Source organism: Podarcis filfolensis (genome assembly GCF_964270895.1).
Source record: "Podarcis filfolensis genome assembly, chromosome: 11".
Lineage (NCBI taxonomy): Eukaryota > Metazoa > Chordata > Lepidosauria > Squamata > Lacertidae > Podarcis > Podarcis filfolensis.
Window position 1 is genome coordinate 38,155,287 of NC_139613.1, and position 144,179 is coordinate 38,299,465.

The 144,179-nt window shown below is 42.3% G+C and overlaps 1 protein-coding gene and 2 long non-coding RNA genes across 4 annotated transcripts; 2 read left to right on the forward strand and 1 right to left on the reverse strand.

The window, feature by feature from the left end:
- Positions 1–25,493: 25,493 nt before the first annotated feature.
- Positions 25,494–38,677, forward strand: LOC310745203. Its single transcript, XR_014540020.1, has 3 exons — positions 25,494–25,987; positions 34,666–34,777; positions 37,517–38,677. It is a non-coding gene; the product is annotated as an uncharacterized lncRNA (long non-coding RNA).
- Positions 38,678–46,067: 7,390 nt separating this feature from the next.
- On the reverse strand, positions 46,068–83,616 carry SLCO4C1 (solute carrier organic anion transporter family member 4C1). Of its 2 annotated transcripts, none has more exons than XM_083576836.1 (13): positions 82,454–83,616; positions 77,104–77,367; positions 68,967–69,164; positions 67,833–67,929; positions 67,226–67,347; positions 64,941–65,050; positions 63,982–64,126; positions 61,967–62,162; positions 59,273–59,429; positions 57,004–57,185; positions 53,544–53,608; positions 51,563–51,700; positions 46,068–49,528 (listed from the first exon to the last, which is right to left on the reverse strand). In XM_083576836.1, exons 1-13 carry the CDS (start codon positions 82,689–82,691, stop codon positions 49,404–49,406), a joined length of 2,037 nt encoding a protein of 678 aa, XP_083432962.1. In that variant the 5' UTR covers positions 82,692–83,616; the 3' UTR covers positions 46,068–49,403. The 2 variants fall into 2 exon arrangements, with proteins under 2 accessions (XP_083432962.1, XP_083432963.1); XM_083576837.1 differs by having other exon boundaries at positions 83,231–83,570.
- Positions 83,617–137,015: 53,399 nt separating this feature from the next.
- Positions 137,016–140,037, forward strand: LOC310745128. Its single transcript, XR_014539965.1, has 3 exons — positions 137,016–137,047; positions 139,680–139,744; positions 139,992–140,037. It is a non-coding gene; the product is annotated as an uncharacterized lncRNA (long non-coding RNA).
- The last annotated feature ends 4,142 nt before the right edge of the window (positions 140,038–144,179 follow it).

Here is a 144,179-nt window from a genome sequence, read left to right on the forward strand (position 1 = left end):
TTTACCCTAGTACCCCAGCATTTATGTACACATTATCTTAACGATGCAAAATTCAGAGAATTTCACATTTCAAAGGATTGCTAGGATTTCATTTGTGTGTTTTTTGGAAAGTAGATATTAGGTAGGCTCACTTTTCAATGCAAACTTGCATGCTTGATGTTTATCTGTTATATTTATGTCCTGCCATTTCTCTGATGAGATGAAGATGAGATCCATGCTTATCTCCCTCCCCACCAACTGTATCACCACATGCGTAATGTGATGTAGATTCATAGTGACAGATGGCAGCTGGTCAAAAGACACCCAGCGAGCTTCATGACTGAGTATTTGAGCCCAAGTCTCTCTAGTCTCAGTTTGCCACCCTTACCATTGCACCACACTGCCTCGCTGGAACAAACTGGGTATTTATTTAACAAATTCCATCACAGCTGTGGTCCAGGAAACATTAATGTGCTCTAGGAAGGATCCAGCTTGTTAGATTTAATAGTGAGATGACTCCTTGTAGCTCAGTTGGTTAGAACATGGCACTGATAGAGCCAAGGTTTCATATTCCTGCATTGCAAGGGGCTGGACTAGATGATCCACAGGGTTCCCTCCAACTCTACAATTCTATGATTCTGTATCTGAGATCAAGATCTGCTTTAACTGTGAGTTCACCTGCGGGCATTGGTAAGACATTTTCATGCCATTCACTTCCTTATTTGTAGAAGGTTTACCTACATCACAGGATCATTCTGACAACAAGTACTAGAGGCTTATAGAAATCTTTTAAATGCTATAGAAGTCATCAATCATAAAAAACCCTAACAGGCCAATCATATTTACTCAGAATTAGGTGCCACTGAGTTCCTGGTAAGTACAGCACATAGTATTTTAGCTAAAAACCAATGGAACTGAAACAAGATGAATTTCCCAGCAGACGGTGACATGCAAAATATCTAGCAAGATGGCCATTTCCGATTTTATGTGTATTCCCATTTCACTGAAGCACAATCATCCAAAATTGAAATGAAAATGTTGTGAAAAGACTTGTCTCCCCTTTGTGAACTCATTCCTGCCTATCGGGTCCTACTGGCAAGAATGAATTTCCACGCTTCCTCGCAGTATGTACTGATTACTCTTCTGTCTCTCTTCATGCTATGTAAGTCTCAAACTACCCTCTTCTCTTTTTTTCCCTTCTTTTTTCACCCATCTAATATGTGACTTTCCTGCCAAGGCTGTTAAATGAAACTAAAGTCGGTCCCAGTGCACAGAGATTGCCTCGAAGTCACTGCTGATTGCCGTAATATTCTGCTCAAAACCAGATGGAAAATCTCAAACAGCAGAAGGTTGTTTTTTCTTTAACTATTCACAAATCAAGTTGAGTTTAGTAGCTTAGAATAAATGTGTTTCCCCCACTCTAGTCTATTTACATACTTAAATAGAAGACTCCTAAGAGCCAATTCTGGGGTTACATTTTCACTACTGTTTAAGCTCTGTGTAGGCATTTGCAGGGTTTAAAAAAACTGGACAATTTTCACACATTACGTAGGGATAATAAAGCACCTGCCACAAAGGGCATTCACATGTTACATTCATGAAGTGTATAATCTGTATTCTTGCATACACAAACGGCTGAGCTGTACACTCACATAGTTATTCACATATAATGTTCAATGAGTGCACAATATGTCCGCACAAAATTTGAAGCACAGAAATCAGCAGCTATATACCCTTTAACACAGACCCCTCCACATGGGTAGAGTTTGTAACTGTGCTTAGTATAACATGTGAACAAGCCTAGGCAACACTTCAACTACAGTGTTGAAAGATAGTTGAGGGAAGCTACATGGCTCAGAGCAAGGATGATGAACACAGGCCTCGGGGGCAAAATGAGCCCCCACCCAAAGCTTCTCTAACTGGCCCCCAGACCTCTTACCAGGGCACACACACTCCTTACCGGGCCATATTTCTCACCAGCAGTGGTGTGTGGTAAAATTTTTCATAGGGGAACAGTTAGGGCCAGAGGTGAGAGCTTGCAAGGGCAATTGGAGGCGGAGACAATGTAACATCACACACGTGAGCCTCACAACTCCCTTCCTAGGCCAGGCAGAAGTTTCCCAGGCTTTGGGAAGGAGGCAACAGGCTTTAATACTTCAATACTCTAATTTACCAGGAAAATTCAGGGAACTGGCCTAGTCCACTGACCGCACGCCACTGCTCACCAGAACTACTTCATGGCCTCCTTGGCTGGATCTAGACACATCAAAAAAGCATTTCAGGAAAACATGTTTCATTATGGGAAATCATGGTGGCAAAATATGGGACTCCACAGCCCCATCAGGTGTCACAGTGTTATAATGCATATAAAACACTTTTTCTTTACTAATGCAGCTGAGTCCCTTAAGATGCTTTTAACTGTCTGGAATGTGTCCTTGGATTCTGGCAATGCCTCTTTCTATCCTGAATGGAGGACAGAGTGCGCTGTGTGTGTGTGTGTGTGTGTGTGTGTGTGTGTGTTGAATCTAGCTTATTGTACAAAGGTAAAATGTGCATCAATTTCCCCACCCACTGTTTTCTCTGGCCCAACACACCACTGTCATGTGAGCCCTGGCAGGTTGGGAAATACAGCCCTTGGGCTGAGAAGGTTTGCTGTGCAACCTCACAATGTAGGGAGGTCCTCTTTGCAAAAGAGCGTGGAATAGTGGAGAAGTGGATTATCGTGGCCACAAACAGCCACAAAAGAAGCAAAGGGAGAGTAGCTGGGGTGTGCCTTGCTGCATTTTTGCTCTGTTTTGATGTGGGATATCAATTGCTGCGCAAATTATAATGTGAAGGTCTTAGCAGGTAACCAATTATACTTCCACAGAATGGTGGCAGATCGAACCCCTTCCCTAGACACTCCCCTCATTTATTTATTTTTAAAGTGTTTTCAGAGAGTAAATAAACAGCAAAAACACCAAATAGTGGCATGCACTATCCCCGAGCTTCAGTTGCATCTCTTTGCCACATATACTAGCAAAGATACTGTTCATTTTGCAAACCAAAAAAAAAAAAGGTATTCCCTTCTATGCAGTTCTATTTGTCCCTAATGCTTAAACTTTGAAAAGTGCATCAATCATTTCAGAGGCATATTGATTATAGTAGAAAAAATGCACGAAGCTAGAGAATAAATATTACAAGCAGTGACACCATTTTAACTGATGCGAGGAGACAATTGAGCCATAACCTTCTATGGGATTTGGGAGTGGTTGCTTTAGGGCATAGTCAATGGAATGGAATAGTCAGTGTTTTAGAAGGCCGGATTGAGTTTTTACTTGGCAAATGAGAAGGTTCTTGATGCAACGCTTCCTCTGTTAGTATGACTGCCCGGGGGCCATTGCCGAAGGAACAGTAACTAACTAAATAAAAAATGGCTAGAGAATATGACCAAGTATTATTATTATTTATTAAATTTTTATATTGCCCTTCATCCCACCTCATGCCCTAAACACCATTTCTGTGCTGGCTGATTTGCAACCATTGTTACTCTGAAGGTGGCCCCATGCACATACAGATCAATGCATGTAGGGCTCTCACCATGAAAATAAAAACCCTGATCACATCTCTGTAGAACAGCGCTACATAGAATGCTTGATGTTTAATGCTTGATGTTTTTATTAAGCTTTTAGATATGCTGTAAGCTGCCCAGAGTGGCTGGGAAAACCCAGCACGATGGATGGGGTATAAATATTATTCATAGTAGTAGTAGTAGAGAGCCAGTGTGGTGTAGTGGTTAAGAGCGGTAGACTCGTAATCTGAGGAACCGGGTTCGCTTCCCTGTTCCTCCACATGCAGCTGCTGGGTGACCTTGGGCTACTCACACTTCTCTGAAGTCTCTCAGCCTCACTCACCTCACAGAGTGTTTGTTGTGAGGGAGGAAAGGAAAGGAGAATGTTAGCCGCTTTGAGACTCCTTCGGGTAGTGATAAAGCGGGATATCAAATCCAAACTTTTCTTCTTCTTCTACATATGCATATCAGAACATTTGTGGAAGCAAGGCCCTTAGGCTGATGCCAAATGTAAATCAGCTCTCTCTGTGTGTCAGCATCTAGGAGATGGGGCTAGACAGCTGCATACTAGAGAACACCTTCATGTGTTTGACACCCATGGGTGCTGACTGGCTGAACAAAGTTATAGATTTATTTATAATTTTTGTTCTCTCGAGTCATGTCCCTCAAGAAGAATAGACGGATGGTGCATTGAGACATGGGGAATATGGTGTTAGTTTTCATTATTATAATGCTAGCACTTTTGTTCCATTTTTCCCATGTTCCTTTCACACTGCAGCTTTTTAGCTGCTATAGCAGCATGTCACACTAATTTTCATTCACACCTGTGGGCATGGCGTGACACAACAACAGACGATGTTGCTGCCTTTCTTCACATCCCTGCTTCTATTCCCCTATGATTCCCACACAAAAACAGCAGGGGGAGGACTGTATGTCACCCCAAATTTCATCACTTTACTCCTGTAATTTTACAGGTCATGGGGGCTGCAAACGGATCTTTTCTGGAAGCAAACAACATGGAAATGAGCACTAAACATGCTCTGTATTCCATTAGATTTCTGGAAATAGGTTTTATGTCATGTGAAAGCTTGAATGTAATGCAGAAGCTAACACTTAGGGAACTGTCAGGGAAATGGAATATAGAATATACTGCCATGTGAATATACTGCTGCATGTGGATGAGAGTCCAGCTAAAGATTACAGCTTTAGACTAAAACTGTGCCTGCTGAAGATGCTTTAATCCAATTGACTTCAATGGGATCTGAGGAGATTAATAAAGGGGCTCTCCATTTTACTTTGTGGCCTTTGGCTTCCAAATAGCTCCAGGCTAGCTAAAAAGTAGTGGGTTACAACAATAAGGGGAAAAGGCAAAACTCCAAAAAGATTGCATGAGTATTCATTTAATGTTTAATGTAAGTTTAAAGCGAATGTGTTGCTCTTTGTAGAGTCTCATTGCCATTCTCCTCATGCATCTGCTATGAGGGAATGAGAAACGGCACATTAGGAAGATGAAAGCGTGTGATGTGCTAAAGCGAATGATTCTGCTTCTGTTCTGTGCCTCCCCATCTACACACCAGCATCCTTCTGTCTCTACCCATCTCTTCCAAATGACAACACAGCCCCAGAGAAAACATTATAGAGGAATGCTCTATAGGGACAGGAATTAACATCAGCCAGAATCAATTAAAGAGAGAGCGAGAGAGCACCTCTCGACACTAAGAACTGCAAATGAACACTGGGAAAACAGAGATGGCAACTTCTCAGGGGTTTAGGTTTCCTGTGCCCAATAATAAAGAATTACTGAGTCGGAAACAACCATTTGACCTGAGAAGCCACTGCTTCCCTCTCTCCCTTTTGCTCCTCAATCAGGGAAACTTCTTTTTTAAAAAATAGATAAATAAATGCTTTGACAAGAACTACTGTCACAATTTTATTTTATTTTTATTTTTAAAAAGGCTTCAAGGAAGACATTAATAAATTCATTGCTACTATCTAATAATTCAGAGTGTAGCACAAATCATCTGTTAACCAAGAAAAGAAAAATCTTGTTTGCTGTGATGAATAAGATCAATTCCCTTGTCTTTTGTTCAGCTCATACATCTTATATCTTTTACAAAGTGCCTGCAATAGAAAGAGAAAGCAAACAATTGTGACATACAGCCTGAGTACAGCAAGCAGGAATTCATGAAAATCTATCATGGACAGATTTAAGGTTTTCCTTAATACCTAAATGTGATAGTAACAAGGTGGGTTTTTTCTTTTTATTTGTGCTGTGCCTGTTCCAAATGGATATCAGCTGACGCCGATCCTGTTTGCACACTACCTTCCCGGAACACAACAACAGCAGCTCTAACATGAGGGCAAGGAAGATATCTTCTTCATGCTAGTAATGGTACAGGCTCAGCAGCAAGCGCTGGGTCCAGAAACCAGGATTCCAACATACATGAGCTAGGCAGGACTGAACAGAAGCAATGAAGATGTCCCAACAGCTATCACGTCCTTCCCTCCAAGCTTTTAAAGATGAGACTGTATGAGCTCACTCATGAGACCTCTCACCTTATGGGACTGCTGCTCATTCAAACACACACACCAGCTAAATGGGTGCATTTGATCCCACTAGTGAAGGTGGTGCCTGGGTCGTGGCAACAAGACAGCGTCTCTAGCTCCACCTCTTCTTCCTCAGCCCCTCTGATTAGTAGGTCAAAGTCCTTCTCCCTCCCCAGTGAGGCTCTGTGCTCTGTAAGGGGGATAATGGAGAGAACCAGAAGATCTGCTTCCTCTTTTCTGACAAGTGGATGCACAAGGGGAGGACTTCCATCCTCCACTGCTGGGGGCTAGCCTCCAAGCTCCCCTCTTGACTTCTTCTCCATTCTCCTTTCTCCTCCTCTTGTTTCAACTGGGGCTGCCAGACCAGGTCCTGATTAAACTGAGAGGCCCATGACACTCTCTGTGCTTATTCAGGCATGGTGTTCAAGGTGGGTAGTACAAGAATTGCAACATTGTAGGTGTTCAATAGATTAGAATGGGGCATCACAGCATCTGCTTCCACCCTGACTTACACATCCTTCATTCTTCATCCCTCACATCCTTCTTGGCGGCCACCGAGATCATATAACACCGGTCTTGAAAGACCTACACTGGCTCCCAGTATGTTTCCAAGCACAAGTGAAAGTGTTGGTGCTAACCTTTAAAGCCCTAAACGGCCTCGGCCCAGTATACCTGATGGAGCGTCTCCACCTCCATCGCCCAGTGCACTGAGGTCCAGTGCCGAGGGCCTTCTGGCGGTTCCCTCGCTGCGAGAAGCCAAGTTACAGGGAACCAGGCAGAGGGCCTTCTCGGTAGTGGCACCTGCCCTGTGGAACGTCCTCCCACCAGATGTCAAAGAGAAAAATAACTACCAAACTTTTAGAAGACATCTAAAGGCAGCCCTGTTTAGATAAGTTTTTAATGTTTAATAGGTTATTGTATTTTAGTGTTAATAGGTTATTGTATTTTAGTGTTAATAGGTTATTGTATTTTAGTGTTAATAGGTTATTGTATTTTAGTATTTTAGTGAAAGCCGCCCAGAGTGGCTGGGGGGACCCAGCCAGATGGGTGGGGTATTAATAATAATAATAATAATAATAATAATAATAATAATAATAATAATATATTATTATTATTATTATTATTATTATTATTATTATTATTATTATTTTTGTAGAGAGCTCCTATGGTTCACTTGTGCATAGGGACCACTTTTTGTGTGTGCACATGTATGTGGCTGGGTGCGGCTCCCTGCAGATTTTCTAATCATACAAAGGTCATTGTGGAGCCTCCCTCTGCACTCCAGCTACTCTCCACACATTCATAGAATCGTAGAATTGTAGAGCTGGAAGGGACCCTGAAGATCATCTCAGTCTAACCCCCTCCAATGCAGGAATATGCAGCTGTCCCCATGGGGATCGAACCTGAGATCTTGGTGTTATCAGCACAATGTTATAACCAACTAAGCTGTCCAGTCTTATCCATCTTATCCCTATTGAACATATGCAGGAGGCTACATTTTCAAACGTAGGAAATGTGTAGGAGGCATATGTAGGAGGCTACATTTTCAAACGCCTGCCAACCTAGCAGTTCGAAAGCACCTTTGGGTGCAAGTAGATAAATAGGGACCGCTTATCAGCGGGAAGGTAAACGGCATTCCATGTGCTGCGCTGGCTCGCCAGATGCAGCTTGTCACACTGGCCACGTGACCCGGAAGTGTCTGCGGACAGCGCTGGCTCCCAGCCTATAGAGTGAGATGAGCGCACAACCCTAGAGTCTGGCAAGACTGGCCCGTATGGGCAGGGGTACCTTTACCTTTACCTTTACCTACATTTTCAAAGGCCCACATGCTCTGACCTTGCCTTTAAAGATGAACCAAGTCGAGTTTCTCCCCCAGCCCTATTGATGGCCCTGCCCTGTGACAACTGAGAGCATTCAATGTGACTAGTTGACAAGCCACTGGTCTAAGCAGCTCTCTATGGGCAGCGGGGGTCTAGGGTGTATAACTGGGGAAGAAGCCATTGTAAGGTTTCATCAAAGGTATAAAATTGCCCGAGCTGATCCCGCAAATAATTATTTGGGTGCTGAGATTTTTGCTGTTGAGGTTGGATTTTATAGCCATCTTGTGAACGATACATTAAAACTGCAGCGTTTTTTCCCCTTCAAAAATGCTTATGAAAAAACAAGAAAGAAATCTTTCTGTATATAGCCTCGCTATAAAACCTTTCCCAAAAGTGCAACATTGCTTTGCCAATTTTATCCTGAGAGATCTTGAAGAAATTCAGAGTGATACCAGGAAGCCAATAAAAGCTTGCAAGTGCAGGCCATTCACAAAATAAATATTAACAAAACATCTCAGATGCTTGGATTTTAAAATGCATCAAAGCATTACAGAGTGGAAGATTGCGCTGAATGTACAAACATATTTGATATTTCCCTGAAAATGTATTTTTACCTTAATATTGACTTTATAACCAAGCAATGTCATTCAGCTTTAAGTGGTGATATGTGGATTTAATTCAGTCAGGATGAGTTGTCCTAGGATCTATAAAGCTGAAATACATTGTTTCACCAAGGGGGCAAAATGGGTTTCAAAAAATCAATAAAAAATATTATTTTCTCATGAGGCTCATCTGGCCCCTACTCGTTCTTGATCGTTGCCCTATGGCTTTTATAATCCCTTTTTTAAAAAAACCAGCAGCTTAGCTGTATACTCAAGAGTGGGTCGATTCCCTTTTTCTATACATGCAAACTCAAATTACCAAAAGCAAAAATGTTACCAGATTGAGCACTTAATAACAGCTCTTAAAATCTAAAAACACACAACAATTGATCAGAAAAATTAACATGCTGAACTACTGAAATCTGTTCAGTAAGAGGACCTCAGGGGAGTAAAAGGCTCTGTCCCTGACATATCCACTTAAAGTATCTGTTCGGTTAAAGAATCCACTCTATTCTACCTTGATCAGACCACATCTGGAATATTGCATCCAATTCAGGGCACCACAATTTAAGAAGGATGTTGACCAGCTGGAACCTGTGCAGAGGAGGGCAACCAAGATCACCAAGGGCCTGGAAACCAAGTTTTATGACATTAGATCCCTGAGACAGAGAACAGCACCATATTGTGATGTCTGGCTTCCAATGCAAATCAAGCAGCCACAAATGTAAGCCCCTGCTAAAAGAATATCAATTGAGCTTTCAATATTTCAAAACAAACAAGGGGTCAGGGAACAGGGGGGTGGATGTTCTGAATGGGTACCAGGCACGTTGGTGGTGGTGCGTAAATAATTGCAGCCATGAACTAGAACTGAACTATGACTCCTTTTTCTAGATCCTTGAGTTCTCAATTACTGAGGAATCAAAACAAAGGCTGCGCTCCAGGCTACAACTTAAAAGAAAAGTTGGAACTCATTTTTCACCTTCCAGATAAGCTGAGGCTATATAAGTCAACATTATGGGCTCAGTGGAAATGCGCGATTCAATCATAGCCAAGTTGAAGAAGAAACTCTTTGTTGTCCTTACAGATTCATGATGCCTATCAGCAAAATTTGTGGGGGGTCTTATGTTCAGACTTAGTACCTCTATATACATAGGAAGAGAATTCTGGAAATGATGTATCAAAACATTATTCAAAAGTGGCTACATTAAGCATGCGTTAGTATTATGCCGCTTCTTCAACATTCCTAATGAGATGAGGATATGCAGCTATTTGCTATTATTCGTACTAACAAATTTGTTGCCTAGAGGCCATGATATTACAGAACACAGAATGAAGCATTAACACAGATTTATCGCCACTCCTATAACCTTTAACTCAGTATTTTATTACTAAAAGCTCTGTGGGAAGTGCTTATGGAATATGCAAAAAGCATTTAAGGTACTTTTTATAGCCAAAAACCCTTGCATGTTACTTAGGCATAAACAATAGTCAAACAACCCAAATTTACATGGAAGTGTGCCTATGCATAATGGAAAAAGAGCCACTGTGTCATAAAATATAATATATGGGACAATGGGAATTATTTTATTTTCTAATTCCTCCTCCCATAATGCTCATTGTTCCCTTAAATCACAGCTTTTCTTTTCTTTTTAGTTCAAACTCTGTCCATCAGTGTATTTACTGCCTTGATGAATTTGTTCAGAAATATGTGAGGAGGGGAGCACACATCAAAGCTTTTCCCATAAACCTTTTTCCAGTAAAAAAGGTATTCGTTATATAAAGTTGCCCAAGGGATGGCTGACAGGAACTAGGGACACTTTTTTGTATTCAATAGGAAATCATGAAGGAAGGACAATAGCTCAGGGGTACAGAATATTCTTCATATGTAGAAGGTTCCAGATTCAATTCCTGACACACATACCCCTAGGGGTGGAAAATATGCTTGTTTGAAACTTCAGAGTAGCCTACACAGACTGGCAGCAGCACTCTAGGATTTCAAACATCTGTCTTTCGCACCCTTGGGTGTCGGGCTGCCAGGAATTGAATCTCAGACCTTCAAACACTAGGCTAGGTGTTCCAATTGCCCAGTTTGGTGTAAGATGGAGTCTTGCATTGCAATATCCATACAGTGGTACCTCTGGTTACATATTTAATTCGTTCCGGAGGTCTGTTCTTAACCTGAAACTGTTCTTAACCTGAAGCACTACTTTAGCTAATGGGGCCTCCCGCTGCCGCTGCATGATTTCTGTTCTTATCCTGAAGCAAAGTTCTTAACCCGAGGTACTATTTCTGGGTTAGCAGAGTCTGTAACCTGAAGCGTCTGTAACCCGAGGTACCACTGTATATGCATATCTAGCAATTATATTCAATTTAATTTTGTTACCTCAACATATTGGGTCAGAATCGCCCATAATGACTGTCAAATCCAGTGTTTTTATCTTTCTACCAAAAGAAAAAACACTTCCAAATGTTTAAGGAGTATCATCTATATAAATAAGGCATCCGAGCTAAAATATTATGGGCAAAAGTAATCACAGTGAATCATAAATTCACAGGATGTAAAAACTGTCAAGTTTAAAACCTGGGAAGACCTTCTTGCACAGAGAAAGAGCCACATGCCTTGCCTGCAGGTGATCCCAGGTTAAATGCTCCTCCTGGTTTGGTTTGGTTTTTTGTTTTTTAGAAAAAGGAATCAGGAGTATGTGATGTGAAAGCCCTATGCCAAGACACTAGAGAGCTGCTGCCAGTCAAAACTACACAACACTGGTCTAGATGGAAGACTTGGTATAAGAGAGATTCCTAACACTCAAGTAACTTCTATGTTCAGCTATATTACATTTTGGAAGTGCGTGCAAATGAAATTCATTGGAGAGCAGGCAGGATATGTTGGTGAGAGTGAGGGTGTACTATGGTTGACAAATTTAGCAGCATCCTTCTCTCTCATCTTTTTTAAAAACATCAACCCGGTGCTGTGGAAAGAAGAGCTGTGTGTGGACACAGATGCTATATTAATTTGCTCAAAATACTACTGGGCGAGTAGGGATGCATGAATCTGTGCTTTGCTGTCTAGCATGCAAATGCAGGATTTTTCCTGTCTCCTCTTCTTTTTCCACGGCAAATCATATGTTGTTTCTGTACACATCCAATTAGATGTCTTCCTTACATTTTCATTACATAAGGAATCACGCTGAAGAGCTGGCTAATTTTGTCAAGTAGATATTCTTCTGTCACGTTCCCATTCACTGGAAGAATGGGCCTTAGCATAACTAAAGGACTGGCCAAGTATAAGTGATTTGTTGCCATAGTAGTTAATGGTCAGAGACTGAGATGACACTCGCAAGAGTTAATGACAGTGTAGTACTAATTGCCTCTTGAGACTCTTGAACCCTCTTTTTTAAAAATTCGGCTGCAGATGTACAGATGATTGTGGGTACTATACACAAAGAGGGTGTTTATCATGGGTGAAGTGTCCCAATGAATCTAAGCCTGTTGGTACTTACGATGTCCTGCTCCATCCACAGAGAGGATCAAAGTGGGGAGGCATGGACCAGCCAGGAAGGAGGGGTGGCTGGACAGCTGGAGGAGAAACCAGAGAAGCTGACTCCTATTCCCATCACTAGGAACTTGGTGCTGCTTCTGTCATTGACAGCAGACCCACACTCCTTGGAGAAAGGTGCACCTCCAAGTCCACCATTCTTGTAAGGAGAGAGAGTCTTATGAGTAAGCATGCTCGACTTCCTTTGAAAAGGTGCCAGGAGGGGCATGTCAGTGATACATTGCTATGGCTATCATCCAGTCCCTGGTGTCATTCCTGAACTCCATAGCCATACCATAGATGAGCTGTAGCCTGATCTGAACTGTTACAAGCCTTGAATAAAGCTTACTTACTTACTTACTTACTTACTTACTTACTTACTTACTCACACATAAGGGCACTGGGACAGGAGACAGGACATATTATCTGTGTCTGCAGAAAAGAACCAAATATGGTCAAAGCTCTTTTGTTAAGTAGATGGCCTGGCACATTTCTCTTTTGTTGGGATAATGGCTGTATGCATAATGAAAGAGTTGGCCGAGTGTAAATGATTTGTTGACATAGGAACTAATGGTGAGAGATATCGTTTGGAAGCAGTAATATCAGTATAATGTCCACTAAATGGAAGATGTTACAAAGCTGATCATGTTACAAAACCAAAAGCATTTTTGGCAGAGTCAAGAAACACGCAGTAATTCACCATGAACATGCAGGTTTCATTCCAAGATGGACGTCAGGGTGTCAGAACACCCCAAATCCATGCATAAATGTAAACTGTGAAAATTTCCTCGAACATCTCTAATATTAGGGCAACAATGGCCTGCAGCCGCTTTGCCTGGTGCTTCTTATCTGAGTGCTGGGTTGACCACCACTGCCCATCCCTACTATTCCCCATCAGTGCCTGAAAAGCCTCTGGGGGTCAGGGGCACATTGCCAAAGACCGTCATTGCCATTAGATTGTTTGTCTAATACTTTGGCAAATAAGCCCAAATACAAAGAAGCTCTCCTGTGTCACAATGGAATGATTGGCAATGTTTTGGGCAATTGACACATTTTAATTTTGCAGCAATGACTTTTCATAAGTTAATACTTTTAAATCAGACGTTCCTTTAAACTCCTTGTATTTAGACTCCTGCTATTTCATGATTCCTCCTCACCCTCAGCCCTCCTTTCCTGAACATAATTTCTGGCTACAAGGCTGAAGCCAGTGTTCAACTCCAATAAAAATGATCAAGCAAAATATAGTGTGCCACTTGGGAAAGAACCCTGAGAAGCTCTGCATAGTAAGCAAATGCCTGTTATTGTGATGCAATCATCACATGCCTCCATTTTCTCTCTTCTCGATGCAATTAGACATAATTGTGCACAAATAAATATGTACATTTGCCACCAAACTGTAAAATGGAAGCATTTCTGCTGATTTTTTCCGCAGAAAGTAAGAGCTGGGAAATGACCTGCACCTCAGCTTTTACAACAATCAGCATCCATCCTGATTTGTTTGTGCTGTATTTGTAAGTCTTCTCATTGCAGGCCTAGAAGAAGTACGACCACAAACAGGAAGGCGGGGTTCAATGATAAAGTGGGCCCAAGATGTGGGCCGTCCAATTATGCTAAAAGATTGGGAAAACTTATGAAAGGTAAATTTGAAATTTACAGCCAGCTATAATATAAGAGAGAACATGATGAAAATGGCTCATAGGTGGTACCTCACTCCTTCCAGATTATCAAGAATGTATAAAAATTTGGCGAATTCTTGTTGGAGATGTGGAGGAAATAACGGTGACATGATCCACATGTGGTGGACGTGTGAAAAGATTAAGATTTTTTGTTGGGGGGGGGGGAATATCCACAAACAGGAAGGCGGGGAAAGATTATGTGGGGAGCTCAGGGCTGGATTTAGGTGGGGGCTTGTGTGCTTTGCTCCAGAATCAGAATTATAGCAGACCTGCCAAAAAATGGTTTGGTGAGAGGAATGGAAATGAAACCTTGTAAAGTTGACCTGAATAGTGAAAAAGCCCAGGTGGGGCTTGGTAGCTTGGGAAGTAGGTATGTTATGCCTCAGCTGGAGTAAGCTCAGGTGAAGGTCATTGGCCTTATAAAGCCGAGAGGATATAACAGGAAGACTGGTCTACGTCCTGGCCAGGCCTTCATCTAATATCATCATTTGGGGATTCATCCTGGCCCATCAACAGCTGTCTGGGTGTCAGGATGGAAGCAAACACCTCCCCCTGGACCCCTTTAATGGGGTACCCTGATTTGTTCAGCTTAACTAAAGGGTGATGGAATCCATCCTATTTTAGACCCTGCTAGACTACAAAAAGCAAAATATAATGGGAAGAATTTGCTCCCTGAATCATGGTGTAAATGAAAAATAAACACAGTAGTTCTCATACGTTTCCCTGCAAATGCAGTGATGTTTTTTGGAGACACAGTTGCTCTCCCATGAGGATCTAAAGCAGCGTCTCGTGATGCACTTCTTTTCTTGAAGCACCGAGGATTTCAGAACTATTTCAATTATATCTGTATTGTAACCTCTGTAACGTGTATTTTTTATTTTAAATTAAACTAAAAATACATCTGAGTGATAATTGAATTTTAATATCATTACAGGATTATAAATTCTCCTGGCACCTCGGCAAACTTTTAACAAGGTTGTAGCGAACGCCTTGTGAATCAGAATGTTCACTTTTTATAGGGAGAATGAAAACTTCCTTTTCATACAGGGGTTGCCAATATTTAACAAGATTCAAAAACGTCTTTCTCATGAATGTTGATAGACAGCATTCAGATTCAATTTAGGAGTTAATTCACACCATAAAATATTGATGTGATTTCAGCTCTTGGGTGTAAAATTTATTTCTAACAGTGGCAGGGAGTCAACGGTCTCTTGCAAATAACTGCCCCAGTAAAGCTAACCTAGGAATATAAGACTGCTTCTAGTTCCACTGCTATCATCCCTAGCGACTGTGATAGCTTGCTCAAGCTTCTCTTCCATTGGTCAGCTTTCCACCATTCTATCCATCTGAAAAGGATGAATGAGTCTGGGTCATCCGGCATGCATGCAACACACATGCTTTGCCATGGAACAATCCCTTCATTGTAACTGAGTCCTGAGTGTAACTGGCTATGTTGGCAGGTAACGGTCCAGAAGTTTTCTCTCTGGTCCTCTCTCCAAACCTCACCCCCTAGCTCTCATGCCATTGACTGCAGCTGTGGGCAAGCTGGCAGTAAGCAGTCCTTGTCATTGTGACTTCAGCAGTAAGGGATGTGGCAGATATTCTTCTAAGTGGGGTTCAGAAATGAACCTGCTTAGAAGAATGGGGAGCAAGTGTCCCAGCTGCCCCCCAATTTCCTCTCTGTGGTTGGATCAAATGCCAAGAGCCAAGAGGGGTAAGTCTAGGGAAGGGAAGGGAAGGGAAGGGAAGGGAAGGGGAAACTATTTTGGAAGGTGGTGGGGACGGCATTGGCAGGGGAAACTGCAGAGGCATCTGGTTGGTCACTTGTGAGAACAGAAGGATGGACAAGAAAGGCCTTTGGTCTGACCCAGCAGGACTCTTCTTAAATAGGGGAATTTCCCCAAGTAAGTCTGACTGGCTCAGCATATTATTATTATTATTATTATTATTATTATTATTATTATTAAAATTGGTATACTCCCTACACCTGCAGGTCTCAGGGCAGTTCCTATTTTCCCAATTTCTATTGGGGAAAATATATAAAAATCCCAAACTAGTCTGGGGAGAGGGAGAGCCTGTGAGGATTACTACTACTCACTGGTTCTGAGTAGGAAACCAAGAATGCATTTTTTTAATATTAATGTTTTTATTGAACAAATTACAATTATAAAGATACAAAGGGGGGAAGTGAGCAGCAAAAAGAACAAAGATACATATAAAAGAGAGAGAGAGAGAGAAACAGTATACAAAAATGCAATGTAATAGTCTCCCATACATTCTTACGTAAAATTGATATAGTGTTATTATTTTAATACATACATAGATGTTAATTGCCTACTACATTCTGTATAAGCTCATTCCAAATATTGTCATATTTATCCAAAGTCTGCATCTATAAACAGTCGGTTCGTAAGTTGCAAGTGTTGTCACATTGTGGATGCATTGAATAGGCCAAGTGCATTGTGAGAAACCTGCCCTTACTCGATTTCTATCCCTTGCTCATTTTAGATTTGCTGAATTCACCCTGATCATTATATATGGTGCTTGCCATGTTAGTAGGCATCCGGCTGATGGAATGAGCACAGAGGAAATCCTCCATTTTTAAAATTAAAACCTAGTGTACATCTGAAGAGAAACTGATTAATGAACCAGCAGGACACCAAGACCTCCTGCTAGCATTAATAAATTTGAGCTTCTGTAGCAATCCTCATCCAAGGAAACCCACTGATCATAACTTGTCGTCTTGTGAAGACTTTAATATAAACTCTAGATTCATTAATTTTTTATGGAAATTTAGAGCAGCCCTGAGTGGAGACCTTCTTCAATAATAAAACAAGAAAATGAAAATAGACTCTGATTATGACTAGATATTAGAAGTGCGGAAGAGGAAAGATTAGTAATAACCGGACTGTGTGTTAATATTGGGTTCTTTCGACAACATCAGCCCAGTGAGTTCTTAAAAGACAAAGTGCTGGTGGTCTGATATCCGAGAGAAAAGCAAGCAATTTACCAACTCATTAGAAACATTTATTTACATTTGATTTGCAATTCATTTCTTTTTCATTAGGTCTCCTGGGTCCCATAAGAACAGGATTATGAAATTAATTTTGACTAGCTGCCAGTTGTCGCTGCTTCTGTACAATTGTAAATAAGAAAAGCACAGTCATCTTCTCTCTATACCAGCTATCTCTTGAAATCTGCAATGAACCTCAATCACCATTCGAGGGCCTCTGAATTTATTACCATCTTATTAAGGGATCTCTTGAGAGGGCTACGTGAAAATAAACTATAAATCAGAAAGCTCATGCGATGACAGAGGGGAAATTTTGGATCAAGCAAATGCTGAACTGAGGAAAGCTAGAGAGTGTCCCTCTCCCTGTGGCCAAAAATACATTAGGATAATAAGATTTTGAGGAATGTTAAGAGGGGAAGCTGAGTTAAAAGAAAGCATTCTTAAATCTTGAAAAGAAATATTTCTGTCATCCTCAGTGCAAATTCTACATTTAAAGCACTATGATATCACTTTAAGCAGTCATGGTTACCTGAAAAGATTCCTGGGAACTGTAGCCTGCTTGGGGTGCTGAGAGTTGCTAGGAGATGCCTATTCCCAGATGCCTATTCCTGTAGCCCTTCCCAGAGCTACAGTTCCCAGAGTTCTCTGAGAAGAGGGATTGATTTGTTACACAACCCTGATAATTTTAGCTCTGGGAGGTGAATAGGCACAAAATCCCTTATCTGCATTCTGAAAGCTATTGGATCAAGAGCTGACACATTTTTTTAAATGGACCTATCAGGGACTGAACCTCGTACTTATTTATTTTAGCATCCATATGCTGCCTGTTTCTCCAATGAGCTCAAGGTGGCATACATGATTCTCGCCCTCCTTGTTTAATCCCCATGACAACCCTGTGAGGTAGGTTAGGCTGAGAGGCAGTGAGTGGCCCAAGGTCACCAAGTGAGGATTTGAACCCTGGTCGGGACACAGGTGGCGCTGTGGGTTAAACCACAGAGCCTAGGACTTGCCGATCAGAAGGTCGGTGGTTCGAATCCCTGCGACGGGGTGGGCTCCCGTTGCTCGGTCCCTGCTCCTACCCACCTAGCAGTTGGGCACGTCAAGGTGCAAGTAGATAAATAGGTACTGCTCCGGCGAGAAGGTAAACAGTGTTTCCATGCGCTGCTCTGGTTCGCCAGAAGTGGCTTAGTCATGCTGGCCACATGACCCGGAAGCTGTATGCCGGCTCCTCGGCCAATAAAGTGAGATGAGCGCCACAACCCCAGAGTCGGTCACGACTGGACCTAATGGTCAGGGGTCCCTTTACCTCTACCTTTACTCCACTACACCACGCTGGCCCTCGGTGTGCTCTACTGAGCTAAGGTCCCTGCCCTTGATTTATATTTCAGCATATGACACTGAGATCTTTTGCCAATATTTCCAGCTCCCGGGCATACATTAAGCCATTCCCTTGAATTACAAGCAACCATTAACAGTTCCTCTTAGCTTGGTAAGGGAACAGAAGACTTCAATGGTTTGTTGTTCAAGATTTATTTTACAGCCATTAGGCATAGCTGTTCACAGGCCATGTAATTGGTGTTTATAGGATAGGAAAAAGGAGAGTTACACAGTATGCTTGCTGCCTCTCTTTGCTACAAACAAGAAACACAATTACCAATATTATTCTTTTCTTTTGTCTTGCAGATCTCAGATGTCAATGCACATTGTTGCTATATAGTATGGCTTTCTTTATTGTCTGAAGGTGCAATCATAGTTCATAGCTCAGTGGCAGCGCATCTTCCTAGCATGCAGAAGGTCCAGGTTTGATCCCTGGTATCTCCAAGTAGGGTTGGTAATGTCTCCTGCCTGAAACCCTGAACAGCCACTGCCAATCATCAGTGTAGACAACACTAAGCTTAGAGACAGAAGAAATTATTTATCAGGAATATGAACTGGCTAGGGGTATGAGATCAGTATGCTGGACTAGATGGGCCATTGGCCTGACCCAGCAGGTTTCTCCTATTCCCAAACATTTCCCACTGCCTAACAAATGCAGATTCCACTTCCTGAAACTACGGTCTCAACTATGCATTCAGCTTTCCCCATCTAGCCAGCCTTGTGCACAGAACCGATAGCATTACAGAGAAAGGCCTTGGCTTACAACCTCCTACCTGGCAAGCTAAATTTTGCTTCCATAATGTTTCCCTGCTTCATTGGTGCCAACATGCATTATGACCACTAACTCCTCACTAGCCCTGTCTACCATCTGCAGCCCTCATTCCAGCAAGGCGGGTCAACATGCAATCTGGAAATCCAACTACCTATGTCCTTCATTCTCAAACTCTGCATCCATTAACCCCTTCTTTGTTTAATCTAGGTTTCTGGTTCCATTTTACTGTGGTTCCTCAAGGCTGTCCTGCTAGGATAGACCTGAAAACTGGGTTTCTGCCATCTTATCACCCATTGGATTTAAGTTAAGGGATTTTCAAGTTTTACATCCTAGCACCCAATGCCTTTGATATGTATCTTAGGTGACATTTTATTTATTTACTTCATAAAATTTATATACTGCTTGATTGTAGAAAAAAGCTCAAAGCAGTTTGCAAGAAAGATAGGGTTTTTTGTAATACTTTAAAGAGATAAATACTATTATACTTCATCTCTCCTCACACAACTGCCTAACTCTCTTTCCCCTTTACACTTTGTCACTGAAGTCAAGATACTTTGTTAGCTGGGGCTGATCTCCTGCTGTAATCCTGTGGCTACAAGAGTGTCTCTTGCCAGTTATGGAAAAGGCAAATGCCTTGTTCCCTATTTACGGTATTTCTAATTAAGGCGTGAGGGACCCTCCAAATGTTGCTGGACTCCAACTCCCATACATATCAACTTACACAACTCAGATCTTTGTAAACACTCCTGATTCCCCCATTAAGTTTGATGCACATAAAAAAACAACAACAGCCTATCTCTCTCTCTCTCCCCCCCCCCCCCCTTGCCGGGCTTTCCTTGGTGTACTATTTTTGGGAAATGTACCTTCTTTTACAGCCATGTTCCATAAATATCCCTAAGCTTCAGTCTAGTAAAATATAGGTGCAATCATGCTTCTTTACTATTGTACTCTAAAATGAGTCACGGCGGTCTTATAAGATTGACAATTAGGGGCAAACATCTTGAAATGAAGGACACAATGAGGTCCATCAAGCTTGCTATAAATGACGGAAATGATACTTTACACAGAGCTGTAAGTTGTACTGCAATTGGATGGTTATTTTTTTCTCTCTCAAAAGGACTGGGAGTTTATAGGACTTAGAACATCTGTTTCATGGAGCTTTATGGAGCTTAGGAATATTTATGGAACGGGAGTGTGTGAAATGCAGTGTATTTTCCAACAGTAGTTAAGCTGAGCATGTCATAAGGTAAGAGGAGCAATTCCATCAAGCCTTGACTGCAGAATCCATTGTGCCATGGAACATCTCCAGGCAACCTACTTGCAACTGATTCCAATGATGTAGCAACTGCAACAACAATGAAGAGTCAATCCATTTTGCAGGGAAAGAGGGAATGAGGACTGTCTGACCCCACATAGGCTTTCTATGGGCTTTTGAGGCCATTCTGATTTCAGTTCATGACTCTCTCTGCAGATCATAGGAGCTGACTTCTAGGCACCAAGGAGTCTTTGGCCTCCCTAATAAAATATCTGAGGGGGTCGGACCCCCCCAAAAAAGGTTGATAGGCATTGCCATTCAAATAGTGTGCATGCATCGCATAATGTGATCAGCATTATGTGGAGTGGGACTTACCTGCTCCCTCCCAATATTTTTTTCAAGTTGCCCCCTCCCGCTGTAGATTTTGGGAAGCTCATGCAGGGAAAAGCTAGTAGGATGTACCCACATTCAGTTTCTAGTATTACTGCCTTTATTTGGCAACTTTGTTGTTGTTGTTAGACTAGGAAACATTTTCTTCTCCAAATCAAAAACAAATTCAATATTTTTGAATCTCCATCTTTCCACATGTCTCTTGCAAAAAAACAACAACCCTGCCTTATTTTCAAGAGGTCTTAGGCCAAAATGTAACCATTCATTGCCTTTAAAATCGAGCCAACTTTGAATGAAAGGCTTGTGTGACAATTGGTCTCAAAATAGAAAAATGCATCAAAAATATGGTCAATAAATTCTTAACTGAAAGCATTTAACAGGTTTGGGGGGTTAGATTAATGATTAATCTGGATATGAAGTGCATATTATCCACAGTGTCTTCCTTCCCTTTACTTACATTAATTACTCTCCAACCTCCTTTGATCCCCCCCCCCCATTTTTCTACTGCTCCTATGGGGGGGAGATAGGTGTAGCAGTGCTAGGTAAAATGAATATGAATTCCAGAAAATGATTTGCAAATCTTCTTGCTCAAGAAGAACATTTTTCATCCAAGACAGCACTCTTTCAACTTTATCTCTCCTAAGCAGTAACAGTGGCATCCAATGGTCAAATGTATTATTGGCCTGTGTGTAAATTCTAATGTTTTCACCATAGCTATATGATAAATCAGATGCTTCTCTCAGCTTTGGACGTTCAACAGTGATCATTTACAAGATATGAAGCATTTACTAGATCTCTGGGACTAGCCTATGTGACCTGTATAGGCCATTTGTATTTCAGATGCATGAACTCTGAAGTTATATAATTAAGATGTCAAGTCAATCCCACCCCCCACCCCCTGTATTTCACAGCTCAATAATGTTAACCTGCTTTTGTGCACATTTATTTCTCAGTTTATCCCACGGGGGTTATGAACATACAAGCGACAAGAAAAATAATCTAGGGTATCTGCATTGGAATATTTGATAGGCTGCCTTGCATGTGGCTAGCAAAAGAATATTATGAGCAGGGTTTTTCATTTTCATTAATGGAAGGCTATAAGGAATCAATCTAGTTTATTCAAGTTGTAAAAGCAGAGACTTAGTTAAGAAGACAAAGGGGGTGGAATATAACCCTCCTTCTTAGATTGTCTTTGATTAATTCTCAACAACATCTACCTTTCTACCCAGTTTGCTACTTATAGACATCAGCAGAATTATCTCAGTTGTGTGTACACAACAGTAAGTTCCACTGAGTTCATCAGGACCTACTCCTGAGTAAGTGTTGCAGCCTTGGTTATTAGTGTTTTCTAAATAATTACAGGTTACTGGCCTGTGCAGTAATCAGGGGCAGTCCAAGATGTTTTATTTCTTGAGGCAAAGGACAAGGTGGCACGCATCCCATTCTGTATGTGGAAGTCAATTGGACTAACAGCTGCATCTTACTTCAACACCAGTGATGGAATTGTGTCCTCTAGCACACCTGAGGCAGCTGGCCAGATTAGGGGCATCAAGACAGGCCATGTGGCACAGAGGGGGAATAACTGGTAAGAGCAGCTGGGGGCTGCCCTCCAAAATATGCTGCCTGAGGCAGTTGCCTCAAGTTGGCCAAATGGGACTGTTGGACTTGGTACTCACCGGAAATGACAAAGATGCAAATTGCGTTACTGAACACAAATGGGGGGTGTGGGTGTGTTTGCCCTGCATTGATACAGCTAAAGTAAACCATGTCAAATACTCTGAACATAAACTGATTATTATTTTTAAAGTAATCTTAAATATATTCAAGAGCAAGCATCTGGATATTTGAGACCCTGCCACTGAGTACAGGATCTGTTTTTGTGAACAGATAGAAGACTCATTGGTGAAAAAGATTAATGTTATGTGTGCATACCCTCTAATTCTCCCCATTATTATTTGGATCCTGCCCATCTGACTGTGTTGCCCCAGCCAGTCTTGGTGCTTTCCAACATGTTAAACATTACACATTAAAAAGCTTCTCTATACAGGGCTGCCTTCAGATGTCTTCTAAAGGTTATGTAGTTACTCATCTCCTTGGCATCTGATGGGAAGGCGTTCCACAGGGTGGACACCACTACCGAGAAGGCCCTCAGCCTGGTTCCCTGTAACTTCATTTCTCACAGTGAGGGAACTGCCAGAAGACCCTCAGAACTGGGCCTCAGTGTCCTGGCTGAATGATGGGTGTGGAGACACTCCTTCAGGTATACATGGCCAAGGCTGTTTGGGGCTTTAAAGGTCAGCACCAACACTTTGAATTGTGCTTGGACACTTACTCCATACTCATTGGGGCAGGGAACTGAAAAATAATGCTAGAAGCTAAATGCAATGCAAGTTACCAGAGCAGGAACTCAGAAAATCCTGAATGCTGGAAAATAATGCTATAAAATGCTATAACCCCCCCCCCCAAAAAAAACTGTCTTCCTTAGGGTGGCCTAAAGCCATGGTTTCTGATGACATGTGATGAAAGTCAGAAAGGACAAGTTTACTTTTAACTCTAATGAGCTGCATTACCAAAAGGTTAATGAGGGATTTCAAAGACTCTGAAGTGTGACACGATTTAATACAATATTCCAGCCGGAGGTATTGCTGATGTATGCACTAATATGATGCATTAGACACCGGTGCGCAAAATGAGACAGAAAATTACAAGCCTTCGTGGAACTTGCTAAAATCAGGACAGAGATATAGATCAAATTTAGAAAATTATGTAAAAGGGGGGGGTTGTTTATATATTTTACTTCAGTTATTAGAAAATAGAACTAAGTGTTCATAGTATCAGGAACTGGAGTGTTTTGTAGTAAGAAAGCGAAGAAAAGGCAGGGAAATTGTTGTGGTTTTTTCATACTAGTGTGCTTTATGCACAACCATCAGCTAAAAGCAATTACCAAGGGAAAAAAGATATTACAAAAGACAATGCAGAATTTCCATGGTGACAGTAACTCGAACTATATTGTAAAGTGTACAAATAAAGCAAATAGAAAAGTCAAGAGTTTATGAAGGGACAGAATAAATTATTATAAAATGGAATTCAGAATATTTTCTTTGCCGCTGAAAATGAGAGCTGCATTTAGACAACATGAATTTGCAATTACCTTGTGATGAGATGTATACGGAGGGAATGTTGAGCACCAGCAAGCATGTGCCTCAAACCCTCCAAATCAGGCTTCTCGGGTGGTTTAAAGGCATCCACTACAAGCTCATTCACACAACTATCCTTCAAGCGGCTTTTCCCATTTATAGCAGTATAGTTGTTGTTTGATGCAGCATTTTTAAGAGCAGATTTGTAGCTGGTTGTCTGCACCTTTGGTCACATGTCACCGTAATTAGAGAGTGAGTGCAGCGCTTTCCTTGCCACACTAATGGTAGGTTGGGTCTGAATTGAGAAAAGTGCTGTGGCTGTAGCTACACTCCTAATGCACCCTTATGTTCCTCTCAGCCAGTACAGTGGTACCTCAGGTTACATACGCTTCAGGTTACATACGCTTCAGGTTACAGACTCTGCTAACCCAGAAGTAGTGCTTCAGGTTAAAAACTTTGCTTCAGGATGAGAACAGAAATCGGGTCTGGCGGCATGGCAGCAGCAGGAGGCGCCATTAGCTAAAGTGGTGCTTCAGGTTAAGAACAGTTTCAGGTTAAGTACGGACCTCCGGAACGAATTAAGTACTTAACCTGAGGTACCACTGTACATGTCAGAATTATGAGCATGCAGATGGGGACAGCTCTTTTGCAGGGTTCCTCCACCCCCTTAATGCCTAGTCTTCTCTAATTCTAATCTCATGGGAATATAGATGATGAGAAGAGGAACTACAAGTCTGCCTGAGCTATGGTGAACCTCGTTATTGTGATGACATTTTGTCAGCAGCTAATGATTGCTGCCATGGGCAGTACTTTGACTCAGCACCAGTGTCTCAATCTGTCAGATCACTCCTCTGAACAGAGTTTGCAGAATGACAGCTCAAACCGGTCAGAAGGAAGTGGAATGAAACAGTCATCTCCCAAATCAATCCCTACGCCATCCACACAAAAACAAGGTTGATGCTTGTACACATGTCAGGCTTTTTCTTTCTTTCTTTCTTTCTTTTTGCAGTAGACGGGGAAATGTTTGGTTATTGATTTCATTATTCTGGAACACTGAATATAGACGGTGTTGTGTGGCAGCATGATATATATATATATATATATATATATATATATATCTGGGGGAAACCCAGCAATTATACATTATACTAGAAATGTCAAGTGTGAAAAGGCCCGTATAAAATGATTGTGCATCTATAGTGGCTGGGTGCGACAGAATTTTATTGGGAAAACATGGAGGAAGACCTAGTCCATTTCACACCTGCCTCTGCAGCTAGCATATGCAAAAAAAATGTTAAACTGATGGATTCACACATTTACATCACATTTGTAGGTTAGCCCTAAGCAACAGTAGCACATCAGATAATGAATTTGCCGCAGCACCAAGGTTTCAAGACAGGATTGGTCTCAAATCAGAAACCCTGGGATCAAACATCTATACCAGGGAAGCCCATCAACATCTGGGTGGCCTGAACTTCCATCATCCCCCCAATCACTGTGTGCAAGATTGACACACTATGTGGTTAGAGTATTGTGTTTAATTCTTTAGCTATAATGCTGTTTCTAGACCATATCACTGGGCAGTCCTTAATGGAATGTTACCATAATGTGTGTTCTGACCTCTCCTCTCAGCAGCTGCTCCTCTGCCCTACAATCTTTTCCTGTACTGGAGATGTATGCTGGTATTTCTGTACTTGTGCTCACAAACTAAAAAATAAATTAAAAAATCAGGATGTTTCCAAGAGCAAATGTTAAAAGCTTTGGGCACAATAGAGTCTTGTGCTTTTTAGGAGAAAGGTCAACAACCATTCCATTTATTTATTTATTTTAAACAAAATAAACAAACAATAATTAGATCTTGTGCAAGACTGATATATAGTTATTGGTTATTTATTCATCTTAGTCATTTTATACCCAGCTTTTCACCATATCAGAATTACAGTATTGCCACTCTGAGACAAAGAGGTTTCGTGCAAGATCTCAGTATTAAAAATATGTTTGTTTTTGAAAAATACCATATTCAGTTAAGGTCTGGTTAACTACAATAAGATTTCCCCCTTTTTTATAATGTACACAATACCTTTTTTCTTTCTTTCTTTCTTTTGTTCTGTTTTGTTTTCTACATGGGTACTATTTCTTGTTTCTTCTTTTTTTTACTCTAAGCACTTGTAATTTTGTACTTTTTATTTTTCAATATAAAAGAAAAAAGTCTTGATGTAGGTGCTGCATTTAAATTCACCAAGATACCTTCCCTCCAGATGTGTTAAGGTCTTGACAAGATAGCACCTCCAAACTGTGTTGCTGAACTTCCAGCATGCTTTTAAAATGCTGCAGGTAATGGAAATTAGCACACTTGTATTATTTTGGTTGGCAGAAACAAAATGGCGAGGTTGTGTTCCGATGAAGGGCAAATGGAATCTGGGAATGGGGTAGTACAGACCACCTATCAAAACATCACCACACCCATGAGAGATCACCCAACAAAAAGAAGGCAGTAACAAGTTTGTACACCAAGTGATGACTGCAGATGCATAGCAGGTAATTTAAGGGACACAGGTCGCCCTGTGGGTTAAACCAGAGTCTAGGGCTTGTCGATCAGAAGGTTGGCGGTTTGAATCCCCGCAATAGGGTGAGCTCCCGTTGCTCGGTCCCTGCTCCTGCCAACCTAGCAGTTCTAAAGCACATTAAAGTGCAAGTAGATAAATACGTACTGCTCCGGCTCTGACTAAGCGGCTTAGTCATGCTGGCCACATGACCCAGAAGCTGTACACCAGCTCTCTCGGCCAGTAAAGCGAGATGAGCACTGCAACCCCAGAGTCGGTCATGACTGGACCTAATGGTCAGGGGTCACTTTACCTTTACCTATCTTTCCACCATAAGAGAAAATCTGGAATAAATGTAAAAATAAGAATTAAAAGGTTGGTGTTTTGATGATGATGATGTTCTGAAGATGATGGGGTGAAATGGTATGGAAGTGTAGCACTAACCCCACAATAAATCTCCAAGATCTTCTGTGCTCAGTTGCTGCAGGAAGCCACTGGGCTTTCCTTCTTTCATCCAAATATTTGCTGCTACCATCCAAAATGGTAGTCAGGACCTTGTCCGCTATTGGACCTGGGCACTTGGTCTTTCTTTTCATTGGTGTGGAACAAAAGGGCTCTTTAGCTATGGGAGGCAATTTCCTTGGACAAGCCAGCAAAGAGGTCCCGTACGACTGATCTAGAGACTGTGTGCTCTACCCTTTCATCCTAATCTTCTCCATCTGGTTTGCAATATAGAATTTACAGTTCTTGCTACCTTAATTTAACAGTTGTGGCAAAGAAAGAGTCTTTGCTTGTTTCAAGACTCTCTCTTTTGCTTTTAATTAAACAGCAGATTTGCACCTTGCATTGTGTTTATTATGTCTGCAAGTTTTAATCAATTTAATCAGTGAAGTTGATTAATTGGAGGGGGCAATTTTCATCAGCAAGGCAGAGAGCTGAGGGTATTTTTGTACCTACTTTTGGTACTGGTGTTATTACTATAATATGGAATGAATCAAAAGTATTGAACGTTGGTTCTGTTCTTACAAGCAGCTAGTAGTTTTTGCTTATTATACTGAAAGTTCTCTCATACCTTCATTGTCTCAAAAGGGCATTGTTGGACAATATGCAAATATTCTTAAATGTAATTAAGTGTTCAGTTAATGGGTCAAATAGCAGGTGATTAATCAACTAAAATTGTTCAATCAGTTGACAGCTATGCAATATGGAACATTATGGTACAACCACTGGGTTTTCTCACGAGAACCTACATTTGGTCTAGAAATATATTTCCAGAGCTAAATAAAGTATAAAATCATGACTGTATGTTCGAAATAGGTATAAATGAGTACTTTGAAATCAGGCCAGCTGTCAGCTATTTTTTACTGCTATCTCCTGCTATTAACTTCATTATGACAGGTCTGTTTTATTGTCGCTGCGATAAACTGATTTATATTAACCACGATAGGTAAGGTTTGGCAGACTTGACATGAGCAGCTTCTAGTTTAAAAGGCTCAAAATTCTATTTTAGGAGTTTGCAAACTAGTCCTCACCAGAATTTGCATGTATAGTCAGTTATCTGAGAGCCAGCACAGTGTGGTGGTTAAGAGTGGTGGACTTGTAATCTGGTGAACCAGGTTTGCGTCTCCACTCCTCCACATGCAGCTGCTGGGTGACCTTGGGCTAAGTCACACTTCTCTGAAGTCTCTCAGCCCCACTCACCTCACAGAGTGTTTGTTGTGGGGGAGGAAGGGAAAGGAGATTGTTAGCCACTTTGAGACTCCTTAGGGTAGTCATAAAGTGAGATATCAAATCCAAACTCTTCTTCTTCTTCTTCTTCTTCTTCTTCTTCTTCTTCTATCTGTGCCTATGTGTCATACCACATACAGTAGGTTCCTTCCCCCACCCCTCCACCCCTCCCTCACACACACTGAGGAGCAATCACATTTTAAAATGTGCTTAATTGGGACAATGTTTGGTTTAAATACCACTTATAAGAGTTTGCTGTGTATGTGAAGAATTGAGTATCCATTCGTGGTTGGCAGCTGATTGTTACTTAGCAGCAGAAAGCCGATTGCGGGTAAGCTGGCTTCTTTTAATGCTGAGTTACAGGATTGTAAAATTACTCTTCTGATTGGCTTGCTAGATAGAAACTCTTGGTCACTCATTGGACAGGAAGTGTGGTCTGTATACCAATCAAATCTTATTGGCTGAAGGGTAGGCTGGTTGGAACATAAATAGGCTAGTTCTAGCCCAGCTTAGGGAGTGTGTGACAGTCTGAGATTGCTGTCCAGAAGAAGAAGAAGAAACTGGGAGGGAAAGCAGAGCGTAGGAGTCTAGAGTTGAAGCAGAAGCCGGAGGAAGACAGGCAAGAGGTGGTTGAGGAAAGCCTGGGAGTATCCTCTGCTTCCAAAGAGCTGAACCACCAGCTTAAGCAAATCAAAGGACTGTGAGCAGTGAGGGAGAGTTCAGCAAGGAGCTCCTGGAGCTGACCAGAGCGAGAATGCCGCAAGCCTGACTTATAGGAGAACCACCCCAAGGCCTTTTTTGCATGGCAGTGGTGAGAACTTACTGGTTGCTATGGGTAATTGGCAACCAAGTTAAGCAGGGATAGGAATTGTGGTTCACCATTGAGTCTTATGTAAGTTCCTATATTTGCAAACAACAGCCAGTTACAATAACAGCAACCTTGTAAAAGCAAGCACAAATCGTTAACAGGTAACCAAAATATAGTATTTACCTTGTTTTACTTTTCTATTTAATAATAATTGGAGAATATTTCATCATTTTGATTTACTTACAAAGTGTGTCTGGCTTGCTTTTGTACCATGTCTAATCTACCACAGCTACTATTATTTTAAAGGCGTTGGTTAACAGCACAATACAAATATATGGCAGCAGCAGTTAGAAGCTGGTTCTCTACATATTGAGGAGAGCTAATACACCACTCATTGGGGGAGGGGCTTTGTCATGGGGCCTCTAGTGCATAGTCTCATCCCCTTCCCTTCCTCCCATTCCAGTCATTCACCCTCAACGACCTCTACCAATTAGTCTGAATCAGAGTGCTCAGAGGGAACCATGGCGCTGAACATCATGTCAGCATCTGCAGGCATCTGTTAACAAAAGATGTCTTGGGAGAGCTTGACCCTAAGAAGCAGCCTATAAATATTTGCACCAGAGTTTGACCCTTCTGCATTACAGTTTTCTTATTTCAATTGAATTAAATGTTATTTAGGTTGTTTCAGATGAACAAACAAAGCGATTCCTAATGCACTTGTCTTATTTGCTGGGCAAATGATGTTACAGTTCCACCAATCCCAAAGGATTCACAGTATTAAGTGCTCTGTGACCCTATAGTTCACTTGAAAGGCTCTGTGAAATTTAGTAAACAAAGACACTACTCCTAGAAATGAGGGTATCTCTTGTTTTCTAAATTGCTGTTTCAAAGAGCAACAAAAGACTTCATTTAAGATCACTCCCTTCTCTCTTTAGAAATCTTCTCTCCTTGTAGACAGAGGAACAGATGGGGGAGGAGGTACAGAATCTATGAACATAAAAGAAAAAGCTTGTCAAAATATTCTTGTATGTCTTCCTTTAAACCTCCCTGCCTGAGTAATCCATGATCAGAGACAAATATTAAACATTTTTACAACAATCTACTCTTTTAAACTTAAATGCTACACTCTAGGAAGTTGAGCCTCATAAGACAAAACCCAAGAATTCCACACATGGGTAAATGTTTTATAAACAAGTCACTAACTTCGTCATTTGATTTTCTTCTTTGCCCATCACATATTGCCTAGGGAGATAAAGATTTATTTTTGTTAATTTATTCATTACAATAAAACTATTTGCCAAATAATCTCTCCAAAAAGGCGGGCATGGAAATTATGCTTAAGCCATTTTATCTTGGAGTGTGCACACAATAGTTTGATTGCACACTTAGAGAGATCATAGGAGTCTGCTCCCTCAAGGGTAAATCACATAGGAAGGCTTCCAGGGTAAATAATTGCAACTCTAAATCCATGTTCTTTGCAGATAGCTAGGCTTGAGAATCCTTTGTTTTGGGGAAACTTGTTCCAGTCGAAGAAGAAAACACAAAAGAAGTTCAATGCAATAAACATTCCCAGCCTCCCTCCCCACCCACAGACACACAAGTATAAAGAGCATAACCCAGGAAAATGGAGGACAAAATGCATGTAAATGACTCCTGGGCCATGAACATTTGCATCTAGCATATATAGATTTATCCTGATTTAGAGCTCAGAAAAATCAGATCATTGGGTTATGCAGAACAGCCTCCACCCCTGACTCACAACTTAGGGGGCAAATTTCTGTGTCAAGTATTTCAGATTTTACTTCAAGAGCTGGGTTGCAGTCAGTAAGCCAGAGCTTTCCAAACTTTGTGTCGCGACACGTTAGTGTGTTGGCTGCAGTGTGTAGGTGTGTTATGTGAACGCTCCTCCCAGGGCTGGAAAGGGGTTGGTTTAACCTCCAGTTTGCTACTAAAACTGAATTAAAAAGGTAAAGGTACCCCTGCCCGTACGGGCCAGTCTTGACAGACTCTAGGGTTGTGCGCTCATCTCACTCTAGAGGCCGGGAGCCAGCGCTGTCTTCAGACACTTCCGGGTCACGTGGCCAGCGTGACAAGCTGCATCTGGCGAGCCAGCGCAGCACACGGAACGCCATTTACCTTCCCACTAGTAAGCGGTCCCTATTTATCTACTTGCACCCGAGGGTGCTTTCGAACTGCTAGGTTGGCAGGCGCTGGGACCGAGCAACAGGAGCGCACCCCGCCGCGGGGATTCGAACCGCCGACCTTTCGATCAGCAAGTCCTAGGCACTGAGGCTTTAACCCACAGCGCCACCCGTGCCCTAAAACTGAATTACTGTGTAGCAAAATGATGCATGTCTAAAAAGCATGAAAAGTTTGGAAAGCCTTGCTTGAAAGGCTAAGACTTGGAGAAGCAGTCTGAGTCACTGAACGAGCTTCCTTGCATGCTCTACACACGGTTTCCTGCACCCACAAAGCCAAAGCATCTCCTGTTATGACATCCACAGCCAGCTGTATCACACCCAAAGCTAATCCTACTCAGAGTAGACCCACTGAAATTAATGGGCATGACTAACAGGAACAGCATGTGGGCTGGACCTGGGATCAGCCAGTGGATGGGCTGGCTGACAGGAAAATCCTTGTCTTATACCATACCAAAATTGGTATGTCTGTAAGCATTAAAAGAATGGTTTAGGGTATGTTTAGCCTGGAGAGTATTGTGGTCTCCACAATTTGGTCTCCCCCAAATGCCTTTCTCAGTAGAATGGAGCATCACTTATACTCCTCCCAGCTAGATAGCTCAGAAGGATATCATGCAGGGTAGCCCACCAGAGCCATTGTTAAGCATCTTCCACTGCCTGACCAATACATTATTTTTGTGGGTGGCCCTTGGAATTGACTGATTATCGAATGTTACAATTTATATTATTATGTTTGATTGTTGCTGTTTTCGCTTTGCTTTTATGTTGGTATTAGTTACTTCCTTGTCTTAGAAGACAGGCAGAATATTAAATAAATAGGTAAATTATAAGGTAGACAAATACCTTTGTGTTGTGTTTTCCCTACACAACTTTTTATTTTTATTTTTTGAAGCTAGGAAGTGCATATTTTAAGCAGAAGAAACAATTGAATTAAAATGTACAATAGACAGCACTGAATATTTAAGATTTTCTGGAGATTTCTTCCTGATTCAGTGATCAGCTGGGAGTAGTTGATGGCCTTTGACTGAATCTTAGACTATTCCAATTATTCAGAGGAATTCTGCCACCAGCAATTGCTGTGTGCAAAGATCAGTTATGCTTATAATAGCAAAACTTACCGTATTTTTCCGTGTATAAGACTAGGTTTTTTTCCTAAAAAAAATTAATGTCAAAAATTTTGGGGGCGTCTTATACACAGATAGTAAAAAATATATATGTTTTTTTTTCTTAAATTGGAGTCCCCAAAAATAGTGGGCGTCTTATATATGGGGCGTCTTCTAGATGAAAAAATACAGTATATGTAATAATTCATTGAATAACTTCCTTATATATATATATAAGGTTTTCCCCCTCAATGGAGCTTGTCCATCTCATGGTATAATGTTCATCTGTCACATTGTGTCTGCTTCTTCTCACATCACCATGCTGGTCAGGACAGAATCACAGAACTGAAAGCTACCTTGGCGGTGGTCGAGTCCAACAACATACTCAGTGCAATGCCTGCAATGCAAGCTGCAACTACAACCTCCCGAGCAGATGCCTCTCCAGCCTCTGCTTAAATATCTCCAGCCTAATATTTGCAGGACGTGAGTCTCCCTTGGCAAAGTATCCCACAGAAAAAATATTTGCAGGACGTGAGCCTCCCTGGGCAAAGTATCCCACACCATTGCCCCAGAGGGCTACTCTGGGGACCCATCTGCACTATGCATTTAAAGTAGTATAAGAATAAGAATTTATTTATATCCCGCCCATCTGGCCGGGCCTCCTCAGCCACTCTGGGTGACTCCCAGCAGAATATTAAAAACACAATAAAACATCAAACATTAAAAACTTCCCTAAACAGGTCTGCCTTCAGATGTCTTCTAAAAGTCAAATAGTTGTTAATTTCCTGGACATCTGATGGGAGGGAGTTCCACAGGGTGGGCGCCACTACCGAGAAGGCCCTCTGCCTGATTCCCTGTAACCTTGCTTATCGCAGTGAGGGAACTGCCAGAAGGCCCTCGGTGCTGGACCTCAGTGTCTGTGCTGAACGATGGATCTAGTATCATACCTAGTTTCTTTTGTACTGTACAGTGGTACCTCGGGTTAAATACTTAATTCGTTCCGGATGTCCGTTCTTAATCTGAAACTGTTCTTAAACTGAAGCACCACTTTAGCTAATGGGACCTCCTGCTGCCGCCGCACTGCTGGAGCACGATTTCTGTTCTTATCCTGAAGCAAAGTTCTTAACCCAAGTTACTATTTCTAGGTTAGCAGAGTCTGTAACCTGAAGCGTATGTAACCTGAAGCATATGTAACCCGAGGTACCACTGTATTATGAAAATGCTTAATAAAATTTTATTTTAAAAAAGTAGTATCCTACCACTTCAAATAGTCATGCCTTCCCTCAAAGGACCCTGCTGAGAGTTGTTAGGAAACCCCAATTCCCCTCAAAGAGCTACAATTCCCAGAATTCCTTGGGAAGAGAAATATATTGTTAAACCACCCTGGGAATTGTAGCTGAGAGGGGCCCGGCTCTATACCAGAGGAGACTGTTACTCTGAAGGTTATATAACTACTTCTGTGCACCCAGTTCCAACTATATAATCACAACACATGTTGCCACACAATCCCGACTGCCAATAAATAACCAATCAGCAGTGGCAGCAGGCACAAATGCCAACCTTGCATTCAAAGCGGCCTTCAAGGCCACAATAAACAGAAACTGTCACAGCCAAACCGTTACATTCTCCTTGTTGGACTGTAAATGAAGCTATTGCTAAACAGAACATGTCCACCCGTGGGCACACACTCCGTATGTACGTTGGAATCAATAGATAACAGGCAGAAGTAAACATCTGGCTGAAATGATGTGGGGGCAACGTTTGGCTCCCCAGATGTTGCTGAACCACAACTCCCATCATCCCTGGCCCTTGACCATGCCTCCTGGGATGGATGGGAATTGTAGTTCAGCAACATTTGGAGGAAAAACAAGGTTCCCTGCACCTGATCTATGTAGCCATGAGTTCCACAGTATTCTTCTATTAACACTTTTTAGATTCATAGAATGTCACCTTGCTCTTTATTGGATAAAGAAAAGTGGAAGTGCCAGCCTGACCTTCTCAATATTCTTCATGGTTTTATATATCTATTTAATGGCCTCTCTTATTAGCCTCCATCCAGAGGTCTTCCTATTTTTCTTATTTTTACTCTGTTCCTATGTAGCTCTTCTATTTCTGTTAGCTGTTTTATGAGATAGACTGGCAAAAAGTGGAGTATTAAGTGCCCTATTGATCCGTTCTTGTAATAAGTTCAGCCTGACACCATTCTTTATACAGAAACAAAACATTCTAGATTTGTTTTCCATTCTAACTGCCATTTTGGATCATCAGTTGTATTAATTTGTCAAATACAGTATATTGCTGATATGTGTCCAGTTTTAAAATGTCAAGGATGAAAGTAGCTACTACGGACATTATGTGGAATTTAATGCTGCATTTCCATGCACATTTACCTAGGAGTAGGGCCCGTTGAACTCAGTGGGGCTTCCTTCTGTTGCTTCATTGTAATTTTCCTTTCTGAGGAAAATATTTGAACTAATGCACTTCATTAACACCATTAATTCCTGATTACATTCTAATTTGCTTTTGACTGCCAGTCACATTCTTAAGATGTCTATGGCATTTCAGTACCATTGTTTTAAATGAAATATCTTTTGTGATCATTATATTTAGGATTTCGCTTGTTTTGCTGCAGTAGTTGTTCAGAGGCATCACAGTAAAAAAGGAGAAGATGCAAAGCAAGAATTTGAAAGGCTCCATTAAATATATCGGGAGCTGTTTGTGGGAAGCTTCTCTCACCCATAAAGGTGAACAACCGAACTGTGTAAATTGTATTGCAAGTCACAACTGGTTATTGCATATGCAATCATGATATGTATTTTAAAACATCAGCTGATCATACTATACCAGTTTCAGTTAGCAATGGCACACTGGCAGAAAACAGGAAAAAATAGAGAGCGCAGCTCATTCTACAAGTAATTATATGCTGCTAAAAACAACACTTGAACCTCATAGCCTTGCTGTGGTGATTCAGTTTCAGATATATTTTCTCTTGTGGAAATGTATCGTTTCTAGAGCTGAGTTTAATGTTTCTTGTTGTCTGGATTTTTATGGTTACCAAAGCTCCCCAAATTCTCTATGCACCTAGCTGCAAATCTGAATCAAAAATATAATATTGCCAGACACTCAGGACAAATGTGAGCAATTACCTTGGGTAGGATGTATGTAGGCAGACTGCAGGCAGAAATCAGAAAGGATGAAGTGGTCTGGTGAAATGATGGGAGGACTCGGTAGACTCTTTCAGCTACAAGTTTCCCAGAGGAGGAGGAAGGGAGCAAATCTGGGAGTCTTATAGCAGCCAGCCAGGCCACCAGATTAGCCCTCTTATTTCCCAAGCCAGGAGGATATGGGCTGTGATGTGTAGCTGAAATTATATTTAATTGCCTCCTTTGAGCAACAGCCACAATAGCCAAGGAAGCCAGTATCTGATCCACAGTGTTCCCTGGTCTAAGACCACTCATCAGCTGATAAGTGGAGACTTCATTCCTGCTCTCTGCTTCTACAGCATTTTCCCTGCAGCATCTGTGTTGTCAAAGCAGAACCCAGAACGATTGAACTCTCTACTCATGAGCCGATGAGAAGGGAGTGAAATCCTGCTCCTTTGTCATTGTACCAGTTCCTAGCAGGACCCCAGTGGTGTCAGCTGATTGACAGGTGGGTGTGGCCTTGGGGAAACTGCCTAATTGGCCAAATTGGACCCCCTGGCTGGAAGTCCCATACCCCTGGGGTGGGCAATATTGAACCAGTCAGATGGTTAGTCTGGTCTGAGTAGAGCAGCTTTTGCTTATACTCCAATAAATGTCGTCAACATATCATTAGGGGCCAACTCAAATAACACAAGGAATGAGTGACTTAGAAAATTATCTACCAAAGACTTTCTTTTTGTGTTAAATGCCTCTTCCTTTATAGCTAATGCCAAAGCCGAATTTCAGGAGTCTGTATACACCACTGAAGGTTTCAAATGCATTGGTATTGCAGTCAGGACTCACACCTGGGAATATATATATATATATATATATATATATATATATATATATATATATACACAACTCATTAAATGGAAGAAAAAGTTCATTAAGTTGGCCTTGTCCATCTAGTTTTTGGGTTCTTTAGTCTTTAAACAGTGTGAGGAATGAGGGGTGGGACTTGCGTATACCAAATGTAATGTTGCAATCCTTGTATAAAAAGGACATTTCATAGTGACTAGTAGCAATTTCATTACTGAGTGCAACCATGCCATAAGGCAATGAATAAAACTCAATATTCCCTGAAACACTGCAGCAAAAAGATAAAGTGTGAGTTTCATAATTGCACCCGTTATGCATATAATCTGAAATGTATCGCACAGTATATCAACAATTCAAACCACTGTACTCCTAGATTCCACAGATTGCTTCCTAAAACAGTTCTATCTCATTTTCCTAGAATGAATTAGTAATGAGATTTCACTTTTGTTCTCTCACTGGAGTTAGCAGATGTTGTTCAATTCCACCTCCCATCAATCCCTGTCAACATGGCCAATGGGCGGGGGTTGATGGAAGTTGTCACTCATCAACATCTGGTGAGACACAGGTTCTCCACCCCTGTTTTTGCACTACAGAATAAAAGAAATCCACTTTTTTTAAAAAAAAAGATAGAATAAGGCTTTCTCAAAAAGAACAAAACAATTGAATTAATTTGAATCCACAATTTACATAAATTATCCATACAGTTTGTACCTCTCTGCAGTGTAATGTTTCTTTGTTTTGAAAGAGCAAAATCTCATCTTAATTTGATTAGTGCATGGATTGTACTTTATCTGCTATCTTAAAGGCTTAGGACATTAACATTTGTATGCTGCTATTCTATACATATTCTACGCTACATACAATTTATCTTGTGCTAGCTATCCACGCACATTTAGCCAGAACAGATTACCTTTGTTCACATTAGCCTTGAGTAATTATCCACAATATCCTTGAGTAACTTTAGTCCTTGAGAAAGATTCCATTTCTCCAATGAAAATAGAGACATCCTAAAGAAAAGCAGGACATTCTGGGATCAAATCAGAAACTGGGACAGCTTCTGTAAATCCAGGACTGTCCCTAGAAAACAGGGACACTTGGAAGTCTGGAATAGGGTTTGTTCATTTATTATTTTATTTATCAAATTTCTATGCCTCTTTTCATCTGAGGATCACAGGGCAGTTTGCAATTAAAAAAAAACCCAAAATGCATAACAGTAACAAACAAAAACAATACCCCCCCAGTTAAGTCTGGGGAGTGTGCTGAGGGCCAGATAGAAAGGTTTGGAAGCCACTTTTGGCCCCCAGGCCCGAGGTTTCTTCCCCCTAAGTGAATGAAAGCAGAAAAGCTAGTCATGGATTTCCAACTGGATATCTTTATTTGGAACCATAATATGAAACCTTCAGTCCTGCTGAATGCAAAAATAGCTAATCTCTTTCTTCTTGATCTGAATGCTTCTGTCTTCTGTTTCTTTTGTATTAGGAAGAGATGATATAAATTGCAATGGGGGGGGGGTCTCCACCTCTCGTCAGTTACCCTGCAGGAGAAAGGAGGAGAAACATCAAAGGACCCTTCCATTGGCCAACTTTTAGCAATTTGTATTCTATGCCTGAAGCCTGTATTTTTTTTCAACATTGAAAAATAAACTTGGGACATAAATATGTATATTTAAAATAGTATAATAAATATCCATCTCTTGGGTACTCTGTAACCTATCCAGAATCACTCCACTTTTCTCCCAAGCTCAGAATATTCTTGTTCTTTGGTGAAACCGTATTACCTTCTAGTCTTGCCAGCTTGACAGTGGTGACAAATAATATATACTGCGAAGAATACATTCTCTCCCATGTGGAATGAATCTTGAAATGACATCTCAGTATCCAGGAGAAGATTTTATACAACTACCAAATTCCATATTAGACAGTGAAGAACTTACGCAAGCGCCATCTTGACCATATCTTGCAGAATGCAGAAAAAGATCCTGCAGGTAATCGGGTTGAATTCTCACACCTAAAGAGTATATAGGTTGTTTTCTTTTCCTGATGCGTGTCCAGTTTTGCAAGAAAATGTAAGAGGGGTTATCCATTCTAGCAAAAAAAAGCAGGTCACAGATGCTGAAATGCAGCAGATTTCTGGTGAGATATGAAGCAAATTAATACATTTGTATCCTGCCCTTCCATTGATGTGTTCAAGGTGGGATAGTTATATGGTTATCTCATTTTATAATTGCAACAAGACTGAACGGAGACTACAAGCGAGAGTTGCCACATATCCTTTTCTATTGTGAGTTTGAAGGAAAGTCTTCACTGTGCAAGGTGACCTTCCAATTTGCCTGCCCTAAGACCAAAAAAAAACCAGCAGAAGTCAAGCCTGTTCATGCATTTGCCTGAACATGTGAGCTCTTGCTGTGTCCAAGGGCAGGGGCAGGGGGCACAAATGCAAGCTCTGTCCCCAATGCAAGCTCTTTGTGCACAATCCCAGACCTTCCTCATGTTGAATGCGGAAGATCTGTACAGGCCGTTACTCATTTTCACTTGATGTGAAACCAACATGATTAGAAAACAATCTTCATTAGGATACCCAACTGTATGAGACACTATTGCATATGAGATCCTGCTCCACTTCTCATTTTTCTCTCATCCCAAGATGGCAGTGAATTGCATGTATTTGTTTTTTTTCAGAATTCAGGGCTGATCCTCCAGGCATTTGTAATTCCTACCATCCTCTAGTATCAACAAAGTGTTGCACAATAGCTTGGGGGGTTTCTGTGGGCACATCAGATCATCTTTCTTTATGATGCACCATTTGCAACCCAGCTGTGACACTGCCAGAAATGTTTCAAACCGCGAGCGCAGCAGTTGCTTGTTGTAACAATATCAAAGAGCCATAAGATGCAACCTGGGTGTGTTGAGCTTCCTGGAATGAACCAGGAACTAATTAAGAGCAACACTCACTTCCTCTGGCTTGAGGCGAGAGGAAGAGATCACGGACTGAGCCCTGCAAAACTTAAATAAAGTTGGTTTGATGCTATAAACAATTCCATATTCATAAAGCACTTTCCTGTTTTCTGCACTCGTGTTTTCTGAGGCATAAAAGAAAGTTGAAAGAAAAGTCTCCCATTGTCTGTTACAATATAATTAAAGAAGGGGGACAAAAGAAAAGGAATCCCCCTCCAAATATGTAGATGTTGTCTATTGTGGGCAGTGGCATAGTGTGGGTTGCCAGAGGCGATGGGGTGAAAGGGAGGGAAATGGATAGGGTACACATCCACATTCAACTGCTTAACGGCATCCGTGTCACCCAGGAGATTGCAGTTGCAGAGCTAAGAAAAGAAGAGTCGTTCCATTGTCTGGAAAGGCCGCTTCCTGGTTTGCATGGAGAAGCCGTTTTCAATGGAGCCCAGCGATGGAAGCGCACAGCTGTATTGAGGCAGCACCAGGTGTTGAAATTTTGTGCCCTAAAATTGTTGTGCCCGGGGCAACTGCCCCTGTGGGCTCTCTCCATGCTACACCACTGATTGTGGGCCCAGGTGCAGTAGAGCCAAGGGCAGAAGGAAGCTGAAAACAACACAGGTGGGTTTTGTTCATTTATTATTATAAGACACATGACTGTGTTGGCTGTTGGAGGTGAGCTAGAAAAAAGCAGAGCTCATTGTGCTCTGAAATCAATGCTGAAGAAAAAAGCGGGGAAAGCACCAAACAAATAAACAAATGCAATCAAAAGAACAGGCAAAGCTGCTAAATGGTACTGAAAAGCAAATCTTTATCAAATAATAACAGCCCTTGTGAAACCATAAAATTCCCAGCACTTTTCAGCTGATGACAACCTTCCTCAGGGATGCAAGATGAAGGTTCTTCTGTCAAAGGAACATCTCATTTCTTTTTCAATACCTGTTCTGAGGCTCTTCTTTTGCTTCCTCTGGAATACATTTGAAGCAAATGTTTTGATCAATTGTCCCAAAAGGTCAGTCGAACAATACAATCTTGTGAGCTACGCGATCATTGTGCATTATCAGCAGAAGTGATGGCAACTGTGAGTTGAGCTCAGCACTCCTCATGCTATATATGGAGAAAACTCCTAAGTACAGAATATAAAATACAATCAGGCAGAATTATGAAAAGGAATCCTGGAGATATGGTAAAGGAAACTGCATGCTTGGTGTCACAGGATCTTGGCTACTTGTATTTTGGGACTGAGGAATACGGGAAGGAATGTAGAGCAGCCCAACCAAGGGCCAGCTCCTATTTTGGGGCAGCCCTTAGCAAAATGTCATCCCATGAGGACTTTCTGCTAGCCACCAACTTGGGTGGCTTTTAAAGAAGATAATACAAATTCATAGAAGACAAAGCTACCAGTGGCTAATAGCCACAATAGATATGTCCTTCTTCCAGTTTGCTTGGAAACATAGGTGGGCAGAGTACTGATGCGCTCAGGCCCTGCGTTTGGGCTTGCCATAGGCATCTGGTTAGCCACTGGTTAGCCACTGGTCCAATCTTTACTCAATTCCTCATGGATCTCTAGGACTTTAAGCAGGACCACATCCCCCTAGAACCCCTGGAACAGATTTGGGTGTGTGTGAAAGAAGGACAGGATGGAAGGTCCAATTGCATTTGCAGTAATCCTTCACTAACAATACCTTGAATTGACACTTCGTTGAATACAACCTACCGTGTCTGCACAACACCCATAGAATCACAGTGATGTTGCATGCATCAAAATGGTGAGCGATGCTAAGAGAATATACACAGCTCTAAGAACGTAATTGGCTAATTTTTGTGTAAGCTGAATGGAGCAGGCATTCAGTTGGGATCCAGTAAGGCCTGGAAGGTGGGAGAAAATCAAGAGTGACAAAGAACAATTTGGAGTACTGTGGTTGTCTATAAGCAGTGTCTCAGATTGATAGCAAGGAAATATCACTAACAAATTAGGGGCATGGCAGGAAAATAAGACATGAGCAATAATTAGGCAAAATACATGATATTAACATAAATTCACATAACACAAGCTTACAATGTGAACTCATCTGAATATTAGTTCCGTTTCTTCGGGGATGTCTCTGAAAGGTTGTGATCTGCTGAGGTGGTTGATTTCTGCTGCAATTCCTCCCAACTTTTAAACACTTCCCCAGGAATGGAGTTGAATCTGTGTGCAACCAACTTTGATATGTGCCCATGCTCTTAGAGCATAAAGAACTGACTTACAAAACATTTCAGATGAAGGTCACCCACTTTGACTAGACTGAAACACAATAGTAATGTCCTTTTCTTAATCTTCTTGAAGCCTTTCCTTCCACGCATTACAGTTTCATCCCTCATTTCTTTTGTCTCATTTCACGTCTCCTCTTATGGCTGCTTTAATATGCTTATTCGCCAATATCTCACTTGAACAGCTCCAATTCACTTACTGTAGGTAATTAGCTCGGAGTTCCTGAGCCCCTGTCATCTGCACTGCGGGCTGCTCTAGCTTGCTGAATTTTTTAAAAAAAAATCCTCCTTGGTTAGAAACAAAAAGAGACTCTGGATAGAGTAATGGGATTATGTGGCCTGATCTTTTTGTCAGTTCCTGTTCAGACTTAAGTCTATGTCTTCTTTTCTTGTGTTTGTTGTATGCCTGTAGGCATGGGAGCCAACTCCTAGGGACCAAGGTCCCTTCGGCGCCCCCAATAAAATATTTCAGGGGGCTAGACCCCCCAAAAGTTGATGGGCATTGTCATTCAAATGGTTTGTGTGTGCTATGTCTTATGATCGATTATGTCCCATCCCCAATATTTTATTCAAGTTGGCACCCCTGCCTGTAGGCGAAGTGGAGATTTTAATCTAGGCTAGTTAGTGTATTTAAGTGTGGAGAATCAGTGGGTTCAGTAGCACAGAACAGGTTGAAAATTGTTTGGATGTGTATATGGGAGCAGACATCATCCAGTCTTCCTTTTTTTATATATATATATAAAATATTTATTGAGATTTTACAAAAAACATAGGTTTACAGAATACAAAAAAGACATATGAAAAGAAAAAGATAAAAAAAGAAAACATACAAAAATACATAAAAAATAAAAAATACAAATACAAATACAAAAAACAAAAAACGAATAGCTAAAAAAGAATTAAAAACAAATCCATTTTTTGTAACTTTAAACTCATTAGCTTGTTTCCTTGACCTCCTCACACCTCCCCTTTTTGTATTCCCATTTAAATAATCAACTCAGCAAATCCTTACCCTCTTTCATTTATCTTAACTCTATATCTTAACATATTATAACTCATATTTTCATCCATTATCAATTCATTTTTGCATATTCTTATTAACTTTGTTGCTAATGCCACTTATTTTCAATCCAACATCATTTTAACATTCATTAATTTTACAGTGTTTCTGCAGATAGTCGTTAAATTTCTTCCAATCTTCTTCCACCAACTCTTCTCCCAGGTCTCGGATTCTGCCAGTCATTTCACCAATTCCATATAGTCCATCACCTTCATCTGCCACTCTTCCAGGGTGGGTAAATCTTGTGTCTTCCAATACTTTGCAATAAGTATTCTTGCTGCTGTTGTTGCATACATGAAGAAAGTTCTATCCTTCTTTGGCACCAATTGGCCGACTATGCCCAGGAGAAAGGCCTCTGGTTTCTTCAGAAAGGTATATTTAAATACCTTTTTCATTTCATTATAGATCATCTCCCAGAAAGCCTTAATCTTTGGGCACGTCCACCAAAGGTGAAAGAATGTACCTTCATTTTCTTTACATTTCCAACATTTGTTATCGGGCAAATGATATATTTTTGCAAGCTTGACTGGTGTCATGTAGCACCTTTATATCATTTTCATAATATTCTCTCTTAAGGCATTACATGCCGTAAATTTCATACCGGTGGTCCACAACTGTTCCCAGTCAGCAAACATAATGTTATGACCAATATCTTGTGCCCATTTGATCACAGCAGATTTAACCGTTTCATCCTGCGTATTCCATTTTAACAGCAAGTTATACATTCTTGAAAGTATCTTAGTTCCAGTCTTCCATTATTGTACCTGGTCCTATCTGAAACCAAGTGAAACCACCGGTCCATTTAGCTCAATATCACTATGCTAACTGGCAGTGGCCCTCCAGGATTTCGGCCTAGAATGCAAACCATGTGCAGCCATTCCTTTTCAAGTCCCACGGGGCCTTCTTCTCCTGCTCGCAAAGGTCCATCCAATGCTAAGCTCCATATTTCATCTCCTGACACAGAGTATAGTCTTACTCCCCAATGTCTCAATGTCTACTCTTTGACCATCCGTCATCCATATTTACAACTTCCATTGCCTGCTATCTAGTTGGCTTCTTCCTTGCCTCCTGACAGAATCAGCCCCACTATTCTTTCTTTACCTTCTGTAGTTTCTGAGCTGAAAAAAGCATCCACAGGGGTGGAAATCCCATCCGCCAGCTCCTCCATTCAAGATGACCACCTAAGGTCGATTTGTGATATGTTGATATGTGTGGGTGTCTTTATGAAACTAAAGGCCCTTGAAATAAAAGAAAATTTGTGTGGGCTTTTTTTACTTTTTTACTTTACAGAAAAGGACATTGCTTTTGACAAAGCATACTACAATCTCAAGAGGAATAGCATAAAAAATGTAAAGTCATGGTCACTGAAGGTATAATGAGAAACAAATCATACACAGAAGATACTGCAGAGGAGTGTTCATACCCACTGGGATTACCAACTTGTACAATGCGGACTACCAGAGCTGTCTTTCGCATCGGGCTTAGTGGTGCGTTGCGCCAGGGCGCCAGCCTCTCAGGGGTGCCCCAGTGAGTGGGGGAGCTGCGCGGCTTTGCCGGCGGCCTCCCCTTTCCCAGCACACCTGCCAGCTGTACCCTATCAACCATATGGCTGGCGGGTGTGCAGCTTGCCTCCCAAGCCTCTGCGGGAGGAGAGCAATCCCTGCAGAGGTTTAGGATGGAAGCTGCGCCCCACCAACTATATGGCTGGAAGGAATTGATCTCCTGCAGGAATTGATCTCCTGCAGTGGCATAGGAGAGAGTTGTGCGCCCCCCCCCCCATGGCTGGCAGTACGCAGCTTCAAACCCCCCCCCCACCACTATCCGTGGTAATTTGGGGGCGCTGGGCAGATATTCGCACCCCGGAGCCACATCTGCTAAAGACAGCCCTGCAGACTACTTAAACTCAAATTAGAGTGCCAAAGCTCAAATGCATACAAAGTGGGGTTTAACTCTAATAATAATAATAATAATAATAATAATAATAATAATAATAATTTTTATTTATACCCCGCCCTCCCCAGCCAAGGCCAGGCTGAGGGCGGGTAACAAGCAATAATAAAAACAAGTTGAATGAATACAGCTTAAAAACAAGATTAAAATACATCAATTAAAATACTGAAACATTAAAATATTAAAATGCAGCCTCATCACAGGAGGAGAAAGGAAAAAGGAAAAAGAAAGAGGGGGAGGGAAACAAATTGGCTCCAAGCTAAAGGCCAGGTCGAACAACTCTGAAGATTGCCACTCATTTCCAGTGAATCCACAACAATCTGTTAGAGGAGCTGCCCCAATGTGTCCTTATCACCGTATGTGGTGTCCTCCAAAGGTGGAAACTTTTTGGACTGTGATGTTGTTAGAGGTGGAAGCCATTACAAAGCAAACCATAGTTATGCTACTGTTTGATGTAACATTATTGACTTTGTTTGATGTGGGCAATGAAGGTCCATAGAGGAGAGGATTGATCAGCCACTTTTCAGTGGCAGCACAAGTAGTAATAGCTCTGACATGGAAAACACTAGGGGAAGTCTGTGCAGCTAGGTGGCACAGACAGGTGTGGCAAATTGTCCTTTGGGAACGGTTGATCCAAGTTATGAAGGTGTCTAGAGGACAAAGTAAACAGGTCAAAATATGGGTGTTTAATTTTATCATGCACAAAAATAATAAGAAACAAGGGTGACCAATATCATTAGATATAAACCTTTGGGCACCCTAATCGTAAGGCATTTTTACTTCTCTGCTATTCTTTCTATTTAGGAGGGAAGTCAATATTAGAAAGATACCTTAACAAAAAAAATGAGACTAAAAAACTGAGTTAAGAAAATGCAGTGATCTAACTACAACATAAACTTACAAATCCAGCGTTATTTGATTGTGCCTGCTGGAAGAGAAAGGTAAAACCATTAGTTTTTTCAGACAATATTCTATGTGCTTTTATATAGAGAGAGAAATCATTTTCTGTCCAATATGAGTTACTACATGAGCTGTCAATACTGATAGCTCATAGTTTAGTTTACTTTATCTGTGAAGTCAAAATATCTTAGGTTTGATTGTTTTGCTTGTATTATGTGCTGTCAAATTTTCAGTAAAAATTATATAAATATTTTAAAGACAATGCATATTATCTCTTCCCTATTGCATGTACAGGAAGGTGTGCAGGAAGAGTCAATGTCTCCAGTCCACCCTCCAAGATTGACTTGTCATTTCCCCCATTAGAAGTCAATAATAATAATAATAATAATAATAATAATAATAATAACAGTTCCATCCTATTAAATGGTGGTTGCATTTCGTGTGATAAAGGATTGAATCTGTTGCAGCTTCTTTACTCTGATCTTTTAAAAACCAAGCAAAGCCTAAAAACCTTATTCAGCTTCCAAAAGAGGTGGTGTTACGAGAAACAACAGCACCATCTGTTGGCGGAATAATGCTAAAAAGTTTGGTCCTCTTTTCTCATGGCCCAATATGAGCCTCTTCTTCACACAACGCATGCTTTTCATAGATGTAAGCAAAAAGATGTTATATGCACTCATAAAACTGTGGAAGTGGCACTAGTGTGGTTGTTCCAGCAATATGACTCAAAACAGGTAAGTGAACCTAGAAGCTGGGAAACAGACCTGACAGCAGCTTTAAATTCTTCTGGATTACAGGTTTTGCATAAGTCTTGCCTTGTATTTGGAATGCAACATTTGGTTTAAAACTTTTGAGCTAATAAGCAAATGCAACAACATTATTAAATCATTCAGAAAGAAAGCAGAGTCCACAACATTAATACATTTGAAATAAAACTTTATTTCAAGTCAAATATTTAAAAATAATCTGTTTGAACAAAATAAAAATTGTAAGGCATTTACCTCTTGGTGTGATGTTCTAAAATAAATACTCTATCATTCAAAATATTATGTGAAACTGTTCAACACAACAGGAGTACAGTCTGTTCAGGATCTTTGCATAGAGTTGTGTGATGTGCATATATGTACACACAAATACATTTATTGATACAACAAAATAGTGCAATTATCTGGCACTCAGTGGCAATATAAAAGAGCATTCTGTTAGCTTGCAAAGAGCAAAATCATAATGTCCACAGAGCCTGAGCATACCTAACTCTGTTAGATGGTTTCCATTGGAAAATACTATTTGACACTAAAAACCCCAAAAAACAAATCTTGATAAGTTCTTCACACTGTAATTGAAAGAGGATTTATATACAATCCTGCACCCAAATAGTAGTATGTATAGAAAGGTATCTGAAAGAGAGCACAGTGATTTCTGCAGGAAAAGTACACATAAATGGGTCCAGGACCATAGCCTACTCGCCAAAATTTAGAGAAATGTGTTTGCCAATGTTATGTAAGTAGCTCTGTGCAAGCAACTTCCTTTTGTCTAAATGCAATAAAGTACTCCCCACAATTCACAAGGGGAAGCTGCAAAAAGCAATCTGACAGAACCAGATTGCTATGGAGGAAAAGAGAAGAAAATCTTCCCATTGCCTTGATCACCCACATTTTGGATTGTGGCTGAACTCTTTAAGGCATTTGGTTTCAGAAAAGTTCTGGCAGTCATAATAAGGCTAGCTTAAAATGGCAGAAAGTTAATTGGTTACCCCCAACTATTTCTTTCTAAATGCATTTTAACGCTTCTAAAATGATCAGCCCTTTATCATAAGAATCCAACATACATATAAAACCAAAGGTGCTTTCTAACCCTATGGATGTATTTGCATTATATAAAAAAGACACAAACAGTACGGTTGATAACTTTGTCCAGATCACTGCAAGAAGAGATTATGATTCACATTGCTTGTGAAACAAAATACTGAGACAAAACTTTTTTAAATTGTAGAACTGAAAAAGCCTGAAAAGCAGGAAGAGTAAAGTATATTACTTGCTTGTGCTGCAGAGATCCTAACTTGTGCAGGCTTCTTTTTTTTTGTGATCTGTTACAGAACCCTTTTACTGCCAGTGATCCCAAGGACCACTTTTCTGATACCCTTATGAAAACAGACAAGTCATGTTGTGAATCACTGAAGCTGCACCATTCTCTCTGCTCCATACTTTCAAATGGTAATATTTTTATGACTGCTGGGGGCATAAGATGCTGTAAATGCATCCTAAATTACTCCTCCTCACAATTATTTTGGAATTAATGGGAAAACATGTGATAGAAAATAAGGTGGGAAATGATAACATCCCCATGTATCCTAGCATTTATGAAGACGTTTAAGATTCAACGCACTCCATTTTATGGCACTAATATTGAGAACGCATGAGAGTGTTTAACTTGACGTTGGAATGACAAGAATCACAAATTAATTTTATGAATGTCTAAATATAGACATATTCTTTCTGCACTTCTCAGATACACTTCAGTGAAAGTTGTGTATCTGAGTGTTCAGACATACAAAAAATAATAATTTATCTGCGATTGCCGCTATTCATATATGAATGGTGACATACACCTAATGGCACTGTAAGGTACATAAAAATGTGTAAGGTTATTGGTTTAACTAGTTTTCAGGTTTAAATAGTAGATAAAATATATATGATTCTCCTGACTAAAATTAGTCTGTTTATAAACAGGCATAGGCCAAAGGTTCAAGTAGTTACATCAAATGGGTTTGGAGACATGGCAGCAACCATTTTTCTTGAACATAAAGAGCTTAAAATAACCTTCTTGAATTGAGTTTTTTTTGAGTTAGTATTCCTATGGTTATACACACACACACACACACACACACACTTAAACAATGGTACTGGGTCCTGCATGTGAAAATCTTTCTAGCAATTTTCTTGAATTCTTTTGTTGAGCCACACAAAGACAAAATGCCTCTGTTGTATAACATTCTATATGCTTTCATTTTTATAAAAGCATATATATAATTTCATATATATATGAACAACAGAGGCATTTGCCAGAGCATTTTTTCTTTATGTGGCTCAACAAAATAATTCAAGGAAATCACTAGAAAGATTTTCACATCTTGTAATTGTACCATTTCTGTCAAGTCAAAGCCTACAAGTCAAAGAAAGCCTACAAAACAGGCACTCGGTTTCGTCAAGCTGGCAAGCTATGTAAACAATCCACATTTATCCTTTGAGAGACAGAGGTGCAAATAAATTTAAAACACTTTGCATCTATGGTCAACTAGCCAACAGTATTGTTGCATAGTGTGCCTGGTTTGTAGAAAACATTACAAGAGCTTTAAACAAGTAAACTTAGCTCTTAGGTGGCTAATTCTCTGTAGTGCATCACAGTTCACTGACAGGTCAGGTCAGATGCTCAGGAGTATAGGGGCAACTGCTGGGCTTGTGGAGATACCAACTGCATGAATAAGTGGGGTCTATGCATGTGGCTGTCATTATTTGCAAAACAACAGTAGTTACATGTATCCGCTATTTCATACAGAAAGTGCTTCTGTGGGGTTCAGCAGTGTCATAAATCTGCTGGTGGCACATAAGCTCCTAAAGCCAATTGCACATAGCTGCTGATGACTGGAAAGAAACAACATAAAATTTAAATACGCCTCTGATCTCTTTGACATAAGATTAAAACAAAGTGCTGTTTTATATTCTGCAACATTCTAGGAGATTGGATCCAGATTTGCCTTTTCTGTTTGCAGAAGAGATTCCCATCCAATGGTACCTCCCACTGGGGTTTATTTCTGGAGGCAATTTTTGACGGTTTCCTGTTTCCTCTGCAACCCCCAACCCCTCTTCCTCCCAGGCTGGTGCAAATTTGGGAGGCTGTCAGAGGAGGTTGAGGAAGGAATTGGGAAATCAGTACATATTTCCTCTTCTCCCCATCTTCTCACCTAGTGGAAGAATACTCTTAATGGAATTGCATTTCTGGAAAGTCTGGATCCAACCTCATGGTATTTTTCCTGAATGAAACATTGTTTGAGGTGACTGAAATAAACCTGACAGGCTGTGTTTATTTTATTTTTATTTTAAAAAAAAAACTTGAAACAGTTGCTCAAGATGTGCTCCGGTGCTGGCATGATTCATATTTAGCAGAGCCAGCTGCTATGACACATTCTTAGAAAGCCATCGCTTCAGTCTTAGTTTTTGCGTGAGAGTTTCTATGAAAAATTTAGGGGTTTGCTGTGTTAAAGTTGTACAGAAGTCACTGCTTCTTCTTTCTTCTCTGAAGACTCCAGTTGCTCTGGTGGAGGGTTATATATGAAAACTGCTGTAACAGTAAAAATGATGGAGATGACTTTGGCAATGACGCCTGCGAAAGGGAAAGAAGGAAGATTTGCAGCATTTTAACAATTTCCCTTTTGCTAATTTAGCAATTAGTGATAGCTTTCGGTTTATTGTGTTGTAGATTTATTTCACACCTCTTTGGAGATCTCAGCAACATAACCTATATCGAAGCTTTGATATTCCACACATTGATTGATTTATTGATAAGTTAAAAGGCAGCCAATTAAGATGCAGTCTACAATTGGCATTGGGCCAGCTGAGGGAGCTATAGAAAGAAGAAGAGTTTGGATTTGATACCCCGCTTTATCACTACCCGAAGGAGTCTCAAAGCAGCTAACATTCTCCTTTCCCTTCCTCCCCCACAACAAACACCCTGTGAGGTGAGTGAGGCTGAGAGACTTCAAAGAAGTGTGACTAGCCCAAGGTCACCCAGCAGCTGCATGTGGAGGAGCGGAGACTTGAATCCGGTTCACCACACTGGCTCTCAAGAGAGAGGCAGAAATAGCGCTCTGTGTAGAGGGAGGCCTGCCAAACTGCCATGTGGAAGACTGCAAGGCCAGTGGCACATCATATGCCCGCTCTGCCCAGGGCGGGCACATTCCTGAGGGGCGCAGGGAGGCATTCCCGAGGGGCATAGAGGGTGCCCTCCAAGGCGTGGGATAGCCAGACACGCACCCACCAATCCCGCTTCCTTCCTCTCTCCTTCCTGCTTGCCTGCCTCCTTCCCATCCTCTCCCCTGCCTGCCTGTCTCCTCCAGCCGGGAGCATGGGGCAACTGCGCACCACTCACAACAGCGCACCACCTGCCCGTGACTCCCGGCTGGAGGAGAGGGTGGGAAAGAGGCAGGTGAGCTGGAAGGGGAGAGGAAGGAACCAGCAAAGCAGTGCAGCAGGTCCCCCTGCTCCTTCCTCCAATAGCTCACGGTAGGCGTGGGAGTCCGAGTCACGGGTGGGCGGAGTGCCGAATGTCACCCCTGCTTAGGAATGACACTCGGAGTGGTGTGCCCCCCCCCGCACCCACCTTCCTCCGCCAATGTGCAAGGCTGAGGCTGTGTGACCATACCAACCAGGGCAGCTGATTGATTCCAACAGTGTGCCCACAAAGTGCGAGTCTCACCATTGGGTAGCCCCCGCCCCCCCCTCTTGGTAAGCAGCAGTGACACCTCTGCTGGGAGGCTATTGCTGCAGCTCCACCCGAGGAGGTGAGTCTGTCTGACAAGGGATAACTTCCAGTTTCCCCTTTCACGTCTGTTGTCAGCCATTTATGGTCTCACCACTGCATTCATATGAAACTGACATCTGTCCATGTCTGTCACAATAACTTCCAGCAAGCATCAGGGCACGTTAGATCGCCCCTCGCGAGCGATAATCAGAAACTGCTGATCCTCAGACCATGTACAGTGGTACCTCGGATTACATACGCTTCAGGTTACAGACACTTCAGGTTGCATACGCTTCAGGTTACAGACTCCGATTACCCAGAAATAGTACCTCAGGCTAAGAACTTTGCTTCAGGATGAGAACAGAAATCGTGCTCCAGCAGCGTGGTGGCAGCGGGAGGCCCCATTAGCTAAAGTGGTGCTTCAGATTAAGAACAGTTTCAGGTTAAGAACAGACCTCCGGAATGAATTAAGTACGTAACCAGAGGTACCACTGTATTCAGTTTGCTTAGCATACCAGACAAATGAGAAATAAAACAGTTACCGTATTTTTCGCTCTATAAGACGCACCAGACCACAAGACGCACCTAATTTTTGGAGGAGGAAAACAAAAAAATATATATTCTGAATCTCAGAAGCCAGAACAGAAAGAGGGATCGATGTGCAGTGAAAGCAGCAATCCCTCTTGCTGTTCTGGCTTCTGGGATAGCTGCGCAGCCTGCATTCGCTCCATAAGACGCGCACACATTTCCCCTTACTTTTTAGGAGGAAAAAAATGAGTCTTATAGAGCAAAAAATACGGTAATTCTAACTACAAGGTGCCTCCCCCATCCTATATCTTCACTGGAATTGTTCAGACTCAGACTATTTGGAGCACAAGGCTTTGGAGAGATACTTACTTATGCCCACTAGCATATAGGCCATTCTGTGGTTGTTATAGGTCCAACATGATCCTTTACGTCCACACTTATCTATATCCCATAGCGTACAGGTACTGTCTATTGAAACACCAAAGAGGATTGGTCCAGGTATGCTGCCTGTAGAAAATGGAATGGTGAAAAACAACAACTGAAAATGCAAACTCAGATGCCGAAACCATGCTGTAAAATAGAGGTGTTGCACCAATAGTGGACTTCTATAACCAATAAAGAAGGCTCTTCAAGCATTCCAAAATAATATAAATATATTTTTGCCTTTAACAAAATGCATGATTGCAAGACTTAAAGACGTAGTTTATATGTCTAAAACTATTACTAAATGGCAATAGCAATGTTTTGAATAAACCCTATGCTATCAATTGACTGTCAAAAAAAAATTCATATTTTAAGATTCAGATTATGATCCAGATCCTCCTGTTCTCAGTTACCTCTGCAATGTGCTCTCTCAAACAAGAACATTTCTCTGTGCATTCATGCCTCCAGAACATGCCCTCTGAATGTACAGACTAGCCAGTGTCACCATATTGATGTTTTTCCTCAATCTTTAATAAGTTTTCGCTTGATAAATCATCAAAATGGAAATGAAACGTAGAGCCTGGCAAAGTTCTTAACACAAAACTATCAGACAAATTTGGAACTGTTGAAGCAAGGGAGGGCAAATCCCCCCACACACCAATTTTCAGTGACGGGAGACACTCTGAGGGACCCAATCCACTGGTCAGATTTGGCTGATAAGCAGTAGCGGAGTACAGATGGAAAGCCCTGGAAAAACCCAGAAAAAATGGGGGGGCACTTTTCCCGCAGGATTGTTGTTGATGTTGTTGTTGTTTTGCAAAGCTGTTTTCTCCCAGAAAAAAAGGGTGGAAGTGTGTGGAATATTCAACCTATATCAAACTGTTTTTTCATTTTTTCCAGAAAAAAAGGCTTTGGAAATAAAACGGAGGAGGGGGAGTATGGGGAAAACTGGGGGGGGGGGGGAGAGAATGGAAAAAACCTGGGTTTTTTCCCCCAAGTTTTCCAGGTTTTTTCCAGGCCTTCCCATCTCTATATGGGAGATAAGGATCTGTCCCACTAGTCTGTTCCATGTCTCCAACCCTGCTCCAGAGCTACAACAGAGTAACAAAGTGTGCTTCAGAGCAAAACTCCATGAGTTATTATAAGGAATCAGGGAAATATGGCAAGATTGTACTGCTTGGAGCACTATATGTGGCAGTTTATATAGACGAGTTATGGGATGTAGAAGAATATTGCTTATTTAGAAATCAACAATATTCCAGAAGCCTATTCATTTACAAGTTATTTATTACTAAGTTTTGCTCAAAAGAAACCATGGCTAGCAACATAAAATTTAATGAAATCTAAAAATATTCAATGAAACGAGCCTTTCATGTGTATTTTAAATAAAAAATAAACACAAATCAGCAGCAATAAATTATCAGTAGTATCTCCTCCAGAGTCAATATCAACTTAAGAAAGATATGTTTTAAACTTCAGCCTGAATAGAGCTAATGATAGTGTACATCAGCCATGATCGAGTCACCTGTTACCTACATTTGTACAGGTAACATCCTGATCCTTCCTTTTCCATAGATACCGTATTTTTTGCTCTATAAGACTCACTTTTTCCCTCCTAAAAAGTAAGGGGAAATGTGTGTGCGTCTTATGGAGTGAATGCAGGCTGCACAGCTATCCCAGAAGCCAGAACAGCAAGAGGGATTGCTGCTTTCACTGCACAGCGATCCCTCTTGCTGTTCTGGCTTCTGAGATTCGGAATATTTTTTTCTTGTTTTCCTCCTCCAAAAACTAGGTGCATCTTGTGGTCTGGTGCGTCTTATAGAGTGAAAAATACGGTAACTATGGAGCTTCAGGGCACTTGTGATTCTTAGAACTGTGACCATTGTTCCTAGTTCCTACTTAAGTATAGAGGTTTTAGAAAACATACCCAAAATTCGTAGAAAGAGCATGTGAACCCCCATAGCAAATGATCGGTGCCTTTCTGGTACACACCTGTAAACCAAAGTTTGATTTATTGTTTAATAGAGATTTATACCATCCTTCAGCAGAAATTATGAGGGTGGTTGACAGTATAAAACATGCATAGCTATCTTAAAAAATGCAAATGTTAAAACAGCAGTGAGGGAGAACACCAAAAGTGGTATGAAAACCTCATCCAATTTTAAAATACATTAAGATTTGAAGTTTAAGGAAATGGCAGCAATGTAACTTTCAAATCTACTGCTTCTTCTGTTCATCTATATTTTTCAAATCATGCTTCCATTTGTTACTTCTCATTTAGAAGTATGAAAACAGTTTTTGTTTTCATTCTGTAATTTTGTAGATACAATGCCTACTTAAGAAAAATGCAGTCTTTACGAATAAGCAAGAGACACAATAAAAAACATGAAAAAGAAGAAAATCAAATTCAACAATATATCTGTAAATTGTTCCATGCTGGCGTCTAGTTTTTAAGGAAAGGAAAGGCAAAATTATTATGTGATTCTACAACATCAAAGAACAGTTTTTGCATCGTATGAGAGTTCCAAAACACACATACAGCAAGGGATACTGTTATCCACAAAGAAGATGTTGTTATGCAATACATTGCCTACAAAATATCTTAACTGTTTTAGCTATCCAGGCTGCTGGTGTGAATTCTGGAATAGGCAAAAAAATAGATACCATAAGCTCCAACCAATACTGATTAGTGTCCGGCCTGATATCAGCACCCAGAAACATTGGACAGCTGCCAGGGCTCTGGAAAACCCACAGTGCCTGTCAGGGAACTGTCATCGGAAGAACCAGTGGTGCAAGGGCTCCCAGAGGGTGAGAGAGACTTATCAGCGGAGGAGGGAACCAGCAGGGGGAGAGAAAGAGCTCCAAGGCAAAGTGAGTCTGAAGGATGGCTCAGAGACAATTCCAGCGAGAACAGCGGGGAGGTTTCAGGACCTCCTATAGGGACACCCACTCCTCGCCGGAAACTGTCACGCAGAGAGTCCAGAAGACGTGTTTCCGTTAAGGAGCTTTTATGCTGGAAGAAGTTCCGTAAACGCCCACTGTCGGATTCTGCCAGCGACTGACGGAGCCATGCTTATGGAGCTCCGTTACAGACAGTGGTTTGTGGACTTAGCCAAACACTGAGGGACTAAGAACTTTACGCACAAGCAGCTCAACATCCCATCACAGTGCCTACCACTGGTGCCTAACTTGGGTTCCTGTTAAATAAATGTCCTTTTCCCAGTGCTGGGCTATAGTGCAGGAAATTAAAATGTTAGCTTCCAGTAGAGACCAAATGTCTTCAAACTTGAGTCCTGTTGCTGCCCACGGATGAATAAATGAATAAACTGTGGGGGAGTCCTAGTTTAGGCAAGGATCCACCTATTTGCCAAGGGCCCCTCAAACCTGGAAAAAAGCCCTGCTTAAGTATACATTTTACATTCAGGTTACTATAGATTATTATTATTATTATTATTATTATTATTATTATTATTAGGAATAGTCATCCTCTCCATCCCTCTATACATTCAAGCACAGATGGACAAATCAGTCAACTTTCTGTTATCTCAGATTCTAATTTTTCCTATCTTAAATTTAACAGCAATTTGCATTGGAAAACCCTTACAAAAATGTGTCAGCCTTTTAGTGCAAGTTTCTTTTAATATGTAATATACAGTTTTGAAAATATATGCATGATTGCAAGCAATTTTCCTGAGTAAATGCATTTCACATGCTATGTCCACTAATATATGCATTTATATACGCCCTTCACCCTAATACAGCTGTACCTTGGTTCTCGGATATAATCTGTCCTGGGAGTCCATTCAACTTCTGAAAAAGTTTGAAAATCAAGGCACGGCTTCCGATTGGTGGCAGGAGCTTCATCAATCGGAAGCCACAGCCACTCACTTCTGGGTTTGAGGCATTTGGGAGCCAAAACTTACCAAGGCATTCACAAACCAAGGTACGACTGTATGTGTATTTTTGGCTAGCTTGACTAGAGAACTGCATTGCAAAGTTTAGAAAATTGTGTATTTCAGGGGATGGCTGTATTTCAGTTCACACCTTGTTTCAGAAAGTATGGGTTTGGTAAGTTTGATTTTAAATGCAAACTGAATCAGATTTCTCCCCTATTAGATTCCCCCCCCCCACCCATATTTAGCTTGCTTGTGTTATTTAACTTAACAGGCAACTTTCAACTTAAATAGGGGTTATGTTCCAGAGATAACGCCTAAAGCCAAAATCAAATATAATCAGAACCCATTAGGTTTAATGGCAGGTAGAATAGCAAAAGTCTTTTTTTTCCAGACACCCACTCCATTTCCACCCCATTTACCATATATATATATATATATATATATATATATATATATATATATGTAAAAGGTAAAGGACCCCATGGCGACTATGGGGTTGTGGTGCTCAACTCACTTTCAGGCCGACAGTGATGGAAAACAGAGCGCACGGAAACACCGTTTACCTTCCCGCCACAGTGGTACCTATTTATCTACTTGCACTTGGCACGCTTTCGAACGGCTAAGTTGGCAGGAGCTGGCAAAGAGCAACGGGAGCTCACTCCATTGTGGGGATTCGAACCGCCAGCCTTCTGATCAGCAAGCCCAAGAGGGTTAGACCACAGCGCCACCCGTGTCCCTTTTACCATATATATACATATATATGTGTGTGTGTGTGTGTGTGTGTATTCATAAATCTAAATCCACATAAGTTGCGTGTTACCTGTACTTCATCATCTATAGACATCAACCATACTACTAGTTATATTCATAAACAATTTTACAGATGACCAGTCCACTAAAACACACATTAGTCATGTAATGTATGACACTTCCTCCCTCTTAACATCATTTAAAAGGAAGTTAAATAAAGTTACAACATAGTCAATATCCTTCACCTCTACCCAGAATATCTCTGGATTGTATCCAAAGTTAGTCATGCTCAGAGTAGACTTATTAGCACTGAGTAGCACTTTGTGCAAATGGAAATAATTCCACTTACACAACAGGATAACCCCCCCCCCCAATGTTCTGGAGGGGTTTCCCCAATGTTTCAGAATGGGTTTGTGGAGAATAGGAAGCACACACGAGGAGGAGAGCAGGGAAAGTCCCATTGGACAAACAGAAGTCATTCTGTTCACACATGTATTCAGCCAAACACTGCCCATTGAAATGAATGGGCATGTCTAACTTAGCTGTGTTGATTCCAATGTGTCTACTCTGAGTATAACTTAGTTGGATGTAACCCTCTGTTCCTTTCTGAATTGTGCTAGAGAAGGAGGACAGAGAGGGGTAAAAAGAATGAGTGGTTTTTATTTATTTATTTTAAAAAATTAGAGAGGAAATTTATAGCATTTTGCAGGGATCAGTAAGTAGGATAGAAACAAAATTTACCTTAGAATGGCCACTGTTGTTGGTGTCACTGCCATGAACGTAAAAACAATAGTGAAGAAGAAGAAGCCAAGGAACAGAGACAGGGATGAACAGTTTGATGCACATTTCCCAGGGGTAGCCCCATAGATGATATTCTCAATGGAAGATTTGGGATTCACAACACAGTCACAGTTGGTGAAGACCTATAAACAGTACATATATACAAATATGAGCACACCAAATGAAGTAATCACTATTTCCAATATTAGCAATATTGAATAACAAAGTGCTTAACCAATTACAGCAGAAACAGAGAAGATGTTTCTATGGAACTGCCTTCATTTCAACAGGAAAGGGAGGACCATGAAGTCGACCCACACCTTCTACAATGCACCTGGAGCACTACCCTGGGCATAGGGCTGGTGGAGGAGGAAATCAGGCTTAGAACCTAAGAATGTCCGTGTAAGGAAGCTCACAGGATGGAACGTTCCCTGGTCGCCAGCATCCCCCCATGCCCAACCCAACATTGTTCAAGATGGCTTCTCACTCTTTAGGGGGTGGGGACATAGGTAGGGGATATGAGGAGGATGGCAAACTTTCCTTCTAGGAACTTCCTTAAGTTAACTTGCCTTATGATACAAGTAATACAGTGGTACCTCGGGTTACGAACAGTCCTGCTTACGAACGCTTTGGGTTACGAACTCCACAAACCCAGAAGTAGGTCTCCCGGGTTGCGAACTTTACCCCAGGATACAAACGCAATCTGCTTCCTGAGCCGTGGGAGGCCTATGTAGGGAATGCACGCCTCGGGTTAAGAACGCTGTCGGTTAAGAACGGACTTCTGGAATGAATTAAGTTTGTAACCCGAGCACTGGCGTAGCGTGGGGGGTGCAGGGGGGGCCGGCCGCACCGGGCGCAACATCTGGGGTTAGGGCAAATCCACGGGTTAGGGGGCGCAAATCCACGAGTTAGGGGGCGCAAATTACTTGCCTTGCCCCGGGTGCCGACAACCCACGCTACGCCACTGAACCCGAGGTACACTGTAATGAGAACTATCTTGCTGTGTGGAGGAGCAGATCCCTGCTTTAGTTGAAAACTATCACCATAGTGACAAACATGAGGCAAAGAGAAGCATGCATGAGTGGACTAGCCCCACATCCCATCCTGCCATGCCATCATATGAAAATATTTTATGTAGTGATGAGCATGGAAGAATCAAGATCTATCTGAACTGAAGAGTTCAGATTACCAGACCAACCCCCAAAACATGTTTTAATAAATTTGTGTTGAGAAAATAACTTCTCTTGTATGCTATTCATACAAGTGTTGTACAAATGCTAATAATAATTAAGTAAATTAATGAATTAATATACATTTGAAAAGGACACGTTTGCTAAATACAGTGCTACGTCGGGTTACAAACACTTTGGGTTACAGACTCTGCTAACACAGAAGCAGTACCTTGGGTTAAGAACTTTACCTCAGGATGAGAACAGAAATCGCACGGCGGCAGCAGTGGGAGGCCCCATTAGCTAAAGTGGTACCTCAGGTTAAGAATGGTTTCAGGTTAAGAAAAGACCTCCGGAACGAATTAAGTTCGTAACCAGAGGTACTACTGTAAACACTTTTAGCACCCAGAACTCAGAGGCAGACCAGTGGGCCAAATCTGGCCTGAGAAGCTGTTTTCAACAAACCACACTCACCTGCACCACACAAATGTCATAAGTGGCTTGAGGTGCGGGGTAGGCAAAGGCATAGCTGCAGTGGAACAACTGGAAACTTAAAGTATGCTCCTGACTGTACCTTGGAAAGCAGGGCTTGCTTAGCAGCACCAGTCAGCTGACTGGTGTTGACAGTGCACATTCAAAGTGGTTCAGTGCAGCATCCAATCAGCTGATCTGCAGTGACAGTGAGCCCCACTGAAGTTTTTCACTTGCAAATGTGGTTTGAATGCAATGCCTCCAAATAGACTTTAACCAATGTTATCAGCTGATCAGCAGCTACGAGTCCCTTTGAATATGTGTCTTCATTGCCAATCAGCTGACAGTGCACCTTCAAAAGGGCTCATTCTTAGTTCCCTATCAGAGCAAGCCCCTTTGAAGCTGTCGGGTGTTATCAGGTGACTGGCAGATTTGTCAGGTGATTGGCAGGTGGCATCAGGTGACTGACAGGTCTGTCCTGCAGGGGATGGGGAAAATTAGGATCCTGCCTGCCAGCCAAATTCATTTTGCCACCCTTTAGACCTAAGGTAAATTCTGCATTGTCAACCCACGATATAAAATAGCAATACCTTTGAACCATCTTGAATAGTAACAGCAGAGGTACATCCTGCATAACATGCAGAAAAATACTGGACTCCATCTGTGCCACAGACTGGTAAATAGTTTGAACGCAAGCATCTACAGTGGGAGTTGCAAGGCGCAGTTAAGTTTGATAATGTGCCTGTCCTGAAACAGAGATAAAAGTCAAATGAGCTAAGCATATGCAGCTTTTGGTATCTCCTAAGAACATATTCTGAACAATTAAAGAGTAAGAACATAAGATCTCTACAGGATCAGACCAAAATCTAATCTAGTCTTGCCTTGTGTTTCCCACTGTGGCCAGCCAAGTGCTGTCAGGAATCCTGCACACAGACATGATATTTATCAAAATATTTATATGCCTGGTTTCAAACAAATATCATAGCGGTTTCCGAAAGTTAAACCTAAAATCATACGACAAAAACCATGCAAACAGTTTTAAAATCTGAAATAAAGGAAAGGTGTAAGTTCTTTTAAAATTAGATATACCAGAGAATGAACCTGGCATGTTCTCCAAACAACACGATGGACCTTTCACAGTGGCGTAGGGTGGGTTGTCAGCACCCAGGGCAAGGCAAGTAATTTGCGCCCCCTAACCCATGGATTTGCGCCCCCTAACCCTAACCCCCAGATGTTGCACCTGGTGCGGCTGGCCCCCCCTGCACCCCCCCCCCACTACGCCACTGACCTTTCACTCCAAACCCTCTGAGGACTTCAAATAGATTATTAAAGAGCATAGAGGACAAGGTGGGACCTTGTGGGATTACACAGCACATATTATGGAGATGAAGTCCCCCCCCCCCCATGATACTTATTTATTTACAATGTTATCTAGGAAATTTATAAACTGCTTGCTCAAAAAAAGAAAAAAAAATCTCCAAATGGTGCACAGGTCAAATTATATATAAAACATGGCTAAAAGACACAAACCAGTTAAAAATAAATATACATAAAACCATCATTAAGAGCAAAGATAAAATAATTAATATAATTAAAACAAATGCTAACTAAATCATCTGCCTGGGGAGAAAGGTTTTCAGTAGGTGTCTAAACAGTGCAGTGAACCAACCCTCCAGGTAGGAGGGTTCCCAACGCACAGCACTGGTCCAGTAAGATACCATGGTTGACAGCTTCAAAAGCCACCGAGAAGGGAAATCAGTAGGGTCACCTTCCTTCCGCCTCTCTTCTAACAAAGTCATCTATCAGAACCAAGGCTGTTTCAACGCTAGACCATGGTGTTGACTGAAATGGGTCCAGAAAGTCCATTTCATCTGATCACACTTGGAGTAAGACTACCACCACTTTCTAGTATTCCTTGTCCCGAAAGGAGATATTTGTCAATAGTTAATAGTTATCACAATCTTCAGTCTAGAAGCCAGAATCATATCAAAATCCATTGCTCCAGTCTAGAGAACATGAACAGAAAGCTGTCTTTGTGTTGCTATATTAGATAAGCCCCCAATATGTACTGACTAATAGATGATAAGCTCCGTCAAATGTGACAGGACTAATGAACTGCTCATGAATCCCACTGTGTTTTGTGACAGCCCCGATTAGCTATCAAGTGATACATGCATAATTAGGCTCAGAACACCTAACCCTCAAGAACTAGCTGCATTGGATTTTTGTTCTCATAGCAGTCGTCTTCTTCTTTGGCGATCACTCGTAGCCAAGTAAGATTGTCTTCCATAAACACGGTTTTAACAATGAGTCTGTAAGTGACTGTGGAGGCCGATTCTGGATCCCACACGTCCTTCCACAGTGGGGACATTGGCTTCCGGGTGGGAGTTGATCACGGTGTGGATTTGCCAAGTGTGCCTTCCTCTTAGCACGTTTCTCCCATGAGTTCAAGTGTCTTCAAAGCCCATGACACCTTTGGTAAAGGCTGTTCTTCAACTGGAGCGCTTGTAGGCAAGTGTTTCCCAATTGTTGGTGTTCATACTACATTTTTTAAGATTTGTCTTGAGACAGTCTTTAAACCTCTTTTGTTGACCACCAGCATTACGCTTTGCATTTTTAAGTTCGGAATAGAGTAGTTGCTTTGGAAGATGATAATCAGGCACCCACACAACATGACCAGTCCAACGAAGTTGATGTTGAAGAATCATTGCTTCAACACTGGCGATCTTTGCTTCTTCCAGTACACTGGTATTAGTTTGCCTGTCTTCCCAAGTTATGTGTAAAATATTTCAGAGACACCATTGACGGAATCTCTCAAGGAGCTGGAGAAGGCATTTATAAGTGGTCTATGTTTCACAAGCATACAGTTAGGTTGGTAGTACAACAAGCATTTTGGTTTCCCTTCAAATGTCCTGGTCCTCAAACACTCTGCACTTCAATCGGAAGAAAGCCACACTCACAGAGCTCAGGCAATGCTGGATTTCGGCATCAATGTCGGCCCTTGTGTAAAGATAACTGCCCAATTAGAAGTGATGGACATTTTCTAACATTACACCATTTAGTTGGATTTGTGACGCTGCAGAGGGATTATTTTGTACTTGTTGGTGCAGCACTTTGGTTGTTTGGATGTTGAGCGATAGGCCAACCTTTTTGTAAGCTTCTGTAAATATATTTAAGATGGTTTGGAGGTCATCCTCTGAGCATTGTCATCAGTTGTATACACGCATAGCAGTATACACACAGTCAGGCCCATCTCATTGTTATTCTTTTGAACAAATACTTACCCATTATAATCTTCTGAAACACCCGCAAATGGCGTATTCCCACATATAGCAATTAAAAAGACCATATTGAATCCAAGTGCCACTGAACAAGTAAGGACGATGAACTTGAGTATGCTTTTGCAATTTAGTTTGAGCCTGGAAACTAAGATACCACTTATGATTTGACCTATTGCTGCTCCTGGGACCAACACAAGTCCTGCGGGAAAACAAGGTGACAACAGAGATTGAATTAACATTTATTGTTAATAATAGCAGTCATCAATAGTTTCAGAAAATATAAAACAGTGAACGTATAGAAATGGTACATGCACATAAAACTTTCACAGATAGAAGTAAAAGTGGGTTATAATGCTAATCCTACCCCAACATGGCGCACAGCTACCAACATCAAGGAGGCAGGACTCATGAAGTGCATCATGTTGAGGCAAGGCTAGGCCCCATTTCCCTTTCTACCCATGAAAGACCTACATGACTATAACACACAGAAAGGGCTTAAGAATATCTTGAATGTTAAATAATATCTAAACAACAGTTAAATCAGTTTATTTATTATAATATTTATATTCCACCTTTTCCTTCAAGGAACTCAAGTTGTGTGCATGATCTTCCCTCTTCCCCATATTGTCACAGCAACCCTGTGGGGTAGGTTAGACTGAGAGGCAGAAGGTCACCAAATGAGTTTCATAGTTGAGTGGGGATTTGAGCCTATGTCTCTCCTAGGTCCTAGTTCAGCACTCTAACCACTGCACCACCCTAGCTTGCCACTCCAAAATCCATCTTACCACATGCTTCAAATCGTTTTGATTTTGTACCCATGTGGCTTGCCAGTCAACTTTTGCTGTGCATCACAGGGCCAGTGAACCTAACTGCACTGTTATGCATGAATCTAATGCTACACACAAAGAGCCAAAGGTTATATATCTTTGATCTCAACTGCATTTTCTCTTCTAGCTAGCATGCTCTCTCACTGCCAAACTACATGTTACACTAAGTAGACTCCCTTTTTTAAAAACATGCCAACTCAAGCTGTGTCCCCAGTAAAGCCTCTTTATGGTACAGCCTCATCCTAAGAGCCACACAGACATATTCTGGAAATGTGTTTTCACATTTGGGGCAGGGGATAGAATTGTGGCCACACACATGGAAAGTGGAAAAAAGATGACTTCTTAAAAGCTGCTGCTACTACCAATTTGTTACCACCCTAAAATGTTCAGAAAAACTTTCCCACACCAGCACAGAAAGATGGTATGCTCCCTTTCCAATTCACTGTTTCTGTGTGGGGAAGCAAATCTGAGGAGGACATTTTTTCCTCAGTTTAGAAATATCTGAAATAACCACCTAGTCAAGACCAGTGTCTGACATACCCAGGGCTAATGCAGAAGCAATTAAATAAAGATCTAGCCAACAGGAGTTTCATACTGCTTAAGAATATAAGAACATTCTTCCCTGATCAGGCCAAAGGCTCTCAAAGTCTAGCATCTTGTTTTCCAGGTGACCATGCCCAGGGGATCCTGTAAGCATTCTTCCCAATAGTGATTCCCAGCAATCAACATTCAGAAATACTGTATCTGACATAGAGGTATAAACAGTCATTGTGGCTAGTTTCCCTGATTCCTCTCAAAGGGATCAGTGTGCAGGCCAAGAGACATCAGCTCAGTTCCTAGCTGATTCTTACATCCCCCTCCAACATTTCTCCAATGAAAATAGGGACATCCTATGCAGGAAAAGCAGGACCTTTTGGGGTCAAATCAGAAACTGGGATGCCTTCTGTAATTCCAGGACTGTTCCTAGAAAATAGGGACACTTGGAGGGTATGTTCTTAGCCATGCACTAGGAAAACATATTTGCACAGAAATAAGCCTCACAGGGTTCAGTGGACCATATTCCCCAGTAAACCTGTTTAGAACTGCAAACTTTGTATTACTAATCCAGTTTTACTCTGCTCTTGTTATTAAATTCAAGCAGTAAACAGGTTAAGAGCACATTCTGTAAAATAGATAAGAGAAATACATTACCCCCTAAGGTGGCTGAATAGCTAGATGTATATCCAAACTGGTTTTCTATAAATTTGGGCAAGAAAGTTGCAAAGCCAGTGGCAACACAGGCTTCCATTGAGGCAGCGAGGACAAGACACATCAGCACTGGGTTCCTCAGAAGCATCTAGGGAAAAAAGGGGAGGAATTATTTTGTGACTTCTGACATTTTCTTATATTTTTGCAATTAACAAGTTTGATAATGCAAATATTGGAACTGATATGGATTTTTGTCACAAAACTATTATTAGGAATGGGTGGATAAGTCTAATTCTGGTTTGCAGCACTTTTGTAATGTGTTCATTTTTTAAAGTCAGTTCTGTCTCCTTCTTACATTATTTGGGGAGGGATTAAAAATAATGTCACTTTGAGATGGTCTAAGCCTGGGGTGCCACTGGCCTAAACGCAGGGTTCCCTTCTGTTGCAAATGGCAGTTTCCAAGCAGGGATTTCTGTTCGGACCATGGCAGGGAGAGAATGGTTAAACTCTCAGCTTGCAACCCCCCTGAAGCTACTATTTACATTTTTCAAACTGTGTGTGTTAATTGCATTCATGTCGTGTGTAACCTGGGCTTAGGGGAAGAGATGGACACAAAACAATTCTGAGAGATAATAATCAGTGACTGTGCATTGACAAGCAGATTTACTTGTGGGTGTTGTTGCTTTAAAAAAAAGTATGTGTTGATAAACTGTATTATTCCTAGTTAAAGCATTTGTCCTTTGCTTTGGGGTTATAATTCTGTTTTTTACTTTGTCCCATTTACCAAAAGTTATGAATTAAATAACGTGATCAGGCAGCCAATCATACCTAGCACCCAGCCAGAAATGAAACATGACAACAGGGTCATGTTGTCTATGGAAGTGTTATTAGCACTTCAAGCACACAGATAGGCAATGACATGAATCTGAGGAAACTGTTCTAGATTCCTTGCTTATAATTACCCAGAGTGTCAGCAGAAAGTCTCTGAGACTCCTCCCACCATATTCAGACTGAACGTTAGCTCCACCATGATGTGCTTCAGAAATCTTTTCAGCTCGTATTTTGTGCGTACCTGAGGCGGTGGGGGAGAAAGCTCATCAAGCATATATATATATATAGTAACAGAAAGGCATGATTAACAGCTGTACCTGGCACTAGAGAACACAAATCACAAGGAAATAAGCTGCTGTTTTTAATGTTTGACAAAATTAACTTCACAAGGCTCCATATCTGGGACCATTTGGAGTCAGCCAATTTGCTTAGATGGGCGCATGTGTGTATGTGATTCCTTTGTGAACTGGAGTCTGTTTCCCTCCTCCCCCACGCTGTTGAACATGTGCTGTTAAGTATAAACAGTTACAAGGAGTCCGACACTCTTATCCATCTCTGGTGTGAAAAACTCAGCACATTTAATTTCTTTTTCAACATCTCTAATTGACTCACACAAGCCTTCCATCCTGACAACTGTGGCTGATAGGGATTGGCTTATATTCGGTCTGGTTTGTCTATTTAAAAAGCACAGCCAGGACATTTAAAAGACAGCTCTGCTTTTTAAAAGAAGAAAATCTCTTGTGGGCCAAGTCACAGAGCCACCCCCACCCCCCACCCCCGCCTGCCAACAGCAAGATAACCTGTGGCAGAACAGGCTCGGGCAGACAACTAATTGGGCTGAAAATGGCCACAACTTTATTGATTACAGGTGTAGGTGGATCATTGGCTCAGGCATTGGCTATATATCCATTTCAGCCTCCTGCGGGAGGGCTGAAACTGCTGCAGGGTCGTTCCAAGGTTATGGCCTCCCCAAGATGCCAATCTAAGGAGGTGGCCGTCCTAAGGCCACTGCTGGAAGCTCTATGGCCCATCTACCCCATGCTTGGCTTATGGACAGAGACTTCCACCAAGCCCTTCTACCCTGAATTTGCTGCTGCATCAGAACTGGGTGATGTATCACTTCACCCAAGTTTGAGGATGAGGATTCGACCCATGCTTGAAAAAAGAAAAAAGAAAATCTCTTTATGCGTCAGAGGGAACTTCCTCAGTGGCCTAGCCAGGAAACTGGGTAAAGGATTACAACCTTGGATCAAAATAGGAAAAGCCAGTCCCATGCTGCATTGGGGAACCACCGCCTCATTCTGCTAAGTGGGGCCTTGGACTTCTGCCTCAAAGTCTTACCCTGTCAGCACAAGTGCAGGGATTCACGAGGGAACTCAGTATTTTGTCTGAGAAACATAAGCTTGTGGCCATTTTCTGAGATAAGTTAGAGTAAGATGACAGTTTTCCTGCAAACAAGGTCTTGGGGTCCACCTGGCCAAAATCATTAGAGCCCAGGTGTTTGAGAAAAGTTTCTTCCTTTATACCTTTTTACCTTTCTAAAGGTAAAATCTGATCCCTAAAACAGATTCAGTTTTATAGTTCATCTGCACCTGGCCTCCACACCTTCTTAGCCAATGTGCAAGGAAGAGTTATGTTTTTCTCATAATTATGGGTTTTAAAAATTATTTTATAAGACATCCAAGTGATTTCTAAATATTGGGCATTCCAGCTACCAGTAACTAAAAATGCTAGATTGTGGCAGTTCTTGTTTGTTTTACACATGCATACAAATATATGAATGAATCCAAATCCCCAACGTATGATTAAAGTAGAGCAGTGCAGGTAAACAACACAGAAGTCTCAGATTTATCTGTCTCTATCAAATAATGAAAAATGGTGGCTTCGTGATTCTGTTGGGATCCCTGCTTTCATGTGTGTGCGTGTACATGCTGCTTTCAATACTTCAGTAATATTACTTGTCAGATAAGCCTAGGGGAAAGCAACATAGCATGAGCTAGCACAATGGGACTTCTTGGTCCTCCTCTCCACCTTCAGCCCACAAAGGACTGCCACATCTACTCTGGAGGATAAGGGAATATTCTGGAGCAGATTTGAGGGGACAAGGCATTGGAAGGCAGAAGGAAAAACCAAATTCCATTGCACTAGTGGAATTTCTCATGTGCAAGTGGACAGACGTAACTGTGATCTCTCCATTGATTGCTACGAGGGCTAAAACAACTAACGCAAATGATTCTCCAGCATCTCACAAAATCCAGGTCACCATAAAACAGGAACACTGAGGCCATGTTTAGGCCAAGGCAGGGTATATATTCCAAGCCCCTTTCATACTAGAACCTTAGAGCTTCCAACTAGATATTTGAGGCCCTAACCACTCGGGATGGCACTTCTCTCCTGCTTCAGAAAATGTGTTTACCTGGCAATTGCTTTGGGAAATATGAAAACGGTGCTACCAAAAGGCACGTAGAGAAACTGCATGCAACAAACGCTACCCACCAAGCTCCAACCCAACGTGGATCTTCTGGAGTAATGTCATGTCTAGAAAGATAGTAATTTAGCAAACACAGTTTTAATACAGACATGATTAGCTGAGTCACTTTCCAGTACATTCTGCCAGGCTATTCCGCAAGATAAATTATACACTTCCGGCTTATTCATCACATACTGAGCCCTTTATGATCCAACATAATAACGATTATATAAACAATGGTACTGCTGCCTTACCAGCTGGGGAAATTACTGTCTTTTACAGTTCTGGTTCACTAACTAAGTTATATTTTTCTACTTCATTGATCAAAAGCAAATAAACAGTAAGTTAACTAAAGAAAATGCCTCTTAACTCTGTGGTTGTTCTGACATCCTGACGCAAGCCCAGTTCCACATCCAGTGGGTATATTTTTTATCTGTTTGGCATAAGGCTAAAATGCAAAGTTTAGTAACATTGTTGTTGGGGGGGGGTAATGGAATTCTAGGGTAACACTATGGAAGTAAAAGGAAAAAAGAAGGGGAAAAATCCTCCTTGCCTTGGGTGACGATGGAAATCAACATAAATGTTAAGCAGCTGTCCTCCTAATACATAACCGATAGCTGGACCCATCAATGACATGGCATAACCAATTCCTGCAGAGTAGAAATATAAGATAATAGTATGCATTTAGCCTAGATGCCAAAACAGGTTGATCACTTTTAGATTCCACAGAAGCCCACTGAAAGCATGCAGAGTAAATATGCAGGAGACTGGAGCTGATCCCAGGGGAAGCCCCACATATATTCAACTTATTTATTTTTATCCATTATGACATTTACACGCCATCTTTCCTCCAAGGAGCTGAAGGTGGTATACCTGGTTCTCGCTCCCCCCCCCATTTTATCCTCGCAAAAGGGCATCTAAATAATAATAATAATAATAATAATAATAATAATAATAATAATAATTTTTATTTATAGCCCGCCCTCCCCAGCCAAGGCCAGGCTCAGGGCGGCTAACAAGCAATAATAAAAACAAGTTGAATGAATACAACTTAAAAACAAGATTAAAATACAACATTAAAATATTGAAACATCAAAATATTAAAATGCAGCCTCACCACAGGAAGAGAAAGGAAATAGGAAAAAGAAAGAGGGGGAGGGAATCAAATTGGCTCCAAGCCAAAGGCCAGGTGGAACAACTCTGTCTTACAGGCCCTGCGGAAAGAAATCAGATCCTGCAGGGCCCTGGTCTCATGAGGCAGAGCGTTCCACCAGTCCGGAGCCAGTGTTGAAAAGGCCCTGGCTCTGGTTGAAACTAATCTAACTTCCTTAGGGCCCGGGACCACTAGGGTGTTGCTATTTATGGACATTGAGGCTCTCTGTGGGGCATACTGGGAGAGGTGGTCCCGTAGGTAAAATGAGCTTCATGGCCAAGTGGGGATTTGAATCCAGGTCCTAGTCCAGCTTTCTAACCACTTTGTGTTTTTTTAGCGTATGTTCAACCTCTTGCAGTTCTGCACACACTGGACTCCCATTGGACTCAGCAGGGCTTACGTCTCTTGTAGGCATGTATACAATTGTAAGTAAACAAACAGAAGGCACAAGAGGTACTATGGACATTCTTCCAAATATGGATGGATAATCAATATAAATGGACATTTCTTGAAATAAATTTCAGCTAAGCTTACCTATGTAGACTGAAGACTTGTGCTTGGGGACACTGTCGTCGATGAAAGCTGTTCCCAGTGTGTAAAGAGGAGTCCCACCTGCTCCCATTATCAGCTGTCCCAGCAGGAAAACGTAGAAGTAGTTGGAGAGTTCAGTCTTTTTTAAGCCAGGCTTGCATGTGGCATTCTTAATTGCAGCCAGGTTTACTGGACAGGTATCTGGAAGTGAAGGTTTGTTACATCAATGAAATTTATTTGCTTTCAGATGAATTATCATAGGTCTTCGGTTGTCCAAGGTACCACTGAACCCAACAATTGGTGCACAATGCTGAAGAAATGTCAGGATGCTGTCAGTGGCTCCCGGCTGGTTGCCCAGGAAAGCATAAAGACAAGGGAAAGTTTCTTACCGTCCTTTTTTATTTCAATCTTTACAGAGAGAGGCTATAGAACCCAGCCTCTCGGATAACAGCATTGTCCCAAGTGAATCCCCACCCCCCCTTCTCTCCCACTTCCTCATTCGTCATTCTCATCGTCTCTTCTATGGGTGTTGCTACATGCCTTCTGTCTTTGAGCTCTTTGCTCTCCTTCTGTTAAGGCTCTCTGGGTTCTGGGAGATAGAGGGTCTGGAATGCTTTCTAATGACAATGTATCAGCTGAGTGTTGTTCCAGCTCCCCCATGATTTCCCATCTTTCCCCCTCATCTGCCTCTGAGCTGCTATCTCCCTCCAATCCCTGTTGTAAATCTATATTGTCTTCCTCTTCCCCCTCCCTGGAAGGGTCAGGACAGGGAGCCGGTCTCCACCATTCCTCCTCTGCCCAGTCCAGTCCCTGAGAAGAAGTAACAAAGCAGCTTTTAAGCTGACATGGGGAGAAGATACAGGCTGTTCAGGATAACAACATTCAATGGTTGTTCAAAAAAAATAATCTTGGGTAGCCCATGTGAGGACTACAACTCCCATCAACCCTGATGATTGGCTATGCTGGCTGGGGCTGATGGGAGTTGTAGGCCAGCAACATCTGGAGACCATCGTGTTGGAACAGAGGGTGACACTGGAAGCGAGTGAGAATGAATCACAACAACGAAAAGTTAAATGTTAAAATGAAGCTACCTTCCAACTTCTGTGCTTCGCCCACCTGCAATTTATATAATATCGCCATTAGAGATAATATCACCATTGCAGAGTGGTGGGTAAGTATTACTAAAATAATGATATCTTATGTACTTTGAACACCTTCTCACACACACAAAAGTGCTATACGGATAGATGTTGCTGTTGTTGTTGTTATTATATACAATTATATAGTGCGTTTTTACCCATCATCATAAATAGCACGACATACATGTATGAAATACCTTTTACAGAGCTGCAAAATATTCACCGTGCATAACGTCAGCACTGTTCCATGAAGATCGCTGACTTTTCTTGTGGGGATTTTTTAACTTCGCTCAATTGAAAGAGTACTGTATTGATATAGCTTGGATATTCATATCACATAACCAGTGCAGGTAAGACTACATTTTTATTGACCCAATGTGTATGGAAATATGGAAGGCAAGCTTTCAGATGGTACAAAGTTCTTCCTTGGAGAAGGGTCATTGTGCAGTGGTAGGACATCTGCTTTGCATGCAGAATGTCCCAGGTTTCAGTTTTCCTGCTCAGAATCACGGAGAGCCATTGCCAGTCATTGTGGACAATACTGAACTAGCCGGACCAGCACTCTGCATAAGGAAGCTTCCAATGTTCCTAAGTTTTTCTAAGAATTATTATGGGTGCACATTAGTAGCATAGCAAGTGGAATCTGCAACAAAATTTTGCTGTGTATCCTCCTATCTAAAATAGTATTTTTCAGTCCTCTAAGCAGGGCATCCCATTTTGTCAAGTCATTCTATGGCTATTGATCTTGCTCAGTTTTTATTGAGCTGCTGCTGTTTTTTTGAGGGAGGGGAACTTATAAAGTTCTTTTTCTCTGCATTCTTTCAGAATCCCTCAAGCCTGCTGCTGCTTCCCTCTTGTTTCATAATGGCCCACTTTGACTACAGTCCTGGTGGTGTTTGCCATTCGCGTTCACTAGCAAAAGGAGGTATAATAACAAATGCCACTAGAGGGAGCTCCCATTTAATAAATCTGAAGTATGAGAATCATCTTCTATCAAAACAGTGTTCACATGAAGAAATGCAGGATTTTTAACAAGAGAGAGGGAGAATACATAATTGCTTTAGACATTTTTTTTTCCAAATGAAGTCACAAACTGCTGGTATCATTCATTATGTTTATTCCAATCCAAATAACTTTATTGTACTAGCCATTGGCCATGACAAATCTGAATCAAAAATAAGTACAAGCAAAAAGGGGTGTCACACCACAAATAATGGTCTCTATTTAGATTTCTGCATCTCCCTTACAGTTCACTGCTATATTGTCCAGGGTCTTTTTTCTGATCTTTTTTGGCCGCCAAGGGAGAAAAGGGCGATTTTGTGAGTCACTGAAGTGTTTACATTGCTAAGAATGGATGCCTATCATCATAGCAAATAAGAGATAGAAAGAAAGGCCTCATATTTTAAGGGTTCCAGAGTGGAAAGGCGGGGGGAAACAGCTCTCATTGTAAATCTAAAGCAGACCAGCCTGTGTCAAAGATGCGAAACAGTATTTGCCAATCGTCTGCATGTCCCCGCCGCCAAATAACTACGGTAAATAACTAACTAACTACCGTAACTAACTTTTCTGGGAAAGAAACCCACCAAATAAGCCATGTGGAGAAAAGGGTGGGCTGTGTTAACTTGCATAGTTAAAGGTTAAACTATCATTTTTATTTTGAAAAATTCCCAAGTGCCTTATTATGATCACATTGATCAAATTGTCACAGAGTAGCGAGCAAACTTTTGAGTCCACCAAAACTCTCCATCAAGATGGATATGTTAAGCAAAGGGGAGAGAGATGAGAAAAACAAACCTGGTTCAATATTGAATCCATAATGTCCGCTTTGATTAACAATTCATTTTGTTATATAGCTTTAGAGGGATGTGGCTTTGGCAGTCAAGTTTGTTGATGATACAAAAATAAAATAAAATAGGGTGGCTAAAATCACATGGGGTTGTAAGGAACTCCAAAAGGATCCCTCTAAACTGAGTGAATGGGAAGTAAAATGGCAAGCGCAATTCAATGTAAGCAAGAGATGCACACTGAGGTAAAAATAAAATAATAAAAAATCCTAATTTCTCATGTATGTTTATTGGGTCTGAACTGGTAAAAGACCTTGGGGTCACAGAGGACAGCTTGAAGATGTTGACCCAGTGTGCAGCAGCTGTGAAAAGGGTGAATTTCATCCTAAGGATCATGAGGGTAAAGATTGAAAATAAAACTGCCAAAATTGTAATGACATAACACAAATCACACTTGGAATACTGTGCATTGGAATACCACACTTCGAATACTGTGCATAGTTCCAGCCACTGCATCTCAAGAAGTATACGATGGTGCTGAAACAAGGTGCAAGAGAAAGTCCCCTATGAGGAAAGGTTACACCGTTCTTTTGGGGGGGGGGTTAGTTTGGAGAAAATACAAGTGGGAAAATGATAACGATGCATATAATTTTGCATGGTATGGAGAAAGCGTAAAGCAAGTTTTTCTCCATCTCTCATGATACTAGGAGTCACGGCCGTCCAATGAAGTTGGATGCTGGAAGATTCAGAATCTGGACAAAGATGCCTAGGGGAAGCCCACAAAGGGGTTATGAGCACAACAGCACTCTCCCCAAGAGGCAGTGATGGGCACCAACTTGGAAGCCTTTTAAAAAGGAACAGAGAAATTCATGGAGGATAAGGCTATCAGAGGCTGCTGACCACAATGGCTGTGGTCTACCTCCGCTGCTAGATATTTAGTTGATAGAGCAGAGTCATCTGCCTCTGAGTGACTGAGAATCCCACCTGTGGCATTCACTCTTGTGCTCAGGTCCTGCTTGCAGGCTTCTGGTTGGCATCTGCTTGGCCATGATGAGAACAGAATGCTGGACGAGATCAGTCTGATCCAGCAGAGCTCTCCTTAGGTCCTTAGTGAGGTTGTCATGAAGAGTGCCTGAACTGTAACCCTGATCTGCTAACCTCAGTTGTGTGGCAATTTATCCTGCTAAAAACCTTGCCAGTTTGAATGTATAATGGGGGAAAGCGAGTCTCTGTCATCCCATATCAATGAAGATGAAATGTGCTTGACCACTGGGCTAAAAGATGATGCCTCAAATAGACGTATTAATTTGACTCTTGCCAACAAAGGTCCATATAGTTAAAGCTATGGTTTTCCCAGTTGTGATGTATGGAAGTGAGAGCTGGACCATAAAGAAGGCTGATCGCCGAAGAATTGATGCTTTTGAATTATGGTGCTGGCGGAGACTCTTGAGAGTCCCATGGACTGCAAGATCAAACCTAACCATTCTGAAGGAAATCAGCCCTGAATGCTCACTGGAAGGACAGATCCTGAAGCTGAGGCTCTAATACTTTGGCCACCTCATGAGAAGAGAAGACTCCCTAGAAAAGACCCTGATGTTGGGAAAGATGGAGGGCACAAGGAGAAGGGGATGACAGAGGACGAGATGATTGGATAGTGTTCTTGAAGCTACCAGCATGAGTTTGACCAATCTGCGGGAGGCAGTGGAAGACAGGAGTGCCTGGCGTGCTCTGGTCTATGGGGTCACGAAGAGTCGGACACAACTAAACGACTAAACAACAACAACAACAACAATTTGACTCTTCCCCATCTGCAAGTCTACTAAAGCCTCATTCTATGCCCGTCATTTACTTTGTTTGGGGCGGCAGGTGTTCCTCAGTGACTGAAATATATGAAACCCTATTGATATCTACCATACCAACTGCCTAGCACTAGCTAAGGAGCTATAACAAACTTACGCTGTGTACACACTACACCTTTAAAGCACATTTGAAGCACATTCTTTCCCTCGAAGAATTGTGGGCACTGTGGTTTGTTAAGGGTTGTTGGGAATTGCAACTCTTCGAGGGGTAAACTGCACTTAGCGTAACTCTTTCAGGGAAAGAATGTGTTTTGAATATGATTTAAAGGTATGGTGTGTACACAGCCTATAGACCAGAATCTTGAATGCCAGCCATTAGATGTAGTATTTATAATTTCTTTTAGTTCAGTTCAAGTATTTTTCCCTGCACTCTTCAGCCAACGAGCCTCTCAGTGGGGTAACCTGTTCTGAAACTCAACGTGGCCTCCTTCCAAGCAGCCGGTTGACTGCAGAGCTGTGTTTGCAATGCTCTCTGTCAGGCACCTATTCAAAGACATTGGATCCTTCCCTACTAGGCAACCTTTCCCAGCACTCATTAACTCCACTTATGATAAAGAGTAATGGGATTATGTTTTCTTCTGCCAGATTCTCACAGAATAAAAAGATTACAGAATTTCACGACAATCCACTTGTAAAAAGAACCAACAAGAAAATAAAAGGGGAGCTAAAGGGGAGCAGCGGGAAACCCCCTTATGGAGACCACTTCTTTCACAAACAATATTTCATTGCAACTGTGGGAGATTAACTTTCATTTACATCAACAGCTTTGGTTTGCTGGTAGGCAGCTGAAGACGTAATGGTCACTAAACTGCAAGAAGTGAGATGCTTAGAATGAATTGGCCTGTTCCAACCGTTTGGGTTCCCTTTCCCCCCTCTGTTATGGGATAGAGAGGCTCCATAACATTGGTTAAAATGGTGGTGCTAATACAGTGGTACCTCAGGTTACATACGCTTCAGGTTACATACGCTTCAGGTTACAGACTCCGCTAACCCAGAAATAGTGTTTCAGGTTAAGAACTTTGCTTCAGGATGAGAACAGAAATCGTGCTCTGGCGGTTCAGCAGCAGCAGGAGGGCCCATTAGCTAAAGTGGTGCTTCAGGTTAAGAACAGTTTCAGGTTAAGAACGGACCTCCGGAACGAATTAAGTACTTAACCCAAGGTACCACTGTAATACAATGCAATAGTACAATTATGCCATTTATATGTTATAACACTGGGGGCATCTTAAAACATAACATTAAGAATTAACTGAGACACCTTTTGTGTCAGGGCTAGCCCAGGATGTTTTGCCGCCTTAGGCAAAATTGAGAATGCTGCCGCACGCATTCACACCACCTAAGGTGGCCTGTCGAGTAAAAGGAGGTGGGTGGCAGTGGTGGCATCAGGTGGGTGGGTGGGCAGACGATGAGTGGATCCACCACCAGTGGATGGATGTGCCACTTGAGGCAATGGGTGGGCCATCCCTGCTTTGTGTTGTTTTCTGCTCTTCATGTAGAAACTCACTACAACTCAGCTAATGGCAGAAGACCATTTCTATTTTTGATGAGGCTTGGAAGCCCTCACAGACTAGGTATTTAACTTCTTCACCCAGGCATTACCTCTCTGAGCTGGCCTTCTGGGTCATAGCTGTTTCTCTTACAGGTTAAAAAGAAAAGAAAAAGTGGTCTCTTAAAGGACCCCCATGCTAGATATTTAGGTGATAATGCATACATTGCATACACCCTGAAGAATCAGAAATACATAAAAGGTTATCAAACTTCTAATTAAAAAAATAATTCAGCAAGTTCAAACACTGCAGGCAACACACTTAAAAAACAAATCTGCACCCATTTCTGGCATTTGTTCCCTTCCAGCAGCTCTCCCTAGTCTGGGCTGCAAACTGCTTTTAGTTTTAAAAGCGGGTTTGAGGAAAGGAATTACAAAAGCCAACAGGCCAGAGAGAGACAGACAGACAGACAGGGGGGGGGGGGAATTTAAGAGGAACAAGGAAAAGAAGGGAGAAAGCCACTAAGACAAAACCAGGCAGGTAGACAATTCAAGGGAACTCTAAGTAATATAATAGGAGCGGATGGAGTTCACTGGAGTTAGACAAAGGTGTGCATTCAGAGTCTCTCAGGCCTGTCTCTGGTTACAAAGTCCTGGGATGCAGACTCCCTGGCAGGAGAGCCTGTGGTTAATAAATACTGCTGTGTGAGAGAAGGAAACAGTGGAGTGGGTGTCATGTGTGCTCTCAACCCTGCTGTCATGCCCTCACCACCCCCACCGCGTGCCAAATTATAATCTGTTTACTTCATCATGAATAACTCAGAGTAGAAAGCAGTCCAAATCTCCAGAGCCTCACCCCTTCCTCTGCATAGCCCCACCCTAGGTTCACATTATTGATTATACCATGCTATGTATTTATGTATCAATCTATTCAAATACTGCTATATCCTAAAAACAACAACAGCAAAGCGGTTCTTGACTATGATACTGATATACAGTGAAAACCACACAGGTTTCATCTAAATTGCCTGCGTAAAGCAAGGCAGTGTAGAAAATTTATCAGCAGGCATTTAAAGGTTGAAACAGAAGGCACCTGCTGAATCTCTACTGACAGAGCATTCAATGGGTCTTATTTTATGAGCATGGTGGAATCCATCTATTGGCTTTTACATAAAGGTAAATTGCACACTAAGCAAAACAAGAAAACCCCATGGATAAATGTTGTCAATCTCTAAAAAGGAGGGGGTGGGAAACCGTTCGAAAACCAAGGTGCGGCTTCTGAAAATTGTTCGAAAACCGGAACACTCACTTCCAAGTTTCGATCATTTGGGAGCCGATTTGTTCGCAAGGCTTTTGAGATCCCAGTTATGTCTGTATACGAAATGTATAAATTCAACTTGTGTTTAGATCAGGGGTAGGCAACCTAAGGCCCGTGGGCCGGATGCAGCCCAATCACCTGCTCAATCTGGCCTTCGGATGGTCTAGGAATCAGTGTGTTTTTACATGAGTAGAATGTGTCCTTTTATTTAAAATGCATCACTGGATTATTTGTGGGGCCTGCCTGGTGTTTTTACATGAGTAGAATGTGTACTTTTATTTAAAATGTATATTTGGGTTATTTGTGGGGCATAGGAATTCATTCATTCCCCCCCCCAAAAAAAAAATATAGTCCAGCCCACCACATGGTCTGAGGGACGGTGGGCTGGCCCACGGCTGAAAAAGGTTGCTGACCCCTGATTTAGATGAGAGAGAGAGAGAGAGAGAGAGAGACGCGCGCACACACACACACACACACACACACACACACTGTATATCCAGGAACCATAACTTCAAAATGACAATGAAAGAAACACTTAATGCATAAGAACTTACCTTCTACTTTATCCCCGTATATATATGGTCCAGCAGTAAAATGTGGCAAGCAAAAAACAAGTGCTCCTAGTGCTATCAAGAAAGATGCAAAGGCCAGCCATCTTGGTTTGTGCCCTCTTTCTCCATAGAATGATATAAAAAGGCAGAGCAAACAGAAGGAAATGTCATAGCCAGAGGAGATTATACCAGTGAGGGAGCTGTTCAAATCATAACGCTTCTCAATGGTGGAAATGCTCACGTTTACCAGTCCGTTTACCACAATGCCTAAAAGAAAAGAGAAATTAAATCAGATAATAGAAGGATACATCGATTTTTTTTATAATGATAGCACCTTTCTACATGGGCTCCCTTGTCTTCCAAGACAGACAGATGCCAGCAACAACAACAACATAGGCTGGGTAACGTTCTGCTCTTTAGATGTCAGTATTGTTCCCCCAAAGTATTTTATTATTGTGAAATTGGTACAATGATTTGAGCCAAAATATACACAGTGACATAGTGGGAGCTGGGGTATGCGTGTGTGTTATTTATCGATTCATCATTTCAGACACTGCTTAGAAATGTGAATGATTGAGCAGTATATAAATGCCAGGGGGGGGGGGGAATCAAGAGAAATTGTTTTTGTTAAGTACTGCCGTTCACTACAATAGGCCACATTCACCCATATTAGTTGCCACCAATGCATTTTCAAAGCGGCACATGCCAGTACCGCCACCTCTTCCCTCCTCTGCGCTACACCTTTGCCTACCACCGCTGCTGCCAGTCACTGCAGACAGTTATTCAGCCCATGGTCTGAGTCTATTTCCTATGAAAGCTGCCTATTGTCAATGTTGCCATTTGCTGTGGTTGTCCTGTCACTTTAAGAGTTGCGTACACCCCATATACTTAAAGCACATCACAAACACACACCAAGAAAACAATGTTGGGAGCTGTAATTTCTTAAAGAGCCCTGGGACCTATAGCTCTGTGAGGGGTGAACTATAGCTCCCGAGATTCTTTAATATTTAAATGTATGGTATGTACACAGAGCTGTCTTCAAAAACGCTGCTCTGAACTGTCCAACACCTTGGTGGATTAAAACAAAGTTTGGACTATGACCTCAAAGCTTGCAAGCAAGAATTCTCAAATTGCATTATTCATTTGTTAAACAAATTACTTGTGCAATTAGCTCTTCATGGGCAACTACTCTATTATTTTGTATAATCAGGGTTCCCACTAAAGAATAATTAATAATCTTAAAAATTAGCAAGTTTTTTCCCCTCCAAAGCCCCATAAGACCAACATGCTTTCATGCCATCTGTTCTGGAATGCAGTACAGTGGTACCTCGGGTTACAAACGCTTTGGGTTATAAACTCTGCTAACCCGGAAGTAGTACCTCGGGTTACGAACTTTGCCCCACGATGAGAACAGAAATTGCGCACCAGCAGTGCAGCGTCAGCAGGAGGGCCCATTAGCGAAAGCGCGCCTCAGGTTAAGAACGGTTTCAGGTTAAGAACGGACCTCTGGAACGAATTAAGTTCATAACCCGAGGTACCACTGTACTGCAATGTCAGTCCAATAGCATGGAAGTTTTCTCAAAAGTCCAACTGAGCTCCTAATTAATTATATTACTTTTAAATGATTTTGTAAGATATATGAATATAACCATCTAAGTTTGAGCCCAAAAGATCCCAAAGACTGGTCTGTAATACAACTCAGTTAAGCAGCTATAGTATTGCAACTTTTCAGGTCAGCCTCATTCTAGTTATGCAGCTGCCCAGTTCTAAATTATCTCTTTTGAAATTACAGATGTAGAATTGTAAATGAATTGCAATCCCTAAAAACTGCTTAGGCCAATAGGCAGAACTTGTTTTTCAGGCCCTCTGCCCACTGATGTGACACATCATGCCTTGTAGAAAGTCTTTGGCTATGTATGATTCCTGAAGGAACAAAAACGTGCCTATGTGTTGTTCGCTTTCCCAACATTTAATTAATTAATGTCCCAACATTAGTGTGGGACAAAGCTCATCCACACCCATAATAAAGAGAGGCAAGATTTGGGTTCAGTGCCCTTAAAAGCAGGAAAGAAGGTGGGAGGGACAGGGTTAAGAAACCAACCCATCCCTCAGCACAACCTCAACTCAATATGAGGGAAGGATGGGAGACTTCAATTCACTTCTACTTCAAGTAACACAAGGTCCCATCATCTCTGGTGTGGGTGATACTGCCTTATGGCTCCATCCCACACTGTTTCTGCCATGTCTTGCATATAGGAAATTGTGTGTAACAGACTGATGGAAGGAACTTTATCTTCAATCAATCCACCTCATGTGATTTTTTCTGCATACAAATGTTACCAGAGCGATATGGGACAGAGCCACAAGGAAGTGCAACAAAGCTGCCATTGTAACATAAGAACTGTCTTTGTGAAATTTGATCTCTTATAGCAAGAGACAGTCAGTTGCTGGTGTATACTCAATATCGCATTACTACCACCTTGGAAGACTAATAAAAATACAGTCATATCTGTAAACATAGTGAGGATTCAAATCCAAAGTTGTGGCTATAAAACCGGGGAGGTGGTTCTGCTGAACCCAATAGCTTCGAGTGTCCCTGAGCTCAGAGAGTCAACCGTCCTCCTGCACCTTGAACCATTGCTTTCAGCAGGTCATTCCAGGACTTGGCAGGGGAAAGTTGTGCCTGCGAAATGTGCCGTACCTTCATCTCCACAACTATGAAAGGACACCAGAGCACTTCCTGAACTGTTAGCCAAATTAACACATAGCACAGGAGGGTGGTAACAGGCTGGCACCATCAGCAGGATTGGCATGGGCCTCAGGAAGACATGGTGGCACCAACACCCGAGTGACTCCTGCTGCTTCTGGAAGAATCTCCCTCCAGTGGGTGATGCCAGAAGGGGGAGAGGGGACAAGCAGCTCACCCCCACACTTGCCCTCCCATTGCTGGACCTCCATTAAAATATACTGTTGTTTTACTTTATGTTAACTTCTGGGACACAACTTGCCCACCTAGAAATATGCTTTTCCATTTCTGTGCCCCCTTCCCCCCCCCAAAAAAAATATATATTTTGGTGCCACGATTGAGTGTGTGGGTTGCATCTTCCACTGTGTTGTGTTTGTGTCTTTGCCCCAGGCAGTGGGAGCTGCCTTGTTTTTTCTCCTTCACACTTAAACGAGGCAAGCGAGTGGAAGTTGAAAGGATTGGCCCTCTGCCCAGCCTCCCACAGGGTGTCAGTAAAGGATTAAGAGATAGTTGGTTCTCTGGTGGGTAGGGAAGTAGGTGGTGGTGGTGGTGGTAAGGAGAAGTTATGGCCTTCTCACTAAGAGCTTTGTCCTACAGATTTCTAGTATATTTCATATAAAGAGGTATATTCTCAAATAAAGGCCTTCCCCCCCCCCATTTTGTTGGTTTTAAATAGGACTGCAGCCTCATTTTATTTTACAGATCACAGATGTTATAACCTGGATGGATTGCTGGTTAGAGTGTTGAACCAGGACCTGGGAGACCCAGGTTCAAATCCCCACTTAGCCATTAACCGAACGGGGTAATTTTTCGCCAGTCACGATCTCTCGGCGTAAACTACCTTGCAGGGGTTCTGTGAGGACAAATGGTGAGGGGAGAGAACGATGTACAGTGCCATGAGTTCATTGGAGGAAAGGTGGGACAGAAATGAAAGAAATACATAAAGATAATGCACACGTTGTCCATCCATACATTTCACACAATCATAGAATTGTAGAGTTTGGAAGGGACTCTGAGGTTCATCAAGTCCAACCCTCTGCAATGCAGGAATATATAGCCATCCCATGTGGGGATCAAACTTGCATCTTGGCATTTTCAGCACCTTGCTCTAACCAACCGAGCTATCCAGGATGAGGGTAACAGAGAGCTCCACCACTGGGGGGTGAGCAAGCAGAGACCACAGCCACAAGGAGCAGCTGCAGCCACCCCTCACCTGCCCCCTTCCTCTGAACAGCATGGCAGAGAGCATGTGGCTGAGTTTGCTCACTCACATTGCTGCTGCTGCAGGGACAAATTGGAGCCAACTTAGCTTAGTGGGAGAACACAAAAGATCCCAGTTTCAATCTCCACATATGGAAAGAAAGAACTCACTCTGAAACATTAGAGTTAGTGTAGGCTGGGGCAGGGGGCTAACCCACTGCCCTCCAGATATGGTTGGACCACACCTCTCATCATCCCCAACAAAAGCCAGTGTGGAGTATTGGTTAGAGTGTCAGACCACAGGCTGCGAGATGAAATCTTCACTCAGCCACATACCTCACTTGAGCCACTCGCTGCCTCTCCGCCTAACCTACCCCACAGTGCTGTTTTGCTGATTAAATGAGATGGGAGGGAGAACCCCATTTGCCACCTCTGGCTCCTTGCAGAAAAAAAGGTATAGTATAAATGCAATGAAATAAATAAAAATAAAAAAATAAATAGTCTGTGATGTCAGGGTTGGTAGGAGCTGAGAACCCAGCAACATCTGGGTTGTTCAGTTGATTAGAGTGTGGTGGCAATAAAGCCAAAGTTGAAGGTTCAGTTCCAATGTGGGACGGCTGCATATTCCTGCATTGAAGAGGTTTGGGTTAGATGATCCTCAGCGTCTCTTCCAACTCTACAAATCTAGGTTGGCCACTCCTGGCATAGGTCACACTAAGCCTACCAGAAAGACCAGTGGCCTCATTCAGCTAGGCTTTGTGGTGCCTCAAAACCCTGAACCAGTGATGTGCATATAATTGTAGAATCATTGAGTTTTAAGGGACCCCAAAAGTCATCTAGTGAATTTTAGTCCAATCACGTGCATTGCCAAAATCTTGCCCACAGTGAAATACGGGAGATCCCTTCAATGCACAACCTTGAAGGACACCCATGATTTGGGGGCAGGGGTGCCAACTTAAGTATGGAGGGCAGGTAAACCCCACCCCACATCATAGGTCACAAGACATGGTCACACATGCCATTTGAATGGCAATGCCCATCAATAAATATTCGAGGGTCCCCCTCGGAGTTGGCTCCTATGTTTGGGGAGGTGGTCAGTGTGCAGGTGGAGGAGGAACTTATAGTTTCATCAAATCATCGAATTGTACAGTTGGAAGGGACCGTGGGGCTGAAACCTGAAATAAGGAGTTTCATTCTCTACCAACTGAGCTATCCGAGGCATTTGATCTGAATCCTCTCCCCCCCCCCCCTTGCACATTCTTTTCCATCCGCCTTCCTCCACACCACGGCAACCCATGCGCCACAAGGGCGCACTTGACCACGCACGCCTTGGAAGCCTTGCGAGGGGATCTCCGTATCCTGAGAGTGGGGGGGGGAGAAAACCCCTCTGCCTTCTTTTCTCCTCACCTTGGAAGATGGAGAGGAGACTGTAGAAGAGCAAGTAGCCCTTGGGGTTGTTGCAGACCTGCAGCGCGGCGGGCGCGAACCTGCCGATGCCGCAGAGGTGCTCCTCCGGATCCAAACTGCACGACGCGCCCAACGCCGGGTGGCCGAGGCGGCCTGCGGAGAGCGCCGCCCGCTTGTGCTCGGCGCCCTCCGGGCTGGAAGGCTCGAAAGCCGGGTTGTCCACGCCATCTTCCTTCATGGCGCGCAGCCCAGGAAGGACCTGAAGCACCTGCCCCCGACTTCCCCACCCACCACCGTCTCCGGAGACCCGAGGCCGCCGGGTCCCAGCAGCAGCAGCAGCCTCGGCGGCTCCAAGATCAGAGAGCGCGCGGAGAGAAACAGAAAGAGAACAGCAGGCGGTGTGGCAAGGAGACCGTCCCGGTTTAAGGAACCGGGAGGAGCTGCAGAAACCCGAGGATGAAACTCCCCGGGAGGTGGGGACCTCTTGGGGAGAGATGGCGAGCGAGCGTGGCTCTGCTGGAATGACCAGTTTTGTGTGTGCGCGCGTTTCCCCCGCTCACATGGCCAAGGCGACGGTTGTCCTCGTTCGGCTCACCTACGCGTGAGGAAAAGACGCGCAGGGAGCAGGCTGAGGGGCAAAAGGCCACAAATAAGAACAACAGAACCACTTTCTTCCTGGTGGACGTCCCTCTTTCTCTCTGTCTCTCTGTCACACACACACTGCTTTCCAATAGTTTCGGATTCTTCAAGGAATAAAAGAAATAAAGAACAGGGAACCTGTAGGTGTCACCAACGTCCACGCTAAATGTGGCATCTCCTAAGGTGTTTTTGTTTTTGTTTAGAACTGCCACTCAGCTCCCCAGATTTCTTTCCTCATGAAACTCACAGCCCTTGCCATGTTGCCACATCCCTAAGCAGGTGAAGCGCATGTGAAAATGTTGCAAACGGGTATGCAAGTACAGGCATGCCTAAGAAATATTTGTTTATTTAGCGTCTATGGAATCAATGGGCCAGGGGAAAACGTAATCCAGCTTTTTTTAATGAATAAATAAAGCTGCCACAAACAGCAAGCAGAATGGGTTAAAAAAAATAAGTTAACTATTGCAGGAGGACGAGCCCTTCCTAAGGAAGATCTGGAATGTCGTTCTTGGTGACAGTTAAGAGTGGCAGTTGGTCAGGGACTCCATGGCAACCAGGCTGATTTGGACCAGGAGTGAGGCTGAGGGCACCTTTTGATGCTTGAAACACAGTGAGGTTGTTTCCCTGCCCCTGCTGGTTTCAAGTCGCTTTCTTACCTTGTCCAACACACCAGAGAGACGGAGGGGATGTCTTCATATGGTTGCCCAATACTTGATTTGTTTCCTCTTGCCATTTGTGCACGTGTTGTCATCTGCGCATGCGCAACAGCTGCCTGAAATGTACGCACCTCGGCTCAACAGCTTCTTTGAGGGAAAGTACCTGAGTATTTCTCAAGAAGCCACAGGCTATAGATGGATTGTGGCTAATGCCATGTGCATACAGCTGCAGACGCCAGTGGTGGGAGCACAATGGAGCCAGAGTAAACAGTAATGTGCACACAGCCCAAGGCATGACATATGGAGAGCCTTTGGCGCTCAGGTGTTGCTGAACTGCAAGTGCCATCATCCCCTGGCATTGGCCATGTTTGCTGGGGCTGATAGGAGTTGTAGTTCAGAAATATCTGGAGGGTCGGAGGTTCTCGACTACTGCAATCCACATTCCTTCTGAATATGATCATGAGATATCAATGCTATATCACCTCTAACCTTTGGGAAGAAAGGGAGTCCAGGTTTACAATATGGCTACTTCCACTGATTTCATGTGGAATTACTGGCAGAAGCAAGGAATACTGAAGCTTGCTATGCTTTAATAAATGTATGTGTTTCTCTCCCCCCCCCCTCCTTGTTATCAGATGTGTTGGATATTCACTTTGATCTAAGTGTTGGCAAGACTCAAATTTTAAACAAACTGTATCTGATCCTTCAAGTTACTAGCTCAGCTCAGTTACTAGCATGAGACTTAATCTCAGGTGGGTTCAACCCCCGCGTTGAGCAAAAGACTCCTCCATTGCAGGGGGTTGGACTAGATGACCCTCTTGGTCCCTTTCAACTCTACAATTCTATGTTTCTAAACATGGAAAATAGGCATAATTTGCTTGTATCACTCGTAGATGCTAGCAAAGTCTCTTGTGAGGGCTTTTTTCTGTGGATTTTTCTTTTCTGTCTTTTGCTGTTGGTTGTTGACTTTAAATATTACATCCGCATTGTATTTTTAATGGTGTTGTGCTTGTAAGCCTCCCAGGGGATAATTGTTGATTGGCAGCTGTTAATTTGTGGCCTGCTGTGACCCTTCTTGGGTTGCTTGTTAAACTGGAAAATTAAGTCCCCCACTTAGAAATGACAGACAGGTATGATCACAGTTAATGTTTAGCTTCGTATTGTTAGATCAGGAAGGGACAAGCTCTTCAGATAGGTTATCACCTCTCAACCCAGTTATATAGACACCCTGAGTTTGATAAGACAGGAAACCAACTTTTTTTTAGTCTTTGCTTTCATTTTAATCATTAAACACTCATAAAATTGGTTGCTTTCTGCCATAACAACTAGGAATGTTTTCAATCTGAAAACAGACTTTCTTTCCAATACAGTGGTGCCTCGCAAGACGAATGCCTCGCAAGACGAAAAACGCGCAAGATGAAAGGGTTTTTCGGTTTTTGCGTTGCTTCGCAAGACGATTTTCCCTATGGGCTTGCTTCGCAAGACGAAAACGTCTTGCAAGTTTGTTCACTTTTTTCTTAAAGCCGCTTGAAGAGGTGCAGTTGCGATGGACCGTGCTTCGCAAGACGAAAAACATCGCAAGACGAAAAGACTCACGGGACGAATTAATTTCGTCTTGCGAGGCACCACTGTACAAGAACTCTCCTCAGGACCTTCATCCTTCTCCTCTTCTCTGTCACTCTCCGTCGCTGAAGAGGAACCCACCTACTACATCAAATGCAAAACTGACAGAAATATGAACAAATATTGCACGCACTCTCACTGACAGGTCAACACCCCACTCTCTTTCCTCTTCTTCTATATTCTTCTTTCAAGCCTAATCACAAGCCCCTTTCTCAGGGTGATCTACTCTCTTTCTCCTGTTCTCAATCTCCCTTTCTTTTCCTAAAGCAAGTGGTTCAAGTCAATGCCCATTTTCTTTCTGAGAACACCTTCACCCATTCAGCCACAGGCTCCCCTCTCCTTCCTGTCAACATCTCTGTCGCCCCCCCCCCCATCTTTCCCTGGGCAATTTCACAGCATCCTCCTTTCTCCGTGGATGCTGATAGCTTCACTCCTTTGAAACGTAGCCTGTTTGGTCATGTATCGCTTATCGTAGAATCAAAGAAACATGGAATTCTAGAGTTGGAAGGGACGCCAAGGGTCATCCAGTCCAACCCCCTTCAATGCAGGGGCCTTTTGCCCAATGTGGGGCTTGAATTTACATTCCTGAGATTAAGCGTCTCATGCTCTACCAACTGAGCTACTTGTTATGAATGTCTGTGTTAACTGATTCTGTCTTACATCATTTTAATAAATATGCTGATTCACTTTTATTACAGTAAATTGCTTGAATTATTAATTGTTGGTATTCTTTGACTTCATAAATCTTTAAACTTTCTGTTTCTGGACATGCCCTGGTCTCAGTGTCATAAGATCCTAAAACGGGTGGTTACATATGAGAAATGCAGGCTTGCATGCAAACTACGCATATAACCTTTTATTAATCGGAAGCATGGGAACTGAATATATATATATGCAGGGCCAGATTTAGGTTTGATGAGGCCCTAAACTACAGAAGGTAATGGGGCCCTTTATACGTCCAGCTATTGTTTGTCAACAACAAATGGTCACTGTTTTTTGTGTTGAATATATGCTATAGGGTAAGTCATGGACCTAATAGGTATCTAAAGCCATTTGCACATAAGAAAATACGTATTTTATCAAAGTAATTGTTGAACTGAAATACAATTAAGAAGAAGTATATTAATAGTGACATTGGGGGGGCAAGAGACTGGGGCCCTAAGTGATAGCTTGTTTAGTTTATATGTAAATCCGGTACTGTATAATATATGTTTGGTTTTTGCACCTGCAAACACATACACATATATCTAGGAAGGGCTGGGGAAGGTAGTAGGTAGGTGAGGGTTATTTTCCCTTCTCTGTCCAGCCCTCTTCAGCTGTCTCTTGCTCATCCATCCCCATCTGCATTAAGTAGGATTAGTTCCACTGCTGCCCAGTCCCACTCCAGAGCCTGGAGAAAGAGAGAGGGAGGCTGGGAAGGAAGAGAATGGGTTGGTTAGGACAGTGTTAACTCCTTCCCCACTTGGCCTCCATGGCTCCTGAAGTGTCATGTGATAAGCCAGGTTTGTATGCTCCAAGTTTTCCCTCTGCAGCTGTGGCTTTACCTGTCCTGCACCTGAGGCAATATGACATGAAGGGAGGGAAAGTGGCCATGCCTAGCCCTTCCCCAAAAGCCAGATTCGTGTGGCTTAGTGGGCCTAATTTGTCCTGCAGGTTGAAGGCTTCCCTCTGCTGCTTAGGAATATCACACCTGTCCTCCATGATTATGGATTTGTCCAATCTTTTATAAAAGTGATCTCAGGATTGAAGAATGCATCACATGGAAATATGTGTGACGAACACCTGACATTTCATTTCTGTCAGGGAAAAGCAGCATCAGGAGGGGTGTATTTGGTGTTTTGTTTTGTTTTGCTTGCTTGGATGATCTCTCAGGATCCCTTCCAATTCTTGATTCTGAGAGTTATTGAGCCTGAAATTAGCCATGCAGGTCTGGCCCAGGTACATCATTTGTTCGAGGCACATTGTTTGCCAAATGTTTGGCCAAGCAAGGGCTGCCAGTGAAACTGAATATTGGCTGGTGGTTTGAATGTTCCAGTAAGGTGCCTCCCTCCCCGTTAAGGAATGTTGTAATTCAAATGCCTGCAATCCGGGGAGAGGCTCAAGAGAGACACAGAGAACTCAGTTCATTTCTGCAAGAACCTGGTGCCAGCTGCTTCCCTGAAGGTCTGATGTTGGAGCAGCAGGGCTTTTCTCTGTGGGGGGGGAGGGGGTGTTTAATGCTGTAAATAAACATCACTTTTGCAAAATGCCAATATGGCTCCTGTGACCTTTTCCAATGGAAACCAAATCCAGGTAAGCACTGTTAAGAGAATTGAGGTGAGCACAGTGCTATTTTCCAAAAAAAATAGGTGCCGGAACTCACCACGAACTTCTCTCTTGTTCTCTTAGAATGGCAAGGGCACTCAGCTGAGCTTCTGTGAGCTCTGGCTGGGGGAAAAAACCCCTAGATGTGCATAACTTACCCAGACCCTGTGATCATCATCTTCCTGTGCCACCTCCATGAGAGGTCTGGGCCTTTTCTGCAGTGGCTCCCTGTTCGAGGAATGCTCTCTCCAGGGAAGCTTACCTCTTCAGCCAGGCTTCTGGCTGACTAACATCCTATATTGTTTCTGCCTGGTTTGCTTTTGTTCTTATTATGTATTTTGTGTTTTTATCTTGTATTTTTATGCTGTAAACTACCCTGAGATCTACAGAGGAAGGTTGACATGCAAATTTAATAAATAACAACCACAACAATACATGCACAGAAGACTAATGGATGAGAGTAAACATTTAACCTTATTTCTCTTTTTGTGTTTTTTTGATCTACCAGTCAGGCATGTTGTATGGAGCAGTTCACTGCATGCATGTTTTGAACTTTGCTTTATTATCTCTGCTCCTAATCTTAAAAGCACTTTGTTATGGTTCATCCTCAGATCAGTACGTGACTCCTCCAGGTGCTCAGAATCAATGAGACACCCATGGTGATAAATATGCCTCCTAAATAATGTTATGCTCCACCAAAAAAAGGGTATAAACAGTTAGTGCTCATCCACACTTCAGCTTGCCCCATGCCTAGAAACCATGGGCCCAAGCACTTTTCCATTTGACCCACTCCCTTCCCAGGGAAAACAGGCTCTTTAATGCTAAATCAGAGCAACCATCAATATGGAGAAAACCTGAATTGCCACTTGTGCCGACTGAGCACCAAAGAGCAGTTTTCCCTGGGAGAAAGCAACAGGGCAAGAGGAAGTATGGATAAGCCCTTAGAAACCAGAATCCAGCATTTTGATAGCAATACGCTACAAAAAAAACCCAGGTACTGCTTACCTTAAAAGAAAAAGAAAGCTAGCAGATTTCATATGTCTTAGCTGCATAGTTTTGTGCACCCAACATATGTAATAATTGACACCAGAAATTATAAATAAATTCAAATAGAAACTGAACTATTGACCCCAGCTGTTGGCCTTCATCCAGCTAAAATACTCAGGCAATCCAAAGAACATTTTCTCAGGGGTAAATCCCACTGAATTCATCAAGTGGAAGGAACTGCTGAAGTGGTCAAACCAGTTTCTTTGTTACAGTAATGGGCCTAGCCAAGTCTGTTAGGCACTTATCTCTATTTCTAAAGAGCTGCTCAAGTACATATGCATTGCCATAGGAACAGCTGGCTGGTTAGGCTCTTTCAGGAGGGAGTAGGCCTCCTTCTCACAAACACAAACACACACACACACACACACACAGCTGGAAGCTACATAGTTTTGCAGGTAGGAAAACAATTGCCCAGGAACTAGCCTTTTGTTTTAGTCCTGTCAGGAGTTGGCCGTTTCCCAGGGTGTCTGGAGTTGGAGGCTAGAAAGACCCAGAGAGGTGTAAGCTGCTGTCTGTGCTGAGTCCAAGGCTATGGCTTTGGGAACAGCAGCCCCAACCCTGGAAGCTTAATGAGGAAGCATGATCTTCTGGAGGGCTAATTCTGTGAGTCCTGTGCTCAGTACGTATGCGCTTATACATTTGTGTAAATAAAGCCATATGTGTAAAAGACACCGTTGTTCATGTGATGGCCACTTTAAACAATAAGATCCATTGAATGAGGTGAATATGAGGAGTGCGGATTCAATCACTGATGCTAAAAACCTAAGCATACTTACTAGGTGAGTAAACTCCCAAGTGAACACAGTGGGTCTTACTTCTAAGAAAACTTCCATGGGATTGCATTACACAGGGTATATAAGATCCAGTAAATGAAACAGTTAAAGTTGTCCTTAAGGTATTCCTCCCCACACTTTTAGGCATTTTTCCAAGCACAGGCTTATGCCAATGTTAGCATGGTGCAACTCATAACTCTTCATCAATTATACTAACTGCACCTGCTTTTCTGCAAATGAATACCTCCTCCTCCCTGCTTTTTCTCATTCTCCGCCTGCTTTCTTCTCTCCTCCTTTTAGCACTCTTGCATGCATTCTCTTTCTTCTTACCGCCGTCTCTGCCTTTTCTATCATCTCCATACTTCCCATACAGATCTAACAGGAGAGATAAAAAGAGTAAAGGCACACATATCTTGAATTTCTGTTTCAAAAAGCTTCTTTATCTCTCTCTCTCTCTCTCTCTCTCTCTCTCTCTCACACACACACACACACACACACACACAACCTGGGTGGGCAGCTCAGAGTCAATGGGGAGGAGAGAAAAAAGAGGGGAAGCAGATGAAACGGGGAGAGAAAAGGACACACCACTCACACCTATCCTGACCACAGCTAGCTGGCAGGGCTTCAGATGTGGAAATTGCTTCTCCATCAGCTCTCCCACCACCATTACTATAAAATCGTTCTTGCCATTTTGGGGGCAAAGATGTTATATAACTGTGCAAATTCTAACCAGTACCAAGCAAGTCGGTGCAGGCAGGGGGAAAACTTAGCAAACGGAAAGTAAAATTAGCTAGCTAGAGGATGTTTTAAAACAGCATTACATCTGCCAGTACAAATAATTCTGCAAAGCTGCTATGTTGAAAGAGGGTGAGATGAGAAAATGGAAAAATTATTCCACCGATCACTCTGATACAGAAATAGAGCCAGGGAATTTCCCTGGAATTTATATTATTTTATATTATTTTTGAAGGACAGAGGACAGCACAAATGGTCACTCAAACGTTTTAACATGTCGCTGAGAGGTGACAAGAAGTTACAATATCTAGGAATATTTATTAGGTCTGAAATGAAGCACGCAAACATTCTCTATGATTCCAAGGTCTGGTTTACACACACACACACACACACACACACACACACACACACACGTGTCCAAAGGCTAGTACAGTGGTACCTCGGGTTAAGTACTTAATTTGTTCCGGAGGTCCGTTCTTAACCTGAAACTGTTCTTAACCTGAAGCACCTCTTTAGCTAATGGGGCCTCCTACTGCTGTCACGCCACCGGAGCACGATTTCTGTTCTCATCCTGAAGCAAAGTTCTTAACCTGAAGCACTATTTCTGGGTTAACAGAGTCTGTAACCTGAAGCGTATGTAACCTGAAGCGTCTGTAACCCGAGGTACCACTGTAGATATTGTACAGCTGCAGCAACCATGGAAACTTAATGGGGAAGCACAATCTGTTGGAGTGTTAATTATGTGAGTCCTATGTTCAATATACATGTGCTTGTACATATGTGTAAAGAAATATATGCATAAATAAAATCACATATGTTAAAGACACCACTGTCTTTAGTAACTTTCATTCCAAGGAAACCAAACCCTGGGTGAGTGCTGGGACCTCTGAAGTCTCTTGCCACTCCGACATGGCTTGTGTGTAACAATATAATGGAACTAGATAGTATACCAAATTTGCAGTGCAAGCATAGGTACATTTACTCAAAATGTCTGCTTTCAGTGGGACCTGCTCTAGTAAGCATGCTTACAATTGCAGCCTTAAGTTCCATTCCATTCAGCATGTCTTGGTTTTGACAATTGATATCTGCTGCATCAGAATGGAGGCCAAAAGTTAGGAAGGCGATGCATCCCAGCTGAAAACAGTGGGGCTTAGGGACACATAAGCTTCACGGTGGATTACGGCACGGCAAATTTGCTGCTATCTTTAAAGAGTTGAAGAAAATATGTTTCCCCTTCAGTCAACTCTACTTGAACATTCTTTCACAAATGAGAGGGTTCTTTGCTTAGTATGTTCAAGCAATCAAAAAAGTTTGTCTGCAACTCTAACACAAGTTTAATAAGGTCAATGTAGTTCAATGACTTTTTAACAGCAATGCTGCTGGGACCATCTGGGTGTTTTAGAGGGATTTCCCCCATATTGCTTACTTTGTGACTCAACTTTACAGCATTTTCTGGCCAAAAACAGCTCGGGGAGGGTTTTCCCAGCAAATGCTGAGTTACTGCACAGCTCAGATGAAGGTCAGTAGCCACAGTTTCAACATCTGGTGCTGGCCGACATCCAGATAGTTAGCAGTCTGCTTCAGGTAAGTTGGTTTCCTCTGTGGTGACTTGCATTATAACAACCTGTCGTGGAGAGATTACTCAAATGCGGCTGGCTCAGAAAAGTCTCTTTCTCTGTGCAATCAACTTCCTAATAGCTGCTTCTGCAGACTCAGTATATGCATTTCACAAAATGGACCCCAACTTCTCCATTTTAAAGAGTTGCCTGTGGATTTATAGCACATTCCATCCTTTTCTGTGTGGACAGTATGGGCTCATGCACACTTCTGTTTGCCTTGTGATTTCTAGGTACGAGAAAACTCACTGTTTACTGTTGAATTGGAACAAGCATCAATCCACGGAAAACCCAATTGACATTTGTTCCGATTCAGAAGTAAACAGCGGGTTTTCCCAGGGAAAGCAGCAGGACTAAAGAAAAACCTCGTGGACCCATGCCTAGAAATCACAGGACACTTGGAATAAATTACAGCACAAAAAGAGCTATAGATGAGCCCTGTCTTACGCTGATTGTTCACTTAACATGCCCATTGGTGTGGAAGAAAAGGGTAGGTTATATAGGTTTGTAAATTGCAATCTGTTTAGTGGTTTAGTGGTGTTCCTCTAACACAGAAGTACAGTGGTGCCTTGCTTCTCAAACTTAATCTGTTCTGGAATTCCAAAACTAAAGCATTCCAAAACCAAGTCGTGCTTTCCATAGAAAGTAATGCAAAATGGATTAATCCGTTCCAGACTTTTAAAAACAACCCCTAAAACAGCAATTTAACATGAATTTTACTATCTAATGAGACCATTGATCCATAAAGTGAAAGCAATAATCAATGCACTGTACTATAAAATAAATAAAACAGTATTGATGAAAATGAAAATTAATTTTTTTTCTTACCTGTACTGATGATAGTCGTTGTTTGGATGGGGGGCTTTGAAAACCAGAACACCTACTTCCGTTTTTGCAGTGTTCGGGTTCCAAGATGTTCGTGAACTAAGCTGTTCGAAAACTGAGGTACCACTGTAGCCATTGTTGGCTATTCCTGTGTAACAGATGCATAACAGGTAGAATTCCATCAGGCATTGCAAAGGGGGAAAGCTGTACCTGTGAAACATGCCACACTGCCTCTTCTGCCAATCTCACAGCTTTTGAAGGGATATCATATTTATTGAGAAAGAAAGACAGGTCAGGAGACAATGAAAGATGGAAACTATGCATGGGGACATTGAAAGTTAATATGTTTCTACTGAAAACCAACTTTTGGATGTGTTCCAAAATATAATTACCTTGAGAAATCAAAAACAAAAAATAGGTTGGTTATGAACAGGTTGTGTATAATTCTTTTGTTGTATGCTCAACTACCTGAGAAACAAAAATCAGTTGCAACAGTTCAAACTGTTGCATTTATGCTTGTGTTCTGTAGGCACCTAATGCTACACTATAGTGAGCATCTGGCTTTATGTCTGAACCACATGACTGGGTGACTCGGACATGAATTCTTTTCTTTTCCTTTAATGTGCTAAAGCAGGAAGTGTTCAGCTAAATGGAGGCATGATCAGCAATCAAACACTAACAGAATCAGTTTTCATTGTAGTGGGCAGGTGAGGTGGTTAGGGCATCTTAAAAACAAAAATCAAGTAGCTTCTTTTCAATATTTGAAGTGACAGAAATTTCCAGCAGACCGTCCAAAGGATAAATTGCATTTGGACTTTATTGAAGCTGACAAATTTCACAGCAAATCTGAGAGGACATAACGTTAATACATGTTTTCTAGTCATGCATTATTGGGGTAACACTGTTATTTTTAACAGATACATATTTTCCACAGTACACCATACTAACACTTTGAATGCACAAATAAAAAACATTTAAAGTCTACAAATATATATTGATGCATGCCATGCACCATATGATATATGGTTTACTTACACATATATACAACCTGAGCCTACGATGGAGGGGTTCACAGCACCAACACCACAAAAGAGTATTGTTTCCCCCATCAGCTGCAGCCTTGGATTCAGACAGAAATCAATCAATGCATGCTTTCTCTCAACGCCCCCCAACTTGCTACTTTGCATCTTGCTCACATCACTCCAAAACTCTCTGCTCTAAACCCTGCCTTTATCCTTCTAACCAACGTGCTGAGGGAGGAGCCCCCAACTACTCCCTCTTGCACAGAGCCCCTGTCTTAGTTATCTTAATGATCCATCACCCAAGCTATCACCTGACCAGGAATCTAGACTATTCCAAAAATTAGAAAGGGATCCAGGCATTCACCCTAACCCGCTAAAATTTTCATAACAATATATATATATATTTAAGAAGTTACATTTATGTAACCTGAAGGCGCGTCTCCACCCCCATCATAGAACCTGGACACTGAGTTCCAGCTCCGAGGGCCTTCTGGTGGTTCCCTCCCTGTGAGAAGTGAATTTACAGGGAACCAGGCAGAGGGCCTTCTCGGTAGTGGCACCCACCCTGTGGAACACCCTCCAATCGGATGTCAAAGAAATTAATAACTATCTGATGTTTAGAAAACATCTGAAGGCAGCCCTGTTTAGGGAAGTTTTTAATGACTGGTGTTTTAATGTATTTTTAATCTTTTGTTGGAAGCCACCCAGAGTGGCTGGGGAAACCCAGCCAGATGGGCAGGGTAGAAATAAATTATTGTTGTTGTTCTTATTTTTAAAAAAAACCCAAAATATAGATGAAGTCAATGAAATAATAATGCTTTCAAAGAACACTTGAATTGGGCTAGTATCTTTCATTATATTGTGCATATGACAGAGAAGACTTCTCAGAAGCACTGTTTGTGACAAGGTGGGAGGAAAGTGGTTAGAGAAAGAAGAAGACAGCTAACAAAGTAGAGAAGTGGCAGATGGGAGATGGCGGGGAGGGAACAGTGGCTATAGTCAGTTTCTGCCCTCTGCCCTTTCCTCCAAGGACGTGGAGCCTTGAAAAGAGTTGAAAATGGGAAGCCTGTAAAGTATGCTACACATTAGCCAATTCCCTCTTGCCTCTGTTTGTTCTCTGTTTGTCACTTAAGAACAGATCCTATTATCAATGAAGCAGCCAGTAGATTTCCCACCTTAGAACATACTTTTGTTCACATTACGGTGGTACCTTGGGTTAAGAACTTACTGTAATTCGTTCCGGAGGTCCGTTCTTAACCTCAAACCGTTCTTAACCTGAAGCACCACTTTAGCCAATGGGGCCTCCCACTGCCGCTGCGTGATTTCTGTTCTCATCCTGAAGCAAAGTTCTTAACCCGAGGTACTATTTCTGGGTTAGCGGAGTCTGTAACCTGAAGCGTCTGTAACCTGAAGCGTCTGTAACCTGAGGTACCACTGTACTTCCCTTAGTATCATTTGGGGACAGCAAGTTGCTTTCTATCTCTATTAGATTTCCCCCACCTCTTGCTCTCATGTGTAAATCCCATCGTGCCATTCTGTTGTATCCTGAGTTAACATGTTTGCTTCTCTCAAGTCCCCCACCCCCACTCCGAACTACATTAAAAAAAATACTTCTGGCTTATGTTTCCCAAGCCCCTAGCTTTTCCTTCTCTTCTTCCCTAATTTCTATGTCCAGACATCATCATTACATGGCACTCTAAGCTAAAGCTTAAAATAGTATGTCACTATTAAATAAAACCTCATGTTCCTAGTCATTCTACCCCCCACCTCCCCACTTAAGAAACTTGCAGTCTAATTTCACTTTCCATACTACATCACTTCCCCTTCCGCATTTCTTCCCATTCATGATGAAAATGTTTGAACATTCTATACAGTTTTTCAACATGATGGGGCAAATAAACGTTGCCATGTAACAATGGGCACCTAGATAGTCTCGCTCCTCTATCCCTACCTGCCCACGAGTTAGGGGACACAATACTTGCCTTGCCCTGGGTTCTGGCAACCCACACTACACCACTGGCTCAAGTCCCTTAAAGTTTGTCATATATTAATGGAGTGCTTGATTAGCTGGCTAGCTCATCAGGGTTTTCTTGGAATTCTCTTAGTGGGTGAGGCTAATGGAAGCATTTTGTTGCAGGTGCCACAATTGCCCAAGTCTTCCACCCTCACTGCCTTGGAACAGACACTCTTTAGCTGAATCACAGTGTTGATAATCTGTGAGAAGGAGGTTGAGAAACTCTCTTTCCTCCATCTCCACCTCAGTACTGAAGAGAAGGGTGAAATGGAAAGATGCAGGAAAACACTGAAACCAAAAACTGAGTCACAAGGGGATAATCAAAAGGAAGTAGCAAGGGGTTATTGAAATTTGCCTCTGTGCTGCTGGGCCATTTTACTGACACACATTCGGGGTGGGTCAGTGTTACTGCACGTGCACTAGTTCAACTTGTTATGGAGAGGGAGATTCCCTCAACTGGGCGGATCCAGCAACTCGACTAATTAGCTGTTAAGTTAGAGCTGAGAATTCAGCTTGGAAGAATATGTGTCAGCTTATGGATTTCATTATCACACAGGTTCACAGGTGCTGCAAGCTAGAACTGCCTCCATGTGGTTTTTCCATGTACACAGAGGCATAGTGTGGAAGGGGGGATGTCATCCACAGCACAGGTTTTTTTGGGGGGGCACATTCCTTTGTGGCATCCTTCTCTCCACCTGGAGGGCGGCTTGAAAAAGGACGCAACAGGCATGTGCCCTGCCAGTCCTGTGCCACTTTTGCAAGTTTCCCAAAGTAGCGCTGATCTCGCAGCACGCTATAAGTCTGTCCCTCAAAGCAGGGTGGCACAGACTGCACTGGAGGACCAGGTGCAGCCCCACTCAACTCCACTGGACAGGGGTTTCTCTGGTGGCACACCTGCCATGGCTCCAAGGCACTCTGGCGTACACACACCTGCCCTGGGCACCAGCAAGGAATGCTCCCCCACTGGCTGGAAGATCAGCATATCCATCTCAACACGTCTGCAGTATCTACCACTGGAATACGCAGCAGTGAAACAGAAGCCCTTAATGCAATGAAGAAGAACCACACAATGAGATGTGGTTAATGAAGAGGCATCCCAAGGTCCTCTCATGTCAAGAAGTAACATGTAGTCCTAACTGGTATCAAGTGGTATCATTGGGAGCTGCCTTAGACCACTGGTCCGTCTTGCTCAGTTTTGTCTACATTGACTTGGCACTGTCTCTCCAGGTTTTCAGGCAGCCCAGCCCTTCCCAAGGAAGTCAGGGGCTGAGCCCGAGAGTTTCATATGAAAATGTATTTACCACCCAGTATCAGCCTCCTCCCTTTTGCTTCACTCAAGGAAGTGAGAGGTCAAGCAGCACCTCAACTGATGCAACAATTTTTAATTCTAACCTTTAAAGCCCTATACGGCCTAGGACCCTCGTACCTACGGGACCGCCTCTCCTGGTATGTCCCACGGAGGACTTTACGGTCTTCAAATAAAAACAACTTGGAGATCCCGGGCCACAGGGAGGTTAGGCTGGCCTCAACCAGAGCCAGGGCTTTTTCGGCTGTAGCCCCGATCTGGTGGAACACTCTGTCACAAGAGACTAGGGCCCTGTGGGACTTGACATCTTTCCGCAGGGCCTGCAAGACAGAGCTGTTCCACCAGGCCTTTGGCCAAGGCACAGTCTGATCCCCTCCTTCGGTAATCTTCATAGAACTCTAGCCCAATGGTTGCCATTAATTTGATTCTGAATTGATTTTAGAATGTATTTTAATTAATTGACTGTGATTGTGCTATTTTTACTGTTGTTAGCCGCTCTGAGTCTGGCTTTGGCTGGGGAGGGTGGGATATAAATAAAATTTTATTATTATTATTATTATTATTATTATTATTATTATTATTAAAACATAATTGCCATTTGAAGAAGGCCTTAATGGCTGGGAATCCTAATTCTTACTTATTGCATTTATAGCCCATCTTTTTCTTCAAGAAGCTCAAGGTGGCGTACATGGTTCTCTCCCTCCTGGTTTAATTTCCACAGCAACCCTGTGAGGTAGGTTAGGCTGAGAGGCAGTGACTGGCCCAAGGTGAGTTTTATGACCAGGTGTGAATTTGAACCCCCCATTCCCAGATCCTTGTTTAACGACTACACTGGTACTTCTCGGGTCTAGAGTGTGAAATTCTGGGTCTATTGTGTGCTGTAGCTTATAAATAAGTAAGAACAACCTTGGCAGGCAACTTAAAAAGATTTATCAGAAAACAGTACAGTTCCAGTCTATGCCTGCTTTCCAAAGGAAACCAGAGTGATACAGATGAAACTTTATAAGAATAATATATACCTAGTTACTAATAACCCCTACCTGGGTAATTAGGCAAACATAATACAGGAGATTCTTGCTGTAAAATTTGTTCATTTGTTCATTTTCCAGTTTCCTCCTTCCTTCCTTCCTTCCTTCCTTCCTTCCTTCCTTATAGCAAGCCCCACAACTGCTCTAGTCTCAAAGAAGAGAAACATAGTCTGCTTAGTTAATATACTGTAGTTTTTAGGAAATTAAAAGAAAAAATTTCAGGGCGTTCTGAGGAATGGGTAGATTTGCACTAGTACCATTTTTTAAGGAGACCCAGTGCTTTTATAATGGATATGTAATATTTATTCATCTAAAAAAAAGAATCAGGGTTTTTTTATTATTATTTAAAACAGTTGCAGTGATGTCACAGACACTAACCAAGAGACACCTGCAAACTTCCTCTTTCTTCCGGAAGAATGAACCAGAATACTGCAGGCAGTGCTTGAAACATGCTAGAAACACCACAGCAAGATGATTTTTAAAAAATGTAAATAGGAACTGCTGCAGGCAATGATGATACATTCATATCACAAGGAAAATGTCACATCTGCACACAGTCCAAGACACAGGCTGGAGAACATTGCTAAAGCAATACAGAGGAGGGGTATGCATGAAAATAGCACACAGACATGATTCATCCTCACAAGTGCAGTGTGGTGAAAGGTGGGAAATGTTTTAGCTTGTTTTGAAATACTGCATTTTATAGAAACTTTTAAGCCGAGCCCTAAAACTCAAGGAAATGAGTTTTTTTAATAGGGCATTTTCATTTTTTTAAAAAAGGTGTAGGGAAAAGATCTAGGTGTTTGAGTGAACAATTTGAACATTGCTTTCCCCCCAATATGGAAAAACACTCATATTTTTGCCAGTTCGGTGCACTGAAATTGCTTTGCCTTCTAGGATTGCAGTAATCCACTGAGCATCAGTACAATTGTAGAACAATTTTTGTATGGCAAAACTGCTTCTATAAGTACAGAACAAACACACCGGTCCTAATTGCACATACTTGGATCTGTTCTTGGGCAAATTCATTCATTTTCAGTCGGACTTGTGGAAGTGAATCCATCCAGTATCTTGGGGACTGTGGCCAGTACAAAAAAGTTACTGCAAGTGTAGGTGGCAAAGAGACCAGGCAGACTCTACCATTAGCCAGATGTTTGGGGAGGGGAAGGAACAGTAGCAAGGAATTAGAGGAGGGGTGTGTGTACCATGCCCTCCTGAGCCCGAAAACTAATCTGATATCCATCTAATTGATTGAGGGGCTCCAACGCGATGTTGTGACATTGCATGTGCAACATTATGAGGAGCCAAGGGGTGGAGCTGAACACCCTCTGATCATTGAGGGGGCCCAGCTCCCTCAAAAAAAATACAAAGGGGAGCTGAAACTGCCTTGGGCCGTAGGACCATTGGGGCCTATAAGTGTGGAGGATGCTTCCAGTATTGAAGTAAGATTAAACTTCACCTCAAGTCAACAAAACGTCTTTGACCAACCCTACAGATCCTTCAAAATTCAAAGAATCACAGAACTGTAGAGTTGGAAGGGATAACAAGCGCCATCTAGTCCAACCCCCTGCGATGCAAGAATTACAGCTAAATATTGGGAAGATACAAAAAGCGTTTGAAAAGCAATACTTGCATTTGGTTTGAACTAATTCACACTGAGAGCTACCCCCATCCTGAGCCTTCAATTTCTACTGGTGCAAAGGAATAAAACCACAATGTTTCCTTTCTGGCAGATTTGAAGTACTCACTGGCAGGGCTGTCTTAAGCATATGCAGCACCGGGGTGCAAAGATCCACCCGGCGCCCCCACCCCAGGTTGCCCAGTCCCAGGCGCGCAGGAGGGCAGAACCGGCCGGCCGCCTCAGCGTCCCACTGGCTCGGTTGCCCCTGAACTCGCGGCGCAGAGCCGCCTGCAACAGAAGAGCCCACCAGACGCTCTGACCACCAGACGGGCTCTTTCCCGGACTCAACTCTCGGGCCCCGGACTCTCGGCCTGGCACCCCTGAGAGCCCAGCGCCCGGGTGCCCCACACCCCTAGCACCTATGGGTAAGACGGCCCTGCTCGTTGGCACTGACAAGAGAAAGGGCTGGTGAAATCAAGTTCCTCGTTGGAAGAACAACAAGAGGGATTGAGCAAACTTGTTGGGTGGCTTTTATGTTCAGTGTGTCTGAATGTCCAGTGACAAGCAATGCGTTTATGTGAATAATGTGCTGGCACCCTGCACTGCATAAATCAATGGCACTGTTGTAACCATCCAGCTAATATAACTTAGATAGTAAGAAGGGCAAATCAGTAAGCGGTGCAGGTCACCTCTTATAATCCTGCCCATTTGCCAATAAATTAGATCTATATCAGTAAGCATGAAAATGTCACTTTTCTGGAACAGTCTAGTAAAAGCACAGAAGGTCATGTTTAGAATGCATCTGACAAAATAGCTGTTGCCCTTATAAGAAAATTCTGTCTTTATGTACATTGTAGCTTAAGTTGCTTAAGTATTCGATGTCATGCTTCTCCTTTTTTCGTTTTGCTTTTCAATCTTTGGTTCATTTTAAAACCCCTGTAGAGTTGTGTCATAAAGCACACATTATAGTATGTATGGGTTATTAGAGGAGGGGTAGCAGGGCCGAATTTAGGTTTGATGAGGCCCTAAGCTACTGAAGGTAATGGGGCCCTTTATATGTCCACCTGTCCTTTGTCATCAACAAATTGTCACTGTTTTTTGTGTTGAATATACACTGCAGTGGTACCTCGGGTTAAGAACTTAATTCGTTCTGGAGGTCTGTTCTTAACCTGAAACTGTTCTTAACCTGAAGCACCACTTTCGCTAATGGGGCCTCCTGCTGCTGCTGCCATGCCGCCACCACACGATTTCTGTTCTCATCCTGAAGCAAAGTTCTTAACCTGAGGTACTATTTCTGGGTTAGTAGAGTCTGTAACCTGAAGCGTCTGTAACCTGAAGTGTCTGTAACCTGAGGTACCACTGTATATGGTAAATTATGGACCTAATAGGTATCTAAAGCCATTTGCACATGTTGCCATCCAACCAGTCCATGCAGAATGTAGGCACCCTATATATAGAAATGAGCAAACCAGTGATATTTTAGGGGGCAGGCTAGCAGGCGGGGCCCATTACTTACATCATAGGAGCCTACATAACACAAAACACTGTTGCTGTATGTAGGTTTTATTTTATTTGTTTTTTATCTTATATTTTGGAAATGTACATCCAGGTGTTTTTTTCCTTTAAAGTTTTTTGGGGGCCCCAAGAGAGTGAGGCCCTAAGCTATAGCTTGTTTACCTTATATGTAAATCCAGCACTGTGGAATAGTACCTCTGGTGGGGGAAATGAGTGGCAAATGGGGCTTGCAAACTGGGAAGGTGGCCTATTTAGGAGAAGGAAAACTCTGATCCTTAACCTCCTCTGCTTACAGGTTATCTCTGGGGAAAGAAAAGGCTAAGGAATAAACCCTACACAAATCCAGAGTGGAGTCCCTCAGGCAGTTGGATGGCATCTTGTAGGCCACTTTCTGGAAACTTCTGCAGCTGAGCTGGTGCCAAGCCTATTGCTCTGCTTTTCTTTAAACCACATCAGCAAGACTGAAAGGGGGGGTCTTTTCTGGGCAGCCCAGGACCTCCATACACACTGCCCAGGCTTGCATCCTGGGGAGGTCACTTCAATACGGTTAACACAGCGGTTTGACTTCACCCCTGAGGGCGTACTCCATTCTCCCTTGAGGCAGATGCATGCCACAACAATCTTAACTACTGAGATATATATACATAACTTTTGTGAAAGTCTACCCGTTCTTGATAGAAGTTGTTTCCAGATGGGTGTTGATTCCTAGAAAAGAGAGACAGAGCACAGAGAAAGAAAGGGCTAGAATCCACCAGAATAGCAGCACATTAAGCCATCTACCCATGAGGAAATTCCATAACTACAGTATTCCTTTCAGTTTCATCATCATAATAATAATAATAATAATAATAATAATAATAATAATAATAATTTTTAAAAAAATTATTTATACCCCACCCTCCCCAGCCAAGACCGGGCTCAGGGCGGCTAACAACCAATAATAAAAAACAAGTTGATTAAAATACAATTTAAAAGATTAAGATACTAAGTTGAATTAAAAGTTGAATTTTCTGATAACTGAAAAAAATATTGGGAGAGGGCTGTGTTTTGCTCACAGTGTTGTTCAGATGTCCTGTAAAAGAGAATGAATAAAGCATGACTATTCCACAGTAAATGCCCAGTGTGGAAGCAGGTAAAAAGATTTTAAATGTAAGTCAACTGTAGTTAACCAGCTTAAATATGAGCAGGCCATTTGTGCTGTTGATTGAGTCACTAAATGCCAGATGTGGTTTAGGTAAAGACATTTACAAGGAGGGGTGAAATGTGTGCCTCAACTACCTACAAGCTTACTGTGAGTAGCTGCTTCAAAAGCAAGAAAAACTGGCACCCATTGACATTTTTTAATGCACTGTTATTTTGACAAATGAATTGCATAAATGCATTCATCATCTGGATGATGCAACAGAGAATGCAGAGCCGTAAGACATTTGGGAGACAAGAGCTGTGATGAAGAGATTGTTTTTGTGAAGCAGTCTATGAGTAGGTTGAGTTGCCTCCACTGGCACAACTTGACACACCTAATGTTTAGCAATAAGGTTTTATAATGAGGTTTCAAACTGGCATGCAGCAATACCAGGACAAACTTGCCCTGTTTGACAAGTTGAAAGATATGGCACTGCTGTAAGTATATTTGTGCAATCCACTCTCCAGGCTCTTGCAACTATTCATTCATGTAGATTTAGGCAAAAGTCATTCCCCTCTTCTACTGTACAATATAATTTTGCACCTAAGTATCCAATAGGAGAAGTGAACCTTTAACACACATGAAGCAATCTTTGCCTTCTAGTAATCCCCTTCGTAAAATAGTACTGGCAGTTCAGCATAATGAGAAGCTATTTTGTAAAAAAGAAGAAGAGATTAACATGTTGACATTTTCTTAACAAAGTTAACATACTTTTTTGAATGTGTAAGTTTTGTCATCTTAGATACAAGTTATTTCTTATTCTTTCTGCATATGTACCTCCAGGGTCAAAAAAACGAAGACAACGGCCGCGAGAGTTCTGGTAGCACAAGGATGGAAGACTGAAGAAACCCCAACTAAAGAATCATGGCAAGAAAAATTGATGGACTATGCAGAACTGGCAAAACTGATATATAAGCTACGGGACAAGGATAACTGTGACTTTAAGGATGAATGGGAACCCTTTACAAAGTATCTGAAGATGCAACAAAGCGAACTGGACTCCTTGGCAGGTTTTGAATAAATATTCACAAACTTTTTATTGATAATAATCAGGTAAATAGTTTGAGGATCTATACAACTTTGTAACATGCAGAAAACAGCATTCTTAGAGAAACCAAAGACTGGAACTGAGGGGAGTCAGGGGGTGGGGTGGGGTGGGAGGGGGAAGGGAGGAAAAATGGGGGGGAAACAAGGATGATATGTTGTTGGATAAGATGTCTTGTTATCATTCTGAATAATTTTTTTTTTAAAAAAAGAAACAAAAAAAAACACAAAAAATGAAGTTCCTTGATACTTCAAGGCTCCCTCACACTGGCAGGTGACTAAACTTTGGCAACAAACAAACAACAATTCAAACTACTGTATAGGAAGCCAACTTAATTTACACTGAGTTAAACTATGTGTAACTTTACCTCAGCTGCAAACTCTGTTCAGGAATGGAGCTACTCTTCTTAAAAATTTATTTACACCACCAGTTTTGCCAGTGTAACTTCCACTGAGTTGCTAGGTCATGTGACCAAGCTGAAGATAGTTAGGAATAGGAATACGGAAACATACATAATTTTTGTGCATTCTGCAATTTCCATTGCCCCATCCTGCTCTTTTAGGACCCTGGCTATCCTAGCTTCAGCTCAGTGAGGGTTCCTTCAGCTGAGCTAGGATGGAGGATTTATGCTGGCATATCTTTGAGTTGGGATGAGGGACTTCAGCTGGCGTGGCCCCAACCCAGCCAGAGATCCACTTATGCCAACCCCTGGAAGATCTTTGGCTTTGGTTTGCTCCGTGAAACACTCAAATATAAAAGATTGTACTTTGTTAACCTACTCTTATCTCTAATAAATTATTTCCATTTGAGAGAGAGGTCCTAAGTAGTGATTAGAATGACATGAATGAGGACTAAAACAGATAACATTCATTCTTAATCTATCTTTCTTGCCTAACAGCACACAGTGCTCAGGTTTGTCTTTCTCTGCCTGTTAAACTGAATCTTGTGCAGTCAGAATCTTCTAGCTACAGGGAAGTGACCTCCTAATAGATGCCAAACAAAGTCTCAGATATAGCTCCTGGCTTTCTACTGCACAGACCGCAATATATCTCTGTTGCAAGTACCAGCTTACTTCGCAAAAGCCTACTTAAACAGCAGCAGAAAGAGGAATCATATAAAAGGGAATGCAATTTTCCTTTAGTAGCATCTGTTTTGAGCATCCTTTGAAAACTGAGATTGAACTGAGTTTAACATTTACACCGGGATGGAGAACTTTTCTAGCCCAGCAATCCAGATTGTTATCACCCCCCACTTCTCCTGGGCCAAGTTTGACAAGTGAGCTGACACCAGGTGATTGCTTTTGCCAGGGCGAATCTTCTGAAGCCCCTCTCAAAGTACTATCTTGCTCTGCGCTTTGAAAGGGCCTTTGCAACCAGCTTGTCAGCAATGCCTGCAAATACTCTTTCAGTCAAGCCCTGCGCTTACCTGACCCACACCTGATATAAGGGCAGGTGGGGTAGCTTGGCAAAATGTCCTCATGGACCAAAGGGGGCAGACCCCATCCCAATTTACACTATATAGGTCAGTCAGTTCTCAACTAATATTTTTAATTGCCATGTGTCTCTGCTGTCTGATAGACTTTAAAAAAAAAATAATAATCTGGGATTTAGCCTCAAAGAACATGCACTGACAGGTAAACCTATTGGCAAAAAGCCAAAACCAAAACAGAAACATTGATCTGATGGCCACTTTATACAAGAAGCTCAATTGAATGAGGTGGATATTAGGAGTGCAGCCCCAGTCAATAACTGATAAGCTTTGCTCTGTACAAGGGATATGAAGCTAGCAAGTACTGACTGCACCTCTTTTTCTACAAATAAATACCTCCTCCTTCCTACTTTATGTGTGGCATTTATTTGGCAGGTGGGAGGGGAGGGGTTAACAGGAGTTATAAAGAGCAGGGACCACAGTCATAGAATCATAGAACTGTAGAGTTGGAAGAAGAAGAAGAAGAAGAAGAAGAAGAAGAAGAAGAAGAAGAAGAAGAAGAAGAAGAAGAGGAGGAGGAGGAGGAGGAGGAGGAGGAGGAGGAGGAGGAGTATGGATTTGATATCCCACCTTTCACTCCCTTTAAGGAGTCTCCAAGCAGCTAACATTCTCCTTTCCCTTCCTCCCCCACAACAAACACTCTGTGAGGTGAGTGAGGCTGAGAGACTTCAGAGAAGTGTGACTAGCCCAAGGTCACCCAGCAGCTGCATGTGGAGGAGCAGGGAAGTGAACACGGTTCACCAGATTACGAGTCTACCGCTCATAACCACTACACCACGCTGGAAGGGAGCACACATGGGTTATTTAGTCCAACCCCCTGCAATGAAGGAATATTTTTGCCCAATGTGTGGTTTGAACCCACGACCCTGAGATTAATAGTCTTATGCTCTACCAACTGAGCTATCTTGGCAGTCTTTGTTTGGGGGGTGGGCAAACTGATCACAGCTGTGTTAAAATCTGGTATGTCTTTATTTATTTCTAAAGGCATCTCAGAGTCAATGGGGAGAGGAGAAAAAAGAGGGGAAGAAGATGAAGGGGAGAGAAAAGGACGCACCACCCACATCTCATCCTGGCCACAGTTAGCTGGCAGGCTTTCAGATGTGGTAGTTGCTCCACCACTTGTGGCTGGATCTCCTACCCCCATTGCCATGGGATCGCTCTTATGGCTTTCTAGGCGAATATGTAATATAACCAGTGCTTTTTTCTGGGAGGACAAAGGGGTACGCATACCCCTAAACATTTTGTGAATCTAAGTTTGGCCTCATTGAGGGGCAGTATTTCAATATGAGTAGGAAAATGAGAGTACCCCTAAATATATTTTTAAAAGGGGGGGGAGCTCTGAATATATCTGCAAATTCCAGCCAGTACCAACCAAGTCAGTGCAGGCAGAGTAAAAACTTAGCAAACTGAAAGTAAAGTTAACTAGAGGATGTTTTGAAACATAATTACATCTGCCAGTACAAAGAATTCTGTCAAGCTGCTGGGCTGAAAGAGGGTGAGAGGAGAAAACAGAGCATTATTCCACAGATGGATTTAATGTAGTAGAAATAAAGTCATGAAATTCTCATGAATATTTTTAAAATTATTATTATTTTATATTATATTTGAAGGGCAGAGGACAACATGAATGGTCATTCAAATATTTTAACATGTCATTGAGAGGCAACAAGATCAGAAGTTACAATATCTGGGAATATTTATTAAGTCTAAAATGAAGCACACCAAACAATCTGTATATCAAACCTTTCTCTCACACACCCTAGTGCCCAATAATTTAATCATATCAAGCAATCCCCTGTAATTATCCAGCCTTTCTCATTTATGCAAATCTACTGTATCTCATTCAAATCATTACTGAAATTAGGAAGTACGTGTTTATGTTTGCTGCAAATGGGTGACTAATAAGTCTCATTTTTCCCCCAATGGAATTTCCAGTAACTATGCTAATAAGTTTTCATCACCACAGTAAAATTAAAAATGAATAAATCCTATTTCATACTAGTAGGGGGCAGTGTGGTGGGGTCACCACTCATCTGACCTTCAGTCAGTCATACTTCTGCTTCTTACCAAGAGATAGAGGGGGAAAGGAAAGGCAGCTGCAAGGCTGGTGTGGTACAAATGCAACAGCAAAGAGCACCAGATTGACTCTGCCTGTGTGCTTGCACCATACTGACCTCATTGCTGCCGTGTTCATGACTGACCACTGTCCACTACTGGCTTATACAAAAGGAAATGAATTTAGCAGATACCAAAATTTCTCTCCAATGCAGGTGTCTATTTCCCTATCTATTAAAGCATGCTGTTCTCTGTTCATTAGAACATCTCTAACTTTACATCTAAAAACTTCTCCTTTACCTCAACAAATCCTTTCAGTACTGTTTCATTTGTTCCCTCTGCCTGGCAAATTGTTGGGGAAGTGGGTGCAGAGGGTTGTGGTGGAGGAGCTGCAAGTATTTTGGGATAACACATTCTTTAGCTCTATTCCAGTCTGGGTTCAGATCTGGCCATAGAAGTCAGTCAGCCTTGGTCTTTTCAGAGAGCAGGACAGTTACCGGTGGGCAAATGGAGGCAGTGGCGTAGTGTGGGGGGTGCAGGGGGGCAGGCCGCACCGGGCGCAACATCTGGGGTTAGGGCAAATCCATGGGTTAGGGGGCACAAATCCACGGGTTAGGGGGCGCAAATTTGTTGCCTTGCCCCGGGTGCTGACAACCCACGCTACGCCACTGAATGGAGGTTTATTATTAACTGGTAATTTAAATGCAGGCAGGCAGGACACAGGGTTGAACAAATAAGTAATTGGTGGAAGAGTTGAAGTGGAATGGGAAAATAGTAGATAACCCTTAAGAATTTGCTGGAACCTAAAATGGGATTATAGTAGTCACATCCAGGGCATTTTTTCAGCCGGAACTCACTGGAACTCAGTTCTGACCTCTCTCAGGTGGCCACCATTGCCATTAGAAGAGAACAAGGGAGGTGTTCATAGTGAGTTCCGGCACCTCTTTTTCTAGGAAAATAGCACTGGTTTTAGCTAATATGATCCTTTAGAACTGGTATGAATTGTGTGGGGAACTTAACTACATTTAAATTAGCAATAACTTTTATTTCTTGAATGACCAAGTTCAATTACAGTAGTTTGTTCATCTGCGACTAATAATAAAAGCAAACCTAGGTTCTCATGTACTGCAAGGGTCGTTGGTTGTCAATAATAAATAAAATACTTTCCATCACACTAAAATACCACAACAGTAGATATTGTATTTGTGACAAACACTGGTATTTAAAATACAGACGTGTGATTCAGCTACTCATTAGGCAGCAAAACCACTAATGATGCTGCAGCTTTCGCCTGCATCGTTCCTCTGGGATCTTGTCTGCTAGGATACAAAAAGAAAAGCGAATATGTTGGCTAACTTGGAGATCCCTCCAGCTATCTGGGATAATCATTCTCAATTAAGATTCAGAATATTTCACCACAATGTGTTTAACTTCAAGCTAAATTCTCTTCCTTCTCATTTCCCTTGGGTCAGAGATGTGAAGCCTGTAAGCCCAAAATGTATCATTTACATTTTAGATTTTCTAAAAATAACTGACCATAGAAGAATAAAACCCAGTGCACACACCAAATATATGTGGCCCTAGGCTAAATAGTATCCTAGGCGAGGAATTCTGTTAGTGCTACCCCTGCTGCTGGTCAGCCTTGCAGGGCCAGCCAGACAGTTTGTGGGGCCTGGTACAGGTATGATGCTGGGGGTCTGCTGCTGCTGCCCCCTACAAGGAACCCTGTACATGTGTACAGAGCTGGGGGCTTCCTGGGATACCAATTAGTGCATGCATGGAATGCATGTGAAAATTCTCTTCTGCATCTCTTTCTCAGCCTGGAATCAAGCAGAATGATAGGATTGGGTTGTGTTTCTCCTGAGTACCTCCACCCAATTCTAACCACCTTCTAGAAGAGATTGTTACTGCATCCTGGGGCTTAGTCAAACAGGTCTTTTAGTGGTGGCCTGCCATCTGCCTTCTCCACTCTGCTCAGCCTTCTGGGCAACTGTCCAATTCACTCACCCCTAAGGTCAGCCCTGAGACTAGGGCTTAGTCTCTCTGTGTGTTTTGCTGGTGTATTCTTCAACAGGTCACTGATGCAATAATTGTGCATTACTGCTGGGTTTAGACAGGACCATCCACACATCATTCCACTTTGTTAGCTGTTCTGCAATGCTCTCCCAATGTTATTGCCTTTTTGCCATCTGGAGAGGCAATTCTTGCACCCTAGCACAACAAAAGTAAGATAAAAAAAACCCCACCCTGGAATATTTGTGGTATAAAACAGGATTCCAGCAAGATGTTATGGGAGATGCACTTATTGGAAGGAGTATGTATGCCCCAAGACCATCGTATATGCTCCAACAATTCTCCAACGAAAATAGGCAAGTCCTATTCAATAATTATTAATTATTATTATTATTATTATTATTATTATTATTATTATTATTATTATTATTATTATACCCTGGGTTGCCCCAGGCACTCTGGGCATCTTCAAACATATATAAAAACATAATATAACATTTAAAAACTTCCTTATAGAGGGCTGCCTTCAGTTGTCTTCTAAAGGTTGCATAGTTACTTATCGCCTTGGTTTGAGGTTTGCGTAGCTCCATATCCTCCAGCATTTCTCTGACAAAAATAGGGAAGTCCTAAGGAAAATCAGGACATTCTGGGATCAAATCAGAAACTGGGATGGCCTCTGTAAACCCAGGACTGCCCCTGGAAAACAGGAACACTTGGAGGGTCTGCTATTGCAGGTGCTAACAGTATTGAAAGTGGGATTTTGCTGCTATTGGTACATAAAACTTAAAACCAGTTTATTTGTTGGATGTGCCCAATCAACTATTTCGATCAGGAGACCTTGTACTGTTACAAGTACTGCTCATTGCGTAGTTGTAAGAAATCAATCTTTTAGTATGGTAAGAGCCACACTTTGGAACTCCCTGTGGACATCAGGCAAGTGCCTTCACTGTACTGTTTTCAGTGCCTGCTTAAAATATTTTTGGTTAGGCAAGCCTATCCAGAGAAGTAGATGTTGATATGTTGCAATCTTTTTGCAGTTAATTTCAATTTTAAATGTTGTAATTACTTGGTTTAAATGATAATTTTAATATTTCTTGTAAACTGCCAAGAGGTTTCATTACAATCAAGCAGGACATTTTATTTTATTTTTATTTTTTAATTTCTATATCACTTTATATTTTTTAATAAAAATCTCAAAGTGGTTTACAGCATATTAAATAAATCAATCAATAAAACAATAGCCAGGCAACGTTCCTCTGGCCTCATGAGGAGCCTCTTTCTAGGGCTAGTGAGTCTGGGCCCGGCCAGAATTTTGTTAGATAAATAAAATAAAATAAAAAGAACAGCTGGAGGCACCGTATATGGACCAGATGTAGATATGATACTTGTTACTAACGCCTTTCCTTGGAGAAAGATCACCTCCAGGTTCTCCATGATTTCCTCCATAGCAGGAATGAAGACTTGAAACATGGAATGGAGTAATTGGGCAACATAACTTAACAAGATCTACAACAAGTAATAAGCATGTTAGCAACAAGCTAATAGACACTTCCATTGTCTACCCAGTGTGGGCTATTCCACCCTGGCTCCAAGCACCAAGTCAGTTCGCTCAAGTACCAGAGCTTGTTATTTCCCAATCTTCTTAAAGTTGTGCCGGGGAGACACCTGACATCATGGCTGCACAATAATAGATGCGATGAGTGGACAAACAGAGGGGTAATGGAAAAATGGAAAACCAAGAGGGAAGGGAAATGGAATGGAGTAGTTGGAACCCTGAACAGAAGAAGTCCACACTGTGTTGTGCTTTGAGCAGCGTCCTCAGCAATACAGAGGTAAAGTGAGGCCTTATTGGCAACCTGGACAGCTCCAAACAAGATAAGGCTGTGCAGGGAACCCCACTATCTGCCCTGTAGCCCTGATCTGTGGCCCCTGGATCAGAGTGACTTGCCCTATGCCACCTGTCCCGAACCCATCCCTGAAACAATAAGGGATGGGGCTAAGGAATTTCTTCACCAGAGTGATACATGATGTGGTTATCTCCCACTTGGATTATTACAATGTGCTCTACATGGGGCTACCTTTGAAAGTGACTTGGAAACTACAATTAATCTGCCAGGGCAGTGACTGGGAATGGCTACCAGGACCATATAACACTACGACCCCATAGCAAATTGGCAACCAATGCACATCTCTGGGCAGAGGTGTTATAGTGCCACAGCATTCTGCACTAACTGCAGTTCTGAATCAGGCACATTGCAGTAATCCAATCCTGCAAGTATCCAATGCATGTCTCACTGTCGTCAAGTTTTCCCAGTTATGACATTTGATGGTGTTTTCCTTCGTTATTTTTGGTGGCAAATGGGTTAATTGTTGGCAGAATGTTTTATTTATAAGGATGATAATGAACAGGATAAACATGATGGTTGGTATGCAGACATGACCTGCAAGTATAAATGATGACTGCATGACAAGGCAATATTGTACAGAGTGAGAAGTTTGCAGTAATAAAAGTTTCAGGAAATATTTTCTGCTGCAGAGATCATAGATCACCATTCCCAAGAGAATGAAGTGCCTGGCTTTCTGCCGTCACATTGTCAGCAGTAATGGAACAAATGTCATCCTTTCTGCTGGTGGAATACTCTCTTTTGTCTCACAGGATTTGCAATAATGCTATCCAAATAGCATCTCCTGAATTATGTCAGCGGTTCAGTGCATTATTCTGTCACTGGGTGTGTGAAATGCTAGTGCACTTAAGGAACACAAAACAGAGGAGCAACTTGCTGATTATTGATTCGAGCATATTACATTATTGGTATTAATGGTATACAAGTGAGACCGGCAAACAACAAAATGTTGTAGTGCTGAGTGTCTACGCAGAATCCCAGCCAGCCAGTCACACCCTTTTCTAAAATGTTGTTGTTGTTGTTTAGTCATTTAGTCGTGTCCAACTCTTCGTGACCCCATGGACCAGAGCACACCAGGCACTCCTGTCTTCCACTGCCTCCCGCAGCTTGGTCAAAATCATGCTGGTGGCTTCGAGAACACTGTCCAACCATCCCGTCCTCTGTCGTCCCCTTCTCCTTGTGCCCTCCATCTTTCCCAACATCAGGGTCTTTTCCAGGGAGTCTTCTCTTCTCATGAGGTGGCCAAAGTATTGGAGCCTCAGCTTCAGGATCTGTCGTTCCAGTGAGCACTCAGGGCTGATTTCCTGAAGAATGGAGAGGTTTGATCTTCTTGCAGTACATGGGACTCTCAAGTGTAGTATTTTCTAAAATACTACACTCCATTCCTCTCTCCCTACTCCTGTTTTCTTGTCCTTCCCCCACAACTGTTGGTTGACATTCTTCAGCCACTGAACACGTTTCTATTATTACGTTTGTATCCCACCTTTCCTCCAAGGAATGTTGGATGGTGTACATGGTCTTGCCTCCCCCCAATTTTATCCTCACAACAACCCAGTGAGGTGGTTAGACTGAGAGGCAGTGACTGGCCCAAGATCACCAAGTGAGCTTCATGGCAGAGTGGGGATTTGAAACCTGATCTTCCAGGTCCCAGTCTGACCCTCTAAGCACCACACCACATTGTTTCCTACCTCTGTAGGGTTCCTTTTCCTAAACATTTTTTTTTACAAAACTTTTGGAAACCTGGAGTGTCCCATAACCTACCAACATTTCTTTACCTTGCTTTTTTGACCAGGCTGGTGGATATCCTCTCACTCCCCTCTAGTGGCCAAAGCAGGAACGTAGTACAGTCGTACCTCGGAAGCCAAATGCCTTGCAAGTCAAATGTTTTGGCTCCCAAACACCGCAAACCTGAAAGTTAGTGTTCTGGTTTGCAAATGTTCTTTGGAACCTGAACGTCCTTCACGGCTTCCATGGCTTCCGGTTGGCTGCAGGAGCTTCCTGCAGCCAATCGGAAGCTGTGCCTTGGTTCCCAAATGTTTTGGAAGTCGAATGGACTTCCAGAACAGATTCCTGGGAGCAAGAGGCAATTGTGCAAGGAACAGAGTAGGAATGCAGAATAAATTCAAAGCAGTTCTCATTTAGAGCTGGATTTATCAAATCTACACTTTCTGGGAAAACTACGAGAACCAAAACACAGCCAACGATTGAAATTCGCAAATGTCTGAAATTTGCGATGCAGTTCTCCTCTAACCAACCAATGCTTACATATATTGGCAGAAAGTGTGTGTAAACTTGAATACAGTTGTGAAAATAACATACAGAAATGCATTTTAGTAGAAGAAATTGTTTGCAAAATGTTTTTATTAGTCAAAAATGTGCTTTTTAGGAGAATTTTGCACTAAAATGATTAAGAATTTCAGTAAGCCTACACTTAGTTGAATTATCACCCATTGTCTTTAAGTTTCTGCAAGATCCTTTGCTGGTTTTGCTGCAACAGACTGGCTTGGCTAGGGAATAAGCAAGAGCCTGGATGCTGAAGACAGAAAGACAACAGAGGCCAAAAGAATAAAGAAGAATCCCCTAAGGAACTGCGACTCCCTCCTCATATTTCTGTGATTTGCCATGAAAGTTCCCCTTTCAGATAAGAGAAAGGAATTAGTGGGTCTCTTGTTCTGAAGACAAACCCAGCAAAAGGGACATGGAGAAGTCATTTATTTTTCCATGAGCATAGAGGCAAGTTCATGCTACAGTATGAAAACAGCAGACTGCAAGGAAAAGGTAAGAGGACACTTTCATCAGGTGATCATTAGTTTTGTGTGCCACAGGTTCCTACTTAAAAAAATAAAACTATTCATGAATCATAGGTGGTAGCATTCTAAAGCAGCCTTCCCCAACCTAGCTTCCTCCAGATGTTTTGGGCTAGAATTTTCATCAGCTCTAGCTGTGTTGGCTGAGGCAATAGGAGTAGTAACCAGTGCTTTTCTTTTTAGCTGGAGCACACCAGAACACAGTTCTGGCAACTCTCAGGTGGACACCGTTGCAGGCCAGCACTCCCCCTGCCCACTTCATGCCTTTACGTACCTCTGAGAAGCCCAAAACAAACATTTCGAGTCAAAATGGAGGCTGGCCAACTTATGCAAGTCTGCACTTTTTTTTTAGATCTATGACTTCACCTATCTCCTAGCTGCACCTAGCCGTCATTGGTCAAGCTACAGGTTGGGGCCCATTCATATTTCCCTTTCTTCAATCTGTCTCCAATGTAGCAGCAGTGGGCTTTAACTTTTCCAACCACACCTCTACCACTGACACATGCTGTCAGAGCTACCCTAGGTCCCAGCTCACAAAGGACCAACGCTGCTTCGTTGTTAAGTATAAAAGTCTTTATTGAAGTTCAGTTTCACTTCCAGAGCCGCAGCGCGCAGCCCCACGTCTAAAGTGTCAGACCGCTGATGCTCCGTCTGAGTCTCCTCCCCCTTGACACCAATTTAAGATTCTAGCCTTGCTCCACCTTCTCCGCTGCTCCTTCCTCCTCTGGGTCCGCCTGCCCGCCGGGGTTCCGCCCTTTCTAGCCTCTTCTCCCGCTGATTCCCCTGAGCCTTCTCCCTCCCTCCGGCGGGCTTTAGAAGCTGGTTCCCCATCCGGGTCTCCTGCTGTTCCGCGCGCCTGCACATTTGAACTTGGCGCGCGCGCCCAGCCAGCAGCTTTCCTCCTGACCGTTCCACTGCTGCTGTCACTGCTTCCCCCTTCGGGGGGGCTAGCTGCAACTGACCTCCCCTCCGTTGGAGGCATGGTCAGCCCTGACTCCCTCTCTGGAGGAGACACTGCCCCTGACACATGTGATTCTTCCCCCCCACTACGCTCTGGTGGGGAAACTGGTCCCGATCCTCCACTGCTGCTTTGGGGTTCCCCTCTGGCTCCTTGTTTCTGGTGCATCCCCCCTGGGACCCCCCTTGCCCTGACCATCGGCGCCCCCTTCTGGGAATCTTCTGATTCGCTGGAGAAGCTCATGGAATCTCTCGGGCCACTGTCATACTCCCCTACGCTGCCCTCGGATTCTTCCCCTTCGCTCTCCCAATCCTCTCTCCCCAGTGCTCCTGCTCCTGATTCCCTGACACATGCGTTTTTGTGTGAGCTGCCCTAGCCACCTGCCAGAATCTAACGAAGGCAGTGGGAGTACATTTATTTGGCCTGCATCAGAGCCAGGAGCAACCCCCAAACCAGCTAGGGAGATAGCTTGCCGTAGTTCTTAGCACCTTCATGGGTGGTGAATGAGGCTGTTGTCAAACCGGCATCTGTTCAGGGCTGCCCTGAACTTTATGGTGAGTTCTGGCACCTATTTTTCTTTGAGTGGGGGGAGCACAGGTTGTAACCCAAAACAACTGGAAGCTGCAAGGTAGGAGAAGGCTGTTCCAAGTGGTAGAATTAGGTAGATTCCGAATCATGGGTGCAACATTATATAAGTAAGAAGAGCCCTGCTGGATTGGCCCATCTAGTCTAGCACCTGTTTCCCAAAACGGCAAAAGGCCTCTGTGATGCTGTCGCCTAGCAACAGATATTCAGAGGAATGCTGCCTCGGTTCCTGGAAGGAAAGAATAGCCACCATGACTAGTTGCCTTGTTTTAGCTAGAATTTTCTCCCCGTCCCAATACAATTTATATGTTTAGACAGGATAGATGAAAGCCTGAGCCACTTTGTTTGCCACAGTCAATTGGAAACTTCAGAAACATTATGACCAGGGATTACTGATTCAATTTGCTTTCATCTCCTCAAAGGTCACCGTCTCACCGTCTCTACCTTCATAACAAAAAAAGAAGTGGGTGTAAAAGAAGTAACAGAGTGATGGGTGAATCATAGAGCTAATATGTGGGTAGGCGTAAGAGTGGGAAACTGAATCTGGGGAGTAAATGGCAGAGTTTAGAAGATTCTATAGGCCGTAACAGAGCACCATTCATGCAGAATAATTTAGAGCTGAAGCGAAGTCAGTGCATTCACTTTCTGAACCTTCCCAGCTACAACTAAAATTGCTAAATAGGTTGCTGATGATGAGAAGATTGGAAACAGCTCCTTGGTAACAAAATCATGCCACAAAGAATTAAACAAACGGCCCACTTTGAGCAAAAGCAGATGAAATCACCGCGAGTATATTGAGTGTAAAAAATAAGCCAGATACATCACAACAATGAGGCACAGATAGTTTCCTATCTGTGAAAATAACAATCTAGAAATGACATAGCACAGGTGCTCAGAGAAATAATAGGCAGATGAAAGGGAAACACAACCGTGTGGTTTCAAAACACTTCACTTAATTAAAACAGCAACAACTGAGCCGAACCGCATGCGGAAGATGACAACACCCAATTTGAGAAGAGAGCTTCTGTACCAAAAGTGGCATGTGTCATCCTGCGGTAATGCTGGAGGGGTAAGGAGGTTCTTCCTTAGAAGTCCTAGTAGCTAGGAATCTAAACTGCAATATTTGGTGAGTATCAGGCCATGACATGTGATGGGTGCAACTTTTTGTAAACTCCCTTCAACAACATGACTGATGAAGCTGTGGAGCAATTAAGTCAGCCATTTCTCACCAGTACTAGATGTCCTAAGGGTTAAACCACAGAGCCTAGGACTTGCTGATCAGAAGGTTGGCGGTTCGAATCCCCGCGACGGGGTGAGTTCCCGTTGCTCAGTCCCTGCTCCTGCCAACCTAGCAGTTTGAAAGCACATCAAAGTGCAAGTAGATAAATAGGTACCGCTCTGGCGGGAAGGTAAACGGCATTTCCGTGCGCTGCTCTGGTTCGCCAGAAGCGGCTTAGTCATGCTGGCCACATGACCCGGAAGCCGTACGCCGGCTCCCTCGGCCAATAAAGCGAGATGAGTGCCGCAACCCCAGAGTCCACCACAACTGGACCTAATGGTCAGGGGTCCCTTTACCTTTACTATATGTCCTATTTTTACTAGAAGCCGCAAAATGTCCTCAGTCATGCCAAACCACTATAGCAGGAATGCCTGACCTGTGCCCAACTCCTATCAGTCTGAATCTGAGTCAGCATGGCCAGTGACCAAGGATTATGGGATCTGTAGTCTAAGTTAGCCACTCCCGCACTAGTCCAACTCCCTCCATTTACTGGTATAATCTATGTATTTTTAAAGCCCTTGGTTTATCCAAGACTAAAACAAACATGCAAAAATTAAGCAGCCAGAACACCCAGACGCTATCTCACCCCACATCCTTGTGCCAGACCTTTTCACCAACTGCTCTAAAATCAGTAGATGGTGGCAGCTAACAATCCATCAAGTTATTAAACTGTGGGTTTCATTTCAGTATCAAAGGTAGGGCATTGAGATGCCTGGGCAAATTGGTCTTCCTAGTTGCTACCAAGTTATAAAGAGGAATAAGAACTCTCTGAAGGACCCCTGGGTACATCACCTGCTTATATAAGAATATAGAATGCAGGATTTCAACCTACAGATTTAACCCAAAAAGTTTAAAACAGAATACTAGTCATGGAGAAAATGATGGTTATTTTAGGACAGCTTTTCATGTGAGCCCTGAAAGCTGAAGATTGCAGACATCATGTGTGTTTTTCTAACATATGGGTAAATAAAAATGGTTTGTTTTAATCATGTGTGTCCATATCTGCATCAGAAAGCAATGTGGCAGAGCATGAAGAAATTCTAAAGTATATATATTACACACCTGGGAGGTTGGAAGCTTTGGAGGAGTGAACCCTCTATTTCATTCAGCAAAAAACCAGCATGAAACACTGAGTAGGAAACAGGTTGTGAAATGGGTTTCAGATCAGAATGCTTATACAGTCCATACTCCAGCCAGAGTCTGTTTTAAAAGAAACAAGACAGTACTGTCCGACACTGATGCATAAAGACAAGCTGACTTGGGACTCAGTTATACAGCTGAAAATAAAACATTTTAAGTGTGTTTTAAGTGCAATATACAATGTGATACTAGATGGCGATGGTGAGCCTTATAGGAAATTAAATGTGTTTTTAAAAAACGCTTTTTAAAAAGTGGTTTTTATATGTGTGTAGATTCCACCTTAGTAGATCTGCAAGAAATTTCTGAACACCGCAGGTACGTTTGAACAGTCATCGATATTCTGTTCAAGTCTGCATGTTATAGTTATAGTCATCAGAAGTATGCCCAGCTTTAGTCTGCTGCTGTTCCCCAGTTGCAACTGTTTGTTTCTGAGTATACAAGTCACCAAATCTCTTGATCCCAGACTTTCTACCATGCTTTCCACTAGTCTGCTCTTGCATGGTTAAGTTCCTGATTAAAGGTGGCATTATCCATCTTCTAGCAGAAATTGCCTGATCAGGTTAGATTTGTCACAGTAGTAAGTAGGACCCAGATGCTTTCATGGGATGGTGTAAAACGCTCAAATTGGATCATATTTTTACAACAACAAAAAGGCAAAAGAGTGATTCTGCTTAAGTACATATTTCTTAGCCTTTTGTAAAAAAATAAATAAAAAATATATATTGAATGACAGATTTAACTCTTACTTCCAGTTAAAGGATCACCTAATAAAAGAGAGGTTTATGCTTTGCAGAAATAAATAAAACAACAAAGTCTCTTTCCAGTTGCATGCTATTAAACACATCTGACTAAGGCACATACATAATTTTGGTTCTTTCACATTGCTTTATCTTGTTTAGCAGGTGTTTTAACAATTTATGATACCCTTCCTACCCCACCAAGTACAGAGAGACAGAATGTTATTGAAGCTATTTTCTTGTGATTTGCTTGAAACCTACCACTACCTTTCCGGTACATCTAGATTCAGAAGCCTGGGCTTTTCAGCACAATGTTTTCCTGGTTTGTGCATTCAAACACATTATCAGTGTTTAGCAGGCGATATTAATTTGGTTTCCCAAGCTACCACATGTCAGAAGCCAATACTCCAAGATCTAATTAACTCAGCCAGTTTACTGATGCCATAGCACCAGAAACTCAATCTTCTATACTGTGGCTTGTACTTATAAATCCAGATTGAGACTGTCGTGACTGGTTAAATTTCATAGCCTGTGAAAAGACACAGAAGCTCCTGACAGAAAAAGCCCAGTAGACCATGGCTTGATGATTATTTGTGTTTTCTTGTTCTGTTCCTTCCTTTCTTCTTCACTTCCTCCCTGTGTACACTTTGCAGTGGTGTGTGCATGTATGCTTTTAACTACCCAGAAGTGCCTGGCTGTATCCTCAAAGAACTTTACTGCTGTCATCCGAACAGATCCGTTTAAATGTACATGCAAATTGCTCATTTGGGGAGAATGTAACAGTATGTACTCTGCTGCTGTTTCAATTACTTTTCCTAATTATGGCTTTATAGATGTGTCGCACTGTTACTTGTTTTACGGATTTTAATATTGTTTCTGGTTCTTACCGTAAGGCACCCTGGGCTCCCTTTGGGAGTAAGGGTGGGGTAAAAATATGAAAAAAATAAAACAATATTACATATCACAAGCCTAATAAGCATATCACTCAGAAGTAAGTCGCTATGACAGTGGAGGTAGAACACCATGGCTAGTAGCCACTGGGAGGCTTGTCCTCCATGTATATGTCTAATTCTCTTTTAAAGCTATCCAAGTTGGGGAACATCCTTAAGTAAAGCAGATGGTTCTATGTACACAGGTGGAAGGATATATACTACCATAAAGGAGTAACAACTACCCTATTCATCTTTCTTCTTAAAAGAGACAGGAGTAAATCATTTGCAATATTCAAATAGTTTCAGAACAGAAATATGTATAACACCGGTCCTAAAGGATCTACATTGGCTTCCAGTACGATTCTGAGCACAATGTTGCTGCTAACCTTTAAAGCCCTAAATGGCCTCGGCCCGGTATACCTGAAGGAGCATCTCCACCCCCACTTCACTCCAGACACTGAGATTCAGCTCTGAGCGCCTTCTGGGGACTCCCTCACTGCGAGAAGTGAGGGTCTTTTTCCAGCCCTGCTTGGAGATACTGACAATTGAACCGGAAACTTTTTGCATGCAAAACCTGCACTGTAATGCTGAGCTACAGCTCCTCCCCCTAACACCATAGGGAGTGGAGGCGTTACACATACTGCCCGGCTCCATTTATTGGTCCTGCATCAGTTTTAACATCATCATCAGTCGGCATGGAAGAGGAAGCTGTTTCCCCCCACATGTGGTTGGATTTGTAGCTCCCATCAGCCCCAGAAAGCATGGACAATAACCAGCGATGGTGGGAGATGACAATCTGTCAACGTCTGGATGGCCACAAGTTCCTTCTCCCTGGTCTAGAGCTAAGGTTTTCAAACCACAACCCTTAGATCAATGAACTACCATATTTTTCGCTCTATAGGACCCACTTTTCCGCCTCCAAAAATGAAGGGGAAATGTGTGTGGGTCCTATGGAGCGAATGCAGGCTTTCACTGAAGCCTGGAGAGCGAGAGGGGTCGGTGCGCACCGACCCCTCTCGCTCTCCAGGCTTCAGGAAGCTATCCGCAAGCCTTTTGGTTCCCCCCCAAAAAACTAGGTGCACCCTATGGTCCGGTGCGCCCTATAGAGCGAAAAATACGGTATTCTCCACAAGTGTCACGGTAGTAATCTCCCAATTAGGAGCAGTTTGAAATAGCTGCTGGTGAGTGCCAACCTTTGGTACTCCCCTTACCCAATGGGAATGTGACCACCTTCTTCTTAGGGGAAGAGAAGCAATTGGGGATTTCCTAGTTCAGTAATTAAAGCACTGCTCTCTCCCCCCCCCCATATGTAAATAGACTTGATGGTTGGACAGTGTACATGAGTTTGACCAAGCTGCGGGAGGCAGTGGAAGACAGGAGTGCCTGGCGTGCTCTGGTCCATGGGGTCACGAAGAGTCGGAGGCGACTAAACAACTAAACAACAACAAAATAGACTTGAACAAGGGCTACACAAAGGGTTGAACTTTCATTACTAGCCACAAGATGGCAACATATTATTAAGTCTTAAAAGGTCTTCAGGTGAAACTCACAGGCTTGGTGAATGAAACCCTACTGCCTCATTTGGAAGCGGGGAGGTTAGGTTTTAACCCCCTCCCCCCAGCCCACCCTGCCAAATTCTACAAAATTTGGAAGTGCTGAATAGGAAACACAATGTTTTCAAAGCTTCAGTATTCACAAATAAAGCCGGTAGAGGTTGGATCCTGACTATTTCATCAGAGAGGAAATTCTAAGGATCCAAATTTTTGACTTGCTGTAAGTGTGGTTGGGTAGCCAGTGGCTTCCTTTCATGTGGAGTCATTAAAAATGTGATCTCCCCACGTACAGGTTAAAATAGCACGGTCCATTCTGTCGCCTATATTCTCATTCCCACTTGTTTATTTACATAAGAGCATAAGAAGAGCCTGCTGGATCTAGCCCAGCATCCTGTTTTCACAGTGGCCAACCAGCTGCCCAGGGGGAGCCCAAATGCTAGAAATGAGCACAAGAGAACTCCTCCTCCTGAAGTTTACAGCAACTGATATTCAGATGCATGCAGCTGCTCCCAGGGGAGGTAGAAAATAGCCATCAGGATTAATTGTCATATTCCCAAGAGAATGATACATATTTGTTCTGCAGATATGCATACACACACACACACACACACACACACACACACACACACACAATTTAGATTTTTCTCTGCCTTGTTTTTCTCTGTTTTATACTTTTCTCTGTTTCAATGCATGTGTTTATTTTTATTTTTAAATTGCTTTATTTATTGTTGTAAGTTGCCACTAATAAGTTTACTAAATAATAGTAAAATAATAATAATGCAAATGTGCAATATAAAGCATATGTATACAGTGGTACCTCGGGTTACATACGCTTCAGGTTACAGACTCCGCTAACCCAGAAATAGTGCTTCAGGTTAAGAACTTTGCTTCAGGGTGAGAACAGAAATCGGGCCTCCGGCGGCGCGGCAGCAGCAGGAGGCCCCATTAGCTAAAGTGGTGCTTCAGGTTAAGAGTAGTTTCAGGTTAAGTACGGACCTCCGGAACGAATTAAATACTTAACCCAAGGTACCACTGTATTGCAAATATTTACAGCCGGCTAAATATGCATATTATAATACAGTGTAAATGTCTGCATGCTTAAAATTAAAGACCATGATGCCTCCAAGCACATAGTCAGCCCTGGAACTGGTTTTCAAGCAAAGAACTGATCTCTCGGTCCTTTCACAGACAATTCTGCTTCTCTACCTGAAAGTTCTTTCTTTTCAGCAATCTAATATGGGAGGGAGTCCTTCCATTGTTGATTTTGTTAAGCCATCAGGAGTTGGAAACACTGCCAATCTACTGCAAATCACCCCTAGATATACCAGTGGATCCCAAACAACTTCCTTTCCACACCTGGTCAAGGATGCCATTGAGAAGCTGGCTTCACTCTACTTCTTTGGATCAACAATTCTGCTTGTCTTTCAGTTCAGTGTCCTGGTCAAACCTGCAAGGGAGAACCAGGGGCCTCTTCAGAGAGAAGAAGCTTTCATGAACAGAATTGCATGTGATTTTAGAATATACAGGCCCTTGTTCTCATATGGCCTCGGTCCAGTATATCTGAAGGAGCGCTCCATCCCCATCGTTCTACCCGGACACTGAGGTGCAGCACCGAGGGCCTTCTGGCGGTTCCCTTACTGCGAGAAGCTAAATTACAGGGAACCAGGCAGAGGGCCTTCTTGGTAGTGGCAGCCTCCCTGTGGAACGCCCTCCCACCAGATGTCAAAGAGAGCAACAACTATCAGACTTTTAGAAGACATCTGAAGGCAGCCCTGTTTAGGGAAGCTTTTAATGTTTGATGTATTACAGTATTTTAATATTTTTTTGAAGCTGCCCAGAGTGGCTGGGGAAGCCCAGCCAGATGGGCAAGGTATAAATAATAAATTATTATTATATTATTATTATTATATATACTCCATATAAATTTCCACAATGGGATATTTCCTATAAGAATTCTGAGGTAAAGGAGCCACGTTAAGCTTAAAACAAAAACAAATCACAACAGCAAGAGAAAAAGTGGAACAGTCAGGTTTGTCCAATTCATTCACAAAACAGGGTCCCACATCTTCCGCCACAGTATGGAAGCTTTGAAAAAAGTCAACTTACAATGGAAAATGCAGCCATACGTATCCAGCGTTATTCAGATGTAAATCAGAAGTAAACCCCTCCAATTCAGCCGACTTGCACAAAGGAGAACCAGGTTTCTCGACAGCCCCAAGCCAGTGTCATTGCAGAATATCACTGTTTTAAAAACAAAGACCCCCCTTTGTATGGAATATTAGAGATTAAGCTCAGTAGAGGGCCTTCAAATTATAGGTCTTGGTGCAGCAATGAAATAGCTTAGAAGACGACCCTAAATTGGCACCTGTATGGATGGGTGGGATGTCTTATACTTTAAAAGCAATATTTGTGGCTTGATACTTAAGAGTGACCACTGGGATACTAGGGAATTGTCTAAGGAGACATTAGGTTTGAACAATCTGGTACGTTTTGCTGTCCAGTCACTATTATTGAGTATACATGAGACTGGATAATGAGTACTCAGCTCAACTCAAACATGTGGCAACACAGAAAATAAAATGCCACCAGCTTTGAACTCCAACATACCCACATGTGAATAGATTTGGTTTTCATTTGATGCGGAATTCTTAAAACAGCCTCATACTCGGGGAGCATATAAACTAATGTGTGACTGTCAGCTAAAATGAATTAATATGTATAGGACAAAGGATCATGCACTCAATATGTACAACTGCTGAGGGAGATTAACAGCCAAACTTAAATGCTTGTTCTTGCTAGTTAGCATGAGAATGGGTTAAATCCACAGAGCTGAATTGCTGATAGGCAGCTGCTCAGACCATAGAAATACAACTGGTAGAGAGGGCTCTGTGTGATGTCATTTCCCCTTCTCTCCTGGAGCGAAATGAGCATTAAGTACTTCCTGTTCCTCTCACTCTCTTTTCTTTTGACCAGCCAGGAGGGCAGATGTGCCCTCTGCTTGCTCCAGCTCCAGGCGCATGCCTAAAGCCAGTTATACTGTAAATATAAGTATTTAGCCTGCACAGATTTTACTGCTGCCATTGCTGTGAACTAATGCAATATTATAAATGAATTATATTTTTTAACTTACTTCCTAAGTTGTTGCCTGGTTTTGTGTTAAGCAGGGTAAGAAAGAACTTCATGTTTGGACTTTCTCAAACAAACTTTTGCAGGCTAATTCTTATGCTTTACAACTTTGCTGCCAAGCATGGGATTTTAAAACTCTCTTTAAGCCCCACACGTGGGCACCTGGAGGGATCAATTGCAATTAATACTGTATATCCTTTCCTACCCATTAAAACCCATTCCACAATGATCACATAGGCATACAAATGACAGTCTGTTTATTGAACCAAGGCAAGAATGCCCTCTAGAAAAGTCTAGGCCAGAGATGGGAAACCTGTGGCCTTCCCAATTATGTTGGACTACAGTTCCCATGAGCCCCAGCCACCATGGCCAAAGATCAGTGATGATGGGAGCTGTAGTTCAACCAACATCTGTGGGACCACAAGTTCCCCATCCCTGGTGTAGACTGTTGCTTGGGCAGCAATTAGCAAAGTGATACCAAACAAAAAACCCAAACTCTTATTTCATCCAACTAGCTAGCTAGCTAGGGATGTAGATGCACCTTTTTCCTCCAGTCCTTCAAACCAATATGAACATGCCACTCCAAAGTATGGAGTGAGCTCCTTGATATACAGTGGTACCTTGGTTCTCGAACTTAATCCATTCTGGGAGTCCATTCGACTTCTAAAACATTTGAAAACTAAGGTGTGGCTTCTGATTGGCTGCAGGAGCTTCCTGCACTCAAGCAGAAGCCGCGAAAGCCACGTCAGACATTAGGCTTCTGAAAAACGTTCGCAAACCCGAAGACTTACTTCTGGGTTTGCAGTGTTTGGGAGCCGATTTGCTCGACAACTAAGCCATTCAGGAACCAAGGTACCACTGTATCTCATCCCTGTATTTCCCCAAGGCTGTCTTTAATCTCCTTTCCACAACTTTTGCTCACTCTAACTTCCTTTTTAAATATAAGCAGAGCAATCCTAAGTTGGCAGTTGAAATTCAATGGCCAAGGAAATGCCAGTTCCTAAACCCTGCTGCTCACTTCAGCAAGGGTAGAAGGTGGACGGCAACTTTTCCAATAATCAACTTGAATCTTCCCTTCTTTTTCCTCTAATTTCATCTATTGATACCCTGGGGGGTTGCAAGCAGAGATCTGTTTGTTAGAATTGTGCACAACACCATGCACATTTATTACTGCATTTCATGAATATTTCTTTTTATTATCATGCTATTTATAATTGTGGGCAAATTAACAACTTTTCTGTATTTACAAGATAAAAGCTATTATTTACATCTAATATTGGTAATAAAATGATTCCATGTGTCCTTTTCTTTCTTTCTTTCTTTCTTTCTTTCTTTCTTTCTTTCTTTCTTTCCTTCCTTCCCACAGAGTTGATCTGTGCTCAGAATCAAAGTTAACTTTCGCTCCAATCCTAAGCACAGCTGCTATTAAAAATGATAAGGACAATAATAACAGCAATTAAGGCTGTGGGGTTTTTTTCACTGTATAACATCTGTACATATGACACTTACACCCAAACTAAACACGGATGGAACCATTTTTTATCTGAACTCCATCAGTCATGCCAGAAGGAACAATACAGTCATTCTAAAACAACAAATGTTTCAAATAAATTCCCTCTTGTCACCGACTGTGCAATAAATATCGTGTCACTTGATTTGCTTAACATAAAAGCAATATAATTCTCAGTGTCTGAAGTCCCAGTAGGAACACACACACAAACCCACTCCTAATTGCAATTCTCATAATCAAAGAGCTGCCGGAATGCAGCATTTTTATTCCATCCAGATAAAGAAGATCAATAGGCCGATTGTTATTACTCTCTCAGACCATGATACATTATTCAAATTGAGTATTAAAATTAAATGCAAAGTAACCCATTAAATATCCTGAAAATGAATTGTGGCTTCTTTAGATTGAGCTTAGCCATGATCCTGTTGTAGTCTGCTATTGGCTTTAATTGTACCACCAAAATCCCTCTCCATCTGCCCATCAGGTAGCTGAATTCAACAAAAGCCTTCCACTGAAGACACTCCTAGCAATATAATTATCTCTTGGCAGCATATTAGCAATGTGTTAACTACCGGGCTGCCCAAGAAATTTTGCCGCTTGATGCAAAGGACAAGAAGGTGCCTCCTTCTCATTCCACATACAGAAGCCGACTGGACTAGCAGTTGAATATGCTGTTCAAGGGACAATGAAGGCCCTGAACCCAGCTCCATCAACTAGCTGATGTTCCCCATCTACCCCACATGTGCTATATAGAGCTAGCCAGTCGCCAGCCAATTGCCATTGCAAAGAAGAGCTGGACAATTTCCCACCTCCCCTTCCATACACAGCTGCTGCCTGAGAAGGCCACCTCCTTATTCCTCATGCAGCTGCATCCATTTGGGTATGGATGGAACGTGTCCATGTTTTATGCAAGTAATTTCCAACATCAAGCAGCATCGAGAATATTGTGCGCACTGTAAAGTACTTTTTCTATACCTGGTCAAATATGCCTTCTTAAATTCACCCTGATAATCTGGGAGGCAGAACCAATTTTGCTATTTAGAATTATACAAAGAATGCAAAGGACAGTTGGAGAAGTTAAAAGAACAAATCCAAATATTGTAATTTAAAAACAAATAATAATGACATTGCTTATTTTTTCTTTTCTTTACATAGCACTGATGAGTCTTTTTGTTGGCTTCAAACAATCCCCTGAAAAATCTGAAAAGTAAATATTGGAACAGGATGAAACAGCTTAAGATCCTGAACATGAAACTAACTGATGAGAAATTGCAAAGTAAATGTAAGTTTACTATAGGGGAAAAAAAACCTGCCAGCCAGGGAGACCTATTAGGTTGAGGAACAATGTTCTAAGGCAAGTGGTGGAGTCTAATCTGGCATATGCAGTCTTGCACTGGCCAGCCTCACTCAGAAACTTATTTCAATGAGACATTGCAAATGGCCAGAACTGTTGAGAGATTCAGGGCAGACAAAAATAACACATCACACTTGGAATTTGTCTTCACAAGATGTAGTGATGTCTACTACCTTGGATGGCTTTAAATGAGGACTAGGCAAAGCCATGGAAAATAAGGCAATCAATTGCTACTAGTCATGATATTTAAATATTAATTCCATTCTCAGAGATGATATTGCTTCTAAATACTAGGTGATGGGGACTATGAATGGGAGAGGGCTATTGCACTCATCTCCTACTTGGGAGCTTCCCATTGCCTTCTGGTTAGCCATTGTGAGAACAGATGCTGGACTAGATTGGTGTCTGGTCTAAGATAGCAGGGCTCTTCTTATATTCTGATGTCCTAAAGGTCTATCGGCATCGTAACTGCACATCTGGTATAGAGATTAAAACAAGGGTGGGGAATCTGTAGCTCTCCTGATGTTGCGGGGATGTGGGTGGCGCTGTGGTCTAAACCACTGAGCCTCTTGGGCTTGCCGATCAGAAGGTCACTGGTTTGAATCCCCACTATGGGGTGAGCTCCCGTTGCTGTGTCCCAGCTCTTGCCAACATAGAAGTTTGAAAGCACACCAGTGCAAGTAGATAAATAGGCAGGAAGGTAAACAGTGTTTCAGTGTTTCCATCACGGGGTTCCGCTGCGCCAGAAGCGGTTTAGTCATGCTGGCCACATGACCCGGAAAGCTGTCTGTGAACAAACGCCAGCTCCCTCAGCCTGAAAGCGAGATGAGTGCCACAACCCCATAGTTGCCTTTGACTGGACTTAACAGTCCAGGGGTCCTTTACCTTTACCTAGTGGCCCTGCTGGCTGGGGCAGATTGGATATAGAGTCCAAAAATCTGGAAGGCCACAGGTTCCCCATCCCTAATCTAAGCAAAGTACAAGTACTGGAAACATTACTTGGAAGACAGATATTTGATTTTGCATCGGTCTACTCTGAGTAGGATGAACATTGGCTACAACCGTCTATACATTACAGGAACTGAGGGTGCTTCCAGGTGGGTTTCACTGTGGGATTGCTGCTCCCCATGCATGCAAGATTTTTGCAGCATCCACATGATGTTGTCATCATCAAAATAGCAGCCCATATCACCACCACCACTCCATTTATTCCAGTTTTACCTTTTCCGGGGGAAATCTGATTTAAAAAACACACACACAACCTGCTGCCAATGACAGGATAATCTGACTTTAAGAGGATTGGATAATGCAGATTCAGACACTGAGCCAAATGTTTCAGAACCAGTGTTAAACCCCCATCTGGAAGCAACTTGATTTTAGAACATCACCACCACCACCACCACCACCACCATCATCATCATCATCATCAATATGCTGCCCATCTGACTGGGTTGCCCCAGCCACCAGCAAAAACAGCAAAAGCACAATACAACATCACTCTCTAAAAACTTCCCTGTACAGGGCTGCCTTCAGATGTCTTTTGAAAATCACATCATTGTTTATCTGTTTGACATCTGCTGGGAGGACATTCCACAGGGCAGGCACCACTACCGAAAAGGCCTTCTGCTTAGCTCGTTAAAGGACTGCTTCGTTTGTTTCAGTGCAACTGTTTCTTTCATCTGCCTTGCTTGTGAACCTTTAAAAAATGCCTTAAATCAGAAACCTGGAGGTGAGTAATGAGATTTCACTTGGGCAATCTCACCCACACTGACTTTTCTGCCAACTGAACTGCTAAGAGGAGAGCTGGCACAGGCCAGTCTCTCCTCCCTTTAAGACACACTAAGTTTGAATTTCTATGTGTTCAGTCTATTGCAATAAAACGTGGGCGGTGATGGTGCTACTTCATTTATAAACTGCACCTTCCAGTGGTTCTACCTCGCAAGAAAGGTGGGAGCTAAAGAAACTGATTCATAACACCCTCATTCCCCAGTCAAAATCATAACCCTGAAATAAATACATCAGGGAGAAGGCTAAATGTTTGTCCGCCATGTAAGCTTTTCACCCGGTGTGTGACTGGGATGAAAAGCTGCTTTCATACAAGCAATATCACCCATCAATTGTGAGGTGATAAAGTTCCATTAAAGGATTGTATTACATTAAGGTCAATCCAAATGTGAAGGAGCTATGACAGTGATTGGAGGGATAAGGGCACACACTGGTCCTGTTCCTGTCACACAGGAGGCTTTTAGCAGGCATGGGTCCCTGCGAAGTAAAGCACTCCTATTGCAAGAGGATTCCCCAAATGTGTATTTGCTGTCACTGTGTTTTTACTTTTTATCAAAAAACAAAGGGGAAGTATAGAGGATCTGAAGAAAAAGGAGAAATCACACAAAGGTGCTATTGGTTTTACACTCTCTCTCTCTCACACACACACACACACACACAGAGAGAGAGAGAGAGAGAGAGAGAGAGAGAGATTGTTCTGTATTATTATGTGTACCAGACTCCAAGTTGTAGCAGGTTCCAGGGAATCGGGTGAAAAGCTTACATGGCGGACAGGTTCCAGGTTCCCTTGGATTGCTTTCCTTAGAATGAAGGTCACTGGAGACAAGAGATGGTGGAAAAATTTGCTGCAAGCAGAAGGAAACATCAAACTGGTCCATGATCTGCTTGCCCACTCTCTTTGCAAAGTGGTCTTGCGTGCATTGACTTTCTGAATAATTCCCAATTCCAGGAGGGGAGGGGATGTAGAGAAGTTGCGGGGGAGGGGGATTTTCCAAATATGATTACATTTGTTTCAATACTATTTAGTCACCTACCATCATCATCAATGTTTGCTCTTAACTGTGCTAACTAGGTACTGCTGAAATGTGCATTTGCTAACTTCTGTCTCATTGATTCACTGTTGAAGTGATTATGTTAACCATTAACCAACATTAACATTCATCGTTTTATTGTTAACCTTTCTCTCTCCTTTTTGGTCCCCTGTGACTTAACAAAACGCTCACAGAAAGCGTAGTCATCGTATTATGTCTTAATGTGAATCTTTGATATTTGTTAATGTAACCAGAAATGGGTTTTATGGGGTTTTTGTGAGTGTTAAGATGCAGGTCTGATGCATTTCTTTTGTAGTAACATTATTACATTATTTATTATAACATTATAAAAAGGTAAAGGGACCCCTGAACATTAGGTCCAGTCGTGACCGTCTCTGGGGTTGTGGCACTCATCTCGCTTTATTGTCCGAGGGAGCCGGCGTACAGTTTCCGGGTCATGTGGCCAGCATGACTAAGCCGCTTCTGGCAAACCAGAGCAGTGCACGGAAACGCCGTTTACCTTCCCGCCAGAGCGGTACCTATCTATCTACTTGCACTTTGACGTGCTGTCAAACTGCTAGGTTGGCAGGAGCAGGGACCAAGCAACGGGAGCTCACCCCGTCGCAAGGATTTGAACCGCCGACCTTCTGATCGGTAAGTCCTAGGCTCTGTGGTTAATGTTATAATATTATAATATTATAATTTGTTAACATTATAATAAATGGTTAATTATTACTGTTCACTATTGATCCATGCAAAAATACAAACTGAGGTGGTGATGGGGTTGTTCTTTTTTTCTGGGCAAAGTTTTACAATGGGTTGAGTCAGGAATCATAAGCACACCTTGCAAGCTATACTTGAACAATGTGAAGTGGTTTTTTGTGGTAGCGGGGGCCTCCCTTGCACTCTCGTTCAACGTCAATATTTTAGGCTAGAGAGATTTCATAAACACGCAGGGCCCTGAAATTTATCTCATTCTAGAATTAAGTGGTTTCTTTGGCGGGCTGGGGGTGAAGGGAACACACTTGCCCTGCCCCTATAAAATTCATTTTACTGCCTTCTTCACCACCACTCATTTGCCACTAGTTCATCCTCAAAATCAGTACAGTTTCTGCTGCCCGCAATCGTTTTTATATAAAAATTCAGCCAATGTTAATTTTCCCAAACCACCCTACTAGATTCCTAGCCATTAAGCCACTGTCCCTGCAATTCATTACCATTCCAGTAGTACCACTTAAAAAAAAATTGTTTCCAGCGGAGCCTCCAAATTCTGTGGCCATCACTCTTTCTGGTCAGAACTGCAGGGGAAATATCAATGATTATTAGTGACTGAGTGTGCAATGACCAAAACAAGAAATCTCTCTAGCCTAAAATATTGACGTTGAACGAGAGTGCAAGGGAGGCCCGACTTTAGTTGTCATTCTCAAGGAAGAGTCAGTCTCTGTGCTGGGAGAAGGTGTGGGGATTTCATTTTGCAAAATACAAACCAACAATCAATGCAACGGGTCACTTATTTGCCTGACATTGTAAGTTGTTAATATGCCAGCTACCTGACAAGAAAAAAATTGACAAAGAACAGTAACTCCAGAGTGGCGAGGTCCATCACCTCTTCATCCTCACTTGAACAGACAGTAACCCTGAGGCAAGAGGCATACTTCAATAGGCAATTACCAGCTCACTGAGTTTGCAGACAGCTCTGAAATCATTGTCAAAAACATAAACAATAGCATGATTTTCAAAAAGCAAAGCACTGGATCAGGAATAATTTTTAAAAAGTGACGTGAGAAGTGAAGGGAAACCGTATGTGTGACGTGTCTGTTGAATCGTAATCCAAACCGGTACCAAAAATCAGATTACATCCCTACTGGAGACCAATGGAATATATTTACACTATACACAGGCTGCATGTAAGATGAAATCCATCATCATCATGGATTTATTAATCGCCTTCTAAACAACCATCACAAGGCAATTTACACATATTAAAAACAGTTTTTTAAATAAACCCAAACAGCAAATACATTTAAAACAAGGCTGAAACCCTAACAAACTAAGACATTCATGGAAAAGACCTATTTATACAGCTGGGAAAGCCTGTCTGAACAAAAAGTGTTCACAGCATTAGTACTCCAACGCATCTTGCTCCCCCATTGATTTGGGGAGAGGGTTCTCTAGTGTACTGGTTCCTCATGGAGAGCAAGCCCAGCCTGTGTGTCCCATGCAGGCCCAGTTCAGAGGCCACCAGTGCATTGTTCCCTTTCACACAAACAAAGTCCTTGATGACATTACCTCCAACCAGAAAAGGGGGGGGTGCCCATAGTACGTTCAGCTATTTCGTTTCTGTGGCAACACATCACCTATACTAGACCATCTCTTTATTTATTTATTTTATAATTTTTTAATTTGATTTTAAAAAATGTAAACACACAACTAACATCAATTCAAAATCCAAATACTGAGATTACTCTGAATCTCCTGACTCCCCCCTCCCCCATCCCTTCCATGGGTCCTAGTAAAAATAATTACAGCTGCCTATCAGTATTTATCCAAATATTTTTCCTTCTAAATTGTCCATAGCTTCTGTTACTTTATGTGTGATGAAAATCCTGCCAGTGTCTTAACCTGCTTGCAGTGGTTTCATATATAAATTATAAACTTTTTCCATTCTTTTTTGAAGTTCTTGTATTCTTGATTTCTGAGCTTCCCAGTTATTTTTGCCATTTCAGTATAGTCTATCTCATCTTGATTTGCCATTCTTCTCTGGTCGGGGTTGACTCTTCCTTCTATCTCTGTGCCAGTAGCATCTGTGTTGGCCTCTTTATTGATGGAAAGGTCCATTCTCCCAACAAAAGAGGATCTGCCAGGCTAAGCTTCTCCAACCAGTTTGCTCTCATTTTCTGCAGAATCCAGTCTTACAACTACAGAATCACCGAGATGGAGGAGACCATGAGAGTTCTTTAATCCAACCCTCCATTTCATTACAATATTTAAGGTATCTTAAACCTAAAAACATGTACCCACTTCTTCTTAGCATCCATGATATTTAAGGCTTGTCAAGTACACAGAAATAATAGAACTGTAAAATTGGAAGGGATCACGGGCATCCTCTAGTGACACCCCCTGCAATACAGAAAAATCTTTCACCCCATGTGGGGCTCAAACCCACAACCCGGAGATTAAGTGTCTTCTGCTCTACTGACTGAGCCATCCTCACGTTAGATGATTCTATATGAATGATCAGGTGGCTGGGTGGGATGGTGCTGCAGATTCAAAGACAGCAGCAAATGTTGAGTCTAGTATGAGGAATCCTTTCTCTTCACATGCACTGTCAGAAACGTACTACTATTTTTAAGAATACCCATCTCAGATTCATTCATTCATATATGATGCACGCTCCCAAGATTAGCTGCTCTACAGAATGATGACACATGAATTCAACATACTAGAGAAATATAGACACTGACATCATGTTCGGTTGGAAGAGGATTGAGATGCTAGCTGGCACACGCTCGCCTTCCTTGGAAATAAATTGGCTGTCTCTTTTTCAACTTTGGACTGATCTGCTCACTCAAAATGGCATGTTTCAAATGGCAGAAGCAAATGGTATTAAATAGCAATTAAGGGTAAAATGTTCTCATTGATTGCAAATGCAATGAAGAATAAAAAAAAGAGCTCAGCAACCTACAGCTATAATGTCAAGATTTAATAGAGTGGGAGGTTTTTGTTTGTTTGTTTTTCCTTCCTCTTTGGGAACATGGAAATGTGATGCAAAGGTCTCAACACACAGAGACTTCAAAATATTCGTAGCCTTCCACAGAGGTTTGCAAATTGACCGATGTCTCGGCGAAACGTCAGATTTACAATGGATAGGTTATTACAGTTTCCACAGACCTTGGAAAGTGTATTGGGGCAGGAGGGGGGGTCGTTAGGGTTGGACCATAGCTCATTAGCAAAATGCATGCTTTGCAAGCATAATGTTGCAGGTTTAATCCTTGGCCTCTCTGGATAAAAGGTTCAGTTAGCCAGAGTAGGGGAAGATGACTTCACCACCACCATTGAGAGTAGACAGTACTAGGCTAGTTGGATAAATACAGGGGTCTCCCCACTTATGCATGGGGCTATGTTCCTAGGTACCACGCATATACATGAAACCACTTATCATGGGGAACACCAAAAACCCACAAAAATCCTCCAAACTCCACCACCACCGCTACCTCCAAAACTTCCTTTCTCAAATTCCAGCTCTCCACAGGCCTCAAAGCTCAGTGCAAAGTCTCGTGAGATTTGCATTTGCAAAGGCTCCTGGGATTGCTAGCTGTTTCCCCACTCTTTTTGCCCCATTTTTGCAGTTTTCCCACTTGGGGTGCCATTTTTGCCCTTTTTGAAGCCCTTTTGCAATTTAAATCAATTTATTTAATCATTTCCCAGTGCCAAAAGCAAACGCAGTTGTGCGTGTGAGTCAAATGCGCATAAGTGAGGATTCTACTGTAGTCTGACCCGATTTAAGCCATGGTGGCTGGTGCCCACAAGACTGGCAGGGTGGCAATATGGGCGGAGCCAAAACCGGTAACAGGCTGCGCCAACTACTGGTACTTGTTGTTTTGTTCCCATCCTCCTCCTTACTGAGTTCTATGACAGCAGCATTAAGACCAATGAGGACGAAGTAGGCACCCAGTGTCGCCCTCTGGACTGGATATAAGAAGACGGGCAGATGGGGACTTGTTGAAGGCAGAGCGAGGCTGGAAAGGGGAGTGCCCCATTCTCCCTAATGAACCAGCCTGCACTGGGTCCAAGGCAATTTCCTCTCCCTGTTACAATAAAAGGCAGCTTGCTCATAAGAAAAAGCAACATGTTTAGACAGAATTCTCCTTTCCTCCAAAGGTAGCATTACCAGACGCACAGGATGCTTTGCTCATAATAACACAAGCAAATTATTGAGAATAATTTGTTTAGTGGGGATCATTAGGCACTCCAAAGACAGAACTACTGTATACACAAAGGGTATGATGCCATTTTGCAGATGACTCGCAAGCTGTCCTTTGCTCACGACAGGAATCACACAGGAGGGAAATTTTCTTTGGAGGCAGCCTTTGCAAACACACAGCTGATTTTTGTCTTAATTTATATCATCCCGCCCCTCCCCCCGCCTCCCCGTCATTGCTAAAGCTTTGCTGTCTGATAAACAGGTAGCAGAGCTCATGATTATGCCAGGAGGGATATAAAGCTATTCATGCTGTCAGAAATAATCTCCTGGAGTTTAAAGATGGTCGTTAATTTAGAGGGGGCCTGCGCTGGTACTGTTTGTCATTTTCCTACCCGGTTTGCCTTTCCTTGTCTCGGCGCCTTCCCATGTTGTTCTGTGTACTTTTGCAACCCACAAACATGAAGAGGAGCACAGGAATTGCATGAAAGCACCCCCCTCTGGCATATTCACTTGCCTGCAGATCTGCTTGCAAATAGGAGGAGCACCTACCCGGGTTTTCAAAGAGACCCTGGGCAATACACTCTTAGGGCAGCAGTAAGGATCCACCTCATGAGAAGAGAAGACTCCCTGGAAAAAACCCTGATGTTGGGAAAGATTGAGGGCACAAGGAGAAGGGGATGACAGAAGACGAGATGGTTGGACAGTGTTCTCGAAGCTATGAACATGAGTTTGACCAAGCTGCCGGAGGCAGTGGAAGACAAGAGTGCCTGGCATGCTCTGGTCCATGGGGTCACGAAGAGTCGGACACGACTAAACGACAACAAGGAACTAGGTCCAGGTAAAAGGCCAGATCCTTATCTTCCTCCATTTCCTGTGGGTCAAGGTGCCCCCCTCTCCAGGAAGCTTCCCACCCTCTGTAGCCCCTCTGTCATTACTGTTGTTGATGCCCATCCCTTGTCCTTGACTCTCTGGGCAAAATCTATAACACTGTTCTGATGGAAAGGACAATGGAGATGGAGGCCTCTGCTCCTTCTCCTTGCTCCTGTCACTGCCAAAGGAGAACAGTTAGTGGCAACAAGCAAGAGTAGAAGGCAGGGTAAATAAATCACTGAGATTGGCAGTGGTCCCTCTGCCATGGGCGTAGACAGAATTTTTGTTAGGGGGGGAGAACCTCATATTTGTATTGATTTTGATAGATTTATGGGGGCAGCTGTCCCCTGGCTACGCCCATGCCCTCTGCTGGTGTGTGAGTCTTGACATATGCCCCTTTATCAACTTGCCACTGGAGTTCCTTGCCAGTGAGTGGCAAACCATGTGATTAAACAAGTTTTGTTTTTCAGATGGTGATCAACAGGGCCTGTCAATTTAGAAGGTGATCAACAGGCAATTTAGAGCAGATAAATAATGGAACAGCAGGAATAAAAGAGGAAAGCAGCTTACCTTGTTCTTGAAGGGGAAAGGATCCATCAGTAATTAGGCATTTCTTTCCCTTCTCCTAGCTCTTACTGTTTCCTTCAGCAATGTAAATGGAATGTGGGGATAAGAATAACTTCACTCAGGGCAGGTCCAATATATTTTGCTGCCTGAGGAAGAATAGCAATAGGTGACACACACCTTCCTGCAAGTTAAGATGCACAGTCCCTGTGGCAGAAAATTAAATAACTAACCATTTTCTGCCCTTTCATGATAAACAAAATCAGCTGCCTGAGGCAGCCGACTCTGTCTAATGACAGGGCCAGCCCTGATTAATTGGAGAAGATTTTCCTAATGGGAGGAATTGTGTTCTACCAGCTTGTCTAAGACACTTTGGGATGCTTGGTCTCTCCTCCGGATTTTCATATATATTTATTGACTCAGGATTTTAAAATTTTATTTGTTGCTTTCCCAGGAGAGCACACTCGAGGCAGTGTACAATTCAACACCCATATAAATACAATAGAATACCATAAAAATATAGAAATCAATAAAACAACATCAGAGCATTCAATGAAAAGCAACAGTGTTCATTCATCGTCCCAAATTTCATTTTAAAAGAGAGGATTTCATCTGCTTCCTAAATACAGTAGGAGTTTGCGAACTTGATTCAGGACAGAGTTCCGGAGGGACGGTGGAATGAATGACAGATAAAACCCTGGCCTTTGCCTCCATCAGTTAAACATCACAGATTTGATGGGACAAAGAGCAGAGCATCCCCTGCAGGTTTTAAGAACACTGTGGGGTTTATCTAGTTGATGCAGGCATGTGGCAGATGAAACTGAAGCCTGTTCTGTGTGTATCCAAAGTCCCGCACACAGGTCATTCCGTTTCAGTGCCGTTTCGGCCAACAGGTCAATTTCTCTGTGTCTGCTAGTTTGTGGATTGAAACTGCACTGAAAAATGCTTCCAGCGGGGTGCAGAGGCGAGGTGGTAGTTGCTGCATTACGAGATGGCCTCCCGCCACTAAGACTTAATAATGAATAAGGTAGGCTGAGATCAATTCATTTATTTCAGAGTCAACTATCTGCCATTCGAAATGAGCTTTAAAACAAATAAAGTGGAGTATTGATGCAGTTAACCCAAGCGTGGCTCTGTTCACTGATGTGAATCCTTTCCAATCCATTTACATAAGCACTCTCCTTTATGCTGCATCTTTGCTGTGAATTCTTGCCAATTCTCCCTGAACTGTGGGGCAAAATACTCTTTCCTCCTCCAACACCGCCACCATCCAACCACCTCCTCCTACTCTATAGTGCTCAAAAGGCTCTGTTTCAATTTCAGTGCACACTGTAAAAAGAAGAGATTTGGAAAGCCTTTGGTTGTTTCGCCTGCCCGTACTGAACTGTCTATCGTCTCCGAAGCTTGTTAAAGAAGATTTAACATAATGAGTGGCAGCATGCTCGTTAAAATTGGGTGGGGGCTGATTGGGGGATTTGAGGCAAATGAGCGCAAAGTTTTCAGCCGCTCGCGTTGCAGTCAAAGATGCTGCACAACAAATCCCCACAGGAGCCCTCCGAGTTGGCTGTGTTATTAACGAGTATGTGTGATTGGTGCAAATGAGTCATGCCGAGTTGTGGCACATTCCTGTATTCTTAAATGTCTCTTTACAGCATGTGTCAATATGGCAAGGTTATAACTACCAGACACACAGAGACCGGGACGCTGACAGGGAAGATGTTGAGAACAGCAGCGTGCTGGCAATCTGAATATTTAATATGCAGACTGTTGTTTTTTAACTCTTCCCATGAAAATATTCTCAAAACAACGTTTCGCCGTGCCATAGCAAATTGTTCCTTTGCATGACGCTCCGTATGGGGGAAGGCAATTGTCCAATCCATTTTAAATTGGAATTGTACAGAATCAACAGTGACTTCATGTCAAAGCGCTGTTGATTTAAGAAAGGCCCATTTTTGTCCTTTGATAAAATCCCGGGGTTATTTCCTAGTTGCGATTGTCTGTGTGTGGGGTTTTTTTTTAAAGTAGTGCGTTTAGTTGAGTTGAGCTACCCACAAATCAAAATCAAACTGAAAGGAAAATGAAATGCAACATTCTTCTTCTTCTTCTTTTTAAGGAGGCAGAATCAAAAGCAGACTTTGCAAGGACCTACTGTACTGTAGCAAAAAGTGATTTATGAAACATGTAGGATTCTGCAGCCAGGGGGATTGTTAAATGGGAACATTGAAAAGCTGTTATATGATATGCAAAACAGTGACATCATTGACCTCCTTCTAGCATCTAGCCATGGCAGGCAATAATAGTCTCTCATAAGCTCTGTTTTTCTGCAGATTTGTGTGAGCTAAATACAATACAATTAGTCTTGGAAATTAGCTATACATGACACTGGCAAATGTTGTTCAGAAAGACCCAGTCATGTTATACTCATTAAGCTCACCACTTCTTCAGCTCTTACATTCATTATCTATACTGTAGTTTTCTGTGCAGGTCTGGAAACCTCATGAGACGATGCCCATGAAAAATTTAAGTTCCTCCGATTAGTATCTTAAATTTTAAAATAATTTCTCTCTTTTTCTCTCTCATAATGCCTAATGGAATAAACATGATTTTTAAGAAGTGACTTTAATAGGTCTATTGCTTTCATAAAGTGATCGTAACACTGCAAAAGAGCAAATAAATTTGAGAAAAATATAAACATTAACATTTCATTTACTAAATTTAAAGTGAATGGCCTAGCATAAATACAGCTAAGGACTGAACTGAACTGAAAATTCATTTAGAGATTCTGTTTATATATTATTTCACTGCTTCAATACCACAAGAAATCTAGGAACCAATTTCTTTACATACATTATTCATTATGTTCGAAGTATGGAATCCTGCCAATAACACTAATAATTATCTCAGGGAAAATGTGTTTTAATGATATTTCAAACATAGCTACTTGAACTTCACATAAATCAGAGCAGTGTTAGGATTCTTGGGGGGTTGGGGAGCGGTAGATAAAATGAATAAAATCTTTCAGATGCTATGACTTTAAATTAATTTATGTTGAACACAGTGGGTACCAGATTCAGTTCTGGTTGCCATGGCAACAGACACTGAAAATTTAAACATCCAGTGGCAGGCTGAATTCTCCACAAAGAGAGTTCTTTCACATTAAAATTATATACTGGTGAGCATTAAACATATCTACATGCAAACTACTTTTTAAAAAGAATGGACTGTTCAATCATTTCTTCTAGAGAGTGAGCGTTCAGATAATGTGCTCATTTGAGCTTTAGTTTCTATTAGATTTAAAGAGCAAAGAAAAACTACCTTATAAAAAGATCAAGCAGCTAATTATCAAAAGGTAATGGAGAAGAGAATCAAAATACATAAAATGACAGCACGTTTGTAATTGCAGTTTGATCATCAGTCTAGTTTGATGGATGAGAAAGATGCTGAGCTACGTATTATTTCCATGCAAAATGAAACCAATACATTTATAGGACGTAGGTTAAACGCACAGTGCTAATCTTCTCTGAATTCTGAAGCCCGATGATGCATACTAATTCCTCAGATGGTTCTTTAACAAGCTATAAAATTACTGGATTTGTGAGTGAGTGTGTTTTGAATCTATCCATGCAATTTTTGTCTCCATGCCTCGTCTGTTTCCTCAGATGCACATCTCCATTTACTCCCAGACTTGGAAATTAGAAGTAATGGATACAAGCCAAATGGTGAAGTAAGTGTGTCAGTAATTGCTATTCAAACAGTTATCAACAGATTTGGGTGCTGGGCCCGTGCTATGCTGTGTTGCGGGAATTTTCTTTGCATGCTCAACACAAGAGATGACTGGGAGGAGGAAAGCTGTTTCAAATGTGGGAGATGGGATTCCGTTAACATTTGAACATGTTAATTTAAGCACTTGCCCAAATGTAAAGAGGGTTGCATTAGCATAAAACAACCTCTTTGTCTGTTTCCTTTGAAAGACCACCTCTCTGGCAGCTAAAAAGCAGAGGAAGACTTGATTATGTGGATTCACGGCTGCCATTTCTGCTGCAGAAATTTCTTTTCAGGTAACAGTACAGTGGTACCTGGGGTTACATACGCTTCAGGTTACATACGCTTCAGGTTACAGACTCCGCTAACCCAGAAATAGTACCTCGGGTTAAGAACTTTGCTTCAGGATGAGAACAGAAATCGTGCTCTGGTGGCACGGCGGCAGCAGGAGGCCCCATTAGCTAAAGTGGTGCTTCAGGTTAAGAACAGTTTCAGGTTAAGAACGGACATATGGAAAAAATTAAGTACTTAACCTGAGGTACCACTGTATTTCCATGTATCCTTCTCTATTTGGTCCACTGAGCAGGCTATTTGTGCCAGCAAGCCAAGCAAAATACACAGCCGCCAAGCACAGGCTTGGTTTCTGATACTTTCCTGAAACAAGCTATGATTTAAAGAGCACTTAAACCATGGTTAGCCAACGTGTCTTATGGGTGCTAGGGAGGATTGGCTGAGGAGTTTTAGCAAAGGAGTCTGAAGGCCTGGCTGTGACAAAATCAGGCCTTCTCTCCTCCTTGTGTCCCTTCTTCCTTATGCAGTAGTCTGAGCCACAAGCCACACAGGACTGGGCAATATCTGGTTTTCAACATCGTGATATATCAACAGCTAAACATCATGATATAAAGATATATAACAATGTCTGAGATAAGAATGGAGCTATGCAGAGACACTGGCTGGCTTCACGGTTTCCCCCACATTGTGATTTTTGCATAGCGCGCGCACACACACACACACACACACACACATCATGATTTGTGATATATTGCCAGGTCAAAATTTATAAAACCAGTATCACGACCTGGACTTCAACCCGGTTTTGGGCGATATAGCTATATACTGCCCAGCCTGACCACTGAGACATGGATTGGGGAGCAGGGGGTGCTACTTTTGTGTGGTAGGGGGCACCAGGATGCCATTATATTGCACTTTGCTTCCTTACTATGATTACTCATATCCCATCTTGAATGGTACAAAATCCTTCCAAGGTGGCTTATGTATAAATTAAAAATACTGTAATCAAACCACAGAAAGAAAATACTGAAACGTAACTCATCTAGACACTTCTTACATGGCAGTTGTCAGTCAATGCTGTCAGGGTGGTAAACAGACCAGCTAGACTAGGCGTAAGTGCTTATTAATAGAATATTTTTGCCTGCCTGCCTTTCTTGTCTCTACCCACAGGCCAGTTGGTGGCACATGGTCATCCAGAGGTAGGAGGATGGACAATGGAGCTGGAAAAAGCTCTGATGTCTTCTTTAGCTGCCTGCCTCACTCTCCCTCCTGTCTATCTAAGACTTCAGTTGTGGATTTACCGTGGGGGGAAACCAGGCACTGCTCATTTAAATTGTTAGTGGGTCCCCCCCGCCGAATTAGGGGTCAAATCGAACCCAAAGCTGGCTACGACGGAGCCAGAGCAGAAGCAGGGGGAGGGGAAAATATCCTTCCACTGCACCCAATCCAGAATGGACGTGGTTTACATTGCAATAAGTTGACAGCAGGGTTGGCACAGGAGTAGAGTGTGTGGCAGCCTAGCCCCCAAACCTTACAGTTTTAGGGGTTTTATCTGGCTAACAGAGGCCAGCAGAACTAAGTAGGCTTGGCCAGGGGTGTCCAACCTTTCTCCAGTGTGTTGGATCAGGAGTTTGGATTGCTCTGCCCACTGCTGTGGGTCACAAAGAACCAGAAGCCAAGAAACAAACCTTTATGCCACATTGTTCTGTATTTTGAAGTGTTGACTGCTCTTTCACAGAACGCAAAGGTGAAAAAACCCAGAGCAGAGGGAGGCTGCTAGAGTAAAGATGGTGGGCATGTGGCTCTCCAGATATTGTTAGACTCCAATCTTCATCAGCCTCAGGCTGCACAGACAGTAGTTGGGAATTATGGGCACTGTGATTATGGGACGTGGGTGGCACTGTGGGTTAGACCACAGAGCATAGGACTTGCCCATCAGAAGGTCGACGGTTCAAATCCCCGCAACAGGGTGAGCTCCCGTTGTTCGGTCCCTGCTCCTGCCAACCTAGCAGTTCGAAAGCACGTCAAAGTGCAAGTAAATAGGTACCACTCCGGCGGGAAGGTAAACGGTTTTTCCGTGCACTGCTCTGGTTTGCCAGAAGCAGCTTAGTCATGCTGGCCACATGACCCAGAAGCTGTACACCAGATCCCTCGGTCAATAAAGCAAGATGAGTGGTGCAAGCCCAAAGTCGGTAACGACTGGACCTAATGGTCAGGGGTCCCTTTACCTTTACCTATGGGAGCTGTAATCCAACAATATTGGGAGGGCCATATCCCTGTGCTAGAGTCAAAGCTGAGGTACAAGATCACAGTGTTTTATTTTAAAAAAAACAAGAGTAGAGGACAAAATGGCCCAGAAATTATGTTTTCCATGGCTTTTCATTTTTTGAATATATGAAGAAACAGCCATGTAAATTTGTTTCCCATGACAGTGTGATCATTTCCCCCAACACACACATGGATGTAATATATATCACCAAAAATCATTGGCGTTCCCTGAAATATATTGCATATGATCAGAATATACACCAATATGAGTTTCACATATTTATTCTCTTGAAGATCTAAATACCATCCATTTTATTCTCATTATTATGCTTGCCAAAAATAAATTGTTGCTTTTCTTTTTAGTTCTACCTGATTTAGTCCCCACAACACCACACTTCATCGCCTCTCTACCTTGCCCCCTTCTCCATTGTAGTATGACAGCTAGCCTAGACCTCTGTTGCCAAATATATATGATTTGTGTTTTTCTTGTAGATAATTTACTGTTTATCTGTCTTTACAACTCATCTCAAAAGGGCCTTTCTGCATCAAGGTAATACACTTCTCAGAATCCAGTCACAATTAAGTCCCCCCAAAAGGATAATTCAGGTTTAACTCATCAAACATGGTTGCCATCTTCACAACCTCCTGGTTTTTGATTAATTGATCCCAAAGTTCATTTTAAGCAAAATTTCCTTTCCCTTTTCAACAGTCGAATCAGAACTTATAAAGTGCTTACACAAAAGCAGCCCCACGTCTTGCTGAAGATACAAAACCCATAGGTAGGCTTGTGGTGTTTGCAATTGCCCCTGAATAAACAGAATAAACAGTGCTGGATCTGGGTTTAGAGTAGATCTATTGAAAGCAATAAGCCTTAAATTAGCTATGACCAATCTAAATTCCACTCATTTCAATGGGCATAACTAAATATGGCCTGGTACATGTCAGTCCATCTCTAACAGCATCACATGGTTATGAAAAGCTACTGTTTTAAGAGATCATAAAATATAAAATCTAATCCTGAAACCCATTTGGGTAGTTAAAAAAAAAACCACTCTCATCTTTGTCTTACGCATCTTTGTTCAGGTTCAGATGATCAGAGCCAGCATATATTTGGACACAATGGTGATTTTTGGTTTCAACATATTCAGGATTTGGGCATTCTCAGAGGATAGGCAATGACAGGAATACAAGAATCCCATAACCAAGCGTACCAAAGAGGTCAGAAGACTGAGCTGAGCAAGCTTATTATGACAATGGGATGAGAACTCTGAGATAAAACAAGAAGGTCAAAGCTGGTAAATCAATCTGAGAGCATGTCGGAAACAGGGAGGCCAGCTAGAAACAGAACCAAGAGTAAAGAAGCATCTCCAGGGACAGGGAAGTCGAGGCAAGAGCGCTCAGGAAACTGAGGCAACCATTATTATTTATTTAATTTAAAATGTATACCCCGTGATGTTTCCAAATAGGAACTCAAGGCAGCTGGCAAAAACAAAAGACAACATACAATACAATTTAAATAGCACATACCAGCATTTCTAATAACAACAATTGAACCCGCCTGTCCCCCAAATGTTAATGCAGCCATGGTGTGTTGTGTATTCAACAGCTGATAATGAGAGTCTTGTATTCATAGGGAGAGAGGCCCAGAAAGAAGGCAATGAGTTGTTTCTGCCCTGGCAGACTTTACCCTTTTCTGTAGCTAAGAGAGACAGAGAAAAGAGTGCCTGAACAGCATCAGCCCAGGGAATGGGAACAGCCCTTTTAATGGGTGCCCTGTTGAAGTCTGGGGAATTTGTGTAGAAACTCAAAAGCTCCAAGTATGTTTTGTACTGAACAGA

What these genes read in the sequence shown, in the direction of transcription:
- SLCO4C1 (XM_083576836.1), bottom strand. Translation starts at nt 82,691, where the DNA reads ATGAAGGAAGATGGCGTGGACAACCCGGCTTTCGAGCCTTCCAGCCCG. An exon ending in GTTTCAGAAGATTATAATGG is followed by an intron (nt 59,430 to 61,966) that starts GTAAGTATTTGT and finishes TCTCTGTTTCAG; the next exon opens with GACAGGCACATTATCAAACT. An exon ending in ACAACAGTGGCCATTCTAAG is followed by an intron (nt 53,609 to 57,003) that starts GTAAATTTTGTT and finishes TTTGGTTTACAG; the next exon opens with GTGTGTACCAGAAAGGCACC.